Here is a 110756-nt window from a genome sequence, read left to right as displayed (position 1 = left end):
TCACCTGGATAATCACAAATAACTGAAAACCAGAGACCAGTTGTTTAAATTCTGTTGTAGTTTGTATTCTCAAAAATACTTAGTAACACTATCTGAGTAGACTTTTTTCCTCTCAAACTGATTTCATTTAGAAATATAATGGGTCAGTTCAAGTCCAAAATCTTTTGATATTTAATAGGAATTGGGTGTGCTTTGGCCAGGAAAACTATTTATTTTAGACAAGAGGTATTCCACAGCCTATATAGCTAATTCTAACCATGTAAAGGCCCTCAGGTGACCTCCAACTGCCTCATCTTCCCTTCACCATCTTACCCCCCAATCCCCAAATATTTCCTCACTGCTCATTTCCCAGCCTTTACAAGTCTCTTCTCTATACCTGGAACGTACCCTTACCCCAGCATTCTCCCAATCAGACTTACAACCACAACTTCAATGTCTTGTTTATATGAGCGCTGCCCTGAAATACTAGGCAGTGCTTTTAGCATTTCGTCCTTCTCTTCTTTATATGTTATATTAAAATTATGTTTACTTTCCTATGTTAAGTCACAAAGTCCCTAAAAGTAAGTAGTGTGTTATATTCAGGTCTGGACCACTGAGAAGCTTGCAGTGTGGTGAGTGATATGAACAGATAAACAGATACTTGCAATATAAAACATAGCATGAACCCATAATAAGTTCTGAATATTCTGATGACTGCTAGGTTTCAAATGAGAAAGCCAATAAAGACATTTAAGTACAACAGCTTGTCAGACTTCTCTGAATAGCCCCAAAACATTTGTGTTCCTACAGCGAAAAACAATATAGTGTGGTGGGCATTGTGTAGTGGGGCTTTAGAGCTAGACTACCTGAGTTCAAACCTTGGCTCTGCCACTGCCAGTGTAACCTGGGTAAATTGTTACCATCATATGCTTTAGTTACCACACCTATAAAACACAAGTGATAGAGGAACCCTCCTCAAAGCGCTGCTGAAAGGCATAAATGAGTGAATATATGTAAAATCTTTAGAGTACTGCCTGCCATCCCAAGTGCTCAACAAATGTTTACTAGTGTTATTTCTACAACATGAAAAGTGCAGGGCTGGTTTTCCTTTTAAGAAGACAAGACCCAAGTGGGGAGAAATGACAAGAACCTGCGAAAGATACAACATAAAGCAGAAAATTAGGTGTTTAATGTCAAAAACTTAAGTACTGATGAAATATACAATCTCCCAGGATGACTATTTTAAATAAGACCACATTTGGGGCACCTGGGTGGCTCAGTCATTAAGCATCTGCCTTTGGCTCAGGTCATGATCCCAGAGTCCCGGGATCGAGCCCTGCATCAGGCTCCCTGCTTCTCCCTCTCCCACTCCCCCTGCTTGTGTTCCCTCTCTCGCTGTGTCTCTCTCTGTCAAATAAATAAATAAAATCTTAAATAAGACCACATTCAACTGTATGTTTAGTTCAGATGTTTGTTAAAAAAATAAAACCAAAAAAGCAGCTCTAATACTAGGATGAGTCACATGACAGTTTTAGACCTTTATAGGTCTAAGACGATCAAATATTAGCATTTTTATATGGTTCAACCTAACACTTTCTAGTTATTCCTTGGTCACAAAAATCTCAAGGTTCTCCACAGATTTACGCATGAGACTGAGAGCGAGAATGTGTTAGGTTTTCTGTACAACCAGCAGAAAATAATGGAATTCTGCCTCCAAAGCATCTTTGGAGGACACCTAATTCAACTCCATGAAGCTGTAACATGAAAGCGAAGTCAAGCATCTAGTGGAGAATATTAAGGTAAATATTTCAAAGAGAATAACTATGAATATTTGTATATTTTAATGAATTCAGAAAAATCTTCACTCTGTTGCCTCTCTTCTTCTTGTATAAAATTATAGGTAGTGTCTGTGATCTGTGACTGCCCCCCCAAAAAAAGAAAGAAAAGAAAAAGACAGTTATAGCCTTATTCCCCTGAGTTCAGGCCCACAGTAAGGATACTGAACTCATACTTATCACTTTACGTTTTTCTATATAAATGTATTTTAGAGCCATCAACTTGCAAAAGGAGCAGGTCAAACTTAATGTTACTCAAACTTTTCTTTAATAAAGAAAAAAATCAAAGGAATTATTTAACAATTATGCACAACTATGCTCAAATGACAGATGATTAGCTTAGAAATCTTAAGAGTAACAGAAATGGAAGAGCATACCACCAGAAGGAAAAAAAAAGATAAATTCACTCTATGACTAGAAAATGCTTTAAGATAAAAACATTAATTCAATAAGAAAATAGTTCATATTTCTCTTATCACAGAGACTGTAAGTTTAATTAACTCATTTCTGTATCAAGTTATGCAGCATACCTTCCAGTCTCTAGTTTCTCATGCAAAAGTTTAGAGTTTTTCTCAAAGTAGAGCAAATCAGTGCTAATGGTTTCAAGTGAGGGCTTGGAGGCAGCCTGGAAAGCATTCCTGGAAGGCCATTTACACTCACCTGAACCTAGCCCAATACCTTCTTTTTTTATAGTTAATCTCTATCACTAGTGAGTGATTCCCTCCTCCTTACTCAACAGATAAACTACTATAAGTGTACCTATAAATTAAAATGGTTATCATTCAATGCGGAGGAGAGTAGCTGGAGCCTAAATGAGACCCTGGCATTTTCCTGGTACTGTTTTTAGAAAACAGAAAAACGACCTCATTCCAGACAATACGTAAAAATAATACTTTAATGAAAGGTATTCATCCTGCCCATATGCTTCCCCTAAAACGCTTGTAAGAAACTCAAATAACATTAGGATACAAGAGGTAATAAGTGTACCTAAAAAAGGTAAGTAGTATACGTGAGGCCTGCTTCCTGTAATTCTAACCACATTATCTGACAGGCAATATTTTCAATATAGTTTTCAGGATAATTATTGTAAAAATACAATAAATACTATAATGGAAATATAGGGATTCATTTATTACTTTTTGGTTTACAAACAAAGGCACCCAATAATGCTTCTATTTACTTCTTATAAAAGATTATCAATTTACATTTAAAACAAAAAGCAAAAAACCCTGAACCAGTTCCTACAGACACACACAAAAAAAGGGGAGAAATAAGATTTTTTTCCTCCCTGCTTCCAAGCTTTATTACCATTTTTATACCATGTTTATACCATTCTTTAGTCAAAGAGCGTATTGCCATGCTTCTTTGTTGAGCTTTAAAACATATCAATGTTGCCAAGTCAAACTGCAATATAGCCACAAATGATGTCACAATTGACAAAAGCATAGAATCAAGAGTGAATAGTGGGGGAAAAAAACCAAATGTTTTACTGTATGGCTTTAGCAAATGAATTAAATGAAATATTAAATTTAATTAGGTTATCATGTTAAAAACTGAGTTCATGTAGAAAATAAAATCAAACATAACTAAAAACCATGTCTAGCAAATGACACACAAAAAAATGAGTTCCAAAATCTTTGAGTTAAGCTTAAAGTCTCGTTGGTGGGGATTAACAACCTATATACTCTTCATATTAATTTTAGAACTAAGTTCTAAAATCACATATTAATTTATTCATTAGTTTCTTCTGAAAACAGAATTCTAAACAAACACACAACATTAATGCAGTGGCCTCAGCACCTGTCCCAGCTAGCATTTCTTTACATTGAATTACAAGAACAATGACATAGGTCAGAAGACATACCCCCCTCTGTACTTCACATGCCTGGCAAAGTTGTACCTGATTCTTCTGCAAGATACAAAGACAATTCATCTGATTTAAGTATATTCAGCAGAAGTATAAACATCATACAAATGTTAGCCTGTTTTCAACAAATTATGGAAATGTATTTGGAGAGATGGAGTACTCGATGTAGAGAGCATCCAGAGTTAATCAGTGGGCCACTTTAAATTAAAGGCATCATCATTTATTCCATTTTCAGACACTGTCATGGTCTCTCACACCTTACACAAGGTACGGTCCTAGACCAGAGACTTAGTATCATTTCAAAGAAAATATATATATATATATATGTGTGTGTGTGTGTGTGTGTGTGTGTGTGTGTGTGTGTGTGTGTGTGTGTGTGTGTATATATATATTTATTTATTTTAAAATAATGTTTAAAAGTTTTACTACAGAAAATCTGGCTTCAACATGGAAGCATTTTTCCTTTTGAAGATAACGCACCTGCATGGAAGAAAGTGGTTTCCTTTACATTTAGTTTTTTTCACAATAACAAAATAAACTTCTTACACATTGCATTTAAATTGACAGAGAAAATTAAGATGTAAAGTTCTATGTGGCTTTTTGTATTGTGAACTGACCTCATTAAACACATTCAAGATATACTGTTGATGATTTAAATATAGTACAACTTGATCAGCTAAATTAGAAGAGTTATGCTGATCAATCTGTCAAACCAAATGTATGTTAAAACAGTAAGGACAGTTAACTACTATTAAGGTTTAAAGGGAATAATAATGTATCATTAAAATATACATTAATTTTCTTGCTATTACTTGTTTCTATAATGCATTTCTTTCAAAGCTAAAACTACATGCAGAAAAAATAAATGTTATCTTGAAACTCATTCAACAGTTTGCTACCTTAAGTAATGTGGTATGTAAATAAAGTCCTTTATTTAATTTTATACATGCTATTTTATGCACTATTTTATTTTTCTTGAAGGAATTCAGCTCTCAAGGTCAAAAGTTTAGTATGTGTTTACACACATGTGAGAACATTTTCTTCTTATTATGACTACCTGCAAATACATTCTTCCATAATAAAGCACTTTCATTTTTCATTGGAAAGACTGTACAAGCCTTTTAGAAGTCCTGTTAATAAAATGTATAAAGGGAAGAGAGCACAAATATAGTGACTCCCTCCCCACCTGCACCCCCCCTTTGCCAAAGTCTCAAGAAATCCTCCAACTTCAAAACATGAACAAAATTTCACAGGGCTAATTTTTATTTGGTCATAATGTGAACAAGAAAAATGTATTCCTATTCTTTTTGATCGTAATAGTCTTATGGAATTCATTCTCATTTTCCTTCAAAAAATACAGAGCGTATGTTGATATGGATTCTCAAACCTATTTAGATCCAGTAGGGTCTTTAGAATAACATACAGCCTTCTGATTATGGAAGCAACTTATTGCTTATACAAAAATGATGTGCATCAGACCACTAATCAGAGAAAGGAAATTGAGAACATGTCTTTCATATTGGAGACCACTCAATAACTTACAGAATGATGTGAAAATAAGTTTGGCTACAGTTTTAACAAAACTAAAACCCACTACAACCAATGAAAAAAATCAAACACTGAAGAATGAAATATCTACCAACTTAGCTAAGCATTCCTGTCCAAATAAATGCTTTCCACTGCACTATATATTAGAGTTAGAAATCACTAAATGTTAAGGCATATTTTAATTAATATGTTCCAGAATTGCACAGTTATACTGGTCAGGGTTCCTATTTCCCCACTGCTACCCTCACCCCACCCCTTGTCCCCAGGGATCAAAATGTTAAGTCATGGTTTTGGTGGCTATTGTAGATTTGAGCTGGCATAACCACAGTGTGTTCACTAGATTTTTATAAGCATAAACATTAAAATGTTACATAAAATGTACCATACTTTACTCCACACTCTGATCTAAGATGGTTTAATGTCTTGACAAAAGGTGAGATGACTTAAGTACATTTTACATTTTGTGCATTTAGACCACCATATGCATAGATGTTCTAATGCTAAATTCTTGTCTTCAGTATCTCATAGTGCTGGATGCTCGGAAGTACGACAGAAACTTGTAACACAGACTAACCACAAAGTACCAGATGTTTCTTGCCATTTGTGATCTTGCAATAAAAATGCGCCAAATCAGGATCACCAGGATAGTATTGAAACCGTATCGTATGTTCCTCAACCTGGAAAGCAAATCAAGAGACATATCAGACAATGCTTTCTAGAATAAAATATTGCTGGATGGCAGATAATCGATGCTCAGTTTTCAAATCCATTATTAATTTGAAACCTATTTAAAAATTAACTAGAAGCCCTTAAGTTAGAAAGTTAGCAAAAGTCAGACCTGACCATGCAGTCCATCAAACAACGCACAATCTCTATTAACAATGAATAACACAAAGGTTTTTTGTAACAGTATATTTGGGATGCAAATTTATTCATTCAACCAGTATTACTGAGCATCTTTCTGTGCGACCAGCACTAAGTATATTGTAGGTAAAACAGACATGCCCCTTGTACTTCTGGAGCTTCCTATCTAATCTAAAAAGGTTTGCTCATTATATACATCACCTTCTAGACAAAATAAACATGTTTTAACATCTTTAGCAACTTCTTTAGCAAGTTGTCAGACAAGTGAACTTCTTTAGTTATAGGTGACAGTCACATGATCAAAAGCCAATTGGACAAATCTTCATCTGTGAATGAAACATGGCACTAGTCTATATAGGAGGACCCTCCCATTCTCAAAGAGTAATATTAATGTCACTGTGCTCATGTTTCAAGATGTTTTTTATAATTTTAGTGGTGTTAGAAAAGAATACAAACATTCAGATATGTAACAACGCTACATAAATTCCATTAACTTCAATAGGCAGTCCAAGATAGGACTATAATATACAAACGATATAAAAAACCAAAAGACCTTTGAATTAGGAGTTAAAGGTAAGTATTCTAGTTTCCTTTGTCACCTAATACATATGACCTGTGCAAACACAACTTCCCTAAGCTTCACTTTCCTCAACTATACAACTAGTTGCCCTGCAAAAGCCTCACACAAGTTGGAGGTATAAGAAGAATGATGTGACGGTCTTAAAAACTGTTATAAAAATTTATTATAAAAACACTACAAATGAAAGAGGTTACTACTGAAATTAACTGCATCTCTGAATAATGGGATAACAATGATTTTTCCTGTGCTGTCTGAGGTTTTTTAAAACAGTAAGTATATATTACGTTTATAATGAGACTAAGGAAATAATTATAACATTCTATGCTGAATGATGTATTATTTTCTCTTTTCCCCTGCCAAAGATGTATTTGACTAGGGCAAAAAACAAACAAACAAACAAACAAACCCTTCAAATATATTACCTTGTTTATTTTTTAAAATTACCTCTAGTTTACATTTTTATTTTCTGAAATCTTTACTTCTTCAGTAATATAAGAAAAGATAATAGTGATTTTCAAAACTAAATTCCCACCTGAAATTAGGGCTAAGGAACAGTATAAATTGATAGTAAGTTTCAACAATCATAGACTAAATTAAAACTTCCAAAGTTTCAGTCCAAAGGTAAGCACTTTTCCTAAATGCAATATATTACACTAGCAGTATCTTTCATTCAATATACCAGCTTACCAAAAAAAACCAAAAAAAAAATTGTGTAATGTTTCATAAGGAAGACAAGATGAAATCAAGCCAATGTAAAAAACTTACTTGTTCAGATGTTTTCTAGCTGCAGGGAGCCCGGACATTTCTTCATTCAATACATATTTCTTAGTTCCCATGCAGTAGTTCTCTATATATTCTGCCCAATGTAACTGCCGTACATCAATATTAAAGGTCTACAGAAACAAAAAATCTATCGGTTACACTCTTGAATAATTTTTTTCATAGCTAGTCAAAAATTCACACTTTCTAAAATTGTTTTAAAGATTTACTTATCTATTTTAGAGAGAGAGAGACAGAGAGAGCGCACAGGGAGAGGGGCAGAGAGAGAGAGAACCCAAGTAGACTACACGCTGAGCACAGAGCCCCGACATAGGGCTTGATCTCAGGACCCATGAGATCATGACCTAGGCTGAAATCAAGTCAGAAGCTTAAGCAACTGAGCCACCCAAGTGCCCCCAAAATTCATACTTTTTTAAAGGCTAACTGCACATGACAAGACTACAAAATGTTTATAATATTAACTTTTAAAATCTTCCTGCCATTCACAAAGAAATTCTTATTCCTATTTTATATCTTCCACTAAACACAGAAACATTTCAGAAGATAATCTGAAAACTCATGCCAGCATTTAAAGAGAAGTATATGAAGTGTAAGAAGAAAGAAGCCTGTACCATTAAAAAATAAAAAGATAAAATTCCATTGTCCAAATAATCTATGTATTCCTCACCACTTTATACATGTACTAATACATTTATTTCCAGTTTCTATCTACAGTATCTCTTCTTGAACATCTGCATACCACACAGATTACTTTTCCTATAGAACAGTGATGACATCAAGAGAAAGAATATGTTGTGAAAGCTGGCTTAGGAGTTTAGGGAACAGTAAGGAGGCCATTTGATGAAAAGGATGGACAAATCTAGAAAAGAAAATTTTATAAAAGTGTTACGTCATGGCAAAATCAGAGGGCTATGCACTGCTCAGTGTTTCTCCATACAGAAACAGATTATTTTTTTGGAGTGATAAACAATTTATTCAGTATTTACCATCACTTATCTGAAAATACCAAGTTGTAGACCAAAAGAGCTACATAAATAAACCATTAAAGTAACATTGCACTAAAATGGAGACTCGACTTCAGATAGGAGATACTATGAGAAGTCATTACATATGTGTAACTGGATCCCCACAGGAAAAGTGAAAGAGTGGAACAGAAGCACTATCTGAGAAGACAACAGCTGGAAATTTCCCCAAAATGACAGTACATAAGTCGAAGACTCAAAATACACATACATCACATATACACATGTATCTGAGCACATGAGAGTAAAACTGTTGAAAATCAAAGATGAAAATTTCAAAGACAGCAGAAAAAGGTGTTATGGATTACCTCCAAAGGCACAAGTATTAAACTGACAGAGACTTCTCAAAAGCAATGGAAGCCAAAAAACTATGCGAGGATGTCTTCCAGGGCTCAAAGAAAACTGTTAACATACAATTCTATACCAGTATAAACATCTTTGACAAAGATGTTTCCAGAAGAATAAAAACCGGGATGATGTGACATCAGCAGATGACTCACACCAGAGGAAGTACACTAAAGGGTATTTTTTTAAGCAGAATGAACATGATTCCAGATTGAAGTCTGGAGATGGAAGAAGAAATGAAGAGCAATTATGCTGGTAAATCTATGTGAATACTTACTGCACAGACTGCAGTAAGAATAATGATTGTAAGACCTATAATGCACACGCAGAATTAAAATACGTATCGGTCCTTGCATTATCCAAGAAAGGGCAGAAGTACCAATATTATATTAGCCCTTGATAAAGTACGGAAGGATGCTGTAATCTCTAGAGTAACCTACCAATACAACTAGTATATTTCTATGTAACTGATACAGATGGGAAAATAGAAAATTGTAAAAAATAACCTCAAAGAAAGCAAAAAAAAAAAAAAAGAACTTAAAACAAGTTAGACAAACAGGAACACTAAGAGTTAGATTTAAATCAAGTATTATCAGAAATTACATTATGGATTAAGTCTTCCAAATAAGGGTCCAAAATTATCAGACTGAAAAAAAACCTATATGCTGCTTAGAAGAGAAATATCTAAAAGATAAGGATACAGAAAAGTTGAAAATACAAGGTCAGAGAAAGATATACCTTTCTCTTAACAATGTATGAGAGCTCCCACTGGCCAGGGCCTTACCTAAAGGGTATGCTGGCAAAGTTTGCATCTTTGCAAACTGTTAAGTAGTAATTATCTCAGTCTAGTTTCAATTTACATTTCCATTTTTATGAGTGAGGACGAGTATCTTTTCAAATGGTTAAAAATCATTTGCATTTATTTTCTGTAAACTCCTCATCTCTAGCCCATTTGCAATAGGATTATTGGCAATTTTTGCCATTTCTACACAAACTTTTTACGTAATATGAAATGCATATTAACATTACATTGAGATACCACTATACACCCAACAAGGTGGCTAAAATTAAAAATTAAAATGAAAAGGCTAACTGTTCGGAGGACATGGATTAACAGGAACTCTCATGAACTACCACTTGGAATATAAATTGGTGCAACTACTGTGGAAAACTGTTAAGCATTATCAATTACATTGAACATACAAATACCCTTTGACTTAGCTACTATTCTACTTCTAGGTATAGATCCTATACAAATGTGTGCACATGGTTCAAAAAATTATTCCTAATAGCCAAAAACTGGAAATAACTCAAATATCAACAAAAAAAGGAAAAAATACTGTATTATGATACCATTTGTATACAGTCAACAATGGGTATAACTACCATTTAGTGTTAGCATCTGAGATAGTTGTTACTTTTGGGAGATAGTGATTGGGAGGGGGCGTAAGGGGATCTTCTGTGGATAATGTTCTATTTTTTCACCGGGGTGCTCACTTTCTGATAATCCACTGGGTAGCATGTGTTGTACACTGGGATGGGGAGAGGGAAGATGGGAAGGGAGAAAATAAGGAATCAGCAGAAGCCACAAATCTCCTGAGATTATTTGCAGGACCCTGGTACTTATACCTTCTGCTTTGAAGGCCGTAGGCAAGGAGGAAGACTGGCTTATAAAGCCTCCGGCCCCATAAGTTAAGGAGTCTTATGGAATATTTCTTCAAAAAGATAAAAATTCCAAAAGCTGTAGCCTCAGAGCAAAGGTGAAAAAAAAAAAGTAAACCCACCACACACAGAAGTGGGCAGAAAACCTGCACTCTTGATGCTTTTGTCATGCACAACCAGTACAATGGGACTAGATCTGCATTATCTAGTATGGTAGCCACCACAAGCCACACCCATCTTTGGGAACTTGAAAGTGACTGGTCTGAACTGAGATGTGCTGGAGAGTGTAAAATGCACACTGGGTTTGAAAGGCTCAGTATAAAAAAAATTGAAAGTATAATATCCTTTAAATAGTTCTTTAAATTTTAAGTAATTTTTAAATTTTTGTTTAAATTATATATTATTTTGGATATATTAAATAAAACATTAAAATTTTTAAGGAAAGAAGTGGAAAGAGAAAGGAAGCTGCGACTGGGAAGATGGGAAAAAAAAAATCGCCTTTGAGAAACTGTAATCATGAACCAGACTACTGAAGGCCCATATTTACCTGAGGTGTGCTAAAAACTTCATCAGATATTTCAAAGTGGGTCCTGACATCTTAATGTCACCTGGCTAGTTAATGCTAACACTCACTAGGCTACTGGCAGAAGGGCGAATCCTTATTGGGAAACTGCAATTTCAACACAGGCTTCAAAAAATTCCCACAGAAATCCTCAAGGAACATGAATTTACAGTCAAACAATAAGAAACAAGAAACAAGGTGCCATGAATGAGAGCTAGCTTAAAAGACAGATGAAGTGGCTGATGCTAAGCTGCACAACCTTTAGAAGTCTGAATTAGCAGAAACAGAATTTAAAACAATTATGTCTACCATGTGTCAAGAAAAAAAATTCTAAAGATTTAAGAAATGTCTGTAAGATTTGAAAAATACACCAAACTTCTAAAAGTGAAAATACCTGAAACCCAAAATTCAATGGGGTGGCTTAGGCACAGATGAAAGACTACCACAGAACTTTAATTATTAGCTCTCAGGCCAGAAACAACGAGACACAAAATGTGAAATAAAAGTTAAAAGACCTGGAGGTGAGAATGATCTAAAATTCATTAAAATTTCACAAGAAGACAAGAGAATGGTGAAGAGGCCATATGTGAATAAATAATAATAATTTGACTTCAGATCCAGGAAGCCCACTGTGAAACAGGATAAATTAAAAAAAAAAAAATATATATATATATATATACACACCCAGACATATTCACAGTGAAACTGCACAATACCAAAGAAAAACTCTGAAAAAGAGACAAGAATAAGAGTTGACCCATAATGCAAGAGCAAATGAGACTGGTTTTTTCAACAGCAATAACATAAGCCAAATATTAAAGGAATACAAAAGAGAAAGTTATCTTTAATGTGCCAAAATCATGTTACAGAAACAAGAGTGAAATAAAGACACGTCAGACAATCAAACACTGAGAGTTCACTACTAACAGACACCCTACTAAATCATATTCTGGATAGATTTCAAGCTGAAAGAAAATGACCCTAAAGAGAAGATCTAATAGTAAAGACACTGATAAGTATTGGTTAAATCTAAATAAAACTAACCAAAATCATATCTAATTATAAGATTTAAATAGAGAACTGAAGTAATGTATAAATATGTATATTAAACACTTTAAGGTCCTAAATATCATTAAGGAAGAGGCTATAGAAATTGCTTAATTTAGACTTTGTTAGGTATGCATGTTAAAATATCTAAGGTAACCTCAAAAAAAAAAAACACACACATAAAGAGTTTAAGTTTCAAACTAATAGAGGACAAAATGTGGAATGATAAGAAATTAAAGAATATATGAGTAAAACAATTTCAGAGAGAAGATTTTTTCTCGAAATTCAAAGAAAACAAAGTGAAGGAAAAATGCATAAAGAAATCCAAGTTTTCTATGAATTTGACTAAAGGGAAAAAAAGAATCAACATTTCAATCATACTTTGAAAGCATCTCTGCCGCTCTCAAATACTTACACTATAAATTTTAAGATAGAGCAATTTTACCACCAACAATTACGACTGAAGCTCTAACAAGACACTATAAATAGGTCAAATGTCTTTCTTGTTGCATACTGATTGTGGAAAATGTCCAATTATTTCTCAGGTTGCTAATGGTTCTCCAATTAGTATGCTACATATTTTCTAATATAAAACAGAAAATACTTGCCTTTTTATCTTCAGGGTTTAGTTGATTCATCAACATATTGACATTGTCAGTATTCCAAACCCAAGAATTACTTGTGAAATATTCAAGAAACACCATAGCTTTGTGAAGACGAGTTATTGTTTTCATCATCCTGTATTGTAAGAAAAATGGACAGATTCATAATTTGCATATATTAGGAAAAATCTCATCACCACCCAGGGTATCAGTTTCTACACTGAGATAGTAACAGTAAAATTATAATATGTAATTCATTTAGTGTACCAAACCACCAGAGAGTAAGAATATTTCTGTATCTTTGAAGAACATCTTATAAATCCAAAATGGAAAAAATTTTTAAGCAGCAGCAAATGAATTTAATGCTGCCTAAACAGAGTTCTGTTGATATACGAAATTAATTTTCAAAGGAAATACAGTACTTTGAGGTCAAATTTTCTACTATAATCCTAAGCAAATAAATGGATTCAATTAGTATTCCCTTGCTCTTTGTTCCTTCAATCACATTTTAGTTCAGCTACAATTACTAAGATTTCCTGTGAACTCATAATATATGGTGTTACGTTATAATCTCAACTCTTTAGCATCATGGAGGCAAAGTATACAGAAATACTCGTTTGCCATTTAATCAACTCTCTCCAAATATATTTTTAAAGTAACTTTCTCTTTAACACAAACAGGTACCACTCTTGGTTGTCTGAATGTGCTGTGAAATCAATGACTCATGCTGAAAACTTTCTGAAATAGAAATTCAAGATACACACTTAAATTCCCAAAACCCCCATTATCCATCCTTATAGAATAGAAATAAGGAAGTTTGATATTTTTTATTCGTTCCTTTTTAAAAAGGACGAAGGGCCTTAATCTTTAAATCTGTCATTTTATATATCATGGCTCACTGTAAGTCATTGATATCATAACACTAACCAGAGCAGTAACATCTAATTACCTATGATAAGTAGGAAAAGGGAAGAAAGAACTTTCGAAAACAAAACACACATCAAAAATCCCTGGCCTCTGATAAACAGAAAAATAATTTGTGAAGAAATACTCTAAAAGAATTCTATTTATATTCCCACAATAAGGATTAGCATTTACATAGTTTAGAAAGTCCCCAAATCAGGGGTTTTAGAAATGGGGAAAAATGGGAGACAATTAGAACATTAGAAATGGGGGAAAAGTCAAAACAGTAACATTAGCTAAACAATTCTGAAGGACACATTCAATATGTTTAGAAAGAAACCTTGAATCCAGAACACTACAAGAAAATGAGGCAACAAGGACTGTGCAAAGGAAAACTGTAGTTCATGCAAGAAAGTAATCCCAAAATAAAACTTCCATCAAACACGAAAAGAATTACTGAGCATCGAAGGCTGTATTTGGACAGGAAGAGTTCAGACAGATAGAAAGCACATGGGGGGAGCGGGGAGGAAACCAAGACATGCTCCTTTTAGAAAAGAGATTAGACCATTTTTTTCCTATAACAAAAACAAAAAAAAGATATAACAGGTCTGTAATTAAATCAATATCTATCACAACCAGTATAGTACACTTGAATTACACACATACACATATTTGCTTAACATCATTTTCCAACATATATCTTAACAAGTTTTTCTTCCTGATTTCTTTTTCACTGACAATTGTCACCTAGTCTTATCTTTAGATTCACTCAAGTGACAGAATTACCCTGCAACCAATCACTGATTCAGCCATTTAAGAATACAGTAAAAAATTGGAGGGGAAGAAAGAAATCTGAAAGGCCACTTCCGTGTGAAGTTCATGGAATATTTATCAAGCAATAAAAAGTACTGGATTGAATACTATTGGGATAAAAAGAAACTTTAAAACTTTGCATAATCACTCTTTGGTTCAAATGCCCTATGAGCAGATAGATGCCTGAGACTACATCACCATGTATGTTCTGAGTATGTATTTATCCTTTATTATGGCAACCTGCAAAAAAATCATCACAATCCTTTAGAGTAGGGCAAGATCTAGCCCAGAATTTCTCAACCTCAACACTACAGACATTCTGAGCCCAATAATTCTCTGTGGTGGGGGGCTGTCCTGTGCACTGTAAGATGTTCAGCATCCCTGGCCTCTACCCATTAGATGCCAATAGCATAACCTCCCCCTAAAAACATCCCCAAATGCTTTTAAACGTTCCCTGATGGAGGCCGAAACTACCCTCCATTAACAACCAGAAAGATAAAAAAAAAAAAAGAAATCAGATTCACAGAAGTTAGAGAGAGTCAGGCTAAATAACCAAAAAATCGGACTATGGAACCATTTTTCTAATGTCATTTTTAAGAGTGATGAAATATCTACTGCCTTTCAAGAGTGAGAGTGAATGATTTATGCTGCCTCCACTTGCAGTAACACCATACATCCTAGTCCCCAGTGACTGTCACCCAGGATTCCTTAGGAGGCATGTTTGAGCGGTACTTTTTATCATTACGTCGAGAAACACAGTAAGTTAGATTTTTATCTAGCTGACACACAGAATAACGTAAATGAATCAAGTGGACACCACGAATGCCATGATTAACATTACTTTAATGTAGAAGGAGGCACTATATTAAGGTCCCAGTATGAGACATAAAGCCCAGTGCCTTATTCAGTAAATATCTGAACAAATTAAATAATATAAATAAGACTCTACTTAACATTTATAAGACTGCCTAAAGGAAAAACCTCTCTGGCTCTTGTTGCCTTTAGACTGTAAGCCCCAAGGTCAAGGGTCATTGCTGTTCTCATACTTAGCCTTGCAAAGGACAAACCTCAATTAAGAAGATTCTTTACTTGAGGTTTCCTATTTGGAGCAGACTTTGAACTCCAAAGGTGATTACAATATTTTCTATCCTACATGCTCACCTACAATATCACCCTATCTTCCCATCAAGAGGTAAAAGGTAACTTACAACCAACAGAATGAGGTGGAAATGACACTGTATAACCTCCAAGGGTGGGTAAGAAAAAGTGATACAGCTTTCACCTTGCTCACTGGAATACTCACGCTTGAAGACTTCAGTCACCATTTATGCTGTCCAACCCCTAAGGCTGCTATGCTGAAGGAAGCCCAAATCAGTGCATGTAGGGAGATGGTGTAGAAAGGCTCTGAGACTACATGACATGAGAAAGATGCCCAGCCACTCTTGCTGCTCTGTACCCTTCCTTTCCTACTCCCACAGTGTACCTGCTCCAGTCCACATCTGACTGCATCCACTTGGAAGATGCTGAGCTTAAACCACTCAGGTAAAGCCTTCTAGAATTTCTGACCCACAGAAATCATAAGATAAGTAAAGTGATTGTTGTTCTAAGATATGAAGTTTGATGTCAATTATACAACTTAAAAAAAAAAAGATTCTAAGTTTGAAGTGATATGTCATGCAGCACAGATCACAGAACAGATATCAGTACAGGGAATGAGAGGCTGCTATAATAAACATCTAAAACATCTAGTATTGGCTTTAGGATCAAGTACACAGATCTGGAAGGCCCTTGCGGAGACCACTGGTGAAACCTGGAAGGACCAAGAAAAGAATGTGAGTGGAAACTTTAAAGAGAGCTTTAAGGAAGGTACTTGTGAGGGCTTGAAGGAAAGTGAGAAAAATATTGTTGGAAGTTAGAACTAAATTGTCACTTGTGGTAAAATGAAAAATCAAAACTCTACCTAATAAACTTGATGATCTAGCCAAGAAGATTTCCTCAAGAGAGGACAAAGATGATCTTTAAAAAAAATGAACTATTTGAGTAGAATTTGGAAGGAAAGTAAAATGTCAGCCAGGAATTCTTTAAGAAATGACTTCTGAGTATAGCTCAAGTCCAGAATGCAGATGTAAGATTCTTTGTTAAGACCTCAGAAAGATCTAAAATAGTTCCTCATAGAAACTTTCAGATAAACAAAAGGTTCATGCCAAGCTTAAAGACATGTCTCATAGAAACTGTTGTCGAAGAGGCAGAACCTAAGAGGCAAGGGTCTAAGATTGAAGGGTGTTGTTCCATAGCAACCTCATATAGAACCCAAGATAGAAAAAGGCATGTTTCAAAGAGATCTGTGCGTATGGCTGTGGTCTAATGGAGTCAATTGTTTTAAAATGAGATATACGGGAAACCTGCAGTTTTAAAAGGAATCTAATCAGTTTACACTTAAAGGGACAGAAAAAGTGAAAAGAGGCCTCTGGATCAAGGGTCAGCAGACCAGAGCCTAGGGATCAAAGCCACCCGTTTTTTTTTTTTTTGTTTTGTTTTTTTTTTTTTATTTATTTGAGAGAGAGAATGAGAGAGAGAGTACATGAGAGGGGGGAAGGTCAGAGGGAGAAGCAGACTCCCCGCTGAGCAGGGAGCCCGATGCGGGACTCGATCCCGGGACTCCAGGATCATGACCTGAGCCGAAGGCAGTCGCTTAACCAACTGAGCCACCCAGGCGCCCCAAAGCCACCCGTTTTTTGTAAATAAAGTTTTACTGGAATGTAGCCATGCTTACTCATTTACATATTGCTTATGGCTGCACAGTTGAGCGGTTGCAAGGTGGAAGCTACATTTAACAGCAGAGTTGAATAATGCACATGGCCCTTTACAGAACAAGTTTGCTGATCCCAGCCCTAGGCACTCCCAACATTTTATGGGCAAGAAGTAGGGTAAGAAGGTGATTCAGTTGTAAACCCAGGCCATTTTTTTTTTTTTTTAATGAAAAAGAAGGATGACTCAGAGGGCAGAACCAAGAACCTCAAAGAACAACCAGAGAGGAGGCCAGCCATTAAGCGTCCACCTTGGGCTCAGGTCATGACCCCAGGGTCCTGGGATCGAGCCCCGCATCAAGCCCCGCATCGGGCTCCCTGCTCAGCAGGAAGCCTGCTTCTCCCTCTCCCACTCCCCCTGCTTCTGTGTTCCTTCTCTCGCTGTGTCTCTCTCTGTCAGATAAATAAAATCTTTATTTAAAAAAAAAAAAAAAAGAACAACCAGAGAGTAGGACTGAACCCTAATTAAGAAACCATCAAACATAACCTAGCTGGAATTCAAAACTGTTACAGATCAGTGACTGCACAAAATTGTCCAGTCATTTTCCTATGCTTGTCTCACCCTTACACGTTGTGTGTGGGCAGCAGGTAACTTGGCACTTTTATTCACAGGTTTTCAGACCAATACTTGAGGAACTACACCTGCAAAACCACTCCTAAAGAGCCTTATCTACAATTGTACCACATTCAGTTGACCCAACAGTGGCTTCAAGCTGATGCCAGAAAGGTCTTGGTAGGGGGAAGAAGTAAGTGTATTTCCCATGAGGGAGGAGCATGAACTGTTGTGGCCAGAAGGCTGACTATAGCCAATTGCACTTTCCAAAATGGCTTCAACAATACCTTTCAACTAACTTGCTCAAATTTTACATGATCTTGAACATTCTCTACATTCCCTTTCCTTTAATTTTGGAGGACTTGTGTGACTCACGTGTGACTGAAAGAATGAGGTAGTGCTGCATGATTTCTATGGGTAGGTCAGAAAATGCACACATCTTCCACCTGCCTGCTGAAAGACTTCTTGAAGCCTTCGGTCACCGTGTAAGCAGTTCATTTCCCCTAAGGCTACCACTAGTCCTTGAAAAGAGACTACAGGAAGAGATCCTGACACTTTATGAAGATACAGCGACACAAGGTGTTTCCACTGCATGGCCCCCTTTCAGCTCCATCTGACAATCATGTCAAAGACCCCCAAGCCAAAACTGCCTAGCTGATTCCCTCCTGAAGTCCTGATCCTGAGAGAAACAATAAAACGAAAGAAATAATAAAGTAACTTTTGCTTTTCTAAGAGCCACTAAATTTGAGATGATTTGTTATACAGCAACACCTACTATAAATTATTTAATAAACTTTGGCTATTCATTCATTGTTTAAGTTTACTAAGTCCCCTTTTCTGTATAAGGCTTTGTGATATGTTTACCCTGTTTTACTTTTTTGATCTAGTTTTGACTTTTCTGCTCTAATATGCAATAACCTTATTAATATCAGGAAAGCATGCAATGCCATCACTCATGAATTTACATTTGCTTTTTTGCCATGAAAGAATGCTGCCAATCACAAATACTGCATTTCATAGACCACTCTAAAAAAACTTCAAAATAATTGATATATTTTGGATCTTTTTTCCATTAAGTATTTCTTTACCTGTCCTAAAGTTGTTCAATTTGACACCTCTCACATATTTCAATATTTAACACATTGGGTTAGGAACATAATGGACAACTGAATCCACAGAAAATCCCTACAAGAAACTCAGATCCTGATACACTATAACTGGCAGATACCTCACTTTTATTTTTTGAACAGTTGATGGAAGTTCTGGAATCAGCATCTTCTTTATACATTAATACTCAAATCCTGAACTCTCCAATCAAAGGCTCCACTGTAACGCCAATGTAGTTAAAAAAAATAGATATATTTATGGTACATTTTGCTATAATTCTGGTAAAGACAGTAGGAGGACTTTAAAGTTTGTGGGGTTTCAATAAGAAAGAAAAGAAGAAAGAAAGGCTATATAACAACCATAAGAAAATAGAAAACTTCCCATTTGTTAACTTTTGTTTTAAACTATGACATTTTCAACCTGGAAAATTAGTCAAAAACTGTAATTACCATATTATAAGCTGAATGGGCAGCTGAGATATTTCAAGCCAGTAATTTTTTAGAAGCATTCTACGTTTTTTCATATAAAACTGTACAATCCACTCATAGCAAACATTTTACCCTTAATCCCCTACAGACTCACCTCTAAGTTTTTAAGGGGGAGAGACGGGCTCAATTTCAGCTTATAATAACAATGACAACCTTGATGCTGGACATTTCCTCCATTATGGGATTTTGGAGGATCAATGGCCCAATAAGAATGAGATCCACAATTAGTCTCCCCAAATATTCTAAATTTCTAAGAAATGTCCTAGCATCTTGATTGTGATTGTGATTAATCAGGTTAGTAATTCTAAAGGTAAAGCTCATGCTAGCGGACTTTTTTGTCTCTCCAGCAAGCTTCCACCACCTTACCAATACATAGGTGTATTTACTGCTATTCTTCTTACCACGGTTCCTGACCTGTCAACCTGAGTGCAAGATCAAGCAATAATGCAGGTACTGTATGTCTGACACCCTTCCAATAATGAAGCAATAAGTTGTTGGAATAAAACTTAAGACTGGGGCGCCTGACCACTTGGTTTAAAGGATTCATCTTGAAGGAATGACTTAGATAATATCCTGTAGGAAAAATAAGCATCAGAGCATTTTGAATGTTATTTGTTATTCAGAAAAAATACCTAAAGTTAGACCTAGAATTCAGCACATGACAATAATTTATCATCCAAACTTCAGAATAAATTAGAGTAAGTGATGACACTACCTTTGCTTTTCTGACAAAGTCTTAATTTCAAGAGTCTTCTCATTCACAAAAGGCCATTAAGCCTTATCATAAGCATAAACAAATACAGAGTTAATGAATATGCATTTTAGTGTAAGCATGGGTTGTTTAACAGTCAGAGGAACAGATAAGACAGAGCTAGTCAGCATTACCTTGGGCTTCTTCCAGTCATCCTGAGGTAGATATCATACAGGAATGCTGGGGCCTTATGGCTTACAGCAATCCAGTAATGATATAAAAGGTGATTGGAGGTTAGATTTACATTGGGCCGTCTGAAGGCCTGTTCGAGAGGATTCCTCTTGAAAGTGGAAATTACATGGTATTCTGAGGAAGAAAAGTTGTGTAACAGCTTTGATAATAACCATGTAATGAAGTTTTGAAAAAAAAATCATGTTTTTACAAAGCAAAATATTTTACCGAAGATGTCAGAGTTCACTCAATTAAAAAACAAACTTTTCTACTCTTGATAGTAGCTAAGAGAATATGAATATTAGACTGCTGAACTTGAGTGGTTTTAGAACTGTCACTATTTATGAATTTTAATTAGATGAATGAATTTTTGTTACAATTCACTCTTAAAAATCCTTTTAATGTTTTACCTATGTCAGTTTACAATGTCACTTTCTATATTTCACCTCTCACGATAGCTTCTTTCTTTCTGTTCCTCTTTCCAGATTCTTATTACTGTATACTTACTTAAAAAAGAAAAGGAAAATCATCATCCTTTGCTTATAAATAATTAAGTTGCTCAAATTAACATACATCAACAAGCTTAAAACAACCCAAAATTAACTTCTGCTGTAATTTATTTAGGCAACACAATACCGACAAAATCAAATCTATTATCTATGTTAATACTTTAATGGAAATGTATAGAGAAATCCACTTAAAAATAATGTTCAACTTGATTTTTACTAAACTTTACAACACTATGAGAGATTACAAAAAACCTAACTCATTTCAGTGTTTTAAAATTCTTAGAATACTATTTAAATACTTATCATAAAATTAAAATCACCCTTAGACTGGATTTTTTTCTTACATGTTATAATGGTCAATCTTTAAATTGAAATAAAAATGGCACAGAAAAACCCCAGGACAAATGATATAAAGATTTACTTTAAAATCAAAACTGTTCTGTAAGGGTAACAAAATTGTTCAATGAGAGGTAAAATAAGACCTATTACTAAATCAATGCCATCGATATACCTTACTTTAAATTTGAAAACATAAATAACTTAAAAATTATTCAATTTCAGTAGGCTTTAAGTTCTATTAATCCTAATTTAGAACAAGCAATATAGCACACATATTCCTGTGAATTTGTGAACTTCAATAAATTAATAAATGTAATAGAAAATACTCTGGCAAAACGTATCCTCCTTGCTAACTCCTTAATTTATTACTCTTGGGGTAGCTGGCTAGGTAGGTAGCTAGGAGCTAGCTGGCTTCTGTAATATAACAACTCCTGTAGTTGGAAGTGATACTGCCTTTGGATAGAAAACATCAGGCCTGAGAGTACCATGAGGGAGGGAAAAAAAAAATCACTCTTTCCTCATCATGGGCATTTATCTGTTAAGGATGCTGCAGACGGCAGCAGAAAATTAGTACAGTCAGAAAAGGGTGGGCCAAGGAGGGAATATACTGCAGGATGTTTTTTAATTTATGAAATACTGCTAAGGACCACAAGGCAGTATAGGTATAGATATTCTAATATGGCACTTAAAATAATAAATTGGTAACTCAGTGGCTTTTTAATGCCTTGTGGGTATATTCTAACATAAAAACTCAGTGAGTATTTTAAGTTAAGATTTATTCTAACATTCAAAAACACAGGTAAAATCATACCAACTTCACCCCAGTGGAAAGGATTAGTGCTGCCTGTTGTGCAATTATACACCATGATGTTTCTTGGTCTGCAAAGACAAAGATCAAAGCAATGAAATACAAAAAGAGGCCAAACTTATCCAATCTAAATCTTATACAATATTCAAGTGGGAAGAAGTAAGGATGATGGGTACCTCTTCTACACTGATTATTTTTAAAAATTAGCCTTAAACAATTCATCTTTGTGTCTGAAGGACTATTTACAACTACCCTTCCCCCCCACCAAAAAAATTATTATAAAAAAATAAATATTTTTCTCTTTTCATATTTTTCTTCCTTATAATAGCAGGAGTATCTGTTTTTAAATGTAAGGAAAACAACACTGACAAACAACCTCAGCTCTTCCTATCTTCTTTTCATTTCCAGAGGCTCTAGTTTAAAAATTATGGACTGAGTTCCCTTTTACCAGAAACAATATACTCATATAATCACATCCTTTTTTAGGATATAAAATGCTGACTTAAAAAATAAGGGCAGTTTATTGATTAGGGGAAAAAAATGTTATTGAAAAGCTTAAAATTTAAGAGTTACCTGTAAATGCTACTACTCCCTTTTACAAAGAGGCCTAAGTCAATTAAAGGTGCTCTAGTGGGGCAACTGGGTGGCTCAGCAGCTGAAAGTATCTGCCTTCAGCTCAGGTCATGATCCCAGGGTCCTGGAATCGAGCCCATCAGGCTCCCTGCTCAGGCGGGGGGGGGCTTCTGCTCCCCTCCCCTTCCTCTGCTCCTCCTTCCTGCTTGTGTTCTTGCTCTCTCTCTCTCTCTCTCTCTCTCTCAAATAAATAAATCTTTAAAGCTACCCTAGTGTGCCATGTTTGATATATGTAAGCCAGTCTCTGAAAATTTCAGTTTTTTATATGTTGAGTTTATACCAAGTTTTAGTTTGGATTAAAAAAGCACCAGGGTTTTGGGTTTTTCTCATTCTTAATCCCAAATGAACTTGTCCGTCCTATAGATAATATATGAAAATTAATGTCAATTCTTAATTACAACTGATGGGACTACTTGCTATATTACCTATGATTAAATCAATTCTTGCAATTGGAAGTGATAATACCTGTATGTATTGGTATGGAAATTATCAGTACTGAGGGATTAATTAACATCAGCCATTAGCTCTGTTTTCCCTTCACAGTTACTATTTATTTAACAAGCGACATTGTCACCTCATATACCTATTAACTCCGGAATACCACGCTGCCGCAAGACTCGTGTTGACAACTACATCTACAGGAACAAGATCTGCAAGGGCACTGTTGGAGGCACGCATTGTTCGAAGAATTCCTTTCCCTGCCTTTGTTGAAATTAAAAACAACACCTTAAGATATATAAGCCAGAGTGCATATATATACACACATACACATATACATATAAAGATATCCTGAAAACAGAAAAATATGCAGAATGCTAAATAAGTCAAAAGGTTTACTTACCGCAATAAAGAGACCACTTGGTCCATTAAAGTTATCAATCCATCCCTAATAAAAAATTAAAAATAGGGGGAGCTTAGAAATATTATAAAACTAGAGATTTGAAATCTACAACCCCATATATATACTTAGCAGTTTTCTTCTAAAAACTAAAAAAGATAAGATTCAGACCAGAATACTTCTCTCCTTCTGTAACAGAAGCAGTCTTCTCCTGATATTGCAAACGGTGAAATTAAGTCATTTTCAAAGGGTTACCTACTCTTCCATTAACTCTCTACAAAGAGAAATCACTAAAAAGGAGTTTATACCTGTCAAATATTTTAGCTAAATTAAACCTGCTCAAGTTTGATTTTGTGCTATTTACTGAAGCAGCATCCTGAGATTAGGGGGAAATGGGAACTCCTCAATATAATTGAATAAAACAGAAGAAAAGACAACATTTGTCAAAGCAACAAGAGATACCACTTACTATCATAATAGAGACCTAGGTTTTTTGTAAATCAATTCATGTTAGTTTATATCTGTTTTCCCTTGTTCCAGGGATTCAAAAATACCATAATGGCCTGCTTTTCTATAGCAAATTATCATAGAAATCTCTTATGCCTTTCTTAGCTTGTGATCTATACAAGGAAGAGTTTACCCCTTGGAAGGCTTGCCTCTTTTTGGAACAAAAAAGCAAATGAAATAAAATAAGATCCTGAATATTCTTAGCTCTATTTCTTTCACCTCCACAAGGGAAACTAATCAGTAAATAATTTTAAAAGTCAGCAAATGCTGATGTGTCAGAGTCCAATATCTTGTCAGTCACAAAGAAAACGTATAACGCAATGTCTACTTTGACTCCAGACAACATCGCAGCCTTTGACTGAATTTAACTTTCAGTTAAGATTTGGAAAATGTTTATCTGCATTTCTATATACGCAGCATTACATTACAAAAAAGTACCAACGAAAGTATCTCTTTCTATGAATGAGAACAATTTTGCCATAGTAAGCCATGTACAGTAAATAACACCTGCTCTTGTATCAAACAACTGCCAACTCTTTTTATACAAAGGCAAGACTTAAAATTCTTAATTCCATTATTTACAAAGATTTCTCACAACTTACTGGAAAAGGTTCTTTCCAACTGGCACCAACAATCGATGGCCTTACAATTGCCACATTTAGCTTTGCTCCTTCTTGTTGTACAACATATTCTGCCAATGCTTTTGTGTATATGTATGTATTAGGTCTGTCTCCTATCAACTTCGGTGTGATATCATTTACTAGGCCATCATCCATCCACCTGGTTAGCAAAGAAATTGCATGCAAAAGTATTTTCAGTAACTTTGCATATTCAAACGTATCTGTTGCTCTGACTCAAATGATTTGACTTTTACTAAAAAAAAAAAAAAAAAAGTGAATCTTACTTTCATTAAACATCAACTACAAGTCCACATCTCTTATATACAATTTCTATATCCCAAAAGGTCTGAAAGCCAAGAGTTCTTTCATAAATAATATGGTAGACAGCAATAACTGATCTGAACTGATTTATGGCCTTTTAAAAAAGACCACTTAAGGTAAATATTCATACACTTCATATGTGTTTGATCAGGGGTGCTATCCCGGATCTAGGTGAAATCACTTCATATTACAGAGTATATAGATATTTCCTTTCTGACGTCCAAAGAAATTCCAAAATATATCTAGCCCCAAGGATTTCAGATTAGGAATTACAGACTTGTATATTACCACCATAACAGCACCATATGTTAATTACAAACATTTGCAATGAACATACATTTACAATTAATATAAAAGGTCTAGGGATCTAAGTAGTTCATGTAAAGCACTAAAAACTGTTATGATCTCACTAGCAAGACTAACAAATACTAAGGTAAATGATAAAAATAAACTGAACCATGCTATAAAAATTCAATTAGCAACCTACTATGAAGTCACAAAATTCCTCCAATTCTCTCAGTGTCTCTGAAGAAAAGGGAAACAGAGAAGAATAAAGTAGGAAAAAGTCCACAGGGCTAATATTGGGGGATTAACGAATATGTCTCTGATCATCTGTAAAAGGAGGGTGATATACTAGGTGATATACATGGTCTTTCCAATTCTACATTTCCAATTCCACTATGTTATGTACCTGTTTTCAGATACTCTTCCTTACTATCTATGATGTTATACAGACTTATCTACTCAGTATAATGGCATACTCTAAAGATGCCCATACTAACTGATGAGGAAGCATAAAACAGAGATTATCAAGGTAAGTTTTCTTCTGCATGTAGAAGTACTTTTTGTGCATGGAAAAAAAAAGAATCTAACAAAACTGAAGGGAGGTTGCTACTCAACTTAGGAAAAATTCCATAGTGGAGATGAGTCTTGAAAAATGGAACAGTTGCTACATTAAAACAACAGCAAAAACTATGAACTGGCTAAATCAAGGAGATGTTAGCCAGAAAGCCTCATCACTGGGAGTGAGTTTACAGAGCCAATCTACAAGTTACCCTAAAATTATCTGTTAGCTGATTTCTTTGTAAGCAAAGAAAAGAGATACAGAATTAGAAGGTTACGAGTGCTTTCTCAGCAACTTAGATGTTTGGATATACCAACTGCTAAAAAGAGAAAAAGTAAAAAGCTTCATTAGCTTCTGCATTCAACTTTTCCCAGAGATATTAAACACTTCTAACTACTGACCTATGGGGACAAGGAGGTAAATATTTGGGACCATCTAAGAAATGCAGTCAAAAAACAGAAACGGAATTATAATGTCTTGGTAAACTCCCATTCTTATTTATCTTCTTATAATCTGTCTGCTTCCTCATACTCATCAGCAGGAAAGCCATAAAGAAAAAGATTTATATATGCTTATAGGTAGAAAACTTGGAGAAACAATGAACGCTCTCTAGCACCCTTAGGAAAAAATAATTTGAGAAAGCAGGGGACAGTAAACAGAGCTGAAAGTGGATAGGATCTCTGGGAAGAAAGGAAACCTAAGGGAAACAGAGAAGAATAAATTAGGAAAAAGTCCACAGGGCTAATATCGGAGGATTAACAAATGTTCAGATATGATGGAGATGGGAATTTTCTATAATTCTACCCATTAAAGAAGAAAAGACCCTTCTTTTTGTTTTTGCTCTGATTCTGTTTGTTTCACTTGATGAGAAAGTACAGCCTGAAGCAAATGAAATCTTGACCCTGCCGACTTCACTTATGCCATATCCATCAAATACTCACAAATATTTCTCAAATAATAATTGGTGACAGGATCCTAGTCCTCAGAAAGATAATAAACAATAACACTAGGAGTATCATTTAAAGGAATGAGACTGATCCTCTAATAATTTAAGGCCTCTCTATACAGATACACTCCATTTGGGGGGAAAAAGGATAATTTTTTAATCAATTAGAACCCTGCTAATGAATAGGCAAGTCATTAGTCTCCATGGGTATCAAGCACTTCTCATAGTTGCTAGATTAACTCCCTGGAAAACAGAGGCCCTAATATCATGGATGAGCTGTTCAGAGACCTTCCTCCAACCCTCACACCTGGTCAAATGTGAAAGATCCTCCTTGACTTCACCAACCGTCATTCAGATATAAATCTACACAATAAGAACACAGTAAGATATGCAATAACTGGTTGAGTAAGGAAGAGATAAATGTATACATATGTGTAGGTGAAAAGAGAGAGAGAGAGAAAAACTGAAATTAGACCAAGAGATACACATAAATAGATAACCTTGGGTCCAGAGTTTTGGGATCAAATCCAATGTGTATAAATCTAAAACAAACATACTCTAAAGAATCAATCAGCTTCTTGGGATCCACAGGAGGTGGGTAGACTACTTCATCAATATGCTTTCGATTGCAGTAGGCATATGCTGTTGATACATGCATGAATACTTCCAGGTTCTTCATTTGTTGTGCAAGGAGAATAAGCTGGCGTGTAGCAATCACATTTAACTGAACAGCATCTCTATAAAAGAAAAAGTGACAATGAAAAATTGGAAAGCTTTCCCAGTGAAAAATTAGAAAGTCACTTATTTTACCTGCTAAAATATTTTTATTTCCATTAGAGAGACAGATTTTTGTTTCTTTACAACTGGTCCCTTAGGTCTGATCTTGTATATCTTATTTCAATATAAAGTACATCCATTGTATCAGTTGCATTTAAAAAGAAAGATTTTCTGATTATAAAAGAAGCCTCACACTAGGATTAAAAAAAAAAATTAAAATTTTTAAATTACCCAGAAATAAACACAGATAGCTTCGGTCTTTGGCTTTTATACATACATTTTGAAGTCATGTTAGACTTCTCTTGCACCTTGATTTTTAAAAGTATACTGTTTCATGATATGGAATTACAAAGAAGTAATCAGAATGGTTAAGTAACTTTAAAATGCTAAGGCAGAGTCACCAATAAGGGTAAAACAGTCAAAGAAAACTCAGAAACATTAAGTTATATTAACATATAATCAAGTAAGAATATGTTCATTTCTCTGTGTAGCAATTAATCCAAACACTTTTTTAAAGACTAGCTTATAAGACTTAAAGGGGTTTTATAATAAAACGGGTACATTTTGCCACAAGAGGCATATGCAAGTCTCAAAAATGATCTATATATTATTCTCTCCTTGAAATTTATCCAAGGTAAATAATTTCACAAATGCAAATATATGCAGAAAAATAATCAATAAAGCCTTACCTAGTAATAGCAAAAGCCTAGAGAGCCTAAATATTCACTATGAATGAAATGAATAAACTTTAACAAAGCAGGTATTTTATCACAATGAAAGAATAGTCATTTAAAATAATTATACAACAACTGTAAAAACACGGGAAATCTGCAAGAATATTTTTAAAATACACACATTATAAAGTAAAGCAGGATTAAGAACAATACTCTGGGAGTAAGACCTGGGTTCAAATTCTGACTTAGCCTACCTACCAGCTAGCACTCAGTGACCTTGCATAGTTAGTCACACACTCAGGCCTCAATTTCCTCACCTGTAAATGGGAACTATAATACAGTCTACCTACTAGGATTTGTATAAAATTAAATGAAATAAAGAGCTTGCAAGTATTTAGCATTATTCATTCCTAAAAAGGCACTAAAACAGGCATTCAATAAATATTACTAAAGGTAATGAGATGGTGGGTAGTTCTTACTTGTTATTTGAACAAAAAAAGTTGATATACTCAACACCAGTAATACTGTGATAAAACTGGCAAAGTAATACACTGTTGGTGACTACACTGATATAACGGATTCAAAAGAGATTAAGACAAAGTACCAGGAAGTACAGAAATTATATAATTACTAATCTAGTTAACCTATTGAAATTAACTCAAAGGAAAAACTTGTTCTAACTGTAATTTTTCAAAGAAAAAAATGAAAATTCCCTAAATTTGCTATACCTAGTGAACATTATACATAAATTATGGTGTATCACCATCACATCACAAAAATTTTAACTATGAAAAAAATTAGAAATGTGGAAATTGTTTCCCTAAGTAAAATCAGAAATTCTGTTTACATTTTTACATAAAACAATGTATGTTCCAAGATAGACCACAAGGGAATGTTTTAAAAAATCACAGTAGTTTTAGGTACTTTCCAAAATTCTTACATTTTTCAGTATTTAAGAAGAAAAAAATCCAATTAATCTTTTAAAAGGCTAGGATATGTCACTGATAGAATCTGGTCCACTTGACTATAAAGCAGTGCTTTGATATCTATTCGCATTTGCAAAACAACAGGGATGGGGAGGGTACTGTTTTGGGAGAAGTATACAGAAAATATTCTGTTACAGGTTCCTGAGGACAGGACAACAAGTTCTGGGTCACCAAGAACAAAAAATAATTCATGAAAGAAAAAAATCCTGTGCATTATTTTTTCTTTTAATTTAATAGTATCCGAGGGTTCATGAAAACATACTAGAAGGAATTTTTTTTTTAATGAAGTAATTGGTTTGAGGTCTTACAATCACGAGTGTATCTTTTTTCTTCCTTATCTCAAATGAGGGGGGAAAATCTGCTCAAATGGAAATCCAGCAAAAAAGACATTTCACAGAGAGGATACAGTCCACTAGACTGTAAGGCAATATGCTATTTTCTTTTGCATTTGTAAAACAATGAAGCAAGGGAGAGTAAGGTTTTGGGAGCAGTACACAAAGGATATTCTGTTACAGGTTCCTGAGGATGGTGACAGAATTTCTGGGTCACTGAAAATAAGGAATAACTTCAGAGAGAACACTCCTGGTACCTTGTCTACTACCCCTGTACCTGAGAGCCCAAACCTGAAGGCACCTTATATACTTACATAAGTAACTCTCAGTATCTCTGCAAGGCTAATAATCTCACTCTATTTTACCATCATACAATTTCTACTCCATTGAAATTCTGGCTGGGACCCTGACATGTTAGATCACTAGAAAGCAAAAAATAATAATAATATTTTCATGGTTTGATTATACGGAGCCATAAACGCATCTTAAATAACATTAGCTTTTGGAGGAGGGGGCAAAATGAACACATCTTTTGTTAATTATGGTCCATCATTAACGTAGACATAGAAGACACTTCAAAAAAAAAAATAAAACTCAACTTGAACTGCCTAATAAATCTTCTTGTTCATCTGTCTTGTACAGATATGCTGGATTGTTCAAAATCTGTGTTGATAATACTTCTAAGACCTTAAACCAGAGAGCTCATGCTTGGCATGACAGATACCTGAGAGCTTATTAAAAGTGTAGACTGTTGGACCTCATCCTCAGGCACTTTGTAATGTCTGAATCGAAGCCTGGAAAACTATATATGTGTAACATACATATTTATTTATTTATATAGTTTTATATATTATGTATATATATTTATATTTAAAGATTTTATATTTTTATGTAATGTCTACCCTCAAGATCAAGAGTCACACGCTCTACCAATTGAGCCAGCCAGGTGCCCCTGGAAAACTATATTTTAAATAACTTCCGCAGGCCATTATGATATCTCTCTCCCCTTCCCCATTTCTGAGAAAATACTTCCTACATGAGATCTCATCACTATTGCTTGCTGGTTTTTTTTTTTTTAATTCAATGAAGACACAAACACAGATGTCTCGGGACCAATTAATCAATCTTAAGGTAGGGGACCCAGACATTTATAATTTAAAATCATACTCAGGGGTCTCGCTACAGATAAAGATTCCTGGGTATTACCCCAAACCAGAGAGTCTGAATTTTGCAGGTAGAGTCTAAAATTCTACATTTTTTAACACATTTTCCAGGAATTCCTAAGATTCATAATGCATTCTGAAGTGGGAGAGTTGGTGCCCTTAGACTCAAAGCTTCTTAATCCTTTCTCATCATCCATCTTTACTTCCACTCCTTTCAAAACACCTACTCCCATATTCATATGTTCATATTCACATATTCTCACATTCAAATTGCTGCATCTCTGACATCTCATACTAAGAATTTCCCCCAGACCACACCATCTGCCCCTCCAATTCCCCTTGTAAGCCTGTTTTCTGTCCTCATCATGGTCTCTAGTTTCTTGACACTCCTTTACTTTCAACCCCACTGTCCTATCTTCACTTTCTTTCCTTATTACCTTAGGAACAACAGACCCCAGGATCAAATATTTAAGAAATTCCCTTCATTATCCTCAACGTCACTCTCCCCTCATCTTTTGTCAGTATTTCTTTACAATTCCTAATCTTGATACCCACTTTTTCCCACCCCAAGATTCATAAACCATCATATCTGAAAATAAATGAGCTCTACCACCTCTCAATTCTCACAGCACTTAATGTACGCTCTTTAGTGACTCCCTACTTTCTGTCCTACTTTACGGTTATTTAAGCAAATCTATCTCCCTTGTTAGACTATAAGGGCTTTGCTATAGATAGGATCTGTGTGCAATTTTTCTTGGTTTCTTACAAAATATCGGGTATAATGCTGGGAGTAAAATCTGGATTATTTTTTTGCCCTGGCAAGAAAGTCTTTGTGCCATTTTTTATTTGTGGCAGTTAAAGTTAAAAATGATTATAAAGAGTGTTTTTTAAGCAGTTATTACATGCCAACCTACACTATTTTAGAATCTCCGGCCCAAATCTAATGTTGCAATATCACCACTTACACATTAATATACATTAAAACTGCTTCACAGGAAACAATAATTTCAATGTAATTGACTCAGGTTAGGTCAGTAAATACAGATGCCTTGACAAGGCAATAAATTTTATTATTCATCTATATATCTTCCTTGCACTATGAGATCGCTAGTAAAAGATGAAAGAATAGCGAAAAGATTTCCCTTTCATTAATGGTAGACTTGCTTACCTCAAGGAGAAAAGAGAGAAAAGGTTCCCTGAAAGGACTGCACTTTGGTCATTCTCATAAAGGTTACTTTGAGGAGTTTCACCCTAATTAATGTCTGTTTGCAAAGCAATTTCCCCTTTAAAAGCATCTAACTTCCCCTTTGAGTTAATGAGGACTATACCACAATTATCCGGTAAATATATACCTTTTTTTCTTGAAAACAGTTTCATAAGGCTGTGTGAATTTCCTTTTGGTTATGAAAAACAATGAAAGCTAGAACTATGGGGAGAAATATCTGTTAGATTACTATTTAATACTAAAAACCTGCCTGTTATCACACTATCCAAAGATAATAAGTGCCAAGTATCAAAAGATATATATATAAATACATATATATGTACACACACCTTTTATGAAAGTGAAATTCTACTATAGCTCTACTAAGATTCTTTTGTCACTTTTCAATCATGAACACATAATGGCTGTATAGAAACAACTAAAAAATAAATCATTATCACCAGATAATAAATGATAAAGTCAAAGTTAGAGCTAAGGTATGTAATTCCAAAGCTCATGTCCTGTCCAGCACACAGTGCTGCCTCAGGTTCCTCAAGTATAAAATGGACTTGCCCACAATAGTACAGTGGTTAACATTAGCATGGAATAAAATAATGAATGAGAAAATTTACCCTGAAAACTATAAAGTACTATTAAAGAAATGTAAGTGACTATCACAGTGTTCTCACCTGGAATATAGGCAAAACTTATTGTAATGCTTTGGTGCTGAACTGTCACACATTATATAATGTCAATTAAGATTTATACTTCTATATTAAAGACTTTATGGGAAATGATCTCAAAACCCTTTATAAACAAAATTTAACTGAAAAACATTTTAAGAAGGGCTTCAAGTAATTGTAAAACCTACAAAAGTCTGCACCATTTTAACTGGCATAAGACTATACAATTAGATTAACATTAAAAAACAGTATTTTTGAACGTATCATCAAAAAGAATCCTCTGAATTAAGCACCATTATTTGAAATGCATATTTGTGAGATTTTTTAAAAAAATAGTAAACATTTAAAATGTTATTTTTTTCTTGAAACAGGCATTTGACAGAAGTCCAAATTATTTTTCTCTTTTTCAAATTATTTTTCTAATTAAACTTATATCCACTGTTGCCTGTCCCTAATACTGCTACGAAGTTTTAAAACAAAAAGAAGGTATAACTTAAATTTATAAGCCATTCTATCTTACTCTGCAAAACCTGAGTTCAATTTTTTTTTCTAATTTTCAGATGGATATGTGCAGAGTAGAAAAATAAAGCCATTGAGATACAGGCTTCTGAAAGAATGGAGGGAAGAGGAAACAAACCCTATTAGCTGTTAGGACTGACACACCTACTGAAGGTAAATTTCTCTTTCTTCACTCTATACTTCCCTGCCTTACAGTTAAATTCAAGGCAACTTCTTCTAATATACAGATTAGCTGTCCAATGTTTCTAAACTGCTAACAAGAAGAGGAAAATTCTCTTAACACTCTTTAAGACACTGAAAGCTACAATTAACATAGGGCAAACCGTTTCAAATCACTTTCAAAACAATTTGACTAAAAAGAATTCAAATTTTTAAACTATGCTGAAGTTCAAATATCATATAAATACCTTTACTTACCTTAAATTTTCATTAAACCTCACTGTAGCTGCACAGTGGAATATAATATTGATAGAATCTATGATGATCTCTTCATCTTCTTCACTAAGAGCCAGTTTTGGTTGGGTGAGTTCACTGTTGATTGCTATAACTTTCTCTCTAAAATCTGGATTTTCATCTCTTAATCTGTCAAAGAGCTATCCAAGGGGATAAAATATGTTAGAGCAGTATTTTTCAACTTTCTTTTTTTTTTTAATTAACATATAAAGTATTATTTGTTTCGGGGCACAGGTCTGTGATTCATCAGTCTTACACAATTCACAGCACTCACCATAGTACATACCCTCCCCAGTGTCCATCACCCAGCCACCCCATCCCTCCCATCCCAGTATTTTTCAACTTTCTAAAACCCATTAGCACCCCACCAAGGATCGCTATTCCGAAAACTTCAACTATGTTAATCCTAAAATTGCTATTCTTAACTATCATTCTGTACAGAAAACACCCTGTGATACCCACTTATTATCCCCATTCTACAGATGAGAAATCTGAGACACAGAGGTTAAGTAACTTGACAAGGACACAGAGCTGGTAGTTTGCAGAGTTAAAATTTGAACTGCCCATGCCTTTGCTGACTAGATTGTATTGCACCGTCCCTCAGAATAGACTTAAGCAGTATAGACATCAGGACAATGTTTTAAAATGATCATTCAGATTTCTAAAATCCAGATCTTAATTTATCACTTCATTTTATTTTGGTTTTATTCTGTTACAGATTACAGTAAAATACCATTATTCATGGTCTATATTAAATCTGTAAAACCTACAAAATTTTTAAAGGGAAAAAAATATGTTGAAGGGAAAAAAAGTTGGTAAGCAAATACGCAGATCAGAATTTGGACAAACGAGAAATATCATATATACAGGATTCTAACCCTAAAATTCAATATTCCTTAAGTATCCTGGAAGAAATAAATTAACTAAAGAATCAGTTAGATCCCAAGGTGATTACAGCGTAAAGGCACATTCGATTGTGAGTCAAATTTAATTTTTCATCCCAGATTTTATAAAGAAATACTGATGCTATCTCCAGAACACTGCTCTATTACACTTTGACTCTCCAATTCATTTAAATCCATACTTGTAGTTTAAGCAGAGATTCTCAATCTGGGAAGAAAATCTATACACCTTACATAATGCTCGCTTTCACTTCCTAAATGGATATAACAGTGTTCCCTTCCATTACTGTTACCTAGTGATTTCAATATTAATGTGTTCTTATATTAATTATTAAATATCTACTAAGCATTTCAGATGAGCCAGGCACCTTCTAGATACTGAGAAAACAAAGCAACAATCTTTCCCGAAAGCTACTTAGAATATGATAGGAAAAGCCAGATAAGTAAACACAATTAAAATACTATATTAAAGGTAATAAAATAGGGGTAATACTACAGCGCTATGAGACTACAGGAGAAACAACTAACCCAGCTGGGGAAGGACCAGAAATTATAAAATAGAACGACAGTGTCCCAGGCAGAGAAAGCCGCATGTATAACCACCTAGAACTGAGAGCGCGTTAACATTTGGGGAGTTAAAATAATTCAGTAAGACTTGGCCAATGATTGAATAGGAAGGATAAGGAAATGTGAACTCCACAAGGACAGGGACCACATCTATTTTGCTAATAAGCACACAGGTCCTAAACAGCTGAGTACCCGGCAAGATGTAGACATGATAAACATTTGTTAAGTGAATAAACTCATTAGGTGGAAAACCTGGGAAGAGAACAAAGTACAGTTACAGAGACACAAGTTCAGTTTTTTGAATGCTGGGTGTAAAGGGCCCGTGGGACACCGAGAACACACATCTGGTAGAGGTAACTGGATCTGCGGGCCTGAAGTTCAGGGAAGAGAAGAGCCAGACTACCCATACAAATTTTACTAACTACGTACAGAGAGCCCTGGGAAGAGAAGATCACCCAGGTAGCAGCAGTGATGAGCACCCTTGGTCCAGACTAGATGAAGCTTTTTCCAAATCTATCAAAATACAACCATTTGTCTCACATAAAACAGAGGGTGCTGAGTCATCACCCTGGGATCTAGTAAGAAGAGATCAAGGCCTAGGACAGAACTCTGAAGAATGTCAACGTTTAAAGGGTGGGCAGGAAAAAAAAGCAACCTGAGGAATGACCAGAAAAGTACTTTTAATACCTTGAACTCACACTTTTCATTCTCCCACACTGCCAATAACCTTTAACTCCCCTTCGTATCAGGTATCTCCCACCACCAAGAGAGGGTCATGCTGCTTTGCAAGTTACATCTCAGACCTGATACTCTTCCCTTCTCTAGCCACCGTCTCTTTATTCAACACTACCTCTCTTCCAGTGCTTTTAATCCATGGGCACCCCACCAGTTCCTACTTTATTATGTTCACTAATGGCCTCTTTGATATGCTTTATTCCCTTTCCAGAATTTATTCCGTGGTCAATTATTTTAGTTCAATCCGCCACCATATTAATGGAGTTTCTTTTCCTGGAGACGTTTATCAGTGGTTCTCACCTTGGGGAAATTTCACCCCCAAGGGAACATCTGGTGATGTCTGGAGACATTTTGGGTTGTCACAACTGGGAGGCGGGGCCAGGTGGGAGGAGCTTCTGGCATCTAAACTCCATATAATTTATAATTAGGCTAAATTACAAAAGTTCAATAAAATTTCAGGCTTTAAGTGTAAGGCATTCTTTTTCTTTACATATTAGACTTATTGTGGAGGAAAAGTTTTCAGACCCACTGCCCTGGAGACCCCATAGGAGATGCCCAAATCTTTGACATTTTACTCAGGCTCTCAATTCCAGCCAAGACTTTAACATCAGTAATTGCTCCTATCCAGTCTCTCTTGACACTTCTATACTCCTTCTTTCTTCCCTTTTCCCTCTTAAAAACTCTCTAGCCCATTAAGGCAAGGATTCTATCTTATTTATCCCTGAATTCAACCCCCTACATCAAGTCAAGTGCCCAGCACTGAGTATGCACAGTAAATGTTTTCTGAAATATAAAAAATGAGTAACAATAAATAACCTCTTACTAGAGGAGGGAGTCGTTGGGAGGGAGATTAAAACATACTAATTACAAGTGATTAAAAGGTACTAGACACTACCTAATAACTAAAAAATTACATAGCTACTATACTAAACTTACTGCCAATGACTGTCAGATAAATTCATTCAATCTGAGAGAATTCAAAGCTTACGATTGTGAGATAATTTTACTCCAGCTCATTTCCATTTTTTCTTATCAATATATTTTTCTAAAGCTTCAAAATGCATGACCTATTCTTGCATTCTAAATGACCCCTCTGTCATCATGTTCTTATTTGTCAAATGGGAATATGTGACTTTGCTACTTCCTAACACTGTTGTGGGGAGCAATCAGTGCTTACAAATTTTTAACTGTTATCAAAGGACAGTGTTTCACAGCATAGTAGGTACTAGGTAGAACTACCTCTTAATTACTTATTATCCTGAATACTATCTAAAATACCTAGTAATTACAATAGGTCTCAAATATTCTAAAAACACAGTAAATATCTAACATATAGGTATTTTAGAACTTGTTATAGAATTTTGCCCATCACAGAGGAAAGCTTTTTTTCTCCTTCTAAGCACAAGTCATATCCAGTTTATTGCCATCCTGTAGGATTTTTTTTTTCACTAACTTTTTTCAGGACACCAAAGAAATAAACTGAGCTGTTGATGATTACAATAGTTATACAAACAAACACACACTCTTTTCTTTCCTCCAAATGATCATTTTCCCCCCACTTACCTTGCCACTAATAACTTCTTCTACTCGCTCCTGGGGTGTCTGTCCAGCTTTCTGCCTCACCAAAACATACACTGAATTCACCTTAGGACAAGACCTCAGCAACTTTTCCAGAAGTACCTTCCCTAGGAAACCGGTAGCTCCAGTGAGGAGGACATTCTTGCCTTCATAGTATTCTGGGATTGAAACCATTCTGATCCTAAGGAAAACACAGCAAATAAACATCAGTTCAAAGATTTATGTTAATTCTTATGTACTAAAAATCTCTTGGTATCGAAATAAATATTTTAAAGGATAGGCAAAACTTAAAGTCGAATGTTAACAAAAGGGGACTTTAACCTTTGGTCCACTGTAGTAAGATGGAAAGAACAACGAACTGCAAAGTTGGCTTCTGATCCCTGTGTTTTCCCCCTGGATCACCTCAGACAAATCACTCACCACCTCTGGCTTCTTTAGTATAGTTTGTACTAAATGACCTCTAAAAATTCCTTCCAGCAATAAGAACCCAAATCTTCATTTAAACCTCTGTTAAACCCTACACTCAAATGAATCCTATTTCTGTCTCCAAAAGGATTTATAACACCAAATAGAGGTCAGCAGCAAGACTCAATTGCCTAGCTTATATAACATGGTGACGTATCATATTCACCCATCATCACCAGTTGGAACAAGAAGAGGTAACACCAAGTCCTTTCTTTTCCATGTCTAGAGTGACAATATATCCAAAAGGTGCTTAAATCTCCCTTTTAAAAAAGTCACAGAAAGGAATACATGGGTTGACTTATCCTCCCTGTTCAAATTCTACTAAAACAGCAGAAAAGATAGTATCCTAAGAGAACAAATAAACAAAAGAACCATGATGAATGGAAAAAAAACAAGATGCAGAAGGATTCATGCAGTATGTCGCTCTTCAATGCTCAAACGCATTCAAAACAATGCTCTCTATTGTTTAGAAATGCACACACACAATAATATTAATAGATGTTTGAGAGGGAGTGCAATACAATCAGAGAAGAGCTTTCAACTTCAATTGTATTTACATTTTCTTTATGCTAGGAGGTAGATACATGTGTTTTATGTCCAAATTTTTCATAATGATAAAAATAATTAATTCAGAACAATCTGAAGATAAGAAATAGACCCATTAACAAGCAGAAAGTAGGGAAGGAAGGAAGGAAAGAAGGAAAGTATTTCTAGAAGAAACAGCCAAGACTAAACTAAACATAGCAGAAGAAATAGCAATCCAAGCAAAGCAAGCGTAGGAAAGGACTTATACGAAGGCAAGAGATATCCCAACCCCCTGAACAAAGCTCAGGATCAAGCTGAATTAAAGCATAGGGAAGGGGCACCTGGGTGGCTCAGTTGGTTAAGTGACTGCCTTTGGCTCAGGTCATGATCCTGGAGTCCCAGGATCGAGTCCCGCATTGGGCTCCCTGCTCAGCAGGGAGTCTGCTTCTCCCTCTGACCCTCTCCCCTCTCATGTACTCTCTCTCTCTCTCTCATTCTCGCTCTCTCAAATAAATAAATCTTAAAAAAAAAAAAAAAAAAAAAAACTTGAGCTCCCAAGACTTAGTATTCAGATCTGCTGAGAACATCCAGCATGGGTGCTAGGAACAAAAGTGAAGTAGGGCTGAACCTGACATTGCTCCTTAACATCCACAAATTTTGATGGGGGAGGTGGAGAATCAGGAGAGGAAACTAAAGCAACCAAAAGGAAAAAAGTCTCACAGCACTTGAGCCTCAGAATAAATTTTAGGTTCTAAGCCTATCTGACTGCTGTTGGCCCTTAAGACAAACTCACGCAGAACTCTCCATCAATAATCTCCTTTAGAGAAAAGCTCTTTTGGAAAAACAGACCTCAAAAAACTGAGAGGAAGCCAGTATGAACCACCAAAACCAATCATCCTGCTCCTTCAAAAATATGAATAGATAACCAAGGATCACCAGATATTTAAGAAATGCTTAACAAAATTAAGAAGGACCAAAATAAAAAGCAACAGAATCAACCACAAAGGAAATGAAGGTAATAAAAAATTTAAAGAGAATTTAAATTCTAATAGAAATTCTTCAAGCCATTCACAAGAATATTGCATCCATAAAATAAACAAACTACTATGAAAAAGAAACAGAAGAATAAGAAAGCATGTGAAAATTAGAAATTCAGATGAACAAGAAAATCCAATAAATACATAAACTATTAAAATTAAGTGAATTTAAAAAGGTCACTAAATACAAGGTTTATATGGAAAAAAGCAAATGTATTTCTCTATATCAGCAACACAGAAAATCAAGTAACAACAACAACAACAACAAAACTATACCACTTATCACACCATCCAAAACACCAAAACACTATGGAAAATAGCTAGTATTGATAAGGACATAGAGAAACTGAACCCATGCACATTGCTTGTGGGAATGTAAAATGGTTCAGCTGCTGTGGGGAACAGTGGTGGTGTCTTAAAAAGTTAAACACAGAATTATACGACCTTGCAATTCCACTCCTAGGTATATACCCCCAAAAAACTGCCAACAGGTACTCAAACAAGTACATGTACATGCATGTTTACAGCAGCACTGTTTGCAACAGCCGAATAGTACAAATAGCTCAAAAGGTCCATCAACAGATAAATGGATAAACAAATTAGAGCATACACCTACAACAAAATACTATTCAGCCATAAAAAGGAAGGAAGAACTGATACTACACTAGGGGAATGAACTTCAAAAACATACTAAGTGAAATAAGCCAGATACATCACATACTCCATTGATTTCCTGTATAGAAATATCCAGAATAAATCAATCCACAGAGACAGAATGCAGATTGGTGGTTGGCAGGGGCTGAGGGGTAGGGACAGTGGGCAATGAAGAGAAACTGCTAGGTGCGCCTGGGTGGCTCAGTTGGTTAAGCGTCTGCCTTGGGCTCCGGTCATGATTCCAGAGTCCCAGATCGAGCCCCACATTGGACTTCCTGCTCAGTGGGGAGTCTGCTTCTCCCTCTGACCCTCACCCCACTCTCATGCTGTCTCTCAATCCCTCTCAAATAAACAAAATTTAAAATAAATAAATAAATAAATAAATAAATAAATAAAATAAAATGGTTAATACAGGGATGCCTGGGTGGCTCAGTCGGTTAAGCGACTGCCTTAAGCTCAGGTCATGATCCCAGGGTCCTGGATCAACTCCCGTATCAGGCTCCCTGCTCAGCAGAGTCTGCTTCTGCCTCTCTCTCTGCCTGCTGCTCTGCCTGCTTGCGCTCTTTCTTTCTCTGACAAATAAATAAATAAAATCTTCCAAAAAACAAAAAATTAAAAAATCAAATGATTAATATATTGTAAAAATTTTACCTCAATAATGTTTTTTTAAACTACCAAAAGTTAGAAATAAACTAAAAGATATTTGAGACCGCTCTTCTGAAAACTACAAAATAGAGAAATTAAACTGAGAGAAATTAAAACTGAGAGAAAGAGAGAAATTAAACAATACCTAAATAAATAGATATACAATGTACATTGCTAGATTAGAAGACGTCTTTATACAATGTCAGCTCACCCTCCTTAGATTCAATACAATCCCAATCAAATTCTAAGTTGTTTTACATGTGGATGGAAACTAAGATTCTAAAATGTTATAGAAACAGAAAGGGACAAGAATAGCCAAGACAAGCACTAAGAACAACAAAGCCGGAGAAATTCATAACTGTATAACAAGATATATTATAAAGCTACAAGAATGGGTTTTTGGAACAAATATAGAATACTGCAGTCAATTCACTATCCCTATATAAAATGAATCCTGACTGCTACCTCATACCACACACAAAAATGAATTCTAGATAGACTGTACACTTAAATGTGAAAGGTAAAATAATTACATATCTAGAGGATGACAGAGAACATCTCCACCATCTTGGGGTAGGCAAACATTTATTAAACAGGACACAAGAAGTGCCAACCAGAAAAGAAAATGAATGAACAATCATGAAATGAAGGAACAATCACCACAGACAACATGCATGGGGCTCACATGAGAACACTGAGCCAGAGGCCAGACACACAAAGTATATACTATATAGTGTCATTTACATAAAGTTCAAAAACAGGCAAAACTCATCAGTTAAAAGTCAGAACAATGGTTATCTTGCAAAGAAGTAGTGACCAGAAGGGAGTGTGAGGGAGGCTTCTGGGATACTGGTTAGGACTTTCTGAATGCATGCTACAGACCAATAAAAAATTTACTTTAGAAAATAAAAACATCGTGTGACTACATGTCCTGGTTTGCCTGGAACAAACTGGTTTATACATGCTATCCCAACTTAAGTTTGAGTAGAGCCCTCTGAAGTCTTTCAGTATGCACAATAAATTATACGGTTACTCTAGTTATAACCAGCTTCCAGTCTAAGTGAGACTATTTCAAGATTTCAGTGACCAAAAGCCTAATTAAAACAATAGGGTATTATAAAGTTAAAATGTTAATAACCTCATAGGGGAGATATGAAGAAACTGTGCATCAACATACCTAACAAATCTGGTAGGTATGAATAACAATTATATGCTAATTACATGTTAACCACAGTGTACTGAGAACATGACCTAGAACAAGTCATCTGATTCTCTAAGCTTCATTTTTTTCATATGTAAGAGTTTATTCAATAAATATTATTAAGCACCTACGAGATATCAGCCACAAGAAAGTTTGCCACAGGTGTACATATGCATTTAAAACAGAAAAAGATACCAGGCAGTTTTCTCTTTAATAATTGAGGATTTACAGCCTCAATATATGATTGGCTCAACCCTAAACTAACTACATACTTTCTTCTCTCATCTACAGAGACAACTTCCCTCTAAAGCCTAAACAGCAAATCTGTTAACACCAAACAGCAGAAAATTTTTATCAAACTTAATTCTGTCTCCTCAAGCTTAGCAATATAAAGGCTGTTTGCTAAGAAGGTTGAAGAACGAAACTGCTTCTTACCAGGTTCAGGTAACTAGCCCAAAGCTATTTACATATGACTTACATGGTTTTCTTCATGGAAGAATTCCCACAAGTCTCCCACTTTATCACAATGCTACCAAAAACTTCACAGGCACTAAGTATTTTTAAACTCTGTGTCTAGGTATTCTTGATTCCCCCCATCCACCAATACATTTATTTCACCCTACTAATTTAATGGCGAAGCCAGCATAAATAAGAATTTCTTTCAAGTCCAGACCTGTCACATCTTCCACATAGGTCCTGCCAATGAGGCCAGAAGCTACTAGAAAGACGGAAGCCAGGAAAGAAAATGCTGCCAATCCTTCTAGAGCATGATGTTTTAATTCTGATTGTGTGATTCTACTCCACAGCAAGATATCTAAAGCTCCTGTTATCTGCTGAAAAGTAGCTGCAGCATTGCAATACTGAGGAAAAACAGCGGCATTATCATTCCTGTGTGCTGGGGCGGAAGGGCTATGAAATGTGATTCATATTTATTTTTACTGTTCTTGAGCTGCCTTATAGAAAACATCACTTAACAGTGGCAGCTGAGTATTTTCTTCAAAAAAATACCTTGTCCTCACAGAACTAGAATACTAAAATTTGTATGGAACCACAAAAGACCCTGAATAAGCCAAAGCAATCTTGAGAAAGAAGAACAAAGTTGGAGGTATCACAATCACAGATTTTAGGACACACTACAAAGCTGCAGTAATCAAAACAGTATGGTACTGACACAAAAGGAGACACATAGATTAATGCAACAGAATAGAGCTCAGAAATAAACCCATGCTTATATGGTCTATTAATCTATGACAAAGAAAGCAAGAATATACAATGGGTAAAAGACAGTTTCTTCAACAAATGGTGTTGGGAAACTGGACCACTTTCTTAACACCATACACAAAACTAAACTCAAAACAGATTAACAACCTAAATGGAAACCTGAAACCATAAAACTCCTAGAAGAAAACACAGGCAGTAATCTCTTTGACTTCAGCCTTAGCAATATTTTTCTACCTGTCTCCTCAGGCAAGGGAAACAAAAGCAAAAATGAAGTACTGAGAGTATGCCAAAATAAAAAGCTTTTGGACAGCAAAGGAAACCATCAATAAAATGAAAAGGCAACCTACTGAATGGGAGAAGACACTTGCAAATGATATATCCAAAATACATAAAGAACTTATAAAATTCAACACCAAAAACCACAAATAATCCGATTCAAAATGGGCAGAGGACCTGAACAGACATTTCTCCAAAAAAGACATACAGATGGCGAAGAGGCACATGAAAAGATGCTCAACATCACAAATTATCAAGGAAATGCAAATCAAAGCCACAATGAGATATCCCCTCATACCTGTCAGAACAATTAGTATCAAAAAGACAAAAAATAACAATGCTGGTGAGGATTTGGAGAAAAAGGATCCCTCTTGCACAGCTGAAGGGAATGTAAATTGGCGCAGCCACTGTGGAAAACAGTAGGGAGGGTCCTTGAAAAATTAAAAACATAGGGCGCCTGGGTGGCTCAGTTGGTTGGGTGACTGCCTTCGGCTCAGGTCATGATCCTGGAGTCCCAGGATCGAGTCCCACATCGGACTCCCTGCTCAGCAGGGAGTCTGCTTCTCCCTCTGACCCTCCCCCCTCTCATGCTCTATCTCATTCCCTCTCTCAAATAAATAAAATCTTTAAAAAAAATTTAGAAAAAAAAAGAAAAATTAAAAACATAATTACCCTATGATTCAGTAATTCCACTACTGTGCATTTACCCAAAGAAAACAAAAACACTAATTCAAAAAGATATGCACTCCTATGTTCACTGCAGCATTATTCACAGTAGCCAAGATATGGAAGCAATCTAAGTCTCCATAGATGAATGGGTAAAGAAGATGTGGTGAACACACACACACACACACACACACACACATATACATACATATATATACACAGCATGGAATATTACTCAACATAAAAAAAAATGAGACCTTGGCATCTGGGACAACAAAGATGGACCTAGAGAGTATCATGCTAAGTGAAATGAGTCAGACAGAAAAAGACAAATACCATATGCTATCGCTCATATGTGAAATCTAAAAAACAAAACAAATGAATAAACAAGAAGTAGAAACAGACCCATAAATACGGAAAAAGATTAGTGGTTGCCAGAGAAGAGGGGCAGGCAAATAGGCAAAAATGGGTGAAGGAGAGTGAGAGGTGGAGGCTTCCAGTCATGGAATGAGTAAGTCACAGGGATGAAAGGTACAGCATAAAGAATTCAGTCAATTGTATTATAATAGAGTTGTATGGTGACAGTTGATGGCTACACTTGTGGTGAGCAAAGCATAACATATATATTTGTTGCATTAGTATGTTGTACATCTGAAACTAATGTAACATTGTGTGTCTACTATACTTCAATTAAAAAAAAAATATCCTCTCTTATGGTTCCAAAGTTAAAGAGGCAGAACTCTTTTAAAAGACCAGTAAAAATGCTGGGTACTAGATATCACTATTACTTTAAGATTTTCTTGCTAGAGTGGTTTTACATTATGCATTTATATTTATATTTATATTAAGAAAACATATTACAGGGCGCCTGGGTGGCTCAGTCGGTTAAGCGTCTGCCTTTGACTCAGGTCATGATCCCAGGGTCCTGGGATCAAGTCCCACAACGGGCTCCCTGCTCTGTGGGGAGCCTGCTTCTCCCTCTCCCTCTGCCTGCCACATCCCCTGCTTGTGCTCTGTCTCTCTCTCTGTCAAATAAATAAATAAAATCTTAAAAAAAAAAAAAAGAAAACATATTACAAATGTACTTAAATGGGGATACAGTTCACTCACTTCCTACATTCACTCACTTCAAGTCCAGATGCTGCCACTTTGAAGCTGGAGATCCTAAGATAAATCTTAAACTACTACTCTGAACCTGTTTCCTTATCTGTAAAAAAGAGAACATGCAGTAGGTTTTAAGGAGAAAAAGAGCCTGAAATGGCCACAAATGGAGAAACCACAAAGAACTTCCAAAATAGCAGTCACTCGGTCAATATAACTGCACCTTTGTAAAACAACTATACTCTCATAATAAATGTCCTAGTATTAGTGGAAGGCTAATCATCTTGTCTGAATTAGTTTTAGAAACTAAGTTTTAGAAGCTTAGTTAAGATAAATGAGTAAAGACCAGTCCTCTCTCTCCCATTTCAACTTTTTTATTTTTTAAAGAGTTCTTTCGATAGATAAAGCTATTAAAGTAAGAGATTGGGGCAGTAAAATAACCAGAAAACTAGAAAAAATCTAGCAAAGGGAAAAAAAAGCAGCTCTTAAAGTGCCAAGAAATGGGGATTCCTTTCTCTGTATTAGAGCTAGAAACAACTTTAATTAAAACTTAATACTCTGACAACTAGTTGTTTCAGACACTTGCTAAGCAGAAAGACAAATGTGAACAATTAATGTGGAGAGTAGGGCATGGTAGGAGGAAGGAATAAGAGGCAATTCTAAAGATTTGAAGCCAAGTTTTACAGAAGATTCCCAGTGATGAGAAAAAATACTAACAAAGGGAAAAAAGGAAAAGGAAAATCTATTAAGCACAAAAAACCCGTATCTCTCACGCTTTCAGATACAGTTTCCCAAGTCTCTTTAATAATCTTCCTGCCTTAGGTCACTCAGCACACCTATGGGCAAAGCCAAATTTGAACCAATATCTTCAAAGTAAATCCCACATTTTGGGGGCAGGGGGAATAAGGTTTCTACCTGTCCTTTGAGGTGAGGTAAAGGCATCAACTCATGGATAAGGACTGAATGCAAGCACTGGAAGAGAAATTTAGAGAAAGTGAAGAGATTGGAAAAGATGGTCTTGAAGGTCTGTTTCATTTTGTACAATTCCCTACAGGAGGAAACAGAATAGCATTCTTCACTACAGGGCCTTCTTGGCATATAATAGACAAAAATCTGCTTCACAGAAATTTTAACATATAAAATAAGGCAAATTCTGGCTGAAGAATCCTTAAAATTCCACATTATGCCACAATAAGAGTCGATGGGCCTAACTAGCAACACAGAATAGAACTGTAACTATTAACTGGTTCAGGTAGACTCTTAAACAATTAAAATTTAAAGGCAATTAAGATTTTACCAGGACTTCCCTGAGGGCCATTTCCAGAGGCAGCCAACAAAGAGAGAGCAGAAGAGGTCTACTGTCAAACAGAACTTGTCTCAAAGACCGTCTAGTTGGGGCTTAATTATTGTCACTATCAGTCTGAATAAAAAAGACATTATCCTCAGGTTAAGAATATGAGCTTATCAAAGGTTAGTGGATTTATTTCCAACTCTGCTCCACCCAATCCACTGAAAGACCTTACCTAGATAGAATCATCCATTGGAATGTTAGAAATAAAAAACCCAGGTCAGGAGAGGTAGTAATAAGGGTGGAAGACAAGAAGCTCTGAGGTCTTGCTTAAGCTAAATAACAAATTCAAACATGTTTCTACAAATATCTATAGCAAAATAATCCTAAGGATCACTGAATTTTGAAAACATGTACAGTATGTAACTGTGAAAAACAGAAAATGTTGTGTGAGGGAGCGTGGCGAATCAGAATATACACCTTATGGATTTACTTTGAGCTAAAGGCAATAGAGATTTAACAGACGCAGAAAGAAGTCTTCCCTGAGCTTCCCCCACCTGACTAAAAACAGGAACTTTTGAGAAATGAGGACTGCCATAATGAGGACTCTGGGGGAGTTTTATGGCCAAGAAGATGATGTAAATAAAGGTAGCACTGAGATGAGTCTGCACAACAAACCTTATTAAAATAACCCCTATCTTCTGTGACTTTTCCCATGTATTTACCTTCTTACGATTTACTGCTACTAGAAGCCCAAACTCCTTTTCCTTTGTCTAGCCACTTCTCCATAATTTTTTTTGCATTTTTAATTAACTTTATTTTTAAATTGTTTTTTATTTTAATTCCAGTATAGTTAACATAGTGTTATATTAGTTTCAGGTGTACAACACAGTGATTCAAGAATTTTATACATTGCTCAGTGCTCATTGTAAGTGTACTCTTTAATTCCCATCACCTATTTCACCCACCCTCCTCTCCCACCCATCAATTCATAATTTATAACCCTTTGTTAATATGGTATATAAGCTTTCAAGTCTTAACCACCTCTCTTTGGGTTTTCATGTCTTTTCTGTGACATGAAAACCCTAGCGCACATAAAAAAAAAAGTGTGTGTATATACACACATACACACACCCCTTTCCTCCTGTTAATCTGTCTTTTGTCAGTTTAATTAGCAGACACCAGTCATAGAACTTAGAGGGTAAAAGAAAAGTGTTTCCTCCACGACATAAGTAGGAAACGAAATCTCTAGTGAACCAGTGAACCCATTTTCAGTACTGTATGAAATCAGACCCTGCTATAAACTGTTTCCTGCTAAATAACATAGGCCCTTTGTGGAAACAAGCCTTTCATATAACCTGATGCCATGATATGGTAGGAACCCTTGAGCTCTGAGTCTAGTAGGGCTGGGCTGGAATCCAGGTACACCCATTTATCTTGGGGGTGAACTCACTTACCTATTTGGTTCTTTGGTTTTCTCATCTCTGAAATACACATAGCATACCCAAACCCCTCTTCGCTTCATAGCATTTGTGTGACGATTAAATGTAATACACAAAAGACTAGACACACAATTACATTTTTACAGTTTTAAATAGTTCCACAAGAGCCCTTTCCAAATTCAGGAATCACAGTTGATTTAAGGTAGGCTGACTGGAATCCAAACTTTGAGAAACACTGCCTAGCCCATTTTCAAGGTAAAATGGAAGAAATAACAGGCAGGGATTTAAAAAAATCTTTAACCCTAACCTTTAGAACATAATACCTGTCCACCTCAGGGAATGAAGAACTTCAACCTAAATGCCCCACCCAAGCTACTGCACTATTAAGGGAGAAAAACCCTGGCAGAGCTTTCAGAAACCTGATTTCACCAGCAATGTGGGATGTATAGAATATCTGCTGCCTTAAATCTGGATTTCTATTATTTGGTAGATGAGCTTCTGAGACATCCACCTTTCAAAAAGTTGCCGTTAATTCCCTATTCTCATAGTATGAGTCTAGACCAGAGGGTGGCAAACTATTGCCCCAGAGTCAAATCTCTCCTAATTCCCTCTTCTTAAATAAAATTTTGTTGGAACACAGCAACACCCTGCCTTGTGAAATACCCATACTTGCTTTTATACTTAAACAGTGAGCTAAGTACTCACAACAGAGACGTTATGGCCCACAAAGCCTAAAATATTTACTGTCTATCCCCTAACAGAAAATTTATAGACCCCTGGCCTAGACCAAGATCCTGAGTTTCTGTTCCAGTTCCTGGGTCATACTGTGTTCCCACTAAGCCATAATGCTGCCTGTTCCTCCTGGATGAACTCTCATAGTCTGCCTAGCTCTTACAAGTTCCCTATCCCCAGAATCTGTCCCTAAACCTAGAGCTTCTATTTGGAAATTCTATTTCAATCTTAAATAAATTCTGGACCCTATGGAAATGAAACATTCTAGTGATAAATAAAGCTGTATCCAAAGACACCTACTCCAGTTCCTCAAGGCACAAAATTCCACACCTCAAATATTTTTACCAGTCCAATTTAGAACCAAGTTCATGAGCCACTGCCCCGCCCCCCCGACAATAGCCAAAAGGTTAATAATTTGAATACCCTCTTTGGGAGGCTACAGCCTTATTTTTAGACCAGATAAATCCCTCTATAGGTGTTTCCCTAACTTTAATGTGCACACAAATGACCTGGAGACCTTGTTAACACACAGATTCTGATCCAACAGGTTTGGGATGAGCCTAAGATTCTTCATTGCTAACGGTTCCTAAGTGATGCAGGAACTACACACTCTAAGTGATAAGACTATACTAAACACCGTGATCCTAAGTGCCAACACTATTTAATAACCTGTAATAATCTGTTTTATTTAACAAGGCAAATGAAAAGGAACAAAGAAAATATCAAGATTATTCCCCCACTTTCTGGGGCGCCTGGGTGGCTCAGTCATTAAGCGTCTGCCTTCGGCTCAGGTCATGGTCCCAGGGTCCTGGGATTGAGCCCCACATGGGGCTCCCTGCTCGGCAGGAAGACTGCTTCTCCCTCTCCAACTACCCCCTGCTTGTGTTCCCTCTCTCACTGTGTCTCTGTCAGATAAATAAATAAAATCTTTAAAAAAAAATAGATTATTCCCCTACTTTCAAGTGCATACATGTACATCTTTATATTATATATCCATGGTCTTTAACATAAAATGTGATGTTCCACGTGTAACTAAGGCTAAATTTTACTCATTCTGAAAAATGTAAATTAAAACTACAAGACTTATTTTTTCACTTATGAGACTTACAAAGACCAAAAAGTTTATAATCAGAGTTTACACATGTAACAGACTCTTATATTGCTGGTAATTAGTACAAACTATGGGGATAGGGTGGGAATCTGACAGTATCTATCAAATTTTAAATGTTCATTCCCTTTGACCCTGTCATTCTATTTCTAAAAATTTATCCTGCAGTTATTCTTACAAGTGTGTGAAATGATGTATTTAATGTAACACTGATAGCAAAAGACTGAAAACCTAAATGTCCACCAACAGGTGACTGAGCCAACAAAGTGGTATATTACTAAAATGGCATACTCTGCATCTAAAAAAGGAATGAGGGGCACCTGGGTGGCTCAGTCATTAAGCATCTGCCTTTGGCTCAGGTCATGATCCTGGAGTCCTGGGATCGAGCCCCGCATCGGGATCCCTGCTCAGCGGGAAGCCCGCTTCTCCCTCTCCCACTCCCCCTGCTTGTGTTCCCTCTCTTGCTGTGTCTCTCTCTGTTAAATAAATAAAAGCTTTAAAAATAAATAAATAAATAATAAAAAAAAGGAATGAAGTAGTTCAACATATGTATATTGATATGCAATAGCATTCATGATAAATTTTAAAAGTCAAGAAGTAATATACCGTATGATACACCAACTTTTGTGAAAAGAGGAATGGAAAAAAGTATGCACATGCTTATAAATAGATTACTGTGGCAAGAAAACCCAAAAAATTGGTAATGATGGTTACCTCTGGGAGGGAGAACTCAACAAGTGGGCAAGAGAGATGATGAGGATTTACTTTACATATCCTTCTGTGCATTTTTAAATTATGTACTATGTGTTATATATTTTTAAAACATTTTTTATAAAATAGAAAAGTCAGAGGGTACCAAAAAAATATCTGAAAGCACGAATTTTCCTCTCATTTAGCCAGTCTCCACTATATTTTGTCTTCTATTTACCAACTCATTTTCATTTAGAAAAAAGTTTGACAATTTTTTTTTTTGAGCAACACAAGCGGGAAGGTTTATTAAAGCAAAAAGTACACTCTCAAGATATGAGAGTGGGCAAGAGAGAAAGACAGACAGAGACAGGGAGACAGAGACAGAGAGACAGAGAGTGAGTTGCACCTGACAAACTTTTTAAAAGTAAAAATAAAAGAGTAGTGTTAAGGAAAAAAAAGGGTATCATCTTTTTTCTGCTGATCTTTATTACTTACATTTTCATCCCTTTTCTTTATTAGATGGAAAAACCTATTAGATTAAAAACCAGATGATAACTATGAAACTGTTGAAGAACAAGACTCTAAAAGGCTGGATTTCAAGAATGGAATGTGACAAATACATTCCCCCTTCAGATAATGTTGACCTTGGGATCAGATGCCCCTCTCTTCCATCTCCTGAGAGATCACCTATGTTCACCATGTTCACTAAGTAGTCAAGTACAGAGAATTACCAAATACAGTTCTGTAGTGTGAAGTCTAGACTTGTTCTACCTATATATGTTTCTTTCTGCACCAGCAATTTTAACATAAATTGTAAAATCTGACAAATCTTTATTTGTAAGGACTTAGTTCTATGTTTTAGCAGTTACAAATTTATTTAGGGCAACTAAGCACTGAATATGAAAGTCTCAAGTTAATGTCAAACTATTCAATCCACTTTCCTATAAATTTCCACCACTTAACAGCTGTATCTTGAAGTAGGGTCCATTTAGTTGTCTTCCTCTTAAAATCTGGCTCCTCTGTGCCTTTACCATGTAAACAAAGCCAAAGTCAAAACCTACCAATGGGGACAGAAGGGAGACCCAATGGACAATGACCAATGGACAAAGATTAAGATTATTAAGATTAAGTCAGTCACTGACTCCCATTCAGAGGTCATTCTTCTGTGTTTAACACAAGCACATCCAATGCCATTTCTGTCTCACTGGATGACCACCAGGTAGGAGTACCTAAGGAAATTCCAGCACCAGATAAAAAGTTGAGCTAGATGGGTCTTTTAATAGCCTTCAGATTCCATCACTGAAAAGTAAGAAAAAAATTTTAAATATCCTTAAAAGGGAGGAATTACAAAATATTCTAAACCAACAGTTAGCAAAGGTTTTCTGTAAAGGGTTAGGTAGTAAATATTTTCAATTCTGTAGGCCATACAATCTTTATATCAACTATTCAATTCTGCCATTTGGGGCACAAAATCAGCCATAAATAATTAAGTAAACGAATGGGTATGGATGTGTTCCAAAAAAATTTCATTCACAAAAGGAGAAAGGCAGTGTGAAAGCCATAGTTTGCTAACCCATATTCTAAATAATGATTTCTAATATTTCATATTCCGAAAAGTGAACACAAATGCGAAAGGCATCTTTGGGACACCAGTCTGGTATGAAAATTCATGTGATTTCACTACTACTAGACTTACCATGCATATCACTGTAAAACAGTAAATACTTGTTTGATATAATACCTTCAAAAACAAACCAACACATGAATGTCAGCCTTCAGAAATATAAATACGCCAGTGGCTAAATGCAAAATCAAAACATAACCTATAGCCTGTTTCAAGGTATGTAAAAAAAAAATCTGTATTTTTAAAAGGAAAGCCCATTAAGATGTTCAGGGGTGAGGTTTGGGCAGTATTATTTTGGAGAAAGGGTGACAAGGGAAGAGGAGCACAAAATATATTTGTCACAGACTCAGAAATCCTAGACCACTAGCTTTTTCAAAATAATTTTGATATAATAATCAAAAAATAACACAGAATTGGGGCACCTGAGTGGCGCAGTCACTTGAACATCTGACTCTTGGTTTCAGCTCAGGTGACTCTTGGTTTCGACTCAGATCGTGATCTCAGGATTGTGAGATCAGAACCCAGTGTCAGCTCCATGCTCAGCACAGAGTCTGCTTGAGTTCCTCTCTCCCTCTGCCTCTCCCCACTATGCGCTCACACGCTCAATCTCTCTCTCTCAAATAAAAAAATAAATCTTAAAAAGTTTTTTTTTAATAACACAGAATTTAAAAAGGTCATGAGCTAATCCAACACATAGCAAGATATAAAAGTCTGTTTATATACTGGTATAGATCTAAAAGAACCTAGATTATTCTTCTCTACTGAAAAGTGTATTATTTACAATTTTATTTAGCTAAAGGTTAAATATGGGGATGGGGAGCAGGAGTGAGGGGAAAAGAGACTAAGCACATGATAAATATCACATAAACATGAAAATCCCCCAGAAAGCCACATGCAGCCGCAATGACCGTGAGGGGATCCTATACACCCTACACATACACCTTTGCTTCCTCCTTTTCCCTTCTGTTTTTCCAGTAAAGGGGAAATAGGGATTAGGTATCTCTAACCAATCGAAATTAATTAACTCTCTAATCCATAAGTTCATGAACAGGCTTTGGGGGTAGGAGGATACGGGTGGAGGTTCAAGAACATGTTAAAGTTTCAAGCAAAATACTGTTGTGTGGCTGTTTATGTATGTGCACAAATAAACAGTCCCACGCATACATCTGCACATTTTTCTAGGAAAAGAATCCACTGCTTTTATCAGATTCTCAAAGGGGTCAATGAGCCTAAACAGTTAAAAACTACCATCAAATTTCATGTGTATTATGTATGCATGCCGGAAGGAAGGGGGACTTAACATACAGAGAACAGACTTCATGGGTACTGATGAAAAATCCCATTCACATGTACTCTGGAATAAAGATTTATAAATGGTTAAAACATAATTATACAAATCTCCCTTGAGGCCTGTTATGGATTGAGCTGTGTTCCCTCAAAAGAGAGATGCTGAATTCCTAACTCCCAGTACCTCAGAATGTGACTTTATTTGGAAATATGATCCTTGGAGATGTAATTAGTTAAAGGTAAATATCACACTGGAGCAGACTGGGTTACTAATCCAATTATCACTGGTGTCCTTATAAGAAGAGGACCATGTGAAGACAGAGAAACACAGGAAGAACTCCATGTGACAACAAAACCAGAGACTGGAGTTACACAGCTACAAGCCAAAGAACACCAAAATTGCCAACAAAAAAGCCAGGAAGATGCAACAAAGGATTCCTCTGCAGGTTTCAGAGGGAGCATGGCTTTCAGACTTCTAGCCTCCAGAACTATGAGACAATAAATTTGGTTTGAGCCACCGTTTGTGGTACTTTGTTACAGCAGCCCTAGGAAACTAATAGAAAGCCAAATATCAATCTCAATAGCAACTAAAATTAGGGTACAGTGAAAAGGCCTTCTAAAGATGATGCATATGCTCTCATGCCATAATAAACATATCAGGGACACTTCCCAACATAGGAGATACACCTTCCGTTACCAAAATACACTCTACTTAATACTTAAGGATGGACTAGCTTTTCCAAATGGGTGCAGGATAAAGGGGTAAAAAAAAGTTTTATATCACAAAACTAAAAGATCAAAATAAAGTTAATGTTAGATCCCAGAACAAATCATTAGGGTGTATTCCTTACCATACATTTACACATGGTCAAATCTCAGTATATAGTAGCAGGTTCAGGAAAAGCAGTGCTCTGATTATCTATTGCTGTATAACAAAATTACTCAAAAACTTAGTGTGTAAAAACAATAATCATTTTCATCTCTCTCACAGTATCTGTAAGTTAGGAATTTGTAAAGCGTTCAACTAAACAGTTCTAGCTGAAAAGTTCTAGCTCCTGATCTTAGCTCCTTCATATCTCTCCACCTCAAGGACTTTGGGCTTCTTTGCAGCATGGCAATCTCAGGCTAGATTGCTTACAAAGCTGCTAAAGTCTTCAAGACCAGGATTCTACTAAGTTAGGTAGAAGCCTTCTCACCTTTTCTGACCTCGCCTTGGAAGTCATGCAGTATAACTTCTGCTGCATTCTATTGCTTCCAAGTGATTCAAAAGACCACCCAAATCCAAGAGGAGGAGACATAAGCCCCACCTCAGGATGAGAGGAGTCAAGATCACACTGAAAGAACATGTAAGATGGGAGATATTGTTAAAACCATCTTTAGAAAATACCATCTGCCGCCAAGGGCATGGAGAGATAACTGCTTATTACTTTTGAGACTATCAACTATTTAATCAATCCATGTTGGACCTATTTCTTGGGCCTAGGGAACAATAAAGAGTTATTCCTTATTACATATTTTTAGTTACCCAAAACTCCTTTAAAAAAATATGGCCCCATGGGCCTCATACTTTGAAATATTTTGCCTACCAAATAACCTCTTTCACTGAATAAAAATTTCACTTTTGCTTATTCACTTGTGAACCTCTAATCAGGAAGTGACCATTTGGAGTTGACACACTTCTAGCCAAAAGCAAGCCAACTCATTTTAGCTCGACTATGAAGAGGCTTCACCTTGTAGATAAGTATATATACTTAAAGATTTTTGATAGTCTTCCGTGGGAGGCATACTGGGAATCATTGGCTTGTGTCTTTTCTATTATATTTTAATAACTCTGCAATCATTATTTAGTGTTTTAAGACTCAACAGAAAAGAAAACTGCCTCTTTGAAAGTAAGCTGTAAGCAACAAATAAAGGGCCAAAATGCAAACTCAAAATGCACAAACTATTTACTGTACTCAAGCTGATAAGAATAGTGGGTTCCTTTTTCCTTTTTCAAAAATTAAGGCTTATAAGGCATTTTTCCACAAACAAAAGAATAGCTGTAGCATCTTGGTTAACAGTTCTTTTTTCAATAAAAGATGCTAGTGTCCAACCCTGTTGTAAGCACCCATTGAAGTAGATATAATGGGCACTCTGTTTGCCTACACAGACACTGGCATATGAATACTTAACTCTCTGAATCCTATCTTCCTCAATGTCTAAGATACTTCTTGGTGGTTAGGAATCCCAATAGGTTCATTAGTTCTCTTACGGGCACTACACAGCTATTTTATACACTGAGGTTGCTCCATAAGCATGGCACTCTGGCCAGCATTAGATGCCTCTAAGGCTTCATTACCCTGGAAAATATTAGACATTAACAAAAATCAGACTCCAAATTCCTTTGAGTGATATAAAGAACTTTAAAAAGTCAAGTTTTCCTCCTTCAGAAAATAAATGTCAATTCTAAAGCATTAAAGTTATCTGCTGACAAGAAAACTTCAATTTTTCAGCAATATCCATTTTCTTTTGTTTCTCTTTCTGTTCTCAAAGCCTGTACCAGTGGGGTAACTTCTCTACCGTAAAGCCTACAGAAGGGTTGCCTTCCTATTAAGTTTGGTAATATACAGTTCCATTGCTTGTAAAAGCACGTGTTCAATTCCATTCTGGGAGAAAACAATTTTTAAAAAAGTAGTTACCATAAGTCACATGATTTTTTCCTAAACTATTGTTCTACAGTCTCTCTTCACCTTAATAAAAATGTTTTCATGTTAAGACGTGAAATTTTTATCCAGTACTTTCAGACTCAGAAAAGTGAAATATAGGATTCCAATATACATAGCTATACTAATACTTTTAAGTGTATTACCAAAAATCAGGCTTCTTGAACACAACTAAAGAACGGGAAATATCCCGTTTGGCTTAGGAATTCATGGAAGTTGTACATTTGACTCCATAATATATTTAAGGGTTAATATAAAAATATTTCAAGTTACTCAGTAAAACTGATGTTAACAGGAAAATGTATCATGTTTACCATGAACATGTAGACTACCTACAGGTTTACCCAAAAACTGACTCAGGCAGTTTACTAATTATGTATTTTGTGTGGTGTAACTTAAAACTACCAAAGTCTATTCATGAAGATTAAGATCATTCAGAACAAGCTGGTAGAATCAGGTATTCCACTGCTTATAGAAGCAGTTTAGATTCAGTTTAGAAGGAGTTCCGACTCAGTCTGATTATTACAGCAAATGCCAACCGGTAACGGCAGAAAAGGCTCTGAAATTCCTGCTTTATGCTGTACGTTGTATTTCATGTTTCTTTTGTGTCACTTCCTTATGTACCTTCTGAATCTGTTCTCAAGGCTGAAATCTGAAAACTGGTACATCCTCCAAGGCAGCATTTTCCAAATCATGGTAAATGGGGCTGGGAAACTGTACACTTTACCCCCAACCAGGGATCAACAAAGTGTATTAGCATATCAAAGACTAGCAAATGTCCTGAGGTGAGGAAGCCCACTGAACTGGATTTAAGCCCAGGCTCTCACAAATTTCCCAACACAGCTAGAGAAACAATGCTCCGGAGAAGCTCAAAGATTACATTCTAAGGTAATAATTATCCAAAAATGGACCAAACCTCCCATGGACTACAAATGATTTAGAAAGCATGATCCAAACCTCTCACGGACTACAAATGATTTAGAAAGCATGATCTTCCTTTGACGCATAAGACTACTTATAAGTAAACTATTAAGCCAGTAATTAAGAGTTGCAAAAACGGGAATGTTATTAGAATGTATCAAAGACTTCAATCTGTATACAATTAATACCTCTGGCTGCTGCAACTCCCAATGCTACAAAGCTCCTACACCACATATGCACACTCAAAAGCTGGAATTCTGACATTTTCAAGAGGGGCACTGTCAGTGAAGTTGTGTTGTCTTTAGCTGGCCATGGTTTTCAATAATCGTTATTTTTACTTTTTAATTAAAAATTAGCATTGAGCGGGCGCCTGGGTGGCTCAGTTGGTTAAGCGACTGCCTTCGGCTCAGGTCATGATCCTGAAGTCCCGGGATCGAGTCCCCGCATCGGGCTCCCTGCTCAGCGGGGAGTCTGCTTCTCCCTCTGACCCTCTTCCCTCTTGTGCTCTCTCTCATTCTCTCACTCTCAAATAAATAAATAAAATCTTTAAAAAAAAATTAGCATTGAGCTTCATACGTATCATTTTAGTTGTTTTATTAAACCTGCAGAATGTATTATACAATTGCATCACTAGGATTTGAGACCTACAGTTTTCTAACCAGTCTAGACTTAAAGACATATTTTTCACAATTCAATTAGGAACTAACCATACCTCTAACTGCTGAAGAAAATCCCTCTTACCCCAAAATGTTTGTACCTTGACAATTACTATTATTTTTCCACCAGAAAGTGGGAATTATTGAGCTAAACAATGACCTAGCTAAAGATGGGATTAAAACAGCTTGAGAGTCACTGTTTTAAGGGTCCTTGCCCTGGCTATAGGGTCACCAACACAGGGGCAGGTGTTCTTCCTGCCCACCAGGTCTACACCAACCAAATGTGATGTAAGAACCTGGAATCAGGCCCTTCATGGAAGTAATAACTTCTCTGAACTTGAATGTGAACAATCCCTCCAGTCTCTAGTTCTGGAAACCATCCAGAAATGTCTTAAAAAGGACTAAATCCCATAACAAACCCTCTTCTCAAAAAATCCTTTCCCAGGGGAGCTCCTGGGTGCCTCAGATGGTTGAGCGTCTGCCTTTGGCTCAGGTCATGGTCCCAGGGTCCCGGGATCGAGTCCCACATCAGGGTCCTGACTCAGCAGGGAGCCTGCTTCTCCTTCTCCCTCTGCCTTTCCCCCTGCTCATGCACTTCTCTCTCTCTCTGTCTCAAATGAATAAATAAAATCTTCAAAAAAAAAAAAAAAATCCTTTCCCAGGGCACCTGGGTGGCTCAGTTGGTTAAGCGACTGCCTTTGGCTCAGGTCATGATCCTGGGGTCCCGGGATCGAGTCCCATATCGGGCTCCCTGCTCAGCAGGGAGTCTGCTTCTCCCTCTGACCCTCTTTCCTCTTGTGCTCTCTGTCTCTCATTCTCTCTCTCTCAAATAAATAAAATCTTTAAAAAAAAAATCCTTTCCCAGTTTACCTTTAAAACTTTGCCAAGTTCATAGATATAGCTTGCAACTAAATGTTGTCAGGCAGGGATCAGCCCAGAAAGGTATAGAAAACATAAGGGGAGTGTCTAATGACTTTGTGGATTCTCATTATCTGTTTCCAGCTGTGAAACTGATTTAAGCTCCTAAGAACCTTACCTGAATAAGCATTGTAACCATGGGTTATTGTGCTAAAGATGGGTTGAGAACATGTAAGGCAAAGTAAAAACATTAAGAATATAAAAATCCAGGTAATTCTTAGTCAATTTATCATTTGAGAATCAAAGCCACAATGTTAAAAAAGCTAGTGTAAAGATACTTCCTTCTCCAGAAACAGATCCAGAATGAAGACAGCCAAAATCAGTAAGCACAATAGACCTATCAAAAATCAGTAATGAGGGGCGCCTGGGTGTCTCAGTTCGTTAAGCAACTGCCTTTGGCTCAGGTCACGGAGTCCCTGGATCGAGTCCCACATCAGGCTCCCTGCTCGGCAGGGAGTCTGCTTCTCCCTCTGACCTTCCCCCCTCTCCTGTGCTTTCTCTCATTCTCTCTCAAATAAATAAAATCTTAAAAAAAAAAAATCAGTAATGAATAATCCAGTCAAGAAATGGGCAGAAGACATGAACAGACATTTCTCCAAAGAAGACATACAAATGGCCAACAGACACATGAAAAAATGTGCAACATCACTCGGCATCAGGGAAATACAAATCAAAACCACAATGAGATACCACCTCACACCAGCCAGAATTGCTTAAATTAACAAGTCAGGAAAAAACAAATGTTGGTGAGGATGCAGAGAAAGGGGAACCCTCCTACAGTGTTGGTGGGAATCAAGCTGGTGCAGCCGCTCTGGAAAACAGTATGGAGCTTCCTCAAGAACCTCAAGGAGGAATCTCAAGAAGTTTAAAATAGGGATATCCTATGACCTAGCAATTGCACTACTAGGTATTTACCCAAAGGATACAAATGCTATAATCTGAAGGGGCGCCTGCACCCCAATGTTTATAGCCGCAATGTCCACAATCGCCAAACTATGGAAAGAGCCCAAATGTCCATCGACAGATGAACAGATGAAGAAGATGTGGTATACAAATATATATTAATATATACTATATTACTCAACCATCAAAAAGGATGTGATCTTACCATTTACATCGACATGGAAGGAACTGGAGGGTATTATGCTGAGCAAAATAAGTCAATCAGAGAAAGACAATTATCATATGGTTTCACTCATATGTGGAATTTAAGAAACAAAACAGGATCATAGGGAAAGGGAGGGGAAAAATAAAATAAGATGAAATCAGAGAGGGAGACAAACCATAATAGACTCTCAACTACAGGAAACTACAGGAAACAAACTGAGGGAGGGGGAGGTGGGTGGAGGGATGGGGTAACTGGGTGATGGCCATTAAGGAGGACATATGATGTAACTATAGGAAAACAAACTGAGGGAGGGGAGGTGGGTGGAGGGATGGGGTAACTGGGTGATGGCCATTAAGGAGGACATATGATGTAATGAGCACTGGGTATTATATGTAACTGATGAATTACTGAACTCTATATCTAAAACTAATGATACATTATATGTTAACTAAGTGAATTTAAATAAAATACGTTAAAAATTTTTTAAAAATCAGTAATAAATAACTACTGTTGGGACTGCCAGTAACCACCTGACCTTGGGCCAGTCAATTAACAGCTCTGATCATTGGTAAAATTCATTGAAAAGGAGCCAAAATCACTGAGGGTTAAATCCTCCTTCTCCTAGCTCTCAAAGTCATTATGTATCTATTACTACATATTAGAATAAGCTGTTTCCTAGTAGTACATTAGATACTCAGAGAATTATTAACTAATAGGTCACAAAGGTTATCACTTTAAAGCAATACACCTAAAATTCACTGATCTTCAAACAGTCAAATGTCTCAATAGCAGCTAATTCAACTGTTCCTATCTCCTGAGGATTCTACTTATGTTAAAACCCACTATTGTGATTACATTTTAGGTGCAACCCACAACCTTTTAAAACCACATATTTCTAAGAAACTTCTTTAGGACCATCCTTCAAACTAGATGGATGATAAACACAATCTCCGGTCTCCAAAGAGAATCAACCCTTTCAGCCCAAACACATTTCTAAGCCCCATTATCACATATACGAATGATTTTAACACAAATGTACAACTCAAAATACTTTAACAGACCCTCTTCTCCACAGATCTCAAATATATAAGGGCAAGTAAGGCCAAAGTAGTTTTTTCCTTTACCTCTGAAATATATTTATCCTTTTTTTTTTTTTTTTTTTGATAGAGACACAGTGAGAGAGAGAATTACAAGCAGGGGGAGTGGGAGAGGGAGAAGCAGGCTTCCTGCCAAGCAGGGAGCCCGATGCGGGGCTTGATTCCAGGACCATGATCTGAGCCGAAGGCAGACGCTTAACGACTAAGCCACCCAGGCGCCCCCATATTTATCCATTCTTAAAGTCATACTCTACTTCTTCTTAATTCAGGATGGATAGCAGCCATTATATGAAGTACCATATACTTATTCCAAAATCTTTGATAAAATCATTCAACATATTTATTAAGCTAGCTACAGCTTATTTTTTCCCAAGAATCCAATTAAGAATTGTTCTATTTTTGGGGTGCCTGGCTGGCTCAGTTGGTAGAGCATGCTACTCTTGATCTCAGAATCATGAGTTTGAAGTTGAAAATAGAGCTACCATACGATCCAGCAATTGCACTACTGGGTATTTACCCCAAAGATACAAATGTAGGGATCCGAAGGGGTACGTGCACCCCAATGTTTATAGCAGCAATGTCCACAATAGCCAAACTGTGGAAAGAGCCAAGATGTCCATCGACAGATGAATGGATAAAGATGTGGTATATATACACAATGGAATATTATGCAGCCATCAAAAGGAATGAGATCTTGCCATTTGCAACAACGTGGATGGAACTGGAGGGTGTTATGCTGAGTGAAATAAGTCAATCAGAGAAAGACATGTATCATATGACCTCACTGATATGAGGAATTCTTAATCTCAGGAAACAAACTGAGGGTTGCTGAGTGGTGGGGGGTGGGAGGGATGGGGTGGCTGGGTGATAGACATTGGAGAGGGTATGTGCTATGGTGAGCACTGTGAATTGTGCAAGACTGTTGAATCACAGATCTGTACTTCCTGAAACAAATAATGCAATATATGTTAAGAAAAAAGAAAAAGAAGAAGATAGCAGGAGGGGAAGAATGAAGGAGAGTAAGTCGGAGGGGAGGGGGAGACGAACCATGAGAGACGATGGACTCTGAAAAACAAGCTGAGGGTTCTAGAGGGGAGGAGGGTGGGGGGATGGGTTAGCCTGGTGATGGGTATTAAGGAGGGCACGTTTTGCGTGGAGCACTGGGTGTTATGCACAAACAATGAATCATGGAACACTACATCAAGAACAAATGATGTAATGTATGGTGATTAACATAACAATAAAATTTTTAAAAAATAAATAAATAAATAAAAGAATCATGAGTTTGAGTCCCACTCTGGGTGTAGAAATTACTTAAAAATAAAATCTTGAAGGGGCGCCTCGGTGGCTCAGTCAGTTGGGCAGCCAACTCTTGATTTTGGCTCAGGTCATGATCTCGGTGTCCTGGATTAAGCCCCACATCCGGCTCTGCACTTGGCAGGGGGTCTACTTGAGGATTCTCTCTCTTCCTCTCCCTCTCTCCCTCCCTCTGCTCATGCTCTTTCTCTCTCTCTCAAATAAATAGTTAAAAAAATAAAAATAAAATCTTTAAAAAAAAGAATTGGCCTATTTTTTTATATTAGGCATATGCATAATGAGTTTTATCATTTTTATCACTCAATAATGAAAGACACTTGTTTGTAAAAGGTGAGCAGTACACACCAAAATAAATTTGAGTTGAATTTTAGCAGTATGTTTTCTGCCTATACATTAAAGAATGGTTAATTAAACTAGAATCCATAGACCCACAATGGGTTCTGAAAGTCTTTTTTTCTTTAATATTTTATTTATTTTTAGAGAGAGAGAAAGACCACAAGCAGGGGGAGGGGTAAGGGGAGAGGGAGAAGTAGAGTCCCCACTGAGCAGGGAACCCGATGCGGGGCTCGAATACAGGACCCTGGGATCATGACCTGAGCTGAAGGCAGACACTTAACTTGACCGAGCCACCCAGGGGCCCTGGATTCTGAGAGTCTTATTAATCCCCTGAAATTATATGAAAAACAAAGTGTGCAAGTACAGTAATCCCCCCTAACCTGCAGCGGATACATTCCTAGACCCCCAGTGGATGCCTGAAACTGCAAATAGTACCAAACCCTACACATACTGTTTTTTCCCATACATACATACCTATGGTAAGTTTAATTTATAAATTTGGCAAGGTAAGAGATTAACAATAATAATAATGATAAAATAGAATTATAATATATTGCAACAAAAGTTATGTGAATGTGGTCTTTCTCCCTCCCAAAGTATCTTATTGTACTGTAACCACCCTTTTGATAATGATGTGAGATGATAAAATGTCTACATGATGAGACGAAGGAAGATAAATGATTTAGGCATTGTGACTTACTATTAGTCTACTACTGACTTTCTAATATGTCAGAAAGAGGATCACCTGATTCCGGACCTAGGTTGACCATAGGTAACTGAAACCGTGTAAAGCAAAACTACAGACAAGGAGGGATTGCTGTTTACTTTTCTAAAGAGATAGCACAAAGCTTTGAGGAGATGCTCAAAAGAGGTCATGACCTTTGACTAAAAATCTCTGCATTATGGAACACATTTTAAGATTTTATTCTCAATTAATACTTCAAAGTATTTAAGTCAATACTCCATAATAATAATATACAACGGTAAGAATTCCTTAAATTCAAGGAGGATTTCTCTTGTGAGAAAACTCACGTCATGCCAACATTTCTGGCAGAATTCCATAAAAGACAAGAATGATATAAACTAGATATTTCAAAGTAATCTTAAAATTGTCAAAATTTTAACTCAAAAACAGTTAACATTTAAACACACATACACACCACCATTTAAGATCTCAAAATGATTTATATTTGAAAGCTGGTGGCACACACACATTCTAGACAAAATGGATCCATTAATACATGTGGTACTAAGATATTTAGAAGGCTTTTTAATGAAATGTGCCAAATAATTCACCACAGACAGTGATACAGTCATAAAGCACTGTGTCTTAAATTGTAACACAGAAATTGGCTTTTTTCAAATATTGATTTAAGATCAAAGTATGTCAATAATATGCTGTAGGGGTCTAAAAGGTATAGAGAGATACAGATTTAGATATAACTTTTTCTATGAAGCTAAAGTAAGATTTTCTAACTATATGCTTTCTCCACGTGATCAACCTCATCGCACCCCTGAATGTTTTTTCCCTATCTAAATCCTACTTTCATTCATACAAATGTGATCTCTCACATTATGTCATCTCTCATTTAAAATCTATGATGTCATCTCTCATTTAAAATCTCTATCACCAATTTTGGTATATGATCTCATGTTGCTATATTGTTTTATATATGTATGTTCAGTCTATCCAATTATATTACCCCTGCTCTACAGTAGATTATTATATCTAATTTCTCTTGCCTAGCACAGTATAACACGTCTCAAACTATATTTAAATGAACAATTTCTACTTCACTTAGCATGTCTATTGTCACACTCATCATGCTATATGGTAGTAATTGGTAAAAATGTCTAGGGATTTGCTTCAAAATAAAAAAGGGGCAAGTGGGTGGAGGTAGAAATGAAACAAGATTAACCACAGGTTTGTAACTGCTAAAGTTGGTGATGTGCATTTTATGATGGCAACTTTCCATAATACAAAGTTTAAAGGAGATTCCTTCTCCTACTAGAACAGAGAACTTCTCAAAGACAGGTCCAGTAGTTTTCTTCTTTATACATCTGCCCCACAGAGAGCAGATAAATTTACTTCACAAAACACATTTCATTATTTAGGCAGAATGACCTTTCAAAGAACCTTAACAGCTTCTGGACAGTATTTTATTTAAATGATCCTTTTATTAAACTCATATAAAACATATATTCATTTGTTAACTATTTACTAAATACCTACTTTCTCAAATATCCTGTCTTAGTAAATGTAGGATATCAAAAATAACACATCCTTTCTAATACATTGGATCTGATAGTACTCTCAAGGATCCATAGAAAAAAAGGGCAAGGAGAAAAGACAAAGAGATGAAGACAAAGAAAAAATAGCAGAAAGTTAATAAATACAGTTTTTAAGAAGGATCTAAGGCATCCACATTTTTAATTAAAGAAAGAACAGTTTGTTCAAGCTGGACAGGTCTAAAAGTTCCCCTCCCCACTCCATTTTAGAGATGAGAAAACTAAAGCTCAGAGAGGGGAAGTGACTTGCCTCAAGTTACTCATCAAGTTACTAGCAAAACCAAAATTAAAACTCAGATCTGCTGATTCACAGTGCAATGTGAATTTTCCACATCAAAGTACTTTCTTCTACACTATAATATTACACTAACTAAAGAGAATGACTATTTTATTATTAATATATACTTCAGTTCTATATTATACCATACCAAAAAAAAAGGTAATAGGCTAAGTAAAGGAAGGAGCTGGGAAGAAAATGCACACAACAAACTGCTAAGGCACTGTACATGCAGACGATATGCATATACCACACTTAATTCTGAGACACACATTTGACTTTAAAACATAGTAGCCATTTGGGAGTGCCTCTCTACTTACTAGATGGGGTGCTGCTGTCCAATTCATGAATCATTTAATAAAGACAATTAGATCTTCAAGTTTAAAAAAAAAAAGAGTATCCATTTCATAAACATTTTTTAAAGATTTTTTTTTAAAGATTTATTTATTATTTATTTTGAGAGCGTGAGAATGAGAGAGAGTACATGAGAGGGGGGAGGGTCAGAGGGAGAAGGAGACTCCCTGCTGAGCAGGGAGCCCGATGCGGGACTCGATCCCGGGACTCCAGGATCATGACCTGAGCCGAAGGCAGTCGCTTAACCAATTGAGCCACCCAGGTGCCCATTTCATAAACATTTTTAAAGACACTGTAAATTACACCTTCATTTCAAAAAATACTAAAATGTGAAAACACATACCTCTAAAGGTAATATAATGCATCTTAAAAGACACATAATAATCACCATTATTTAAGAGCCCAGTGTCACAGGGCGCCTGGGTGGCTCAGTTGGTTAAGCGACTGCCTTCGGCTCAGGTCATGATCCTGGAGTCCCGGGATCGAGTCCCACATCAGGCTCCCCGCTCAGCAGGGAGTCTGCTTCTCCCTCTGACCCTCTTCCCTCTCGTGCTCTCTGTCTCTCATTCTCTCTCTCAAATAAATAAATAAAATCTTAAAAAAAAAAAAAAGAGCCAGTGTCACAAAGCAAACACACAGAGCAACAGTCCCATCCTCTAAGGTAACAGTTACTAAACACCTAAGGCTATGTGGCATTTTTTTTCAATTGTAGATATTAATATAAACAAGTCTTTCTTGTCTTTTATCTCATATGCATGGACTTTGGTTTTCCACAAAGCAAGGTTTGAATCTCAGCTCTGCTTCTACCTCTCCAACCTTTGGAAAGTCACTTAATAACTTCTCTGAGCCTCATTCTCTCATCTGTAATAGGTTATCCACCTTGGAGAATTGTATGAGAACTAAATGTAATAATTTATTTAAGGAACATAGCACAGTACCTAGATGAAATAAATTTCCTCCCACAATCCCTATGGGCCAAATTAAACTAAAAATTAGATCCTATTCTTGACTTAAAAGATTCCTCCATCTCCATTTTAGAGACTGGAATAAAACTACTGATCCTGGGGCAAATCCTACTAGTTTGTTTTCGAATAATTATTTGATTAGAGAAGCTTATGTCATTGTCTTGAAATCTGTCTCTTTTCTTCTTCAAATTGGGAACAGAAAACAATGACAAATTTTAAGCTAAATTAGTTATATGTAAATTCAGCACTTTCATATGGTCTTACTGAACTGAAAATCTAAGCCCATTACAAACCCACTAAGAGAGGAACTACAGAACCAATGTGTGGGAAGAAAGAAGGGTATAAAGTCCAAAAGACACAGTTAAAATAACTCAATCGAATGAGTGGTGTGCTTTTAACCTCAAATTCGTTTATTAAACCCTAAAAAAACAATGTTCAGAAAAAGCAAGACCCTATCTCCATGCTTCAAGGTGATTTAGTAAACCGATCCCTCAGATGAAGCAAATGCCATCTTTCTGTATATACAGATTCAGAATATGTCTAGTCAGTTCCAAGACAGGAATGTAGCTACCAAAGTATCTCATATGCAGCAGTATACACTGAAATAAGACCATCTTTTCCCCTTCCCCAAACATAATTCAGAGAAGCCCACCCACATATTCCCTATTAGCTCATTTCAGTGGAATGATTTTCTCCCCCACTAATTATAAAAGTAATGCTTTTTTTAAACTTGGAAAATACAAAGAGTATGAGCATTTTTAAACCACCCATGATCTTAGCAGCCAAAGATTAAAATATTAGAAAGGGACATACCAACATCTTTCCTATGAATTTGACCATAACTGCCATCATATTTTAAATTTGTATAGAGCACTTGCCACTAAACACGAGTAACTATCTACCTATACCTTATTACCTTAATTCTGGTTTTTGAGACTAAATTCACACCAGTTTTTTCCTGACTTAACTCAACGGTTTCTTCTCAGTCTTTGTTCTTCTGAGTCTCTGAGTTACGTATTTTGCGGTTGACTACTTCCTCTTTCTTTTAAAACTATTTCTATCCTAAGATTTCCAAAACAGTATATTCCTCAGTGCCTACAAGAGTCTCTCCAACTCATCTTTTTCTCTTCCTTCACTGGTTCTCTTCTATTAATTCCTGACAACCTCCAAAAAAGTGCCTCCAGCCTGACATTTGGATTTGCTTGTCAACTTTGAACCTCCAGCATTTAACACAGTGCCTGGCATGAAGCATAAGCTCAATTAATATTCATTGACTTTGCCAATCCCGACCTGCCACCTACTAGCTGTGTGACCTTGGGCAAATTAAATCTCTCTGAATCTCTGTACCCTCATCTATGAAACAGTGATAATCAAAGAAAGATGATGCTCAAAAAGCTCAAAACAGTGTCTGGCACAAAGTGGCACCCAATAAATTTTGCTATTATTATCAACACAATCTACTACAGGACTCAAAAATGTTTCTGATTATTTTATGGTTGAACACCAAATCTCCCTCTTAATAACCCAACTTATCAACATATTTTCTTACCAAAAATACCAAAAAATATTTTCGTGCTCGTTCCCTTACTATCTGTCTCCATCATTAACTATTCTAATTCTTCTCTCCTAGCCACCAGACAGAACCATTATTTTTCAACTAAGCTACAACCTTAGACATAATTGATCTCCTCACTCTTAAATCTTCATTCAAATCTTCCCTCCTCCTTAAAACTATTTTTAATGTGTCATTCTTGTCCACAGTTGCTGATAGCATGTCCAAACTACTAGAATGTCATCTTGTTTTGCAATAACACACAACCAAACTCCTAGTTCCAAAGATGTCTCAAAACTCACCTCTTCCTGGAAACCTTCCCTGATTATCTCCACACCACTTGGATTATTCTTTCTCTGCCCTGAGTGGCCTTAGCACTTAGATATTCTGTTATACTAAGGGTAAAATGTGATCAGTGAAAAGCAGTACCAAGAAATCACTTCCACGAAATTATTTCTACCTCCTAAAGAATGGTCCATTAGCTATGATGCTAAGGAAATATCGTATACAGCATATGCCCTCTTTGGTTTCTGTCCTCAGCACTTCATGTTTGTCAAAAAGTGTTTAACTCTTCACAATCCTTTTGTCCTATCCTCAAGCAGAAATTTTATCTCAGTGCCTATCACCTCCTCCCATTTAAATCCACTGAAAATGTGTAGTGGGCCACTTTCGTTTCTACTACCTCTTCTCTGCCCCCAACCTCCGCCCACACCCCACAAATAAAAACTCCTAAAGCTTTAAACTGAGAGGCAGCAAGCAGTGATACACACATACCATCTTTCTTTCCTCTAAGTGAAAAGAACTTTGAACGTATTTTGCTACAACACTCTTCCCAAGACTAAAAAACTTCCCAACAAGTATGATACATACTGAAATTCTACTGCATTGAAGTGGGTGATCCTACAGTAACGGAACTGTACTTATGTGTTAATTTTCACTGTGTTACTCTAAGAGATCTTGCGTCATTTTTATGCTATACCACACAAAATAGTTGAGAAACTCCCCTGCAGGGCAGATTTTCTGAAAGGACCTTCTGAGGCTGCCTTTAAACCAACACATTCTTGATTTTTTTAAAAACATAAAAGAATTAAGTGACTCCTCATTGCCATCCAATCAAAAGCAAATAGTACGTGTGCTTTTACTTTAGAGACGGCGAGTTTGTGTGCTGCTGTGGCAAAACAATTAGACGAACTATCACGGGGGTGGGGAAGGGAGACACAATCAGCCTCAGTTGTGAGAGTTAACTTTTGAGTGCTTGGCCCTCATGAGGAGCGAATGAACCAATGAACCTGATTGACTGACTCCTGCCTGAGACACTCGGCTCCCCAGTCTCTCCCAACAGGAACAGTTATTCTTGCTCACTTAGTCATAAAAGATCCACACCCTTCGGCTACCGTATATAAACCGACTTCGTCGGCTCCTTATATACTTTCTCCTCACTGGCCACGTAAAGCCTTCTAGTCAAACAGCTTCCAGCCACACCTCACCTAAAACCTTCTCTCAGTCACCTTCCGGTTTGAGTAGATGCCTCTTATTCCAAATCCACTTGTCCCCATTTGTCCAGAGATCTTAACCTTCAAAAACCTACCCTCCCTTCACTCCCAGCTGATTTCCCCCCACCCTCTATCAATGCCTACTTCCAAAAGGCCAGCCACATTCCCCGGCTCCGCACCTTCTCCCCGGGCACCCTTTTCTGAGCATCACCCTTTTCCCATCACTTTCTTTCCCCTCAGACCAGAAATCCTTCAATCACAGGCCTCCTCTGACTGCCACCCCGGAGCACACGAGCCCGCTCCTCCGTTAAGTACCCCGCCCCACCTTCACCACCTCCCTGCGGCCTCCGCACACCAGGCAGAGCCCCCAAGGCTCCGTGGCTGCAAACCAGGCCCCTCCGTGCGTCCCCGCTCGCCAGCCCGGCCCTCTGGAGGGCGGTGGCCCCGGCCCAGCGGCGCACGGACCAGCCGGGCAGAGGCGGGCGCCCCCCGCTCCGGGCGGCTCAGGGGGGGGGCGGGGGCGGGGCGGGGGCGGGGCGGCGGCTAGCGCCACCGCCTCTGGCGGCCTGCCGCCCCGGCTCCCGCAGCCGCCGGCCCGGGCCAGGCGAGGAGGGGCCCGCAGGCCGGCCTCCCCTCGCCCGGCGTCGCTGCCTCTCACCTAGACGCAGAAGCTCGGGCCTCGCTTTCCCCCTGGCCGTCCAGTGATGGCTCCGCCGCCGCCTCCGCCGCCGCCGCCGCCGCCGCCGCGCTCTCCTCACTCGCTCCTCCACCACCCCCGACCGGCTGCTGAAGAGCGGACGGGTAGTGGCACGCCCATTGGCTGTGCCACTCGCGTCAGCCTTCCCGACCTGGACCTCGCGATGTGACTGGCTGGCGCGGCGCCTCTTTTCCACGTCTTGTCCTGATTGGCCTGTCTCGTCTCTCGCGCCCCCTTACCGGGAGGAAAGCTCACCCCCGCCTCCCCGCTTCGGCCTCCCGCCCCCCCGCAACCCCGTTTCCATCACGGCGGGCTGGGGACGGGGGCGGGCGCGGGTGGGACGCGAACTGCCAACGGGAGCGCCGAGAGAGGGCCGGGAGGCGGGCTCTGCGGCCGGCCCGTCCACGGGGGAAAAGTTCAGCCAATGGGCGCGCGCCCCTCATCCCGGGCTCCGAAGCGCCCGCTTGGCCGCTCCTATTCCGGCGGGTGGCCGCCCAGGGCCACGCCCGGCTGCCCGTCGCAAGGTGGGAGAATGCGGCGAGGCCGGAGTGGGAGAGCGCGGGCAGCCATTGTGGCGTGCTCCCGCGGCGCCTACGTGGAGTCCCGCGCCGGGTCCGTGAGAGGGGAGCCGCGGCTCTGTGGACTCCTGCAACCTCGGCGGGATGCTTTTTAGCGAGGAAACCGAGCGTGCGTCTCGTCCAGCGCCGCGGACCAATCGTGCCGCAATAATACCGTACAAAACGTATCGATGGTGAGAAAAGTTAGAATAATGGTGACCCCGGGAATGGAAGGGGCACGAGGGAACCTACTGGGAGCTGGAAACGTTCTGTCTCTGGATCTGGTTGGTATCCATCTGTAAAAATGTATCAAGCCGTACAGTTAATATTAGTGCACTCAAGGCACTTTAATATATAATAATGTATAATATCTTAATTTTTTAAATAAAAGGATTGTGAGAATAACATTACTGTAACCTTAGGCTCCATGAGACTCCCGTGGTACAATCTCACTATGATTTAGCTGCCTGTCATTCAAAAACTACAAACCGTAGAAAGAAAAAGGATTGTGAGAATTTAAAGTGAGTGAAAGCTCTTGGCGCAGTGACTAGCGCCCAGGGGTTGATAGTTAAGGATCAGTTAAGATGGTTCAGACCAATTTTTCTTTGAGGATTTAGAGCTTGTTTCAGTGCCTGGCCCTGTTAGTGGTACCAAAGCACCCATGATGCTGCACCCGGTTGGAAACTACAGAAGTTGAGTGAGCTCCCTACCTCGTGGCTGACCTAAGTACTGAACCCAGGAAACTTTAACTTAAATACCATAGCTTCTAAAAAAATAATTAATTAATTAATTAAATACCATAGCTTCCGCCCTGGAGGAGCTCACAGTCCAGCACCATGCGCAGTCATTTCTGCAGGACACAGAACACACAGCTGACGCAGCTGCTTGCCCTCAGGGATGAGGCATTCCACTAGGTTAGGCCAGATGTTGTGTGCCTGGAATCCAGACCAGTAGCAGAATTCTGAAAATAGCCAGGGCCAGGTGAATCACTTGTTATAAATGGGTCAATAGTAACCTTTCCAAAACAAACATAAGAACTCTGGGCCAAATTCTAGCCTGTGAAAGAGCACCAGCTGCAAAAGAGTTGAAGACTGTGTGATTCAGGGGCAACTGGGTGGCCCAGTTCGTTAAGCATATGCCTTGGGCTCAGGTCATGATCCCAGGTTCCCACGTGGGGCTCCCTGCTCAGCGGAGAGTCTGCTTCTCCCTCTCCCTCTGTCTGCAGCTTTGTCTACCTGTGCTTTCTCTATCAAATAAATAAAATCTTTAAAAAATAAAAAAAATTTTAAAAAGACTACATGATTCATATTTGTTAATTTAGTCATTAAGTTGTTCAGTTCAGATAAATGCCTTTGTTTAAAGTACTTGTCCCTGAACTAGGCATATAATTTTTCCAAAGAGCATAGGGTCTAATAGGAAGACAGACAAATGGATCATTCCAGTGTAATTCAGGATGAGGAAATACATATAAAAATAATGATGTAAATGCCAGCTATCTAACGATCTAAACGCTTAGGGAATTTAGGGGCATATTCTTAGAAGACCAGAACTAAGTAAGCCACTGCTGAGATTTATCAGCATGTGCAATTAGACACTATTTCTGGAGAATACTTTCATTGCAAATTTTTACATTTTTGTGCAAACATCATGGTTTTTTTCAAATAGTTATATAAAAATATAACCTATTATTTAGTTCTGAGGAAACCACATGAAGAAATTAAGTAATTGCTTAATGAGTACATTATGATTTTCAAAAATAACATTAGGGTTGAGAGCATAAAGGCATCTCATTTGATTCAAGTCAATGTGTATGTAACATGCACCTCCAGCAGAGACACCCCTCCACAAGCCCCCCCCAGATGAGCTTTCTGGAGGAGGATCTAAAATTAGAACAGTGGTTCACTCTCCAAGATGGTACAAACTCATGGGAAGGCATGTTGTATTGACCATTGTCCCTAAGTGCACCATCATTCTTAAGTGAATTCAAAGAATTCATATATCTACAAAAATTGAGTAATAAGGCGTCTGGGTGGCTCAGCTGCTTAAGCGACTGCCTTCGGCTCAGGTCATGATCCCAGAGTCCTGGGATCGAGTCCCACATCATGCTCCTGGCTCAGCAGGGAGCCTGCTTCTCCCTCTGACCCTCTCCCCTCTCATGCTGTTTCTCTCTCTCTCTCTCTCTCTCTCTCAAATAAATAAATAAAATCTTAAAAAAAAAATGAGTGATAGTCTCCACAAAAGGCAATGAAGGATTTTGCCCAGAGTCTAACCTCTATGTAGTAGTGTAATAATACCAAAGAAAGTAATCATTCATTCAAATGCTTTCCCCATCTTGCAACAAGAGCCCTGATGTTTGGGCTGCCATATATTGGAATCAACTGCACTGTAGTTTTATTCAAATATGAAATACCTGTATGTGCTTTTGATCCTTGCTATAGAAACACAGTTCTGTAAATGAAGGTAAATTCCTCCAAGCAAAAATAATTTACACCTATTTACAAATAGTTGACAACCTAAAGAGAAATACCATGTATTACTGAGAAAATATATAGGAATAAACACCAGAAACACATACGCTACACATAATGTTGTTATAGCTATTATGAATCCCTTGGAATTTCATGACATTTTAAAAAACAAAAAACAAGGAAGGTTAAGCATTAATTTTTTTATGTAAACACTGCCTCTTCCTGCTCTGAGGAAATGCTTTTCTTACGGCATGTGTCATTTTTTAACTCGTATATTTTTCTGCCAATGTCTTTTTAAACGGTTTTGATGAGGTTCTTCACTCTATCTTCCCAACAACCCTACGCAAGTATTCATCTATTCATCTGAATTTCATAGATGGGAAAACTGAAACTCAGACAAGTAGCTTGCCCAACATCACACAGCTGTTAGGTGACAAAAGTGGGATTGAAATCTAAATCTGTTTGCTGGCAAACCCCATAATCTTTCTACCAAGCCACATTTGCCATCTCCAAAACAAGATCAAGTCATTTTGCCTTGTGCTTATCATCTTTGTGTTTCCCCCAATGAGTAGCATGGAATCCTACATACGTCTCCATGGCACTCCTAGAATTAGTAATTTTTACCATGCTTTATCTTTACAGATTTCATGAGAATGCGAACTATTTAAGAGTAACTATTTCACATTAAAAATACCCGTGTTGATAAAACTAAAGTTGAACACAACTTCCTTTGTAGTTACAGTGGAGAACCTGTTACAGCCAGCTAGAATGCATCAGAGATGCTCACTTTCATTGTGTAGAAAGAGTTTCGGGCCACTTTTCACAAGAGAGTCAAATTTCTAGTGATGCCAGTGATTCTCTGCAAATCACTTGGTCATTTCTACCTTGCCCTGTACTCAATTATGACATCCAGAATCCATCTACTTTAAACATATTTTTAAAGCCTGTTATTAAGGGGGAAAAAACAATTTTACCAGGTTTTCTAACATTTCCACTATCCATCTATTGCCAGTTTGAACAAGTATACACAGGTCCTTGTAGATTCATTTCCCCATCTATAAAAGGAGGGTGAAACTTAACGCTGAGTATTGAACAAATACTAGATCTGTGAGATAAGTTTGGTTTTCACATGGAAGTGAATCATCTGACCCTCAGTTATTCAACAACTTCAATCTAGGTGAAACAAAAATATAGCTGATATGTTCTTGGCCCTTCTAAATCATTCCTTGTATCCTACTATTGACTTCGGTTCTCGAAGGGTGGCAGGCTATGCCAGCTCCAAATATGCCCCTTTGCCATGTTAAAATACTTATCTTCCTATGGCCTCCCCATATAGTTTAGATATTTTTCCACAATTGCCTTTCTTTGTTCAACCTAATATAAAAGCCTGTAAGTTTTGTCATTTCTTTAGATCTACCTTATGAGAGAGAGCTCCTGCATCACATAAAACATAGATTTGTGTGCTTTTCTCCTATTAATCTGTCTTCTATCAGTTTAATTCTCAGGATCAGCTGAAAAACTCTGAGAAGACAGAGGTAAAATATTGCCTCCCCTACAATTCCTGGTGACAATGATGGGACATCAGTGACCGTAACACTAAGAGATCAGGTCCCATCTGATCAAAGGCCAGGAGAAGGTAAGATCCTTACCACATCAGTATCTCAGATTTCTGCCTGCAGGCCCAGCCAGAAGGAGAACAGTAAGAGTCTTCCTGTATGTTTTATCTTTCTAAATATAGATTGACAGGAGAAAAATGTTTGTCAAAATTAGTTCTTTGAATTGTGACTCTTGTAAATTTGGTTTTGGGTAACCACTGGTATAATCCATAGCCTCCTAGGATTGTTTTCCTTCTCTGTCTTTTGTGGTGTTTATCATAAGGGGGAAAAAATCAGAGCATGTTCCTCTCATCCTATTTTATGTCTTGAGGAGAGCTTGGCTTAGGATCTCTATCACACGGAGAGTACAAGTGTTGGCTTGCGTCAGGGAACCAGACAAACAGGCTGCAAACCCAAGACACAAAATGACAAGCAGCATTCTCTTTGTCCAATATCACCAGCTCTTCAGGAAGTTTGTCTTAATGAGAGGTCCCAGTCCATGAAGGGCCTTTGTTGTCTCACTTTCATTGCCTTCATAGCGTTAGGAAACTCTCATCCTGATTTCACCCACCCAGCACCACAGATAAGCTGGGCTATAGCTGGAGGCATCTCATCTTCCCATAGATAACAAGAGACAGTAGTTTCACAAACACTATTCTTACTCCAGTAACAGTGAAAGTCTTGGCACTCTTATGCTAACTCTGGGAATGAACTTACTGGATTTGGGGAGGGCTGCATCCTTTGCACTCTCTCTGGGGACTCCTCTTGTGTCTATGATTAAGCCATAAAAGACTTTTTGATTGTAAGCCATAAAAAGACATTTTGTTTTTGAGTCACAATTCAAATACATATATTTTCTGAAATAAGTCAGAGAGAGAAAGATAATACCATATGATTTCACTTATATGTGGAACCTAGAAAACAAAACATGAACAAACAGACTCTTCAGTGCAAAGAACCAACTGGTGGTTACCAGAGGGGAAGTGGGAAGTGGCAAAATAAAGGGGATTAAGAGGTAGAAACTTCCAGTTAAATATAGTAAGTCATAGAGATGAAAAGTACAGCATAGGGAATATTGTAATAACATTATATGACAGATGGTAACTACATGTATCATGGTGAGCACTGAGTAATGTATAGAATTGTTGAATCAATATGTTGTACACCTGAAACTAATGTAATATAGTATATCAATTATACTTCATTTTTAAAAAGAAGGTATACTTTTGAATATTTGGACTTTTATGATTAAAGGGATTTTTTTTTTTTGAGAGAAAGAGTGTTTGCATGTGCGAGCTCGGGGTCGAGGGGGCAGAGGGAGAGGGAGGGACAGAATCCATGCTGGGCATGGAGCCTGATGCAGGGCTTGATCCCAGGACTCAGATCATGACCTGAGCTGAAATGAAGAGTCAGACACTTAACCAACTGAACCACCCAGGGGCCCCTATTTAAAACGATTTTTTATTTTTTTTTTAAAGATTTTATTTATTTATTTGAGAGAGAGAGAATGAGAGATAGAGAGCACGAGAGGGAAGAGGGTCAGAGGGAGGAGCAGACTCCCTGCCGAGCAGGGAGCCCGATGTGGGACTCCATCCCGGGACTCCGGGATCATGACCTGAGCCGAAGGCAGTCACTTAACCAACTGAGCCACCCAGGCGCCCTAAATGATTTTTTAGAGAGTTCTCATCCTAAACAAATGACCTATTGTTACCTATAAGAAGATCAAATTGAAATAAAAAATTATAAGGCAAAGATCACTCTTATATAAGTTAGTAAATTTTGTGTTTCTTAATATATACCTAATTCATGGCTGAGACTTAAAATGAATAAGATCTCTTTTTCTATGTCTGTATGCATCTTAGGTATACATGTTATGTAATGTGTTATTTTTCTACTTTCATATGATATTGCCAAAATTACTTTGTAAAAGAGCTCTTTTTAATCAGTTTAAAAAAATAAGCACTTACATAAATTAAGTATTCTAAAACTCTCAGAAATATAGAAACTAACCTAAATGTTTTTCAGGTTCACAAGACCTAGGACAATCTTTGGTAAATTAAAGCTAGTTTAAGTTTGTTGGTTTAATAAAAACAATCATGTCTTCAGAGTTGTAAACCTTAAACATAATGAAGAGATACAACTTTTTCTACTTGGGTTTACTAATCAAATGAGTTTATCTCTACAAGATGCTTAAGACTATAAAATTATAAATTCAGTTTAAAGACAAGATATACAATAAAAATAAATTGCTTCATGTATGTAAAACACAGCAGTACAAAATGAAAGTTGGAGAGAGCCATATATTTTAACTTTTAAGTTCTCGCCTGTGATTATCTAAAGAATAACTTAAGATTATGCTGCCTTTGTTGCATTAAACAAAGTATTATGTCTGCTTAAAAATAGTTTCCAAAATCTTTTTGGCAACTTGAAACCTTAAAGTTATATTAAGTTAAATTAAATGATGGATATTCACTGAATATTTAGATAATATCTAAATAAGATAATACACTAAAACATTAATTGCTAAATATAAGTTTATCTGCTTTTGGCTTCTCAATTTTTATAGAGAGAAAAAAAGATATTTTGGTCTGTTAGAAAGCATATCTTTTACTACATTAAAAAAACTGTACTGTGAAAAAGTGTAAGTCTTTAAAAATTATAAATATTTATAATGATGTATTCATAGATTTACTAAGCTACTAGAGGATGCTGATATATATAGTAGTTCACAATTGCCTGCTTCCTAATTTTCACTGGAAAATAAAGGTTACTAAATGGTTAAAATTTGTAATCTATAATATTTATAATCTATATATGAAAATAAAACTACTAAAAATAAAAACAGCAAAGAAAAAAACTTTGTGTACAAAGTATAGTTGGAGAATGGGATATGTTTTTATATAAAGAGTATATGACAAAGGCAGATGTGTTTTTGTTGAGGAAAAAAGAAGTAATTTTGTCCTTAAGCAAAATGACTAAATGTTCCAGAATAAGAAAGAGAAAAGGAATAAGACAAAATCTGTGTGGATGTAGAAAATTGCAGGTTTGTGGAAAAGAAATTTTATGTTGCAAGGTCAAAGCTGGCCAAAGTTAAATGGATAATTTATAGGAGTTTTAAAAAATGAGCTCAATAATATACTGATACAAAATAAGTTTAATGACAGTTTCTTAGATTATTGGTCTGCTTTTAATAATAGATTATAAAAGGTTTTTCTTTACCTTTTATATCATCTGCCAAGGAAATAAAGATTCTATCTTATCAGAATAATTTCCTGTGCTTCACATAGTCTTTATCAGGTCTTTGATTACATAAGAAAACTGAGTCTTCAATATTAAAGAATCTAAGGGTTTGTTTTTTTAACAGTTACGTGACTTTCTATATTTACCTTTAAAATCTCTTAACGGTCACTTTAATTAGATGGATAACTAAGTATTTTGTCATTAGGATACTACTTAAGTGTTTTAAACCTTTAGGCTTTTTGTTTTTTTTAGGTAATAAGTGAATATTTATTAAGAATGAGAACAAAAGTCTCGGGACGCCTGGGTGGCTCAGTCAGTTAAGAGTCTGCCTTCAGCTCAGGTCATGATCCCAGGGTCCTGGGATCAAGTCCTGCATCAGGCTCCCTGCTCAGCGGGAAACCTGCTTCTCCCTCTGCCTGTTGCTCCCCCTGCTTGTGCTCTCTTGCTCTCTCTCTGACAAATAAATAAATAAATCTTAAAAAAAAAAAAGAATGAGGAACAAAAACCACAAAAAATTATAAATTTTATTTTTTTTTAAGATTTTATTTATTTGAGAGAGAGAGAATGAGAGACAGAGAGCACAAGAGAAGGGAGAAGCAGACTCGCCACTGAGCAGGGAGCCCGATATGGGACTCGATCCCGGGACTTCAGGATCATGACCTGAGCCGAAGGCAGTTGCTTAACCAGCTGAGCCACCCAGGCACCCCGTAAAAAAATTATAAATTTTAAAAGATGGCCACACAAATATCACAAAATCTAGACATATAACAATATTTTCATTAACTCCTTAGTACTCTACAATCTTTCCTACATCTTAGGATTTTGGATCACCTCATTATATGCCAATGGTTTTTGTAATATTGTCTATAAAAATAAAGGTAATTAAGACTTTTTCCTCCAGGGGCACCTGGGTGGCTCAGTCGGTTATGCATCTGACTCTTGATTTCAGCTCAGGTCATGATCTCAGGATCGAGGGATTGAGTCCCACCTTGGGCTGTGCACTCAGCAGGCAGCCTGATTGAGATTCTCTTCCTCTACTTCTCCCTTGTCCCTCCCTGACTTGCACTCTGTCTCTAAAAATAAACAAATAAATTTGGAATGCTGTCTTGGAAATGAGATTTGACTTAGGTTTTAGTTCTCTTATCCTTGGAAAACAATAGCAGGAAGAAGTTGGGCAGCCAAGTGCAGAGCTGGAGAGCCAGCCGCAGAGCCAGAGCACCGGCGGCCCCCTCAGCGCCATGTCAAGGGGAGCTCTAAACTTTTAGACATTTTTGACAAATTTCCCAAAATCAAATTCAAAATGAGTCTCTTGACCTTGAACTAACTTTGGAATTTCTCAGAGGGTCCCTAGATGATCTCAAAGATTTGTTCTCTATCCTTATAAAAAGAGATTAAACTAATAGCTTGTTTGAGATGTGATATTACATGGGAAACATTGTCAAATAAAAGTGATAAATAACTTTCTTTAGGTCGTATTTGTATAAGTAGATGCTACCAATATTTAAAAATTGTACAGAATTTCTAGAAATCTGTCAGTGTCCTTACTGCCTACATGATCAATCAAAATTCCAATTATTATTTGAAAACATTGCATTTTACAGAAATAACCAAATGTTCTTGTTAATTGTATCATTTTTTTAATAGTGAACTCTCACCAGATCTGTAACCATGGCTATTTTTAAGTCTTTTGTCATTCATAGACCGTTGTCTTACTCTTGATTGTTCTCTGAGAACATTTACAATCAACTGCAGGGAAAAATGCTTCATCCTGGGGCACCTGGGTGGCTCAGTTGTTGGGCGTCTGCCTTTGGCTCAGGTCGTGATCCCGGGGTTCTGGGATCGAGCCCCACGTCGGGCTCCCTGCTCGGCGGGAGGCCTGCTTCTCCCTCTCCCATTCCCCCTGCTTGTATTCCCTCTCTCGCAGTCTCTCTCTGTCAAATAAATAAATAAAATCTTTAAAATAAAAAAATGCTTCATCTTGAAGGAGATCCGTTGAAAGGACCCTGACAAGTACTCTAGAATACAGGTTTCTGATAACTCTAAGATCATAACACTAAGCTGGATTAAGAATTTCTAGAATTCTGGGGCGCCTGGGTGGCTCAGTCAGTTGAGTGTCCGACTTTTGATTTCAGCTCAGGTCATGATCTCAGGGTCATGAGATCAAGCCCCATTTTGGGCTCTGCATTGAGCCTGGAGCCTGCTTAAGATTCCCTCTCTCCTTCTCCGCCTCCCCCTGTGCCCACTGGTGTACCACACTCTCTCTCTCAAAAAAAAAAAAGAAAGAAAGAAAGAAAGAAAGGGAGGGGAGGCTCCTGGGTGGCTCAGTTGGTTGAGCAGCTGCCTTTGCCTCAAGTCGTGATCTCAGTCTCCTGGGATTAAGCCCCATATCAGGCTCCATGCTCAGCAGGGAGTCTGTTTCTCCCTCTCCCTCTGCCCCCCCCACTCACTCTCTCTCTCTCTCTCAAATAATAAATAAAATCTTAAAAAAAAACTTTAAGAATTTTAGAATTCTAATGGAGAAACTGATTAATTTAAACTGCTAACCCAAGATCAAGCAAACAAGAAGCAAGTACATGAGACTGAATGAACTGATAAGGATGGTTTTAATTTTATGACTTTTTGTTTAAAGCATTGTTAGACCTTTAATGTTTTGTTTTTGAGATTTGAGAAAACCCTTTTTTGGGGTGCTTGGATGCTCCGTTGGTTAAGCATCCAACTCTTGATTTCAAGTCAGGTCATGATGTTGGGGTCATGGGATCGAGCCCTGCATCAGGCTCCACACTCAGCATGGAGTCTGCTTGGGATTCTCTCTCTCTCTGGGGCGCCTGGGTGGCTCAGATGGTTAAGCGTCTGCCTTCGGCTCAGGTCCTGAGAGTCCCGCATCGGGCTCCCTGCTCAGCGGGAGCCTGCTTCTCCCTCTGCCTCTCTCTCTCTCTCTGTCTTTCATGAATAAATAAATAAATAAATCTTTAAAAAAAAAAAAAAGGGATTCTCTCTCTCTCTCTCTCTCCCTCTACTCCCCCCCTGCTCACACACGTTTTCTATAAATAAATAAATAAATAAATAAATAAATAAATAAATAAATAAAATCTTTTTAAAATAAAGAAAGAAAACCCCTTTTCTTTTTCTTAAGCTATCTATAACTTATCTCAATTTGATAGACTATACCTTTGTAAGCAAAAATTAAAATATTTATCTTTTTCTTTCCACATGATCCCTCCAGAATTTGGAAACTTTTTTTTTTAAAGATTTTATTTATTTGAGAGAGAGAGTGAGTGAGCGAGAGAGCGCACAAGCAAGGACAGAGGGAGAGGGAGAAGCAGACTCCCCAGCTGAGCAGAGAGCCCAACACGGGGCTTGATTCGAGGACCCTGGGTTCATGACCTGAGCCTAAGGCAGATGCTTAACCAAGACTGAGCCACCCAGGCACCCCCAGAATCTCGAGACTCTTAATAAACATTCTTATTCATGATAATATAGTTGTTTGCATAGGTTCAATAAGAATTTGTTCTCTTTACAACAACTGGAAACATTGGTTATATTACCAAGACTTTGACTGTAATGTCACATTTTGACAGGTACATAGACTTAAATGTAACCAGATGGAGGGATACCTGTGTGGTCAGTTGGTCAGGTGTCCTGCTCTGGGTTTTGGCTCAGGTCATGGTCTTGGGGTCACAGGATCGAGCCCAAGTTGGGCTCCATGCTTGGTGTGGAGTCCGCTTGGGATTCTTTCCCCCTCTGCACCTCCTCCTGTTCTCTCTCTCTCTCTCTTTCTCTCTCAAATAAATAAATAAATAAAATCTTAAACAAAAATAACGTGACCGGATGTCTTTAAGGAACTAAGGTTGACTATATGGAGCCAATGCTTATAACACCTCTTGAAACACCAGCCCAATACCTTGCTTACAGGATTCCCAGCCCTACAAGTAAGTAAGCAAGATTACTTCCTGGCAGGCCCAAGAATTTTAAGATCCATTGGGTACCTTGAAAAGAGAGGAATTCACCCAAATCTATGGATGCTATAGGCAAAGTCTGATGGCGAATTCTTGGCTTGATTTCTTAGCCTCAAATGGCTTTTAAAGTTCAATCTAAGATTCCTTATTAAAAGTTCCAACAAAACAAACTTAAAAAGAGCCTATGTGATAAATCACTATTCTTGCTGCACTTATGTAAATAATCAGGCCAAGTTTAATGAGACTAAACTTATTTTACAAACAAAAAAGTCTTACTGTAATTATACTTAATAAAAATGGGGAGAGAAAATTACATTTCAGTGAAGAACTGTAACATCCCCTTACAATTAGGATTCTAGCCCTTTTCATTGTCTTTGAGGTTTTGTATTCTAGCTAGAAACTCATCTAGATCCTGAATTCTAATTTCCTCCAGCATATGGCCACAACTTTCCAAACCAAAATTTCCCATTTTCCTCCCACCCTTCTGACTTGAAATCACAAAGAATGAAAACTGTCCTTTTCCTGAACGCCTATACGTGAAAGCTGGATGACCTGATATAAACTTCAGAAAATCACCACAACAGATCATAGATAGACAAACTTCATGTCTACTTGTGTAGGCCACTCAGAAAATTCACTGGAACACCCAGCAAGAGAGACCTTCAAACTGCAAATCAGGAAATCTGTCAAATTATAACTGCCATCCTTATTCTACCATATAAAGAAGCTTCTTGCTTAAATTCTAGAAATCTTCTTGGGGTACCTGGGTGGCTCAATCCGTTAAGTATAAGACTCTTGGTTTCAACTCAGGCCATGTTCTCAGGGTCCTAGAATCAAGCCCTGCCTGGGCTCTGCCCTCAGCATGGAGTCTGCTTGAGGATTTCTCTCCCTCTCCTTCTGCCCCTCCCCCCATCAGGTGCGCACACATGAGTGCTCTCTTTCTCTCTCTAAAAATAAATAAATAAATCTTTTAAAAAATCTAGAAATCTCCTCAACTGGCTGTCCTCTGGACTCAGAAATTGTTTCCAACTATTAATATTCATTTTTCTTTGATTTCTGTAAAAAATACTCCTCAGTAAATGCCTCATTGGTCAGATCATATGGTGACCTAACTTAGATGAACAACTACCCTCATCTTCATCACCACCTCCTGAACTGAGACACAGCTGTTTAAATGAACAGACCTGTTCCCAAGACTTAAGAGACTAAATCACTGAGAAACAGAATAATCTGCCAACTCAGATTCTGGACTACGAATCTTTTGGGGGAGTTTTCAAAGGGGGAGAACGAAAGGAGTATGCCACTTTGACATAAGGACTATTTTGAGTGAAAGGCACTTAAAAAACAGCAGATGCAAAGAAGGGCATTCAGTTCTCCCCTGTTCTTCCTGAAAACAGGAGATAAACACTCCTGTGTGAAAGATGCCTTCCCTGTACCAGGGGAAAATGAACATTCTTCACTGGGGAATTAAGGCCAAGAGAATCCTGTATAAATAGACCATGTTAAGATAATACTTACCTTCCTATGGCCTCCCCATATAGTTTAGATACTTCTCCCCAATTGCCTTTTTGTTCAACCTAATGTAAAAGCCGGTAGGTTTGCCATATCTTTGGATCTTTCTTTTCTTATGAGAGCTCCCATATCATATAAAACTTATAGGTTTATATACTTTTCTCCTATTAATCTGTCTTCTATCAGTTTAATTCTCAGGCCTGGCTGAAAAACCCTAAGAAAGTGGAGGTAAAATTTTGCCTCCCCTACATTCTCACTATCTCCTCTATTGATTAAAGGGTCCTGGTGGCTTACAGGTGTTGGGAAGAAGAAAAACAGTATTTGTAGTATTTCTTTAAATACCATCTGTTGTCTGTTTTCCAAGCATCATTGTGGAAAAAAAAGAAACCATCTTTCTGGCCAGTTTCTTTCCTCATCTGATTAGATGGTCATTTTGCCCTTTTTTTGTGGATGGCATTATCCATGTTTAGACCTCATTTTTGGGCAGTAGTAAAATCAGTAGAACCCTGAGACCTGGAAACTATTCTTTTCTTTTTCCTGTCTCCTTTTTTTTTTTTAAATCTTTTTCTTTCTTTATTGGAGATTTACTCCCCTTGTATTTAGATCAGAGCAGAGCTGCTGCAGATGACTAGAAATGGGGATCACTAGATTGTCATCTGTATTCTAACATCACAGCCCATCCAAGGTGAAAGCCATAGACTCTGACTCACCTATTTCCTGCTTTTTGGGTGGTGCTTTTTGAGAACTCTGCACAAAGTCTCTAAGATCAGTACTAGCATGTCTTTGAGCTTCTAGGGAGAAGCCTGCTCTCAGAAATATTTGCAAACAAATTGGGAAATTCTTCCCAAACTGGGAAGAAACTCATGCAGCAAACCACACTTATGTGTAAAAATTTGTCAGCAAATACAAAGGTATGACTCTTTAAGGAAATAAGACTTACATTTGACATAATCTCTAATCTCTTATTCACCAGGGCAGAGTGCATAGATTAGTTTCTCCATAAACAAAACCGGTTTATTAGAGCAGTCAATTGCAGAGTTGTTTTTTTTTCCCTCATGAATAAGGCAATGATGGGCTTGAGAATAAGAAAACATAGTGATTAAGAGTCCTGACACCAGAATTGAACTTCTGGGTGTAGAATCCTAGCACCACCACTTATTAAGTGACCTTGGGCAAGCTATTGCCCCTCTGTGCCTCAGTTTCCCAGCAATAAAGTGGAAATAATGGTAATATCTCATTGGGGTTGTTATGAAGCCGAATGCATTAATATTTTATTTATTTTTTTCTGTTCAGGAAGCATGTTATTGTTGCTCCAAGTTTAGGAATTTTCACTGACAGAAAATCAACACTTTCAGAAAACTTCCCGCATGGCCCTGCTGGGCTTCTGAATCTTGGTTTTCGCAGATATCAGCGTATCTCTCTCCAATACAGACAATCATTCCACCCATGATTGACGGGTCAGTCTTAACTTACAATTTCAAGATTTGGCCTTTACTTAGGAAGCTCTTCAGGACCGTTTTTAATTCAGTAAGAGTGGCTTCATCTAAAGGAGATGCAGTGGTCACTGTGCGCGATACTTCTCCACGGTGGACGCTCATCATGGTCGAAAAGGCAGAAATGACTCCAGGGGTATTGTCCAAGTGACCATTCTTAGCAAGCAAATTGATCAGGTTGGATGTGAGAGGAGAGAACCTCTCTTTTGCGCTCATGTCATTTAGCTTTTCACTTTCACGGAACGCTTTATGTAGGGAATAATGGAAGCAGCCACTTTGGGCTCCTTCAAGATTTGTGCTACGCTCAACAATTCTTTCTCTACTTGTTCCAGTTTATTCTGTTTAGATGCAGCAGAATAAAGAGCAGTGGCATAGTGACCTTCAATGGCATAGCGACCTTCAATATCATATCCCTGAATAGGTGGCCGCATGAGCTTGGAAAACGGCCTGACCACAGTCATACTAAAGCATCACACCTGCTGGGACAACCCAGACACTGCTGGGACGGCCATCTTCTCCGGGGGCTGTAGGTCCGCATTAATATTTTAAAGCACTTAGCACAGTTTCTGACACATGGTAAGCCTTACCTAAATGCTTACCTTTAAAATTGTTAAATCTTGGGGTTGCCTGGGTGGCTCAGTCGGTTAATCGTCCAACTGTTGGTTTCGGCTCAGGTCAGGATCTCAGGGTGGTGAGATCAAGCCCCCACACTGGGCTCCCCGATCAGCGTGGAGCCTGCTTGAGATTCCGCCCCCCCCCCCGCTCCTCCCCACCCTTACTTGCATGCACGTTCTCTCTCTCTCTCTCTCTCTCAAATAAATAAATCAATCTTAAAGAAAAAAAAAGAGTGAAAGACTTCCTAGAACTGATAATAATGCCTATCTTCTAGCCAAACACTTTGAAGATACTATTTACAAACCTCACAACAAGGTGGGTATTACTGTCTCCATTTTACAGATAAGGAAGTGGAAAGTTAGGGAATTTAATTAAATTGCCTAAGAGCATATAAGTGAGTAGTGGAGTTGGGAATTCTAACACAGTGTGTCTAATTCCAAAGCATGTGCCCTTCTACTGTGCAGCATTGTTTCTTAAAACTTCTTACCCATCCCCTGCATTTATTTATATCCACTCTATTTTATTTTTTTTTAAAGATTTTATTTATTTATTTGAGAGAGAGAGAATGAGAGCTAGAGAGCACGAGAGGGAAGAGGGTCAGAGGGAGAAGCAGACGCCCTGCTGAGCAGGGAGCCGGATGTGGGACTCGATCCTAGGACTCCAGGATCATGACCCGAGCCGAAGGCAGTCACTTAACCAACTGAGCCACTCAGGCGCCCCTATCCACTCTATTTTAAAACTGGTCTTCCAAGTCACTATATAATGTGCCCATTGGCTTTCCCAAGACTATGTAATTATTTAATAACTGTTAAATAGCCATCGAATGCTAATGAACATTTGCTGATCAGAGTGATGTAAATTGCTTATCACAGTGCCTTTTCACATGGCAAGCAGTCAACCTTAGCTATTTTTATCACCATTCATCTGTTCATTTGTAGGAAACAGAACGCCGCAATGACCACTGGTGCATGTTCGCTCAGACTGGAGATCTCTGAGAAAACTCAAGGTTGCAGGGTTAAAAATAACCCGAAAGGATCAGAGTGAAATGCCCTTGGAACGTGTGTGGTCAGTTCTAAAGTGCGCAGCAGAAGATGTTTTGTAGATAGGAAACCAGCTGTAAACAGCACACTGTGCACTCCCCTCTTTGTTTCCTTGTCCTGTAAATTCTGTTTACAGTGCTTGACTAATCCTGTATACATGGAGGAATGTGCCTTACTACGCCCCTGCTGTAGAAGGTATATAAGAGTATGGAAAATAAACCTCGGCACCTCGGGCTGTTTGCTCGGGGTCCCCTGGGCCTTGCTATACTGTCGTCTCTTTTTCTCAGTTCCTTCACCGCCCCAGGTCCCCGACTCTGAAGTTGACATTCATTCATTCCTTTAACAAGCATTTATCAGGCATTTCTTACAAATCAAGCACCTTGGAATAAAAAAATGAACAAGATAGGGTCCCTTTTGAAGCTCACACTAGCTGTCCCATCTGTGAGCCACTAGATACATGTGGCTTATTGAGCCCTTCAAATGTGGCAGTCTGGATTGCAATATGCTAAAATTTCCAAAAACATACAGGGGGCGCCTGGGTGGCTCAGATGGTTAAGCGTCTGCCTTGGGCTCAGGTCATGATCCCGGGGTCCTGGGATTGAGTCCCGTGTCGGGCTCCCTGTGAGCAGGGAGCCCACTTCTCCCTCTGCCTCTCTGTCTCTGAGAATAAATAAAATCTTTAAAAAAAAAAATACAGGATTCTGAAGACTTAGTACAAAAAAAATAAGCTAAAACACCTCATTAATAAATTTTATATTGGTTACATGTTGAAATGATAATATTTGGGATGTATTGGGTGAAATAAGATATTATGCAAATTCTTTTCATCTCTTTGTTTTTACACTTTAATGTGGCTAGTAGAAAAGTTAAAATTAATTGGCTTGTGTTAGGTTTCTATTGAACAGCCTTGGTCAAGATGGTGGAAAAGGATGAACACAGTATAATATAAATGCTATGAGAAGAGTCAGTAGAATATTCTATGGGAGCACAGAGGAACAACTGGCTTGGGAATTCAAGAAAGTCTTGACAGAGGAGGTAACATTTGGCTTGAATTCCAAAGGGTGAGTAAGGATTATTGTTAGATGAGTATTTTCCAGGCAGAAGATGAGTATGTAGAATGTCATAAACATGAAAGAGTAACCAACAAGTTGAAATATGATAAATAGCTTGACTTTTCTCAAGTGTGGGATAGAGGGTAGGAGTGCTTGATGAGAAGTAGTAGGAGATGAAGTTGAAAAATCATTTAAAGACATTATGAAAAGCCTTGCATGCCATGCACTATTTATTTATTTATTTGACAGAGAGAAAGACACACAGTGAGTGAGAGCACACAGCAGGCAGAGGGAGAGGGAGAAGCAGGCTCCCCGCCGAACAGGGAGCCCAAGGCAGGGCTTGATCCCAGGACCCTGGGACCATGACCTGAGCCGAAGGCAGACACTTAACCAACTGAGCCACCCAGGTGCCTCTGCTATTGAAATTTTTGATAAAGAGGACTGATGTTATTTTATTTGAGCTTTAGAAAGGTAACTCTAGTGACCACGTGGAAGTTGGCCTGAAGTAGGAAAAAGACTTGAGATAGGAGCATAGGAAATGAAAATAGATTTTGGTGGTGATAATTTGAGCAATGGTAGTAGGAATTTAGAATAAGACAGGGCCATCTCAGAACTGATGAGACCTGATAACTCATGTCAGGGAAGCAAAGAAAACAGGGATCACGAGAGGCACCCAGTTGTGTTTGTTCAAGGCTATAGAGTGGCATTTCCTTCTGTTCATTCAACAAATACTTAATTGAAACCCTACTTACGTGCCAGATAATAGGTAGTAGTGCTTAATGGGCTCCTGGTGACAATGTCTGAACTTTATGTGATTATTTTTAAAACATTTGCTAGGGATCAGAAAAGAATAAATTATTAAATTTATATGTATGTATTGCCCCACTAATGAATTTTATTTCTCTGGAACTATATCTTATTCTCAGGGACCTTAAAACGGTCAAAAGTCTTGTGCTAAGGTGAGAGCTAGGGTTTCTCATCAAGCCAGTTAGAGCAGGAATCTGGTCCCTGAGGGGAGAGGTCAACTCACAAGAGTGACAGGTATGAAGTCTGATAATATAAAGTTTAGGAAAGGATGTGAAGAAACAGGAACTCTTTCATTAACTGCATACAGATTAGTATATTGCATTTTGAAAAAGCAATTGTAGTAAAATTGAAAATGTATATTTCATAGAACTCAGCCTTTGGATTTCTGTGTCCCCGAACAGTGCTTTGTAAAGCAAAGCTCGAGCACCCCAGGTGAGCTTCTAATTACTTGTATTTTTTAATGTATTTATACAGAAGTAAAAAAAAAAATAAGCTTTACTAAAATTTAGTATAAGGATCGAAGCTGGTGCCTTCATTTAGTGTGTATCCATGTTATATGGATGCTGACAACTCCCAAATTTAAACATCCAGGCTTATCTTCTCCCCTGAACTTTGTCTACTGAGTATCTTTACTTGGAAATATATGATTATATTGAAAAGCTGGAAAATATATGAATTTTGTAAGTGACAAAATTCAAGCAAATATTCTGTCACTACTATGGGCACAACACAAAAATGAGGACCAGAATGGAAGGGGAAACAGAGTTGAGGCACTGAGACTCAGGCTAGGATCAGCTCCCAGAGAAGAGAGAGCAAGGAGGGGTTAACCGCTCATTCACACTGTAAAGGAAAGGAACTATCCCACTCTCTACCCAATCCTGGGAGAGAATACAAACAGTGAGGCATTTCTAAATCCAGGCTCATCTGTAGTAATAAGACAAAATTTCTGTCAGTCAAAAATTACCCTTCCCAGGACGCCTGGGTGGTGCAGTAGGTTAAGCACCAACTCTTGGTTTCAGCTAAGGTCATGATCTTGGGGTTGTGGGATCAAGTCCTGAAAAGGGCTCTCCACTTAGCATGGAGTCTGCTTAAGTCTCTCTCTCCCTCCCCTTCTGCCCGCCCCCCCACCCCACTGCATGCTCTCTCTCTCTCTCTCTCTCTCTCTCTCTCTCAAATAAATAAATAAATAAATCTTTAGGGGCACTTGGGTGTCTTAATCAGTTAAGCATCTGACTTGATTTTGGCTCAGGTCATGATCTCAGGGTTGTGAGATGGAGCCTGCATCAGGCTCTCACTCAGAGCAAAGTCTGCTTAAGATTCTCTCTCTGCCCTTCCCCCTGCTCACTCAAGCTTTCTCTCTCAAATAAATAAAATCTTTTTTTTTTTTTTAAATTACCCTTCCCTGGGGCTCCTGGGTGGCTCAGTTGTTAAGCGTCTGCTTTTGGTTCAGGTCACAATCCCGGGGTCCTGGGATCGAGCCCCACATCAGGCTCCCTGCTCGGCAGGAAGCCTGCTTCTCCCTTTCCCACTCCTGCTTGTGTTCCCTCTCTTGCTGTCTCTCTCTATCAAATAAATAAATAAAATCTTTAAAAATCAATCAATAAAAAAAATTACCCTTCCCATTTCTTTAAAGTCAAGTGTTTATTGACTAGTAATTATATAAAAAATTATGTGTAGTAAAGTTTGGGCAACAAAGAGGAAACAAATATCCAGTAACCTTGATTTTCATTCTGGTTAACATAATAAGATGCTCTTCATTCTTTTGCTTGACTCACTAACACATAGTTTTCAGTATAGGGTTTGGTGAGCTTTGAGTGGTAAAGACAAGTTCTCCATCACAATAGTTACTAAAAACTATTGACAAGCAGGTTAGAGTTATGTCGGCCAGAAGAACTTGAAAGTTCAAGGCAAAGTTGGAAATGATAAAAAGTGAGAAAAGGGAAGAACCTCATAATTGAAATACAAATGACATATTTCTGTCTTCATCTCTGAAAGGAGAAGTGGCAATTCATGTTACATAGGCCTTCAAACATAGAATGATAAGGAAAAGCAACAGGAAGCATACAGCTTAAAGAAAAGTTAGTTTTATTAGGAGGGAAAGAATCAAGTTCTTTTCTTTCAATACAGTAAAAACCTGGTAGAGGCTAGATTTTAGAGTCATTATTTATAGGTATTGTGCCCTAATATTTGCAGAATACAGGCACAACTTTTATTTAATAAAAACATCCAGGGGCCTAATGGAATCTCACTTTTAAAACTGGTTCATATTATTCGAAAAAGTAAAAGGGATGCTAAGGTATCAGAAATTGGTTTTATTGTATAAAGCAAGTGTGATGTTACTGGAGGTACTGCTGGGAAGGCTGGCTACCCCAGGAAGCCTAATGGGCTGGAACAACAATGTGGGTAAAGGGGTGGAGGTGGGTAGGAAGTGGAGAAGGAATCTACCAGATTGTAGGGTCTGAATTTAAGATTTGCTAGTCCAGAAAGTATATTTTGGACCTTGGGATGAGTAGTGCTCAGTGAGAGATTCCTAACTAAATTTTCTGAGGTGGTTGCAATTGGCCTGGATGCTGGTAGATTGATTTATAATTAGGGGATATATCTTTCTAGTGACAGTATACTCATTTGTCCTCTTCAGTGCTTTCCTTTTCCCAAGATCACAGGCCCCTTTAGGCTGAATTGGCAATTCAAAATTGTTGGGTAAGCAGGGAATTCTAGCCAAAGGACCCAGACCTGAGACATACTTTAGCCAGCTCAAGCCTGGGGAAATATTCCTGATTAACAGAAGAACATTTTTCTTGTGTTAGCCACTCTGTCAGATTTTGCTTTCCTGAACCTACTTATACTTTTGGAATAATTTTAGATAATACTAAAAAGTTGCAAGGTTAGTATTGAGGGTTACCTTCATCCAGTTCCCCTTAATGTTAACATCTTACCTCGTTATGGTACGATAACTAATTTCTTAGCCAAAACTAAGAAATTAGTTTTGCTTCTCCCTCTCCCTCTCCCCTTGCTTGTGTTCCTGCTCTCGCTATCTCTGTCTCTGTCAAATAAATAAATAAAATCTTTCAAAAAAATAAAATAACAAAAAATAAAATACTAGTTTCCCCTAATCATTGATTCATTCACTTAAGGGACACAGCTGTCCTTAGGGCCTTCTAGACATTTTGCTGCCTTCTCATATGGGCTGAGTTGATAAGTTTAGGGTTCAGAGGGCAGAATTCTTTCTCTAAGAATTTGGGTTTTTTTTAAGATTTTATTTACTTATTTTAGAGAGATAGAACAAGAGTGTGGGGTGGGGAGCAGCAGAGGGAGAGAGAGAGAGAATCTCAAGCAGACTCCCTGCTGAGCGCAGAGCCCAACACGGGGCTCAGTCTCATGACCCTGAGATCATGGTCTAAGCCAAAATCGAGAGTTGGATGCTCAACTGACTGAGCCGCCCAGGTGCCCCTCTTTCTCTAAGAATTTGGAAGGCTCCTCACTGCTACTCACTCCTCAGCCATGTATTAACTAAATAATTCACCCATAAAACTATAATGACCAAAAAACGTGCCTCTGAGAGACTCATTTTGGACTGTTCAATCTCTCTTGTAATATATCAGAGTAAATATGAAAAACCTTGTTGGAAAGCAAAGAAATATTTAATCTATTATTTGCAGTTGGTGAGGACTTTGGATTTATGTAACAAGCAACTCCCAGAGCAGTCTGTAAGCGTGCTGATTGTTCAGACATCAGAATCCCACCTTCAAATGTCAAAAATAGATTCTTTCTATAGGGGCTCCATACCTTTCTTGGCCAGTATCAGACCCTTTTTAGACTTCTGAGAATATGGTGAAAGCTCTGAATCTCTCCCCCAGGGAAAAAAAAATGCATGAACATGTATCCACTCAAAATGCTGTATATAATTTGAAAACTTTTCATGAACACTCTCTCCCAAACTGAAGATGGGGGTCCCTCTAGGGGCCCATGGATTTCAGGTTAGGAATCTAGATCTGAACACTAATAAGGCAAGTTGATGAACACCACAAATTATTTGTTGATAATGAATGAGCGTATTCTACTAGAGAGTTAAATGTACATATGTACATTGTGATGGTTAATTTTATGTGTCAGCTTGACTAGGCTATAGTGGATAGTTGTTTGGTCAAAATACCAGTCTAGATATTCTGTAAGGGTATTTTTTAGATGCGATTAACATTTCATTCAGTAGACTTTGGACAAACCAGATTACCCTCCATAATGTGAGTGGGCCTCATCCAGTCAGTTCAAGGTCTTAAGAGCAAAGACTGAGGTTTCCTAATGAAGAAGAAATTCTCCTCAAGACTGTAACATAGGAACACTGCCTGAGTTTCTGACCTGCTGCCCTATAGAATTCTCAAAATTGCAGCTCAATTCTTACCTGAATTTTCAGTCTGCCAGTTTGCCCTACAGATTTCAGACTTGCCAGCCCACCCTCACTCCCAATTTTATGAGACAGTTCCCTTAAAAACACACACACAACACACAGACATAAAACTGCTATGGGTTCTATTCTCTGGAGAACCCTGACTAGTACATCCATCAAACTATAACAAATACACAGTGAATTTCCATAGACATGTCCAGTTCCCTTCTCACTATGAGAAATGATTAAAACTCTTACTTAGTGCGTAGCTACATATTACTTGTTTTGATCCAGTTCTGATTCCTCTTGTTTTTGCATTAGCCAAAGCCTGTAGATTTTCTTTGCTATGTCTCATGATGTTCTTATTCCATGTCAATCTGCACTTGGGTTCTATTGCTGCTGTAACAAAAATGACAAACTTAGTGGCTTTAATAATAAATAAACACAAATTCATTATTTTATAGTTCTGGAGATTGAGTCTAAATTGAGTGTCAGAAGGGCTATGATACTTCTGGAGGCTCCAGGGGAGAATCCATCTCCTTGCCTTTTCTGGTTTGGAGAGGCCACTTGCTTTCATTGGTCCCAACAAAAAGTTTAGAGGGTTGGGGGAATGCTTAAGAGGAAACATCTGTGACTATTTAAAATACTATGCATATTCAGCACTAAGGAACAGAATAAAAATGTTCGTGATACTTTACACTTAATAAGAAAGGTGCCTGGGTGGCTCAGCCAGTTAAGCGTCTGTCTGCCTTTGGCTCAGGTCATGATCCCAGGGTCCTGGGATCAAGCCCCACATCTGGCTCCCTGCTCAGTGAAGAGTCTGCTCTCCTTCTCCCTCTGCCTGCCACTCCCCTGCTTGTGCTCTCTCTCTTTCTCTGTCAAATGAATGAATAAGATCTTAAAAAAAAAAGAAAAGAAAATTTAATAAGAATATTAACTTAATAAAGCAAGAGCTTGAACACCAAATAAAATGACAATAGGAGATGGAAAAGGAGATTGCAGAGTTAAGAAAGCAATTCAAAGGCCAAAATAACACCAACTTTCATCTAACAAATTAATATGAAATAACAAGAAATAGAATGCCATAGCTGAAATGAGATTTCTAACACAAAAGAAAGCCTAATTAATCACTACAATGGTAGAGGAAAAGAAAAATGTTAAAGCAGTTAGAGAGAGGTTAGTCATTGTAGAGGACATTGTCCACCATAAGACATTTATATTCCTAAAACAGTGAGCCTAAAACTGCAGCAGGAAAAAAAAGGAGTAAAAGAAACTGAATCTGCAAATTAAAGGGCCCATCTTGTTTCTGAAAAAGTGGTATGAGTGATTGACCTGAGATGAAACTTGTCAAATTAAGTTGAATTTCAAGGATTAAAGAATGTTCTTCAGGCATCCACACAGAAAAAGAAGGTCATCTGTAACAGGGGAAAATTGAATTGTGCTCTTACTCTTTCACAGCAATATTCAATGCCAGAAGATAGAGCACTATCTAGAAAATTTTATTTTATATAAATTTATATAAGCATATATAAATTATATAAAATTTACATATAAAATTTATATAAAATAAAATTTATATATGCTTATATAAATTTATATATGTCTATATAAATTTATATATATTTATATTCCTAAGCATAAAGGAACTTAGGAAGTAGAGTACCCAGGAGTCCTAGAACAAAATCACTTTCAATAAAATCCATATACCCATGAAATTTTAGAAAAGGTAAGATAAAGGGACTGGAGGTAAACAATGAGTACATTTAAATATAGAATTAAATAGCTGTGATATCTAACATAATCTAAAATTGGATTCACCAAATATTCCAATGATTATTTCTAGGTGACAGGATTTTATTTTTTTGCTTTATTAATGTTGCTCTGTTCCTTGAATGCTTTTCAAAGAATGTGCTATATTTCCATTTTACAAACACAATAATCATTGGTCTAAAAATAAATTTGTGATATAGGTTAAGTAAATTATTTCTAGAAAATTTAGGTGTGGGTAAACTTCATCTGGGACAAAACTTGTTGGCTTGATTTTTGTCTTTTAAATATTTATTACTTTGTCCATTAGAGTCCATCTTTGTATATAATATTTTGTGTTATAACCCAGAAAGGTAGAATTATTTAGCACAAAGCAATCTTCATTTTCTCGGCCTTAATTGTATCACTAGGGTTTCCAAACTCTTTGAAGAAATAGAAGAGGAAGGAACACTTCCCAACTCATTCTGTGAAGCCAATATTACCCTAATACCAAAACCAAAGACATCACAAGGAGAAAAACAAAACAAAACAAAACAGAACAATAGCCCTCATGGATATAGTCATCAAAATCCTCAGTAAAATACTAGCTACACATTCGTGCATTTGCACGCAAATTCAGGAGCATATAAAGAGGATTATATACTATGAGCAAGTGGGACTTATCCCAAGAATGCAAGGTTGGTTTAACATACAAAAATCCATGTAATACACCACATTAATAGAATAAAGTTAAAAAAAATATGATCATCTCAATATTTTTGATAACACATTCAACAAACTAAGAACAGAAGGAAATTTCCTCAATTTGATAAGACCACAGCCAACATTGTACTTAAGGATGAAAGACTTAAAGATTTCCCCTGAGATCAGGAACAAGACAAAGCTGTTTGCTCTTGCCACTTCCATTCAACATTGTGCTGGAGAGTCTAGTCGGGGAAATTAAGCAAAAAATTAGAAATAAATGGCATCCAGATTGGAAAGGAAGATGTAACACTACTTATACTTTCAGAGAACATAATCCTGTATATAGAAAATCCTAAGGAATCCATTAAACTAAGAAATGAATTAATTCACTAAAGTTTCATAATACCAGATCAATACACAAATATCAATTGTACTCTATACATCAGTAAAGTACAGTCAGAAAATAAAATATAATTAAGGAAAAACTTCTGTTTACAGTAGTATCAAAAATACTTAGAAATAATTTTTTAATTATTAAATTTTTGAAGAACTTAAAGAAGACCTAATAAATGCAAAGATGTGTTCACAGATTGGAAAATTTAATATTGTTAAGATGACAGTACTCCTCAAATTGATCTATAGATTCAGTGCAATCCCTATCAAAATCCCAGCAGCTTATTTTTTGCAGAAATTGACAAGTTAATCCTATAATTCACACAGAATGGCAAGGGACCCAGGATAGCAAAAACAACTTTGAAAAAGGTCAAAGTTGGAGGACAAACACTACAAAGCTACAGTAAGCAAGACAGTGTGGTACTGACATAAAGATTGCGATATGGGTTAATGAAATTGAATTGAGAGTCCAGAAGTAAACCCTTATATTTACAGTCATTTGATTTTCAACAAGGCTACAAAACAAGGCAATGGGGAAAAAATAATCTTTTTTACAAATGATGCTGGGACAACTAGATATCTTTATGCAAAAGAGTGAATCTGGACCTCCACCTCACACCACAAACAAAAGTTAATTCAAAATGGATCAAAGACATAAATGTAAAAGCTGAAACTATTAAACTCTTAGAAGAAAACATGAGTGTAAGGTTTTGTTACCTTGAATTAGCAAATGATTTCTTAGGTATGTCACCCAAAGAACAAGCAACCCCCCAAAAATATATGTTGGGGGCACCTGGGTGGCTCATTCGTTAAGCATCTGCCTTTGGCTCAGGTCATGATCCCAGGGTCCTGAGATCTAGCCTCACATTGGGCTCCCTGCTAAGTGGGGAGCTTGCTTCTCCCTCTCCCACTCCCCCTGCTTGTGTTCCCTCTCTCACTGTGTGTCTCTCTCTGTCAAATAAATAAATAAAATCTTTAAAAAAAATAAAAACTAAATATGTGGACTTCATCAAAATTAAAAACATCTGTGCTTCAATGTGAAAGAAGTGAAATAACAAACCAAATGGGAAAAAATATTTGCAAATCACAGATAAGACACTAGCATCCAGAATACATAAAGAACACTTTCAACTGAAACAATAAAAAGATAATCCAGTTAAAATATGGGCAAAGGATTTGAATAGACATTTCTCCAGAGAAGTTACACAAATGGCCAATAAGCACATGAAAAGATGTCCAACATCATCAGCCATTAGGGAAATGCAAACCTAGATGACAATAAAATACCATTTCACACTCACTCCAATGGTTAAAATAAAAATGATGGACAAGTGTTGTTGAGAATGGGGAATGTAACCCTCATATTTTGCAGATGGTGCAGCCACTCTGGAAAACAGTGTGTCAGTTTCTCAAAATGTTATCCATAGAATTACTGTTTGACCCAGTAATTATATGCCTAGATACCAAATAGAATTGAAAATATGTTGACACAAAAATTTGTACATGATTTTTCTTTTCTTTTCTTTTCTTTTATTTATTTATTTATTTTTTAAGTAGGCTCCACACCCAATGTGGGGCTTGAACTCACAACCCTGAGATCTAGTAGAGTGGCACACTCTACTGACTGAGCCAGTCAGGTGTCTCTGTACATGATTTTTATAGCAGCAATATTCATAATAGCCAAAAAACGGAAACAACCCAAATATCTATCAGTTATGAGTGGACAAATTGTGATATATCCATATGATGGCATATTATTTAACCATAAAAAGAAATAAGTATTGATACATGTTACGACATGGATGAACCTCAAAAAGATTATGGTAAGTGAAAGAAGCCAGACACACGATGTCACATATTCTATGATCCCATTTATATGAAATGTCTAGAATAAGCAAATTCATAGAGATAGAGAGTAGATTAGTAATTGTCAAAGGTTGAGAGGAGGGGAGAATGGGAAGTAACTGATGAAAATATTCTGGAATTATGTAGTAGTAATAGTTGCACAAGTTTGTGAATATACAACAACCATTAAATTTTATTCCTTAAAAGAGTGACTTTTATGACATATGAATGTGTATCTCAATTTTAAAAAAGAGTAAGGGAGTGTGAGGGCCCATGTATTGCCCCTGTTTGGGCTGATCTCTGAGCTGTACCAGGCTAAAGCATTCACTGAGAAAGGAAAAAGCTGTAATATTGTGACCCTTTTCCCTGCTCTGTTGGGAAACTGGAGCTGGTGTATTGAAATAAAATTAAAAAAGAAAAAAATAAAAAAATGTGCAGATAATGATCTGCTCAATGAGGGAACACAATCCACCCACAAAAGTCTGCATGTATCTCCTACAGCATCACAGCTCCTAGTTTGAAAAAGTGGAAACTTCGGGGTTGTTTTCATTGAAGGACAGTTTCAGTACATCCTCATAAAAGAGGTCATAAGATTTATTACTTACAAATCCGGAAATAGGGGTGAGTGTGCAATGAGCTGGAGGTATTGCAGTCCTCTGTGTCAGGTCATGAATAAGCAGGAGATAGAGAGCATGGTAGCATGCACCTATTACTCAGTGTGGCTGGGGCAGAGGTCACGAACTTTTCACAACCTTAATTCTAAGTGGTTTATTTGATTTGATTTTTTTCTAAGTGGTTATTTTAAAGGGTGTCCTGGGAACAACAAATGGGAATTTATGGTGGGAATCCTAAATTCAAGTTCTTACCTAATGTTCAGACTCAGTGTAAGGTTATCATATTTTAAAATGTCTAGGTAGCAACTTAGAAAAACAAAAGTTGTTTTTCTCATCACACCTTCCCATGTGGAAAATGTCCCAAGAGAAAGCTGACAGAAAATACCAAAGTATCTAGCAGAACCAAACACCCCCAGAAGAAGGAAGTTTGGAGTCTTTTGAGAGGTTTTAATAATTTCTGTAGGAGATAGACAAAAAGCAGAACAGCACTGTTTTCCTCAGCAATATGCCTAAGCTGTTTTGGTTGCAAGGGACTGAGAATCATTCAAGTAACAATTATGGGATACCTGGGGTAATGGTATTCACAGGAATAAAAAGACCTGAATCTCGAGCATGTGGGAAGGTCCATGGGAGCTCCTGAAAGGACAAAAAGCCATGTTGCTGGGCAGTGGACCGTTCCTGTCTTGGCGTCCCAACGTTCATCCTTTCACCTTCTTTGTGCCCCAACTTCCGTTTCCCCCAATTGCCTCTTCAACCGAATTTGATAGAACAATTATGTGGGGCTTGGCTTGTGATGTAAGCTAGGAAGTAGGAGGGCAGGCCCTTGACCCCAGCTAAGCCAGGGCATCACATATTCCCCTCCATCCTGGGATTTGAATCTCTAGCACAGGGGAAAGCAGACTAGCTATCTGTATTACACATCCAGACCAGAACTTTCCTGCCACCGAGACACTTGTCTCTGGGGCTGTCTGGGTTCCCACCACTTCTCAGGTATGACTCTGCCATCTCCTGTCAATGTGATGATATCCCTAATGCCTTTTGAATAAATTCCCTTCTGCCTAAGTTAGAGCCCTTTCTGCAGCTTGCCATAGAAAGATTCATTCATGAATGGCAGAAGCCATGGTAGGGCTGGGTTCCATGGGGCTAGGTGGTCATGCAGAATCCAAAACAGCTCTAGGATCCTCAGCAATAGAAATTCAAGAATTAACTGTCTAATGTGACATGACTGACTACTCTGTGCATCTATTTCTCTCTCTACTACCCATTGACCTCCTCACCCTTTCTCTTTTTTCCAACTTGCATTTTCTGTTTACTCAAACTTTCATTGTTCTCTTCAACGTACTCATGGCCCCTACAGGGAAAGAAAATCCTTTCATCCACCACCCTCTTAGGCTCTGTATCTGGACCTGAGAATTAAACTGACATAAGATAGATTAATAGGAGAAAAGTAAAAAAAAAATTAAAAATTAAAAATTATTTAGTATTTTTACATGCACTTGGAGCCTTTATAGGAAAACTGAAGACCTAAAGAAGCAGTTTAGGACCAAGAGCTTATATACATTTTTAAAAACAAACAAGGAATTATAAATTTGTGAAGTGACAAGACAAAGGAGAGTTTAAGCTTTTAGGAGTGGTAAATTGTGAAGAAGTGACTAGGCTATATGGGGGAACTAATAGAAGCTAAGGGTTATTTTAGTATGTTTGTTTGTACAGATCCATTTTGTCCTTGATCACTTGTCTCTGATGATGAGACTCCTCTTCCTGGTAGAGTACTTTTCTAATGGGAAATTTTATAATTTGCTTTTAAGTACGAAGGGGGAGGCCAGAGAGCCCTTCCTGAATTCTTCCTTTTCTCAGGTACCTTCAGCTCAAAATAATCAATAGGCAAGAGTGGCATATTTGGGGTTGGCATGCTCTGACTCCCTTAGAGATCAGGATTCTGAGCATCTTTATTTATTTTTTTAAAGGATTTTTTTAAAGATTTTATTTATTTATTTGTTTGTTTGTTTGTTTATTTATTTATTTATTTATTTCTCAGAGAGACAGATAGAGAGCAAGAGCACAAGCAGGGGGAGCGGCAGGCAGAGGGAGAAGCAGGCTTCCCCCTGAGCAGGGAGCCTGATGCGGGGCCCGATCCCAGGACCCTGGGATCATGACCTGAGCCGAATGCAGATGCTTAACCCACTGAGCCACCCAGGTGTCCCTCTGAGCATCTTTAACTTGCTGAATCTTTCCATATTCTGCCATTAAACTCCTGTAACTGAATTTGTCTGCCACAGCTCATTACCTAATAATCCAGAGCACTAAATGGAGCCAGGGCAAGGGTGAAGCAAGCAAAGTGCCAAGGACATAAAATTTCAGAAGGTACTCAACTCTGTGACACCATCCATGTACTTGCACAACCCTGAGAGGGAGTGCCTCCTGAAATGTTGCTCCCTGGCTGCCTTGCTTGCTTCACCCTAGTGCTGGCCCTGGACTGCCGTGGCACAGTGTTTAGAAGCTATGCATTATCCTACCCCCATGTAAGGGCAGCCTAATTCTTGCTAGAGTACCCTTGAATAAGTTTCTCCTCCCTAGGGTTCCATTCCTCATATTCCTGAAGCTCAGGGAGGGGGTTGCTTTTATGTTTCCCACAGAGTCCTCATTTTATGCTCCAGAATTTACTTTTCTCCAGGGCGATTGAAGGTAGAAGCACACATTCTCTTCATCCCTCAGCTTTGGGGCTGTCCTTCCCTTACTTGGGCTCTTACCAGAAGGTTCCTCTGAAAATAATGGGCAGTGCATTTTCCAAAATATGAACAATTCAGTTTTTAATAATATTACATATAGGTTTATTACCAAACATTAGAGTTCATTTGGATAATTGTGGTTTGTCTCTAGTTTTAATCTATTTTTAATTACTTGGACAAACTCTCATCTATTTCTTCAAAACAGTGACTTTTAGGTATAGGCTTCTCTAATTCCGGATGAGGGGGAAAATGTCTTTAATATTGTTTTCAAGGACAGGGTTGTGCTAAAAGATATACCAATTTACTTCTCTAAATAAGACACTCAATTTTTCAACATATATCCTCTATATCTGAGTATTTTCATTGACTTTCCCAAGAAAAGTTGATAGATGTTTGACTTATATCTATAGAACTAAAAAATTATACAAAAATAATACTTCCCAGCATATCAGAGGGGGTCTGCTTCCAAAAGCAAGCTATTTTCCCATCCTGGATGGCAGAAAGTGCTTGCAATATATAAAATAAATATTTTCCTGCACCTATATTTTTGTAAGAATCAGTCTCTAGTAAGCAAATCCTTACTTCAGTTAAGGCAAAGCATTTCATGCCATTTCACTGCACAGGACATGGGCCAGACTACGTGTTGGTTGTTTGGCATTCAGGGGCCCAACTGGCCTCAGTTAGCTGTGGCCATGGAGTATGGGGGGAGGTGGACACGTGATACAAAACAGGGTTACTCGGTCAGCAGGGCTCATTGATAGGGCTGGGAACATGGCAAATACCTCAAATACTCTTTCTTGTATTCAACATCATCACAAGTAAGTCACAGCCACAAAAAGGAGCTTGGTGGAACAGACACAGAGGATGACACAGTGTTCTAACGGTTGGTGTAGGACTCCTCCCTATCCCTGCATAAACAGTGGTGCAAGCAGCAACCCAAGTTCCTGTTGGGGTTTCCACTTCTACAGAGTAGCTCTGTGTGTTGACCATAGGCTACACTGGAGGAAGAGTGAGTGTCCAAAGGACAGAAAAGAGCAGGTGAAAGGAGTTCACTAAATAGGGACCTGTCGAGGTGTTTGGTCATTTGGTGGGAGTGAGGTGACTGATTTTCTAGCACTAGCAATACAGCCCTTTATTTGATTCTTTGAGTTTCCTTTGTGCAGGAAAAGAAGACAGTGGGACAAATTGCTGCATGGACACCTCTGGCTTAGAACCACATTCAACAGGACATTATTTTACATTTTATTTTACTTTGTTTTGTTTTGTTTTTAAGCTTGAACAGATGACAATAGACAAGAGCCAGAGGCTGGATTTTACAGTCCTTTCCTTTTACCTCTACCTTCAGGAAGATTTTTAAATTTTATTTATTTATTTATTTATTTATTTTGGCTTGGGGGTTTGTTTTGTTCTCTTTCCTTTCTCTGAAATAGCGGCTTCCTTATCTGTCTCCAACTGTGCTTTGGGGAAAAATTCTCACTTTTTAAAAAAACCTTTATAAATTTTCTATTTTTACCTTGAGGGTAGGGAAGAGGGGGCTTGTGCCTTATATTGCCATGATATGTGAGGCCTTGTGAAAACTGTAGTTTTACTAAATCTGGGGATCTCCTCTCCAACTCACTTTACTTCTTAGTATAGAACTTGGCAAGCCTGATACTTCTGCTCAAAATGTAAGTTCAAAACCAGATCCCCAAGTCAAATTTTATCAAGTTGTCCATATTCAAGCCTTGGATTCCCATGGGAGCGTGGAACGAGGAAACTTACCATTTATTGAGTATATACTGTGTTCTAGGCAAGTATATGTAATACTTGTCATTCGATCCACACAACAGTTCATTGTTGTAAGTACCATTACTTCTACAGATGAGAAAAATGAAATTCAGAGAAGTTGAGTAACCTATAGCCTAAGGTCACCTAATGGATAGGAGACAAAGGTAAAATTCACATTCTGCTCCATTTTGTTGTTAATGGTATTTGTCTTTTGCATCACTTCATATCATGACTAGATAACAGCTATACATTCCTTATACAATATTTTTTTGCCTTTATGTTCATACTCTTTCATTAAATACTTGAAGAACTCCAGTTTTATGTTAAAGCTCTTTATAATTCTGTCATTTCACAAATATTTGTCTTTCTTTCCTTAAGAAATGACTTTTTCTTGGATGATACCACTATGCCATTTTTTTACTTGTTCAAAATTTAAGTGGCAGATTTAACTCAATTTCTCCAGCACTACCATGCCTTTGGTTAGACATCTCACTACAACAATTTCTGACTGTCTTCCAAGGTAACTCATATGGAGTTAGGGCTCCATTGTTGATTCTTCTTTCTCACCATTTATTGGAGTCCACCAAGGCTTAATGCCCTCTTTTCTACCTTCCTTCCCTAGATTATCTCAGCCAGTCTCATTATTTTAAATGACATCTATATGCTGATGTCCCCCCAAATTCTTGTCTCTAGTCCTAACCTCTACCCCATTTCCAAGTCAATAACTTTTCCAACCCCTTCTTTGTAACTCCACTTGGAGAGTATAAAAGTTAATTTCCAATACTGTCTTTCTTCCTCAAGCCTGCTTCTCATATTTTAATGAGAAGTTTTTCTTATTTTAATAAATGTAAACTCCAGGGGAGCCTGGGTGGTGTAGATGGTTATGCATCCAGCTCTTGGTTTTGGCTCAGGTCATGATCTCAGGGTCGTGAGATTGAGCCCTGCATTGGGCTGGGCTCTACACTCAGAGTGAAGTCTGCTTAAGACTCTCTCCCAGTCTCTCTGCCTCTCCCCCGCAAAGAAATAAATAAAATCATTTAAAAATAAAATAAAATAAATGGAAATTCAATTCTATAAGTTGCTCAGACCAATATTACTGTATTAGTTCCCTATTGCTGCTTAACAGATTACCACAAACAGTGGCTTAAAGGGGTGCCTGGGTGGTTCCATCAGTTAAGCATCTACCTTCAGCTCAGGTCATGATCCCAGAGCCCTGGGATAGAGCCCCACATCAGGCTCCCCACTTAGTGGGGAGTCTGCTTCCCCCTTTACCCCTCACCCTGTTCATGTTCTCTCTCTCTCTCAAATAAATACATAAAATCTTTAAAAAAAAAACACAACTTGGGGCGCCTGGGTGGCTCAGTTGGTTAAGCGACTGCCTTCGGCTCAGGTCATGATCCTGGAGTCCCGGGATCGAGTCCCGCATTGGGCTCCCTGCTCGGCGGGGAGTCTGCTTCTCCCTCTGACCCTCTTCCCTCTCGTGCTTTCTATATCTCATTGCTTCTCTCTCTCTCAAATAAATAAATAAAATCTTTAAAAAAATAAAAATAAAAAAACACAACTTAGTGACTTAAAACAATTTATTCTCTTATCCTTCTGGAAGTCAAAGAATTCTAAAATCAAAATATCAACAGAGCTGTGTTCCTTCTGGAGGTTTTAGGGAAGAATTTTTGCATTTGTAACCCTCTAAGACCTGCATACATTTCTTGCCTCATGGTCCATTTCTTGTAACACACTAATCTCTTGCTTCTACTGTCATGTTTCCTCCTACTACTCACTCTGATCTCCTGCCTCCTCCTTATAAGGGTCTTATGATTATATCAGACCCATCCAGATAATACAGAATAATCTCCCCCATTTCAAAATCTTTAATCACATCTGCTAAGTTCCTTTTGCCAAATAAGGTAGCAGTCACTGGTTTTGGGGGACCACTATTCAGCTGACTACAATATTTTTCTCACATTGTTCACAGAAATAAATTTTGATGGATTACAGTCCCATGTGTCAAAAAAAAAAAAAAACACTTTATCTCTCAAAAAATAAAAGAAAATTTAGGGGAAGATGTTTAAGATTTTTTTTTTTTTATTTGAGAGAGAGAGAATGAGAGATAGAGAGCACAAGAGGGAAGAGGGTCAGAGGGAGAAGCAGACTCCCTGCTGAGCAGGGAGCCCAATGCGGGACTCGATCCCGGGACTCCAGGATCATGACCTGAGCCAAAGGCAGTCGCTCAACCAACTGAGCCACCCAGGCGCCCCAGGGGAAGATGTTTATAACTTTGGAAGTAGAAAATATTTTTAAAAAAGATTTATTATTTATTTGACAGAGAGAGACACAGCGAGAGAGGGAACACAAGCAGGGGGAGTGGGAGCGGGAGAGGGAGAAGCAGGCTTCACGCTAAGCAGGGAGCCTGATGCAGGGCTTGATCCCGGGACCCTGGGATCATGACCTGAGCCAAAGGCAGACACTTAACGACTGAGCCACCCAGGCACCCCAAAGTAGAAAGTCTTTAAATGATTTTCCAAAATCAGAGTGAATCAGTAATGTAGAAAAGTATGGCGATCCAAAGTTCTGTCCCTCCACAAAAGCAGTAAGTAAATTCGTAAAAATTATCAAAACTAACTTTATCAGAACACCCAAAACTAATTAAAAATTTACAGCAACCAGGCAAATGCTTAATCAAGAAAAGAAACAAAAAATTAAAAGAAATAGCCAAATCTTAGTAAGAGAGGTTTGTGGCATTTTAACTTACTTGCTCCCCATTCTCCATCCCCTACTGCCTGGTTTAGCAGCACCCTGTGAGACAACAGCTTCCATTCTACGTATAGGTTTCTAGTACAAGAAAGAACAGAAGAAATTTTATTCTCAAAGAATTGTGGTGGTTTATTTTGAATTTTCTGATGGTTCCCTGAAAGACCAAACCAAATGGCTTGCCTTTATTTCACCTAACTTAGATCTTTCCTAAGTTTGAAGCTGCTACCTTGGGGGGAGTGTTTATCAAACATATTGAAAGGCAGGTGTATTAGCTACTGATGCCTGGGGTAAAAGATAACAGTTGGGGCAAGCAATAGAAAAATGAAAAGCCTAGAAGGAAAGGATGAGAAATAAGTTGTTTTGTAGAATAATGCCTTTGAAAAGCTTCCACGTATTCCTGAGGCTCTAGAAGGCTGGGTACATGCCCAGGGCTAGTGTATGCTCACAAAAGACCTGAGAAGATCCTGAACTTTCACCTCTAGCTGGCCTTCAGGTTCTGCAAGCAGAGAGGAAGACTAGTTGTTCACTGAGTGTTGAAGGTGTGTCTCAACATGCATGCAGATACCCTTGGCACATTGGAAGATTTTCTGTTATCATTGTTCCAGGCATTTAAGGAAATCTCTGTCAAATCATTAGCTGACCACTAACTAATTGAAAAGAGACTTCAGTGACCCTAAAGAACAACAACAAGAGTTTACAAAATTAGTTGAGAAAACTCATTAAACAAACAAATCTGGGGAAGGAAGAATATAATTTCTGGAGTTGCTGCATTGTGATGTTGAACATGTTCTTTGTATAGAGAAGTAAAAGAAACCAGGAGAACAAAGTTTCATCAAATAGAGAATATCAATGAAGAGACACAAAGTGTAAAAAGGAACCAAATAGAAAGTCTAGATTTGAAAAATGCAATAATTGAAATTAAAAATATATACTTAAGGGGTTCAACAGTATATTTAAGCAGCCCAAAGAAACTGTGAACTTGAAGATAGGTCATTTGAGATTGCCCACTCTGAGGAGCACGAAGAAAAAAGAATGAAGAAAAATAAGGAGTCTCAAAGACTTGTGAGTGTACCAACATGCAACTAATGGGAATCTGAGAAAAAGAGAAGAGAAAGAAACAGAAAGAATGTTTGACAAAATAATGGCTATACCTCCCATATTTGATGGAAGATGTGAGTCTTCATATCCAAGAAGCTAAATGAACTTCAAGTAGGATAAACTCAAAAAGATACACACCACACATTACAATCAAATTGTCAAAAATCAAAGACAAAGGGAATCATGAAAACAGCAAGAGAATTACCTTGTCTTGAACAAGATATCATCAATAAGATTAACAGCTGATTTCTTATCAGAAACTATGGAAGCCAGAGGGTGTGGGATGACATATTAAAAATTTTAAAAGAAAAAGCCTGGCAACCAAGAATTCTACATCTGGCAAAATAATCCTTCATAAATGAAGGAGAGATGTTTATTGTAGTATTATTCACAATAGCCAGGATGGAGAAGCAACCAAAATATCTATTAACTGATGAATGGATAAAATAAACTTATTACAAACATACAATGGAATATTATTCAGTCTTTAAAAAGGAGGAAATTCTGTTATACACTACAATATGGATGAACCATGAAGACATTTTGCTAAGTACAATAAACCAATCACAAAAAGACAAATACTGCATGATTCCACTTATGCAAGATATCTAATCAAATTCATAGAAACAAAGTAGAGTGGTGGTTGCCAGGGGCCAGGGGGAGCAGAAAATGGGGAGTTGGTGTTCAATGAGTATAGAGTTTTAGTCATGCAAGATGAAACAGTTCTAGAGAGCTGTTGTGCAACAATGTGCATTTAGTTAACAATACTATAATGTACACTTAAAAGTTGTTAAAATGGTAAATTTATGTTATGTTTTTTTAACACAAAAAAACACCCCCCCCAAAAAGAGAAATCAAGACTTTCCCAGATAAAAACTGAGAGATGGTTTTTTTTTCTTTTTTTTTTTTTTGACAATTCACTGTACACATGTTATTTACAGTTTTGTACACTCTCTTAATATGAATGGGACCAATTTTTTACTTGAGCCATTTTTTAAGTTTTGCCAATTCAGCTTTCATTTCTGCCCTTAGAGACTCTATGTTGCCATTAATTGATTTCTCCATTCTAGCTATTGTCTTCACAATTGCTAGCCTGAATTCCATCTCTGACATCTTGGTTATATCTGAATCCATTTATAAATCTGTGGCATAAGTCATAGTCTCTGAGTCGTTCCTATTTTGGGGATTCCTCCTCCTAGTCATTCTGTTGACGGGTGGTTGAGGGAATGTATAGAGTCCAAATTATTGACCACAACCCAAGGAAGATGCACCTGTTTTCTAAGGACCTTAGGGTTTCTGGCCTCTTGTTCTCCCAGCCTATCTTCTGGGGCAGGGGCCTGGTGCACTGTTACTCAGGCAACCCTGTTTGGGCAGAGTTGCCCTGCCCCCTGTGTGGGGGGATGGGCTCAGTGAAAACCGGTTTTGGGGGCTTTTGTTCTCTGGCAGCTTTCCCTGGTGGCTTTCCATGTCTCTTCCAAGAGTCAGAGCAGAAGAGACCATTTCCAACCCTCTGCTTCAGAGCAGGGAGATCACAGTCTGTTCTTCAGTGAGCTCTCCAGGCCACACTATCTCCGTTTCTGTCTGTGCTGCTATAAACTGCAGCGTCCTGGGTTGTGTGCCCCTCCTCAGCGCTCCCAGTCCTCGCCTCCAGGTCAGGGCACGTCTCTGCCCTTTGTGTTTCTAAAACCACTAGTGGCCCCAGTTTGCACGCATGGCCCTGCCCCTCAGGGTTTCCATCAGGGGGGCTGCCCTAAAGTCCTTTCCCCACCACTCCTGGTCTGCAAGTCTGTGCCTGGTCCCCAGCGTGGGAGGCTATTGCTCACTGGCAGTGCAGGATCCCGGCAGCTCGGCTCCTTCCCGCTGCCATTTATCCTCCGATATCTGCCCACAGAATCACGGCTCCCCGCTTCGTACCTCAAAACCAACCGCCTGCAGTATTCTGTTTGTAGAGACCCAGATCTATCTTCTTACATCTCAGGCTGATTTCGTGGGTGTTCAGAGTGGTCTGGTAGATACCCAGCTCAATTCCAGGGACCAGTTGGAAGAGGGTCTCCTACCTCTCTGCCATCTTTTCCCCCCTCTGAAGTGTTCTTTATATATGTCTGTTTGGTCTAGCTGTTTTATAGCATTATTCAAGTCTTATATTTCTTGTATATCTTTTGTCTAGTTGTTCTATCAATTTTGTTTAACTATTTCTCCCTTCAATTCTGTTTTTGCTTCATATTCATTCTCTGATGAATATGGATTCCAAAATCCTCAACAAAATCCTAGCTAATAGGATCCAACAATACATCAAAAGTACCATCCACCATGACCAAGTGGGATTTATCCCCGGGGTGGAAGGGTAGTTCAACATTTGCAAATCAATCAATGTGATAGAACACATTGATAAGAGGAGAGAGAATAACCATATGGTCTTCTCAATTGATGTGGAAAAAGCATTTGACAAAATACAGCATCCTTTCCTGATTAAAACTCTTCAGAGTATAGGGATAGAGGGAACATCCCTCAAGTTCATAAAATCCATCTATGAAAAACCCACAGCAAATATCATCCTCAATGGGGAAAAGCTGAGAGTCTTTCCCTTAAAATCAGGAACACGTCAAGGATCCCAACTCTTGCCACTATTGTTCAACATAGTACCAGAAGTCCTAGCAACAGCAATCAGACAACAAAAAGGAATAAAAAGTATTCAAATTGGCAAAGAAGAAGTCAAACTCTCTTTTTGCAGATTGATACTTTATGTGGAAAACCCAAAAGACTCCACCCCCAAATTACTAGAACTCATACAGCAATTCAGTAATGTAGCAGGATACAAAATCAATGCACAGAAATCAGTTGCTTTCTTATACACTAACAATGCAACTGTAGAAAGAGAAATTAGAGAAGCAATTCCATTTACAATAGCACCAAAAACCATAAGATAACCTCGGAATAAACGTAAACAAAGAGGTAAAGGATCTATACTCTAAGAACTACAGAACACTCACGAAAGAAATTGAAGAAGACACAAAAAGATGGAAAAACATTCCATGCTCATGGATTGGAAGAATAAACATTGTTAAAATGTCTATGCTACCCAGAGCAATCTATACCTTCAATGCCATCCCGATCAAAATTCCAATGACATTTTTCAAAGTGCTGGAACAAACAATCCTAAAATTTTTATGGAATCAGAAAAGACCCCGAATCGCCAAGGAAATGTTGAAAAAGAAAAACAAAGCTGGGGGCATCACGTTGCCCAATTTCAAGCTATATTACAAAGCAGTTATCACCAAGACAAAACAGTACTGGCAAAAAAACAGACATATAGACCAATGGAACAGAATAGAGAGTCCAGATATGGACCCTCAACTCTATGGTCAGGTAATCTTTGACAAAGCAAGAAAGGATATGCAATGTAAAAAAGACAGTCTTTTCAATAAATGGTGCTGGGAAAATTGGACGCCATATGCAGAAGAATGAAACTTGATCATTCTTCAACACCATACACAAAGATAAACCCCAAATGGATGAAAGACCTCAATGTGAGACAGGAATCCATCAAAATCCTAGAGGAGAACATAGGCAGTAACATCTTTGACATCGGCCACAGCAACTTCTTTCGAGATACATCTCCAAAGGCTAGTGAAACAAAAGCAAAAATGAACTTTTGGGACTTCATCAAGATAAAAACCTTCTGCACAGCAAAGGAAACAGTCAACAAAACAAAGAGGGAGAAGATATTTGCAAAGGACACTACAGATAAAGGGCTGGTATCCAAGATCTATAAAGAACTTCTCAAACTCAACACCCAAAAAACAATCAAGTCAAAAAATGGGCAGAAGACATGAACAGACACTTCTCCAAAGAAGACATACAAATGGCTAACAGACACATGAAAAAATGTTCGTCATCATTAGCCATCAGGAAAATTCAAATCAAAACCACACTGACATAACACCTTACACCAGTTAGAATGGCAAAATTGACAAGGCAAGAAATAACAAATGTTGGAGAGGTTGTGGAGAAAGGGAAACCCTCTTACACTGTTGGTAGGAATGCAAGTTGGTACAGCCACTTTGGAGAACAGTGTGGAGGTGCCTCAGAAAATTAAAAATAGAGTTACCCTATGACCCAGCAATTGCACTACTGGGTATTTACCCCAAAGACACAGATGTAGTGAAAAGAAGGCGATATGCACCCCAATGTTCATAGCAGCAATGTCCTCAATAGCCAAACTGTGGAACGAGCTGAGATGCCCTTCAACAGATGAATGGATAAAGAAGATGTGGTCCATATATACAATGGAATATTACTCAGCCATCAGAAAGGATGAATACCCAACTTTTACATCAACATGGATGGGACTGGAGGAGATTATGCTAAGTGAGATAAGTCAAGCAGAGAAAGTCAATTATCATATGGTTTCACTTATTTGTGGAACATAAGGAATAACATGGAGGACATTAGGAGAAAGAAGGGAAAAATGAAGGGGGAAAATGGAGGGGGAGATGAACCATGAGAGACTATGGACTCTGA

The 110756-nt window shown here is 37.6% G+C and overlaps 1 protein-coding gene, 1 long non-coding RNA gene and 1 pseudogene across 5 annotated transcripts; 1 reads left to right on the top strand and 2 right to left on the bottom strand.

Moving 5' to 3' along the window:
* Positions 1-2919: 2919 nt before the first annotated feature.
* FAR1 (fatty acyl-CoA reductase 1) lies at positions 2920-69984 on the bottom strand. 4 transcript variants are annotated; one of them, XM_027578700.2, is made up of 12 exons: positions 69830-69984; positions 37210-37405; positions 33407-33582; positions 27209-27388; positions 24523-24700; positions 23417-23461; positions 23150-23277; positions 21946-22013; positions 19766-19937; positions 12700-12829; positions 7439-7566; positions 2920-5906 (listed from the first exon to the last, which is right to left on the bottom strand). In XM_027578700.2, the coding sequence occupies exons 2-12, from the start codon at positions 37396-37398 to the stop codon at positions 5744-5746; spliced, it is 1557 nt and encodes a 518-aa protein (XP_027434501.1). In that variant the 5' UTR covers positions 37399-37405; positions 69830-69984; the 3' UTR covers positions 2920-5743. The 4 variants fall into 4 exon arrangements, with proteins under 4 accessions (XP_027434501.1, XP_027434500.1, XP_027434504.1 ...); XM_027578699.2 differs by lacking the exon at positions 19766-19937 and adding an exon at positions 20250-20421 and having other exon boundaries at positions 69830-69983; XM_027578703.2 differs by having other exon boundaries at positions 23159-23277; positions 69830-69983.
* A 198-nt stretch (positions 69985-70182) lies between these two features.
* On the top strand, positions 70183-86602 carry LOC113914017. Its single transcript, XR_003517345.1, has 3 exons — positions 70183-70709; positions 74387-74529; positions 86243-86602. It is a non-coding gene; the product is annotated as an uncharacterized LOC113914017 (long non-coding RNA).
* Positions 84548-85201, bottom strand: LOC113914016 (annotated as a pseudogene).
* Positions 86603-110756: the final 24154 nt, after the last annotated feature.

Source organism: Zalophus californianus, chromosome 11 (assembly GCF_009762305.2).
Source record: "Zalophus californianus isolate mZalCal1 chromosome 11, mZalCal1.pri.v2, whole genome shotgun sequence".
Lineage (NCBI taxonomy): Eukaryota > Metazoa > Chordata > Mammalia > Carnivora > Otariidae > Zalophus > Zalophus californianus.
The sequence above is the reverse complement of the archived record's forward strand: the minus strand, read 5'-3'. Positions and strand labels throughout refer to the sequence as shown.

Coding starts and splice junctions, on each gene's coding strand:
- FAR1 (XM_027578700.2), bottom strand. CDS start 37,398: ATGGTTTCAATCCCAGAATACTATGAAGGCAAGAATGTCCTCCTCACT. Junction 27,389..33,406: donor AGGTTTAATGAAAATTTAAG/GTAAGTAAAGGT, acceptor TTTCTTTTATAG/AGATGCTGTTCAGTTAAATG. Junction 19,938..21,945: donor TTTCCACTGGGGTGAAGTTG/GTATGATTTTAC, acceptor TTTTTCCTACAG/GATATTATCTAAGTCATTCC.